General features: G+C 40.9%; 1 long non-coding RNA gene across 1 annotated transcript; it reads left to right on the forward strand.

The window, feature by feature from the left end:
- The first annotated feature begins 26,094 nt into the window (after positions 1-26,094).
- On the forward strand, positions 26,095-94,109 carry LOC125082584 (uncharacterized). The gene is made up of 5 exons (XR_007122016.1): positions 26,095-26,236; positions 30,582-30,716; positions 79,161-79,264; positions 93,288-93,426; positions 93,853-94,109. It is a non-coding gene; the product is annotated as an uncharacterized LOC125082584 (long non-coding RNA).
- Positions 94,110-144,179: the final 50,070 nt, after the last annotated feature.

The raw sequence follows: 144,179 nt of genomic DNA on the forward strand, positions 1-144,179 counted from the left end.
TTTAGCACATATTTCGCAAGATTTCCTTCTTAGGTTTGTTTTCTTGTTCTAGGCGCTCTTTCTGTATTCTGAACTGGGCATATCCTAAGGGCCTTTCGCCTTGCTGGGTATGTTGGGTGCATCGAGGCTGACCACAGTGAGGAAACACACAAAGAAAAGATACCAAGCTACATCCTCAGGGGACTTACCATTTAGGTGAGAAAAGAATATGGATTTGAAAATAAGAGTTCTACTCGAGACAGGTCAGGTTGCCGGTAGACCATCCAGGTGCTGAGACTGGTGGATCGAGCATAAAAATAATCTGCTGATTATCTTAATAATCTACTTGAGTTTACTCAAACCCTGAGTAATGAAGCTACCCACCTACACACACAGACCACCCACACATGTGAACTTTTGTTCAAATCTAAAAGATTCATTTGTCCTAGAATTGCTGACCTGTGTTCTTTTACTTCTGCTTGATACACCTCAAGGTTCTAGAAGCTGGAGAGGAATTTGATTTGGAGTTTACTTAGTTCACAATGAAGACACCTCAGGCCTGACTCTCTATTTGTGGTTTCTTTGGAACAGGACCTCGTTCCTGGACACAAAGAACTTGTTTCCCTCAGTGAGGCTTTGTTTCTCTGGTGAGGTCCTAAACTCCTGAGCTGACCCCCCAAGGTTCCTTCACCTACTCTCATAAAGCTCTCACAGAGCCCTAAGTCTCCCAAAGGGAGGGAAGTTGTCATTGTTCCCGGAGACGTCTCATCATCACAGCCCCTGGCAGGTTGCACCCTTTCCTGGTGGCTTTTCTTCTTCTTCTGACACCCTATCCAGCAGAGATCGCTCATCAGGTCCTTTCAGAGTGGCAATGCCTCATTGTACAGATTCTTTTGCTAGATGCCTAAGTGTCATTTGTTTAAGCAGTCCTTAGTAATAATATGGAAATAATAGCTTATATTAATTAAGCACCTCTTGTTATTGTGTGTAATAGATGATCTATGCTAAGTGCATTACAGCATTACTTCATACAGTCCCCATAAAAGCCCTACGAAGTAGGTATATCTATTGTCCCTATTTTAATGTGAATAACCTCGGGCTTAGAGACATTGCTAAGAATGTCAAGATTATATAGATAGTAGGTGACTGTGGCAAGGCTTGCAAGCGACTCTGACTGCCTCAAAACATTCTGCTCTTAGTGTCTCCCTCCCTGTATGAACACAAAGGAGATGATAATATGGAAGGTATACAGAATTGTTGTTCTTCCACCAAAACTACTTTAAAACCAGGTGAAAGCTTGGGACTAAGAAAAAAGATATGTGAACAAACAAAATAGATATCAAAACGTCCATGTACTGAGGCATACTCTGACTCGTAGGAGAATCATTCAAGTCTTTACCAGTGACTGGTGATTCTTCTTTTCCAAATAATCATCATCTTCTGTTCCTTCACTTACCAAAGGACAAAGAGCAATGATTCCCCCTTTAATGTGTAAGGAAAATAAAGTTGGTGGATACTATAGTTCTATTCCCAAGGAAATAAGGCTAATAAATGGAGGGGCAGGATATCAATCTTTTGGAAATCTTTTGGCTTTTGGAAAACATTCTCTAAAATAACATTCAAATGTTCAGTTAATCTTCATCACTGTAAAGGGGTCCTTGTAAAAAGGGGATCATAAGTTATAGCTTGCTAGAATTGCAAAAACACTCCTCTAATTCAAACTCTCACTGAATGATTGAGCTCTATGTCTTCATGGAATGTGAGAGCATAATGTTTTGAAGGATCCTGTTGAACCAACTTAGGCTACAATTAAGCACAGTTGTACCAACCTAGGCTGCAATTGGTCATGAATCTAGAATATGGCTAGACCATGGGTTAATTATAACTAACCCAAAATCTAAAATGTATAATCTCCAAGAAGCCTTCCATGCCTTCACAGGCTGTGCCACAACTGGCATGGAATTCCAAGTCAAGAGACTGGTTTTAAGTTTCTTTATGTGGTTAGTGTCAACATAGTACTCTTGTAAATATTCATAAACATCTCAATAATCATGTCTTGACAGGTATAAAATAAAATTTTCTTACAATAATACAGATAAGAACAGCTCTATGAAGTTTTTCAAAGTCCAAATCAGTGACTCTGTTAAACGGACATGAAGCCCTATTTAAAAAATACTTTGCAGGTGTGCAAACCCACAGCTGTTTCCAGCAGGCCCTGCATGTTTGTTCCAGTGAATAAGTAGCAGACACGTGTAGGTGAACATCTGGAACTGGCTAGACAGCCCTCCATCTCTATTTTCAAACATGTTTGCTCAGTCTCAAACATACCTTCTTTGAGGATTAATTCTCTCAGTATAAATTTTCTGTGTCTTCATCTGAGAACTTCTAAAATTATATCATAAGGAATTTCCGTTCTATGAGGTCCATATTAAGGACATGTTTATGACAAAACTCTTGAAGATTTAGTCTCAGTGCATGATTCTGTTGAGCTTAGCTCATCCTCTGGACATAAGGGATTTAAAACATCCCCACAGGACATTTGTATAGCAGGTACAACTTTGAAATCCCCACATCTAATTAAACTTAACAAATGTGTTTACTGAACATCTGCTTAACACAGTTCTAGTTACTGCAAGATGCAAGAGGAAGTACAGAAACTTCTCTGGGTAAATGTAAGCTTAGCTGTGAATAAAGGATTTGTACACATGAAGTAACAAATAAGCTGATAAAGGAGAATATGAAGTTCAAAAGCATGATGAAATGTATTATAGCTAGATATATACCAGAGTATCAAGGAGAGGTCAATATTGAAATTAGTATCGCCCTAAGATACTGAGTGACTGAACTCCTGCCTGGACTTCCCATGTGGAGAAGAGTGAGCATCAAGAGAATGGATGAAGACTTTTCCACCAAAAGAGAGGCAAGATCATGGCGAGCATTTGGGTAGGACATGGCGAATTGTGAAACAAACTGATATGAGAGTCACATGCTACAGATGAGGTTGGAAAAGACGTTTGATGAGTAGAGAAATGGTTGCCCCCATGCATCCCAATATGGACGTACAGAATGTTCCTCCCACACTCACAGAAGAAACAATGGACCCCAACTGCAAGTTGGAGGGACTGGCCAGAGCTCCCTGTGGATTCTCATTGAAATATATCTCATCAAGAGGGCATTTAAGAGGATAGAAAGGGGTGCAAATGGCCAACAGGAGTACTCACTGAAATGAAAGCAGCAAAATAATTTCCCAGATTGCCACTGACTATTAAAATAGGCCATGAGGGTCCACGGTTATTACTTTAACAATTAGTTAATTTTAGCAGCAGGGAGGCCATTAGCTGACCAGCTCACTCCTCTGCCCAGCATATCCTAGCCAATGAGCTGTGATTGGGGCAATAAAAATGAGATTGTGCCTAGGCAATAAAATATTTAGACTTTTAATATGTTGGTGGAAATGGACTACATTTTAAAGTGACAGAGCATCATATTTTCCTTCCCTTTTTTTTATTTTTCCAAGGCCATTGTGCCTAATCGTTGCCTCAGCAATCTGAGAGAAGGTATAATAAAAGCAAAGGAAAGACTGTAAGAAGAAACAAAAATTAATGAAATTAAAAAGGAAGGACGCAAATATGTTCTGTGTGCAATGGCGAGTAGAAATACTTCGATTTTATGTCTAAAAAGGAAAACAGTACATGTGTAAAATTGCAGTATAAAAATCAGATTGGCATCATTTATAAAGACTGTGAGAATCAATGATGTACACATAACTTCATCTGTGAGTCATGTCTATGGCTAATGTCTTTATCCATAAATGTCACCCAAATGTAAGTAAATTGCCAATTTTAAATTAATTTGCAGAACGCATACAAATAACTTAAACATTCTATATGCAAGTTAATGTAAATATTCCAAAACCCCTGAAAACAGAAATGAGTATGCATAACTTTCTGCGCCAGTAAAGCCAACATTCATACCGCTATTTCCTTTCAACTGAGGTTTGTTTTTCTACATCAAATGGTAAGTGTAATGTAAACTTGAGATTTATCCTGAGGTGAGCATCCTGAGCTTTATCTTCCTTAAAATCCTCCCCACTGCATATATGTAATTACAGCCATCCAGTCAGAAGTGCTCTCTCTTCACCCATGGTCTACAGTTGAGCATCTTTTCTCTTACTGGGAATGTGACTTCCCATTTGCTCTCCCTACCCGAATTCTACCCACACATTAAAATGTATTATGTCCATCCTGAGAAATTGAGCTGCCTACTAATAAACGCACCCATTTCTCACAACGTATTAAAAATTGGCAGTATTCTAAATAGATTTGGTTGTAATCTTAAGCAATCAGGAAAGGCTTTCCAGTGAAGCTGACACCTGAGCAGCCCTTTAAAGACAGCTCTTGTTTGGAGAGGGAGGAAGAGCAAACCAGGCCCTACAGCTAAAAGATAAGGCCCAGACAAGAGAAGGTTTAAGAAATACACTTGGTATTTTGTCAAGGGCAAGGGCTACTTGGCATGAGGGAGACTTAAATGCACAGCAATAGCAGAACACCCTGCAACTTACTAGCGGTCCTCCAAGCCAGCTATCTCAACACAGGCACAACCCTTTCCAGGCCAGGTTATACATCCCCTGGTACAGGAGTTAGTTCCCTTTGCTTCAGACTCTCAGATGGGCAGCCTTTGCATTGCTTTCATGGCATTGCATCATCGTTGAGTTCTTGGCACATCAGTTAGTTTCAAATTTACTAGTATTCATTATTTGTTTAAAAAAAAAAAAGAAAAAGGAAAGAAAGAAAGGATAATTTACATTTCCTGACTCAAAGCCAAGGCCTATTCATCATCGCCTGCACATCGGTTATAAAGATGATAAATGAATGTATAGTAACTGAACCCTAAAACAAAATAATGTGTTTTTCTTAAAGCTTCGCAGGGCTGCATTTCCGTTGTAATTAGTTGACTTTTTTTAATCAAATTCTGTTAAGCGGCAGTCAAAATGAAAGCTGATTTTCAGACTGCTAAAAGCAGCCCAAAAAAAAGAGAAGAGGAGAGAAAACAAGGATATTTTTTCACATTTAATGCTACAAAAATATCAAGGTAATTGCATAACTTTCAGAAACAGCAAGAATATAATCACATCTTGCTGAGTGTATGATATTCAAATATAGGATGCTCGAAGAGAATTTACCATTTGATAAAGAACGAGTTAAATTGCTGTTCCAAATTGGACAATTCATATAGAAAAGGACATCTTTAACTTTCTATTACCCATAGGGTAAGTTTCAAATCCCCAAATATTACTATTTCACTTGTGTACTCCAACCTAAACTTAGTGCCCATTCTCTCAAAAGCATTTACTCATTCCATTTTGTGGTTCCTTGTTTCTGAGCCTAATATTATTCTGCCTTTCTTCAGTGCCTTTACTCTACCTTCATCCTACCTAGTTCCTGTAATTCTAGTCTGTATCCCTCCTCTGAGAGGCCTTCCTGATGTCTCCATTTCACAATGTTAGCTCTACCTGTAGTTCCTCACATCTCACACAGCAGCACACTTATGAAATCGTCAGTATTTTGTTCTTCGATTTTGAATGATTATTAACTTCTCAGACATGTTTCCGTGCTCATGTCTCCCTGCCTAAATTTCATAACCCTTGAGGGGAGGGGACACTTTCCTAAAAGAAGTTCTGTTGTTCACAGACTGACCACATTGTGGAGGGAAAAGGCAGGGCCTCATCAAATTATAGCAGCGATACTGGCAAGGCAGTGTGACCTCTCATCTGTTCAGTCTCAGCCTGGGTGGACCTGAGAATCCAGGTCCACCTCCTTGCTTTCCTCTTACCAAGAAAGCAAGTGGAGGGGAGAAATGTATACCCATCGTCACACTTGATATGTACCGGATATCTTTTTCTACATAGGACCTGCACCTGGAATACATTTGAAGTATTAGAAAATCATCTTGAGTAACCTTGTCCCTTTGTTTTACCTTCTTTCCTGTTCCACAGCCCCCATTTTTCAAACACATATTCATCCACACAAAATGCCCCAGGGCCTTTGTGACCTTAACTTTCCTCTTCATTTACTCTTGGGACCTGTTCTCAGATCATGCCTTCTTTCTCCACGATAAGCATTTGTTAATGGCCTAAACTCTAGTCCCTAAAGGGTAACACCTTCCAGGGGTGAGTAAGGCATTCACTGTTCATGGGCTTGGTGCTGTGATAATGCATAAGGGCTAGTATCCAGTGAGCACAAACCATGTGCCAGGAAATCCATTATGTGATTTATAAATGTTTAATCTCATTAAAGTTTCCAAATTTTCATGTAACATTGCACCCTTACTAACAGCCTTGGGGGAAGAGGTGTCCATCTTTCTATGTAAATCTAATTTTTCATTTCAACTCCAGATCTGACCCATCTGCAAAGATTTCTAATCTTAGAGCCTCTCTCTCTCTCTTCTTTTTTTCTTGATGTTTATGTTTGTTCTTTATAAGGTACCTTATTTTCTCCCAGAATTAAATCTTCTTGTTAGCTTTGCCTGTTCTGCAGAAAAGTCTTTGCAATCCACACACACAGGACACCCTGCACTTTAAGATGTTTTTCTTCTACTTTATTTACACTCATATATTTCACTTGACATTTCTTAGATGCTCTTCCTTGGGAAAATCAGTTATCTGTGTATCTATGCCCCTCTCTCTCATTTGAGGGTAGGGAATTTGAGGTGCACATGATTCCCCACCACTCTACAAACTTTTCTAGACTTTGTGTGTCTTTGGAGCAGCAGAAGATAAGGGATACCTAAGTGGTCAGGAACTCACTTCATGGTAAGGATACAGGTATTCTCCCAACCCAGTCATTCACAAATTTGATCTGAATCAGCACCACCTGTAGGGGTGGCTAAAACCCCAACTGCTTGGCCCCAATCCTTGAGTTTCTGATTCAAATAGGTTGAGGTTAGGCTTGAGAAGGTATGTCTCTAACAAGTTCTTGAATGGTGCAGATACTGTTCATCCAGGAATCACACTCTGAGAATCACTATCCTAAATTTAAGTGATCTCCATTTTGACAAGGATGTTGAAAAGGGGTTCATTTGTTTTCAGAAATTATAAACAAATATATCTATCCACACCATCCAGTAGGGTGTTTGTTTCTTCGTTTTTAAAATTGGTTTCCAAGATGGCTAGGCAATGCTCTTTCAACCAAAAGTCAGAATAAGTTTTCTAATATAAGTTTTAACATTTCTTTTCAACAGTTAAAACCCTTCAATAACTCACAATAACTGACAGGATAAATATGAAAATTCCTTAGCATGGACTCAAAGGTTTCACATTCTGTTCCAGGTTCACCTGTCCAGACTTCTCTCCTATCACCATCATTCAATGTTTTAGAGTGAGTTGTGTCCTCCTGAAATGTCATATGCTAATGCCCTAAGCCCTGGTATGTCTGTGTATGGAGATGGAACTTTGAAGGAATTAAGACTAAATGAGGTCTTGAGGCTCAATCCAATGGGATTAATGTCCTTAGAAGAAGAGACACCAGGGAGTTTGCTCTCTCTGGCTTGCTCATTCTCACACACTCTCTGTTTTCCCCCTCTCTTTCTCTCTTCCCTCTTTCTCTCTCTCTCTCTCTCTCTCCATGTCTACCCTCTGTGAGAACAAAGTGAGAAGGCAGCCATCTACAAGCCAGAAAAGAGAATCCTCACCAGAAACTGAATTTGTCAGCATCTTGATCTTGGCCTTTCTAGCCTCCAGAACTGTGAGAAAGTTTATTTCTGTTGTTAAAGCCGTCTAATCTGTGGTATTTTGTTATAGCAGTCCAAGCATACATGACAACTTGTGTCCTTGTATTACTCAGGTTTATCCAGAGAAACAGAACAATTGGGCTGATCCCTGACTTATGATGGTTCGGACAATTTTTTGACTTTACAATGCTACAAAATTGATATGCATTCGGTAGAAATCAAACTTCAAATTTTTAATTTAAATTTAAATTCGATTCTCTCTCATGATGCTGGGCAGCAACAGTGAGCCATGGCTCTTAGTCTGCCATGTGATCACAAGGGTAAACAACTAATAGACTTACAACCACTTACAAGGTACATTCTGTTTTTCACATTCAGTGCAGTATTCAATAAACTACATGAGATATTGAACACGTTATTATGAAATAGGCTTTGCGTTAGATGATATTGACCAACTGTAGGCTAATGTAAGTGTTATTAAGGTAGGCTAGATTCAGCTATGATGTTAGGTACATGTTAGGTGTATTAACTGCATTTCTGACTTATGATATTTTCAATTTATAATGGGTTTATTGGGCTATAACCCCACTGTAAGTTGATAAAGATCTGTATAAAGAGATTTATTAAAAAGACCTAGCTCATGAGGTTGTAGAGACTGAAAAGTCCCAAGATCTATAGTCAGCAAGCTGAAGACAAGGAGTGCGAATTAACGTCCAGTTCTGAAAGCAGGAAAAGACTGATTGCCCAGCTTGAAGACAGTCAGGAAAGAGAGAGGATTCTCCTTTACTCAGCCTTTTCATTCTATTCAGTGGATTGGATGAGGCTGCCCGTGCTGGGGAAGGTAATCTTCATTCAGTTTACTGACTCAAGTGTTCATCTCATCCACAAATGCCCTCACAAAAATATCCAGAATAATGTTAACTAAATATCTGGCACCATACAGCCCAATTAAGTTAATACATACAATTAACCATCACAGTCCTCTTTCAGAGCTATTGCACTAGTTACCAAAAACACCATGGACAATGTGCCATTCTAAGTCAGCATGATGTCTCTTGCCTTGCCATCCTGCTACATGCTGTTTGTTCCTTCTGCCCTGAATGGCTTCCCTCCACATCCTGCCACCATTCATGTTCACCTAGAAATCTCCTACCCATTCTTTAAATCTTAACTCAAGGGCTCATTCCTTTGAGGCCTCTCTTGTTTTCCTCAAGCAGAGGAAACTTGCAGAAAACTTTAATTCTTTAAATTAAAAACTTTAATTTTCTTCTGTTGCCTTTTTAAGCAACTGATGAGAAAAACATATACCATGTTATATTGTAATTTCTTATTTATAAATATAAAAAGACCTATTTCTCATTGAACTATGAGGTCCTCCACTCAAAATGTGTGTCTTAAAAAAAAATTTTTTTTTTACATTTACTATGGACCATTATGTTAAAAAGTACTTCATAAATCTCTGATGTTTGAAGTAACACATATATGAAAAAGAGCAAGGTTAGAAATCAAATGACAAGATATGAAGCTGTGACAGTACCATCTCAGGAATTAGCTAAGGGCATATTTCCAGGACTCCTGATGGCAGAGCATAAGGTAGCTTCCTTCTTCATGTAAGCGTGAGCACTCTCTTCAGTCTCTGCAGCATTATCCCATCTTCCTCTGTTACCATTCCTTCTATTTTGTCAGGTAATGGGCAGGCTCCCCTCAGAGAGCTCTGTGGGAACTCTTAACAATCTCAGCACCAGACACCTGAAGAGTATAATTTTCCTGAATATCTCCATATAGAAGGAGATAAGATGCAAAGGAGAGCCAGGCTGAGTATTCTAAGTACCCAAAATGTCATTACTCAGGCCAGATGAGGCACAAAGCACCCTGGAACCACACAAGAAAGCCTGGTGGATGATGGGGAATGATCCAATATGAGGGAAGACAAAACTTGGGGAGCAGAAATAAAGGGAGCCTGTATATCCCAGGCGTAGTGCTCTAATACTCTGCCTGACAGTAAAGAACACTGGTGCTGTGCTGGCCACCATGGCATCTGAGTAGTTTCACTCACAGTGCTGGAGAAGTTCCTGAAGTCCTGATCTGTAAAAACTCTCTCAAAAAAGCAAAATACAATTTGGAGTTCTAAGACAAAGATAGGCAAATAGAGTGGGAGTCTGGATGGGGTCCAAACAATGCCTTTGGCAGAACTTGGTAAGTGGAAGATATGGGTCTCCAGCCAACAGATGGAAAATATTGAGAAGAAATGCCGGCTGTCTGTGGGGAACTCTGACTATGGTCTTCTATCTCCATGCCCACCTGACATGATACAATGAGTCACAGAAATGTCCATCCCTTATATTTGGGTGCCTTAATTACATAAGAGCAGACAGAAGGAAGTGGCCTGCTAGATTTGAATGCGGGTTTTTTAGGTGATACCTTTAGTGTAGTAGGTAGGACTGTGGAAATCCCAAAAAACCTAGTCTAAGTGGTTTTATGATTGATAGAGCAGGTCATTTCACCACTATATTTTAATCAACTGATAACAAATGACCACCGTGACCACCCATGTTTACTTGTGAGGTGGGCCCTCTGCAGAACCAGATAATACTGTTTCATCATGGATTAGACAACATGCAGGCACCTCTGTTGTCTCTATCCTGAGTCATGAGTAGCTGGGGTGTGAGAGAAGTTTTGTCCAAGGAAACCAGTGAGGGAAGTGTAAGTACTACCTCTGAATGCAATCATTTGAAGTATGACAGTTTCTCCTGGCCCCAACTTATAATGGCTTCTATATCTGCAAATTCGACTAATTCCCATTTAATTATTATCTGAGTCCCCATCATACTTGAGTTCACTGTGAAGTCCAGTATTTCACTGGATATTCATCCCCAAGGAATTCTGAGAATTCCCAAGGAATGCTTATTACTGTTCCATCATCTGTCCCCTCAGAAAAGCAGCTATTACAGAGAACAACACTGCTTTCTCCCATCACTTTTCACCAAACTATAACTGAATCTCACAGGTGACCACTGCCTTGACTACATCACTTGAAACATGAGTGGAACCCACTGTACAAGATGGATAAGACCAGGCTATAAGAGCTTAAATTTTTAAAAATCTTCTATCAGGATAATAGAAGAGATCTATAACAGACAAAAAACCCTTTGACAAATGGTTACAAAATGGGAAAATTTCTATACTGGATAGGTTGTATCTCCCATATAGTCATCCCCTCAACAGGAATGCTTTTGACATTGTCCCACTTGCTGAAGTACTGACTTTCCCAGCACTTCAGAGTCCAGAATATGGAGGGTGGGGGTGAGGGGGTTCTTCCCAACCTCAATCTCATAAACACCACCTTGGTCTATATAATAATCTGTAAACATAAAGCTTTATCCATAGTGACACAGATTTATATCATGATGAGGAAGAGATTGTCTGATTTTTGCTACCTACATATAATCAATAGGCTTACTAAAATACTCCCAACACTGAAAAATAATACTAGGTAACAGTGGCTACACTTTATTCAGACATTACTAGGCTCCAGCATTGCTATGCTAAGAATATTACATGCGTTAATGCATTTACTCTTCACAACAATCTTATGAGATGGGTATTTATTGTTATTATTTTTTAATTATTATTATTTAGCCTTTTAGAAAAATTAGATGTAGAGAAGTTAAATAGTTCCAAGCAAGAAAATAAAGTGACAAACTTCGCATGTAAATAGTGAAAGAGGACAAAAACTGCTATAATTTTAGAATAGTAGCATCCTTATCTCCTGTCATTCCAGCAGCCTGCCATGTCCCCAGCTCTGCATGGTCATGAAGTATATATGTGTTTATAGAGCTGTGATCCAGACCTCACTATATATATATATATATATATATATATATATATATATATATATATTCTATTATCTTCTTAAAATCCAAAAATTCAGACACATATCTGACCCTAAGATTTTCAGATGAAAGATTGTGAGTCTGTATCACATTACAGAAATTCAGTTAGACTCAAAGGCTGTAGTAGAGCTTCCCTGGCCAACCCTGATGAGTAACATGTGCACTGAGTCCCTGACCAACGTGAAGTGAACATGAGCACACACATACACACTTTGACTGAAAAACCCTAAGAAGTACAATAGCACTGGATTAGTGAGATTTGATAGGGAAGGGTAAAGGGAATATGAAAATAATAAACAAAAAGCGGCAATGGGTGGAGTGAGTTGATACAGAAGTAAAGGCTGGCCTTCTGATGAAATATTGTCATAGATCAAACGTAACTTAGTCTTTCTAAAAAAAAAAAAAGTGTCATTGGCTTCTAAATTCCCTAAAGAACAATGGCATCAGATTGGAGAAAGAAGGCACATTTTGACTCATAATTATGACAATGTATGTCCATTATGGCACCATTCATACATAGTGTTAGCTGTGGATATCCTTATTTCCTATATAGTTCCCATGGCAGAGAATGACTCTACAGTGTTAAATAGAATCTAGCACATGCAACCACCAAGAATAAGATGTCTTCAGCACTGTTCTCTGTCACTTTAAGGAAATAGATCACATTAGATCATGACAAGACTATAACTGGAAAGACAGCATAGCAAAGAAGGAAAATAAGTAAATAAATAAATAACCTATCCGAAGAACTTCCTCCATTCAATTATAACCCATATAACTTACTTGGAAATTCATACTATCATTGCCAGGCTGAAATTAAATAATGAATGTAAAAATGTTCTGAGTATGTTTGCATATTAATGAGCATACATCTAATCTACAGCATCATTTTTAATGACTGCATTATATGGATATACCAAAGTTACTGAAACAATTCATTACTGTTAATCATGTAGGTTGTTTCTAGGTTTATCTCTCATACCAATAATGAGATAAAGGTTTTTTTTTTTAAGATTTTATTTATTTATTTGACAGAGATCACAAGTAGGCAGATAGAGAGAGGGAAGCAGGCTCCTTGCTGAGCAGAGAGCCCGACGTGGGGCTCAATCCCAGGACCCTGAGATCCTGATCTGAGCTGAAGGCAGAGGCTTAACCCTCTGAGCCACCCAGAAGCCCCAGAAAATTTTATATTTATCTTTATGTTCTTATCTAATTATTTTCTTTGGGGAAAAAATATGAAAATAAGATTGATATATCAAAAAGCTTTTTATTTAAATTAACTTTATTTAGGTAAAATTATGTAATATAAAATGCAGTATTTGTAAATATGTTTGACAAAAGTGTGCAACATACAACCACCATGACAATTAAGATACAGAACATTTTTATAACTCTAAAAGTCATCTTGAACCCCTTGCCAGTTCATTCTCATCCCCTACTCCTGGCCCCAAGCAATCACCAATCTGTTTTCTATCACCGAAGTTTTTATTTATATTTATAAATGGAAAACGTACAGTACAATAATGCTGTTTTGTGTCTAGCTTCTTTTATTTGGAATAGTATTTTTGAGATTTATCCATGTTGTTTTATTTACTATGAGTCTGTTCCTTTTACTACAGAATACATGTGCATTGAATAGATACACCACAATTTATTTATCCACTTGCCTCTTAATGAGCTTTTTTAAGTAAAGCTGATGAGATTATTCATATACAAGTCTTTGGATAAGAATGTGTTTTCATTTTCAAGGATGGGGGGTGGAGAATACCGAGGACTAAAACTGTGGAGTCACATAGCAAATGTATACCTTTGTAAGAAATTGCTTAATTATTTTCAAGAATAGGTACATCATTTGACATTTCTCACCAGCAGTGTATAAGAGTCCCATTTGCTACTCATATTCAATAAAATTTGAAGATGTTTTTTCAATATTAGCCATTCTGATGTTAGTAGTGCTGTCTCGTGGTGTAAACTTTCATTTCCCAGATGACTAAGGATGCTGAGCATCATTTTATATACTTATTGGCCATTTATATCTTCTTTTTTGAAGTGTCTTTTCAAATCCTCTGCACACAGTTAACTGGGTTATTTATCATCTTGGATTATTTTAATTCTATATATATTCAGAGTACTAGTATCATTCTAATATAAGAAATATAAATCTCCTAGTCAACAGCTTGCAGCTTCATATACTTAAAGTTGTCTTTACAAAAGCGTAATTTAGATAGATAGATGATAGACAGATACATAGGTGAAATCCATTTTTATTAAACTTTTCCAGTTTTATGCCTTTTGTGTCTTAATAAATCTTTGTTTACCCTAAATTAACAATAATCTCTATGTCTTCTTTAAGAAGTTTCATCATTGGGGCGCCTGGGTGGCTCAGTGGGTTAAGCCGCTGCCTTCGGCTCAGGTCATGATCTCAGGGTCCTGGGATCGAGTCCCGCATCGGGCTCTCTGCTCAGCAAGAAGCCTGCTTCCCTCTCTCTCTCTCTCTCTGCCTGCCTCTCCGTCTATTTGTGATCTCTCTCTCTGTCAAATAAATAATAAATAAAAAATCTTTAAAAAAAAAAAAGTTTCATCATTTATGTTTTAGTTCATAATCTGTTCGACATTAACATTTGTGTATGCTAACCCCTTCTTGCCATAAAAGCCAAAAGTTCCAAATATAAAATAATTTTAAACCTAGAAGGTCTATTCACCCAAACTACCATTCAAATTTAGAGCTGTAAAAATATTAATGGGCATAGGAAGTTTTGTTACTCACAAAGGCTATATGGAAAATAGTTTGGGATAAAGAATTTAAATAACAGTAAAACTAATGACATATATGTAATAGATACATATTTTATATTATGTAGTATATGTAATGTGATATATGTTATATAACAGTATTTTGATATTGACAGTTTCCACTTTAAAATAACTATGGAATAAGCAGTATATTACAAAATCTGAAATCTAGCTTTGAGTCAGCTCAAATCTTGATTGACTTGAGCTAATGTGCCCTCACTATTACTGCCTATCAAAGGAAAAAAGTCACCCTCTCTGGAAGAAGATAACATTACCCAGAACCTCTCTATTTCTCTTTTTTAATTAAAAAGAGTCCATCATTCATTCAAAACTTAGCATGTATTTCAAGAAATTACACCAAGAGTAAAAACAGACAATAGTAACAGACCCACAGTTATTCCAAGTATTATAATCAAACATAGATATTAAAATAATTGTGATTAGTATGTTCATAAAAATGGATGACAAGATGTAGCATTTTGCCATAGAACTGGAAACTATAAAAAAGAATCAAATGGCATTCTAGAATTAAACATGACAATATCTGAAATTAAGAGCTCAATAGATGACATTAACAGCCACTATATTACAGCTGATGAGAGGATTAATGAAGTGAAAGACAGAATAGTGCAAAATAATTATAGCAGGGAGAGAACTGAATGGAAAGTATTAGAGAGAGAGAAAGTATTAGAAAAAATGGGTCACAGTGAGAAGTTGTAATGTATGTGTAATTGCAACCCCTAAAGAGAAATGAAAGAAAATGAGGTAAAAGAAATACAAAGAAGTCATACCCAAGGATTTTCCAAAAATTATGAAACTTTGAAGCCACAGATTCAAAACCTCTACAAAACTTTAAGCAAGAAAATTACAAAGAAAATGTATCTGTGTATTTATGCTATATGTATTTATATGTCATATGTATTTGTCATCTATGTTAATACATATGTTATAGTGAAACCTATGAAAACCAAACACCAAAAAGTAAAACCTAAAAAGCAGCCAGAGAAAAAAAGACACTACCTTTAAATGAGAAACAGTGAGTGAACCCTGACTTCTCATCAGAGGATACAGAAGCCAGATAATAACATAATATCCTCGAAGTTCCAAAAGAAAACACCTGTCAACATAAAATTCTAAACCAAATAAAAATGTCCTCCAAAAGTGAAAGCAAAATAAATGAGCTATCTGATGAAACAAAACTGGGAAAATCTGGGGTTCCTAGATGTCTCAGTCAGTTAAGAATTGGCCTGTTGGTTTTGGCTCAGGTCACGATCTCAGGGTCATGAGATTGAGCCCTGAGTCAAGCCCTTCATGACTCTGAGTCTGCTAGAGATTCTTTCCCCTTCTGTCTCCCTCCCCCAGGCTCCTCCCCCTGCCCCATGAGGGCTCTCTCTCTCTTTCAAACAAACAAACAAACAAACAAACAAACAAATAAAATCTTTAAAAGAAAAACTGAGAGAATTATTAATGAAAACCGGCACTAAAGGAAGCATTAAAAAGAGTTCTGGAGGGGTGCCTGGGTGGCTCAGTTGGTTAAGCAACTGCCTTCACCTCAGGTCATGATCCTGGAGTCCCGGGATCAAGTCCCACTTCAGGCTCCCTGCTCGGCGGGGAGTCTGGCCTCTCCGCTCTCACACTCTCTCTCTCTCTCAAATAAGTAAATAAAATTTTTTAAAAAAGAGTTCTGGAAGAAAAAAATTATTAAAGAGGGACTCAAAAAAAAAAAAAAGAAGGTGGGAATGAAATGCAATAGAAAGAGTAAATATGTGGATAAATGTAGGTGAACCCATCTTTTCTTAACCAAATATCTTATACGATACAAAAATTTCACTTCACAAATACAATCTTTGTTTGAATGAGCTCTATTTTAAGCCACAGCATCCTGATGTTTCCTAGTGTAGGCAATCACCTCAAACACCACATCTTTTAATGAAATGATGCCAATGCATAAATCCTCACACTGCCCCTCCCTAAGTCCCCACATTGATACTGTATGTTTCTCATCTTAATCACCTCATGTCACTACAATGAAATCAACATCAATTTGTTTCAGCTTGACATGGTCCTAACCTCCTGGGTTTGATTGAAAAATACAAAGTGGCCAGGTCTTGCATTGTAGATTTTCCATTACATCGTAGACTTCTGAAGCACATTTCCTTACATTTACCGTCTTCTTTCTCTAAGGAAAAGCAGAGATACCTGTAAGTCATATAAAATCATAAGGTCTGTGCCAAAATACTCATTTATTATGTGAAAAGTAACTATACCCGTTATTTATCTGGTATCTTACAGCCCTACATTGAAACTTCTCTGCTTTGTAATGCTGAGGCTCTGTGTTTCTAAATTAAATTTTCCAGTTTCCTTTGCCAACCAGTATCCTGTTAGTTTCCCTAAAAAGAGGCATTAGTGAGAGACCAGAAGTTGGGAAGAGGGAAAAAGAAATTCTTCTCCTCTCTCTGCTTCTGGCAGCATCTTTGGAAAAGTAAATGTCTCCTCAAGGATCTTGATTGGATCTTGATTGATATAATATTTAGTAGCAAGAGACTTAACATTTGTGAAAGTGGTGAGTTCTATCATATCACCCTTTTAACTATTTAATTACTTAATCACTAACTTTTTGGCTATGCAGAAGATATCTACATCTTGAAAAATGACTATGGATTACCACAAAATAAATTACGTGGTAGCTCAGATTACAACTGATACTCTGGATATATTATCTTTCCTTAAATGAGACAAGTCCCTGGAACTGAGCATGCAGCAATTTATATATCAAATGTTTGGGGTTTTTTTTCTTATATATGCTAATTTCTAAATACAACCCAAAGCAGGAAGCTTTCACCTGACAGGTTAGCAATATTCTTCAACTGACTTGCTCCATAGCTGTGAGGATCTTCCCTGGGAAGACTTGCAGGGATTTGAGCATACCCTACAGAACATCATTCTGATTCTCTATCTTGATGACATCATGCAGATTGACCTTGATGAATAGTTAGTAGCAACTACTGTAGATGCCTTAATAACATTCAAAAGAGCCAGAGGTTAGGAGATAAACCCCATAGAAATATGGAGACCTGGCCCCATGGTGACATTTCTAGGAGTCCAGTGGGGAGTTTTCCCTTATATGGCCTGTCACTAAGAAATTGGAGCAATCCATGTTGGGCTTCTTTGGATTTTGGAGATATCCCAAACAAGACTGAGAAAATCTGGGGTCATTCCAACCCATTTAATGATGAGCTGATAGATTGAGCTGTGTGTGGGTTCTGAAGCTGATCCAGGTTGTGGTGGACATTGCTCTGCTTAGTGACCAGACTTTCCTATGAAACCCAGAACAACCGTGGCAAACAGAAATGCTGAACGGAGTCACTGGGATTCAGCAAGAGACAAATAATAGTGCTGTTCCACTAAGATTGGGGAGCAAATTAATGCTCCCTTCTGAAAATACTGTTAACTTTATGGGGGAAAAATAAAGTTCTTAGGTTGGTATTGGGCTCTATGGAGATTTAATAACTCATCATGGGACAAAAACTGACCCAGTAAGTTATGTCATGAGTTGAGTGTTTCTCATCCATTAAACCACAAATTTAGAGATGAGAGGCAGCATACCACTATCAGATGGAGGTGTTACATATAGAAAGAGGTCATAGAGACACTAAAAGACACAAGTAAATTGCACAAGTGGCTCAGAATCTTCTGGCACTTTCACAAAATGTGCTTTCTGTCATCATTCCTTTAACCAACTTCTATGGCCTTATGGGAAAATCTCAAATGACCAGTTTACAGAGGAAGAACTAACTCAGGCTTAGTTCCATAGATCTTTCTACATGACATGCTGACATCAGTCCTAAGTGATTGTTACTACTCTTCAGTCTTAATCGGGAATGTCCCTGAAAGACAGCAGTAGAAGCAAGTCTTCTCATTGGCCAAACTTTGAGAAGTATATAAAGTTATTTACTGTGCCTGGATGGATATATAGCCAGACCTGTGAATCCACAATGATTCATAAGGAACAGATAGCAGTTTGGCTTAAGGATCAGATAACTGGAAAGAAAAAAGATTCAAGGATGGAATTTTGGGAAGAAGTTCAGGGGAAGAAGCATGGGATGACTTGCCCAGGATAGGCATAGCAGGAGAGTATATATTTGTTCCGTGTTATTGATTACTGAAGAGTACCCCAAGCAGAGAAAATCCTCCAATATTACAAAGACAAAGTGACCTCTCTTGTGGGTGTTAGCCAAACTCTGCCCAGCCACCCTTGTGCTTAGCCAATGGACTCACACTCAAATAGCTATGGAAGCAGGAATAGAAAGTTATATATGGGTCAACAGCATGAGCTCTCACCTCACTAGAAAAAAATCCTGCTTCTATCACTGCTGAGTATCCAAACCTTCTAACAGGCCCTATTGGGTTATCATTTGTCAAGGGGATCATCTCAGCCACCTGATGGCAGTCTGATTATATTTTATCCTTTTCTAAAACACCGGGAACAGTGGTATGCTCTCAAAAACCAAAGTTAGTTTGATAAGAAATTTTCTTCTTTGCTCAAAATTTTTCTGCTAGTACCACCACCCATGAATTAACGAGATGTCTTATTCACCATCACAGTATATACCATACAACAGCGGTTCCAACCAAACAACTCATTTTGACATGAAAGTACAGCAGTTGGCCAACTCCATGGCATTCACTGGTTTTATGCTGTATATTCCATACCCCCAGAGGCACTTAGCCAACATAAAATGATGAGATGAAATGGCAAACTCACTTTCAAAATGTGATATGTGCTCTGAACTCACAACTGGTATGTGGTACTATTTCTTCCATAGCCCAAATGCCCGAGTTTGGAAATGAAGAGGTTGAAATGGGACTGCTCCTTTCACTGTTATACCTAATGAACCATATTATTTTATATAGAACATGGATGGTAGTTGAACTTTAAATTTTGCCTTGTGTTACATAATATCCAGATGGGCTTTGCATTTGAAATGAATAGGAACTAATATCACTCAGGGACAGAGACAGGGAATGATAAATGAATCTTGGCATCATCCCTTTGGAAGAGACTATGTGGGTCTTCCTGCATACCTAGGAGGATTCGATTTATGAGGCAGAAGCATGACATTATCATTGCTGTGGTGCAGAAATCATAAATACGAGTAGAAGGGTATGGGTGGACGGCGAATAGCCCGATAAACAGACTAAGCCAGTTGTCAACCTACCTCTTCATCTCATGCCTGCCCTTTCAGCTCTGCTCAGGAATGCCAGGGCCAGGGCGTCTGTTTTTCCAGCAGGCTTCCTGGTAGGTTTAATGAGTAGGAGGTATTGGTAGGGTTAGATGCAGAGGTAGGGAAGAAGCAGCATTTCTTCCTTACTCCCTCTAGGTGCATCTCAGGAAGCGGCTGCCATCCTGGTTCCACCCCTGAGACCTTCTTTATACCAGTACTGATCATGTGGTCTTTACTTAATACCCTTGAGCAACCACCACTTCCTCCTTTTCCCTCCATCAACCCTGGAGTGGTGAGTGCTTCCTACAATTATTCATTTCAAGAATCTCTACAATTACGATTAGCTCGCCATCCCCATTTACTCTCTCTTTGAAACATACAGAGTGTTTTCTTTTGCCCTGCCTGATATATCCTTCCTTTAACGATTCCATTCATCTCTCTTAGACATTCAAATACCTCAATTCATCTGAATCAGTGCTTTTCACAGTTTCTTGGAGTCTGAGGGATTTCCAGGAGCCCCCTCAGAGCTGCTACTAAAAAAACAGGGGGACAGAAAGTGTTTGGAAAACAACCCCCTCACTTCAGCATATTACTTCTGTTTCATATGTTTTACTTATTTACATTCCTCAGAGGGATTTCATCAAAACAAAGGCTTTCACTTATAATAAAATGTTTGAAACCATGGATCTTTGCCACTGATAAACATGTTGAATAGAATTTGGTCAAGGATAAAAATCTGGCTGTTGCCTTGGTAGACGTTACTTTGTTCTTGCCAGAAAGGGGGAGGGGGATGGACACGTTGCTGGAAAGGTTATTCCCTTCCCTCTCTCTCACCCCACCTCATCGATTAGCATTCTACTCCCATGGCCCTGACCTGATGCCCCTTGTTTGCAGGATATTCCTACTCACAAGAGCCTGATTGAAAAGTTTCCTGAATGCATTGTGTTTCAAAAGTGTGAATTCATCCATAAAGCTTGCAATAAAAATAACCCAAACAAATGACTACCACGTCACATGTCCTATTAGCGAAGTACTTGTGTGGGAACAAAATGTTGTTGTTGGTTTTGTTTTCATTTTTTTTAATACAGTCAGGGCCCCAGTGGGGCATGAATGTGGAATATCATCCCACTTTATAATATATGCACCATAATCTTCTTAAAATGAGTTTTCACTTCAAGAAACATAAGGACTTAAATATGAGCAGCCTGTTTTGTGCGGTTGTGTGTTTGGCATCTCATTACACTTCAGACCATTTTGTCTTCTTAGAACAATTGAATATCATTAGTGGAGGCATATTTTGTTGCCAGAACTTGCTTGGTTGCGATTGTGCTTGTTAAAATGTGTCCATTTGCCAGCTGATGGATGGGAATTCTGAAGGGTGCCTGGTGAGTGAGCATTTGAATATCAGAACTTTCATCTCTTTCTTCCAGAGAGAAAAATAGCTTTGTTACCAACCAACAAAAAGCATGAATTGTCCTTGACTTCCCCTCCCTCTTTTGTCTTTTTTGTGTAACACTCTGTTTAGCTCACTGAGTTTCTATCAAGGACCCAGAACTATGCAAGACATAAAAGCTTCAGAGCCAGGCAAACCTTGGAACAGATCCAGACTCCTCAGCCTTATTTGCATGGTGACTTTGGGCAAATCTCAGAACCTCTCAAGTCTCAGGGTTTTAATTTGCCAAATGAACCTCCTAGGGTTTACTTTTCAGGGCCATTATGATGAAAATCCCACAATTTTGGGTACATTTTGGGTACATAATAGATGCTCAATCATTGGGAGCTAGCCAAAGTGATCAGGAAAAAAAAAATGCAGAAAACAATTTTGAGAAGAGCTTAAAAGCAAATATAGTGCAACACTAATTAGAATATAATTGGGTAATAAAGTAAATAAGGTACCTTAAAAAAGTATCTTTGGAGGCAAGATCTAGAAGTTATAGTTAAGTCTTAATATCTGTGATAGTTAATGTTCCATAAAGTCACCAGGAACCCTGAATTCACAAATACTGAACCATTGCTCCTAGGGTAAAAACAAGGTTAGGTTCCTATGAGCCTCTGATTTAGCATTTTCTTCACCTCATGAATGGATAACCTTGTGTTATATATGTTTCTACTTAAAAACGCCTTATTTAAGGGTGCCTTCATGGATCAGTTGGTTGGGCATCCAACTCGTGATTTGGACTCAAGTCATGATCTCAGGATTGTGAGATCGAGCCCTGGGTAAAGCTCCAAAAAGTTTTCTCTCTCCCTCTCCCTCTGCCTCTACCCCCTCTAAAAAACTAAAAAATAAAAATACCTTCTTTAATGTATATATTGATAATTCATTAACCTTGAACTCATGTCTAACACCACTATAAGTCATGCCTGAATAAAGCTTACCTAGCATATGGATTTTCTCTAAGAGACACATCCCAGGCTTTTCATTCAGGAACAGTAGATGGTAACTCAGTACTCTTCTTAGGGGCTATTTTAAATAAATAAATCAACAACAAAAGCACAAAAATATTTAAAATGTCCCACTAAATAGAACATGACAAGGACACTCATTTACAGAATGAGAGCTAAAACAAGAAAGCAGAGCTTCTCCTTGATCAACCTCAGCAGCAAATGCATACACAGGGCGACTCAAGTTTTTTGCTGCTTTGTGCATGCATATGTCCACAAATGAGCACAAAAATGCCATGAGTATTGATATGGGAATTAGAAATAATTTTAGCAAGTAGGTGAACTGGCAAAAAAAAGATCCTGAAAATAATGAGGATCAACTATAAATACCAGGAGGGAACCTTGGACAGAGGAAGGAATGGCTTAAAATAAGTGATGAGAGGAGACAGTCCAGGGAGGAAGAGCCGAATCAGCATAGGGAAGATCATTAAAAGTCGGGAACAGTATATGAGGACAGATCATATCTGCCAGGAACCCTCTAGCCTAGATCCCATGTGATGCCCCTGTCATTTCCTTTACATCTGATCAAATGTCCCCTGCTCAGGGTGGCTTTTTCTGACCTCCCCATTAAAACAGCATCTATCTTCCATTGCTCTCTAGACCTTTCTTCTGCTTCATTCTTCATTCTTCTCTGGAATGCACTTCCATGAGTGACATATGTAAGTTTCTAGTTGTACATTGTGTGCCTGTCCTACTCAGAATGCAGAAGCCATGAGGTCAGGACTCTGTACTTTGTTCACTAGCCCAGGTATTTGAAGAGTGCCTGCAACAGTGTGGTCATTACTAGTTGTTAAATGAAGATGTTAACCTTCAAAATAAAACTGTCAGTTAGTTTGCCAGCAAAATGGGTTTATTTGGGGGGAGAGCAGAGAAATGCAATTCAGGACACACTAGCTACAATAAAACCATAGGCAAGTCAGGAGAACAAACAAGAGGAACGCTCCTTTAGAGAGGAAAGGGGAGAGTTGCGAGCAGTTGTCATAAACAAAAAGTCTCTTGGTGTAAATTGGGAGCTGGAAGTACAGTGGATTTTCATTGGCTGAGTTGGGACAGTCTTTCATTGGCTGGGCCTTTGCTGGCAAAGAGAAAATCTTTGTTCCGCCTACTTGAATAGTAAAGCAGACTTTAGGGCAAGGTATCTCGCTTCCTGTTGGGGTCTATAATTGATAGAGTGGTAGGGCTTTGAGAGCTCCCTCTGCTGGCCTCCCATCTCCATTTTAAATGAGCTTTCCTTTATTAATTTTCACAAGGACATGAAGTGTAATGAATCTGAATAACACATTAAGAATTATACCTTTCATCTCAGAGGAAATAAATAGCTATTTAAGTGAAGAGTCCTATTAAATATGGGAGATTTACAGTGCTTCTGATACTATACGCAAAATTTAAAGAGACATGCCTGATTATTCTATGTTAGCTCAAGGTCCTTTCCTACTCCAAATCTTCCCAGAAATCATAGCACGCATCTAACCTTAAAAAAACATAACTTCTGGCCATTTTTCTGTCTGCCTCAACTGCAGCTGCAGTCTACTGGTATGATTTGAAGGTAACTAGAAAGCTCTCTACATTGTTTTTGATGTCTAAAATGACAGTATGACAGAATATTTGGGGTCTAAGTGCTTTCAAAATATCTGCTGTACCTGAATAACTAAGTAAACTACTATCAGTCCTTAATACTTTAGTGTAAATTAGCTTATCCTGGAGTTTTAAGCAGTAATCATGTAGTCCCAAACTATAATTTTAGAGAATGAGAAAACTGAGATGCATAATGGGAACATAGTTTTATAACTAATTTAGTAATTTGAGACATGACAAAAATGCAGGTCTCCCGGCATTCAGTTAACTACAGCATTCTAATTCAGAACCTTTCCAGCAGAGGTGTTTGAGACCGTCTCCTAATGAAATTTCCAATTAGTAAATCCTTATGAGGGAAGAGTATAAAACCCCCCAATAAAATGCAAAAATCTTAACTGAAAAAAAAGTGCAAATAACTTGAAAAGGTATTATCTTCAATCGGGTTATCAAATTAGCTATTCCCAGAAGTCAGGTCCCATCTTAAGACACAATATCCTCATATGAAAGGCAAACTGGGTTTAAGTTTTCATGAAAAGTGAGGGACTCGGAAAAGGGCTGGGAATTCTGGGCAGGTCTAGGGCCAAGGTGCAGGGGGGGTACAAAATGTAGAAAGTTTAAGAGGGGCATCGAGGAGAAGTCATAGAAAAGAGTCCTCTAAAGCAAACATCAGCTTTGTCACTTTCCTACATTTGACCAGGACACATTCACAGGAGACCAGGGCCCACAGAGACAGGCGGGTGGCTGTAGTGAGCTGGCTCTTTCTAAGATGATCTGGTGAGTCCGTGAGACTCATGTAGAAGCAACTTGCAATCCTTGTGACTGCAAATGCTAATCAAGAAACTGATTACACCCCACTGGGAGGAGAAAGATGAGCTAATGGAGGAGCTGGGTTTTGACTAAAATGCCCTTGGAAATGTGTCATTTCAGTGCTGCCCATTTCTTTAATACATTCCACAACTGCCTTCCTAACCACATCTTACATAACACACACACACACACGTGCACACAGAAAGAATTTTATAAAGAATTACACTTAGCTGTTAATGCTTGATGCTAACTTAAAATAATCTCCATATCTCTGTCTTCAACCCATTTTTCCTGTGGATAAGTATTGCTTATACCTTCTCAGGAGTATTTAGGTTGTCAAAAGGAGATTTGCTTTTCCTACCCCTTGAGGGTATGAACAATTATTCTCTTCTTTCATTTGCATATAGCATCAGGAAACATATCAGTGCTATGAATTGAATTGATCTACTAAAGGTAGAATTTCTGACATGAGAGCAGGCAAATGAGTGAGTTACTTGGGGAAATGAGATCTCTTTCCTGTAGCTTCCAAAAAAAACTATATTTGCTGCCACTGTTTTATACATCCATATCTCAGCAACCTTGATACAGAGAGATATTGAACATCAACAATAACATCTGCAAAACTGTAGGTGATTAAGAGAAACATCTGGCTTTCTATTTTGAAGGCCTTTGTTTTGCTAATTTTCTTTTCAAGATGCATTAGGCTACTATGTTGGGGGAAAGAATGACATTGCTCTAAACCAGGGGTCAGGAAACCATGTTCCACAGGCCAAATCTGTCATGCCACCTGTTTTGTTAAAAAAAAAAAAAAAAGTATTGGGACATGGCCACATTCATTTATTTACATTTTGTATATGGCTGTTCTCATGCTAGAACAGCAGAAGATGAGGAATTATGACAAAGACCATATGGCTGAAATACTTACTATTGGCCCTTTATACAAAAAGGTTTTAAACCAGGAGATTTACCTTTTCTAACCTCCAGATCAGGTTTTGGAAAGAGGCATTTATGTGTTTAACAAGGCTTCCAGGAGAGGCTGCTATCTACTGATGTTTGAAAAATTCCACGTGGAACTCTTTTTGAACCAGCTTCAAGGAGGGCCTATGGCATGAATGGAGAAGGGACAGGTTTAAGACCATTGCCCACTAGTCAGGCTCCAAGGAAATCCTCTGTAACAGATTATTCTTAACTTCTTGAGTCTCATATTCCCTCCAGCTTTCTGATTTCACCTCCTAGTTCCTAACGCTGATTGTGGCACTTTTCCACTGAGTTCTTGGCATCCCCTTATCAGAGAGCCAGTATTTATCCTTGGCATCACTCTTCAGTTCTAGTCTTGCCACTTCTATTGTGTATGATGTTTACCTGTCTGCTCCACTGCTGACTCCAGACGTCTTTGTAGTGCTGGTCTTCTAATTCCCATCTCAGTCGGAGTATAAGCAAAACAACAGTCAACATTCTTTTTATTCCAATGATTTATCTCTTAGGACTTGTCTAATTCTTAATGTTTGATCCCGAGACAAACATGAGATTGAGACACCCAGACATGTTTTTATCCCATGCCTCAATAGCAATCAGTGCTCTTGGAATTACTAAATGGGATGGTGCAAAGGCACAAAATTCCAGAGCCTCAGGAAAAGCACCATAGTCACGGTATCAGATCACCTGGCTTGCTGTGAAATTCACAATCAGCATTGTTTTCGGATTCAGGAAAGTGGTGTTCTTCCCCAACTGTATCTATTTTCCCAAGACTAGGAGGAGAATCTGCATTTGGACTTGCCTGTTGACAGTGAAAAGGTGGGTGATAAGAGCTTCTCTGTACACGCTCCACCCACCCCTCAGGTAACTGAATGGCCTGAACTTCTCTGGGCCATTAAAAAAAACAAAAACAAAAACAAAATCTTGGGGCACCTGGCTGGTTAAGTTGGTTAAGCATCTGCCATTGGCTCAGGTCATGTTCCCAGGGTCCTGGGATTGAGTCCCACATAGGGCTCCTTGCTCGCCAGGGAGCCTGCTGCTCCCCATGTTTGTGAGTGCTCTCTCTCTCTCTAATAAATAAATAAGACTTTTAAAAAAATCTTATTTCAACTATATAAACTTAGAATTTTAACGTTAAAAACACTGACCTTTGGAGATTTTAAATCTCAAAATTGATGTCACATCTATTTTTACAAACTGAAAAAAGTATTTAAAGTGTATATATGTCACTATATATTATATATACTCATATACACATGAACTTTTTTTTAATTTCTTTTCAGTGTTCCAGAATTCATTGTTTATGCACCCACCCAATACTCCATGCAATATGTGCCCTCCATAATACCCACCACCAGGCTCACCCAACCTCCCACCCCCCTCCGAAACCCTCAGTTTGTTTATTATTATGATATAGATATGACAGTAAAACAATGAAAATAGTTTCTAAGAAGCCAAGAATCACTGTAACTTGGAGTCATTGACAGTAGATTTAGATAGCCCTACTTAACTTAAAAATTCCCAATTATACCATGGTTAAAAGTGTAACACTAAGTATTTTGTTATAATGATGTTGACAATTCAATTTTTTTTAATTCAAAAATTCAGATTTTTATCTGAATTATTTTCAGTAACTCCTCCTAAAAAGGTAAAACAGACATATAAAAATTTATGGACTTATGATCTAAAATATTTAAATAGGAACTTCCCTGGCAATAGAACATAGCTGTGCTTATGTGGATTCATTCCAATCTATTACAAAACAAAACAAAAAAACCACAAGATTCTTGCAGATAGCTATTTAAGTAGGGACTTATCATGACCCTCTGAGTGTCCCATGAGACCTGATCTGTGTCATAGTCATCATTGTGCCATCGATAACTTGTGTAATAACTGAAACTCAACTCCTTCCAGGAAATCTCTATAGCCTTGTCCTCTTAGATAGAGTACCATGGACTCAAACTTCATATTTTGTCAGGTAGAATTATTACTCAGTTTCGGGTAGTGGGCCTTAAGAAGCATTCTGTTCTCACTCGGAACCCTAGGGTAGACTTAATTTCTCCAACCCCGGTCATCCCAGCCCTGGCTTCCTTCTCAATAGTGAGTACCAAGAGTGCCTCACAGTTGTGCTCCTTCAACATCTAACAATTCTCTCCTCTAAAATTTGCATCACCCAATTGCTACCACCTCTGGGAAACTGTATGAGGCACTTTCAGCAGTTCATTCTAGGCCCCTGGAGTTCCTCTCAGGGAGATAATGAAGATATGTGTCAAAGTTAAATGAGAGTAAAACCCCAAGGGGTGAGAGCAAATGCAGCCACTTAGAGTGATAGAAATCACAAAGCCTGTAATATAGGGACACAATGCCTAGGGCACTGGATGATATAGATATAGGGAGGATCTGGGAGGGGAAAAAAAAACTGCGACAGGGTAAGACTTTGGTCAAAAGAAAAATAATAATAGAAACATAAAACACAACAACAGATGGTTACTGCCAAAGGTGATGAAGATGCCCTCCGATCAATGATGATGGGAATACTCAGAACCTGTTATTCATCTGAAGTAAAGAGTGACAAATCAGGACATCCTTGTTATTACTGTAACCTTCCGCGAGATGGTACGGAAAGGAGTACAGACATCAGGTTGGCTAAACCAGAAGCAAAGAGGAAAAGATGGAGGTTTGAGTGAGATGAAACATGTGTGAGGATATATTTAGAAGAGTAAATTTTAATTGTTTCCATTGAGCAAATCTTGTTTTCCCATCTAGACTGCCAGATCCTACAGGACAGGGACAACATCTTGTAAGTGTTTGAAAACACAGCACATACAAAATCATGTCCAACTTGTCTAAACAAGAGAAAACAAATTTGTCTAAAGTCACAGAGGTGGTATATGTCAGAACACTTTGACACTAGAGTTCTAATGCCCTGCCTACATCAAATGTGTACTTTTTTGTATGATACACATTTGATATATGCTTCATTCTTAGCTTCATTTAAAATTTCTTCTGTTTTCTATTCTTGTTCTTATCCATTCATAATATCTTATGTTGTTATAGTCTGTGAATCTCTATAAGACATACTGTGTCCTTTCAGGTACAAAGCAGTTAAATGAATCAAGAATGTTATTTATGTGACACACACACACACTCTCTCTCTCTCTCTCTCTCTCTCTCTCACACACACACACACACACACACACACACATATGCACACACTTACCCTTAGGTGGAATGATTTGTGCTTTGTAGTTTTAGGTTGGTTGACCTGCCCTTCAATCTCTGGGAATTCTGAAAGACAAAATTCTATCTTTCCACATTGCTTAATAAATAAATTACTTAGGAACCTAAGCAAATGGAAACCCCTATTAAAATCTGGAGTCTCTCTACTATCCTTTTTTTTCATATCATCTCCCCTTAATACTTTCTTAGTTGACCACTTCCTGTGGGTGTCTCCTTTCCCACCAAGTCTCCACTCCCTCACACCAATTTGGAGGACTCAAAATGAAGGCAGAGGCACCCCCTTGGGTTTTAAGTCAAGTGTTTCTGTTATTTACTGCAGTTTCATTTCTTTTGATCATTGGGAGACATGTTGGCATATGGGAATGGAAATTTAGATTGAGTAACTTTCAGCAATGTCAAATGAGCTATTAACAGAACCAAATTCTGTGGTGCCCTAGTTGCTTTTGGAATATGGCTTTCAGTGTCTCAGCACAAGATGACCTCAGAGTTTGATGGAAGTCTACCAATAAAAAACAAATAGATAGGAAATAATAAAAATGACATACTGAGGAATTTAAAATTATAAATACCTGCAAATTCACCTCAAAGAGGATTAATCAATCATTAAATAATTAATGAAGACTTAATGTTTTGTCAGAACTGTCCTATGCACAGATGTGAATGAAGGAACAGGGAAACTTTAAGTCTTAATTGTTGAAAACATCGAAGATATATGAAATGTTGCATAAAAAAGGGGGACAGGAGGAAAAATAGAAGTGCTAATGTACATGGTAAAATTTATATGCATAAATACATATGTATAAACATATATATTTACATCTATGGGTCTCATTACTCTAGGAAGTGATGTAAAATGAAAGTATTAATGCTTTTGTAATGTAACATTGGGACAATCAAGGAACTGGGGTACACGAGTCCTGGATCCAGCCCCAGTTTAGCCACCAATAAACTCTGTGGCTGGGAAGTTCATGTCTAGGTCTAGTTCTTCACCTGTGAAATAAGGCAAATTGGATTATTTTTAAACGGGAAGATATGTTGTGTTATGTTATGGAATATATAATACATTTCTTGATATTAAACACTGACTTACTTATCAAAAGAAATTAGAAATATTTGAGTTGCTCCTACATTGAGAGGTGGTATTAACAGAGGCAATGGTGGTATCCTCCAAGTGTCCTTTAATAAACTGAGAGATAGCCCTGGGCAGAAGGGCAATGGAGTCAAGTTCAAGAAGGATATTTTAGGGGGTGCCTGGATGGCTCAGTGGTTTAAAGCCTCTGCCTATGGCTCAGGTTGTGATCCCAGGGTCCTGGGATTGAGCACCACATCAGACTCTCTGCTCCGTGGGGAGCCTGCTTCCTCCTCTCTCTCTCTGCCTGCCTCTCTGCCTTCTTGTGACCTCTGTCTGTCAAGTAAATAAATAAAATCTTTAAAAAAAAAAAAAAGAAGAAGAAGAAGGATATTTTAGGGGCACCTGGGAGGCTCAGTGGGTTAAACCTCTGCCTTTGGCTCAGATCATGATCTCAACATCCTGGGATCTAATACTGGTAATACTGACAAGTATAGCCCACAGGAGCAAAAGGCGTTGGTGTTGTCAGTAGCTTTTAAGAGTAGAAAGGAGGGGGCGCCTGGGGTGGACTCAGTGGGTTGAGCTTCTGCCTTCAGCTCAGGTCATGATCCCAGGGTCCTGGGATCCAGCCCCACATTGGACTCTCTGCTCAGCAGGAAGCCTGCTTCCTCCTCTCTCTCTGTCTGCTTCTCTGCCTACTTGTGATCTATCTCTATGTCAAATAAATAAAATATTTTTTTAAAAAAAGGATATTTTAAAGCATGCATATTTTGAAAAAATATGAACAATAGTAGAAGTGAAAAACCATACTGTTGGATTAGAATTTTTATAACATTTCTTCACTGTCTTTTACAGCGAGAATGCATAATACATTGACAAAGTCTCCAGGATTTGAAGCTAGACCCAAACCCAGCTATAGCATTTATTAGCTACTGCACTTCGAACAAGTTAACCTCTTTAGGAATCAATGATCTTACCAGAGAAGCACAGGTAAGATTATCATCTAAATCATTCTTGTGAGAGGAAAATTAAGTAAAAGTATTCAACAAAGTATAAACATTCTGACACTTGTACTTACCAGATCTGGAAAAATAAATAGAATGCTTATTACTGAATTGGAAGAGGCATCACCACAATCTGGAAAACTTGGTTGTTATAACTACCTTTAAAAAGCTAGCATACTATGGGGCGCCTGGGTGGCTCAGTGGGTTAAGCTGCTGCCTTCAGCTCAGGTCATGATCTCGGAGTCCTGGGATCGAGCCCCGCATCGGGCTCTCTGCTCTCTCGGGGAGCCTGCTTCCTCCTCTCTCTCTGCCTGCCTCTCTGCCTGCTTGTGATCTCTCTGTCAAAAAAAAAAAAAAAAAAAAAAAAAAGCTAGCATACTAGTACCAGCAGATCACCATTTAAATGCAATCTAAACTTTCTTCCTAAAATTAACATTACACAAAAGGTAGACATCAGGGATAGTGAATGCAGTCTTCACTTTTTTTTTTTTTTTTAAGATTTTATTTATTTGATGGAGAGACACACAGAGGGAACACAAGCAGGGGAAGTGGGAGAGGGAGAAGCAGGCTTCCCACCTAGCGGAGAGCCCCTTGTGGGGCTAGATCCCAGAACCGTGGGATCATGACCTGAGCCTAAGGTAGACGCTGAAAGACTGAGCCACACAGGCCCCGCCTAGCCTTCACTTTAATCCATCTTTCTGGGAGGAGAAATCTCCATGGTTGGTCCTATCCACATTCATTGTCTGGCCTATGGACTGTGCTTTACTGTCCTCCTTAATGCACAGGTACAGGTGATTTCTTCATCTAAAAGTCTGCAAGGTTGGTTTTTTTTTTTTTTTTTTCTTTTCTTTTCTTTTCCTGTCAAACTCTTTGAGGGCATTGGGCTGACAGTTCTGGGTCGGACTGAGTTTAATCTTTTCCTTTCAAATCAAATTATGGGGAAAATGCCAGGGAAATGACTCCCTAACAGCTGGCATTGTTCAGAAATCACGGAGCTTGGTGAATTTGTAAGATAAGTGTCTAAATTGTGGAGAAAGGCAGACAGCTTCCCCTCTTGGGCTGATATCTGAGCAACTAATGACTAAATGACTCCATTTTGCTCTCCACACAATGGCTTGTCCCGGAAGACTTAAGAGGCTCTTGGGGTTCAGTGGCCTCTCCAAAAATCAGTCTGCCTAAAAGCTGATTTGGGGTCTTCCCCACTGCCTTGGCTCCCTATTTGGTAATTTTATAACTTTTAAAACTAGTAAGAATAGGTGAGGGTAGATACCTGCCTTGAGTAATGTAAAATCCACCGGAACCTCCCTATCAAGACACGAAGAAAAATGGCTAAGGAAATAGAAAGCACTAGTAGAACAAAACCCAAAAAGGAGAAACAACTTTTAAAATATTATTGGAGAGGCACCACATTCACATTAAATACTAAAATATTAAAATTGATTGAGGTTGTGAAATAAGTGAATTACTTAGTCTCCCATGCATTAAAATTAATTTTTCATCTTCTCCAGGCCACTTCCCACTGGCTTTCGTTGAGCCCTCTTAATATTTTATTTGCTGAAGGGAAAAGGTTTCCTTTTGACATATTGGCATTCCTGGAGTTGGTTGACTATCTCACTGCCCACTCCATGAGAAGATTTCTCAGTCCTAGTGAAGCAACAATAAAGAATTAAAAAATTGCTATACTTCCTAAACTTGGCACATTTTTTTAACCAGACCCTCCCCTAAAGACTGTTATCCACGGGGCCATTCCCTTTGCATGTTACATTCCCACCTTTCTAACTCTCTTCAAACCTTCCCAACCATTAGTCTGTTGGTAATTTACCTAAAGGAAAAAAAAAAAAAAACAAAAAACTGAAAGACAAGTTGAGGTCACTATATTTGAAGCTGCCCAAACCAGTTTTTACATTTCTTTATTTGGAGCTCTGGGGTAGGCGTTGTCTCTTTGGGGATTTAGAGCAGCCGAGGCTTGGTGGTCTCTGAATTCTGGAGCTCGCGAACGCATATGGCAGACCCTCTGTAGTTAGGAGGTGAATTCAAAGGTGGTACACTGGTATCAAAAGTGGAGTGGATAAATGGTCCAGAGAAGGCAAACAGGGCTCAAATCACTGGAGATGGGCTTTGGAGACTTACTAGGATAGTAGTCATAAAAACCTCCAAGTTTCTGGTCTCATACTCAAAAGCTAAATTTGGACTCTTTGCTGTAGTGAAAGTTTACACACATGAGGAAAGAGGTAAGATAAGGAACAAAGTCTCTTCAGAAAGAAGTAGGATTCCAAACTCTCCATCATTCCCAAAAGTTCCCTTCTTCATGGCCATGAGAGTATAGTAATGCTTTTGTGCAGTGTGGTCATACAGAGTTAGATCAAGAGAGGAGTGGTGACCCTGATCTAGTCTAAAATCCTCTTTCCAAATGTGATATAACTGCAACAAATGGAAGGGACCTGACTTGCCCCAATCAATACAGAGTTAATCCCTGAGCCCTCGGTGTTTCCCAGATGCCAAATCCAGGACCTTTGCACCAGTCATTTTTAGGGCATCTGGTGGTAGGAATATGTTGTTTTATTCTTAAGGTTCATTCTTCTTTTCTTAGGTCACTCAAGAGGAGGGGCTAAGGCAGAAGCCATGCTTTTTCTGGTCACTTGAGTCCAGAGAAGATGGTATAGATATATTATCTATTCATAACAGTAATACAGTCTTGACTTGGTTCAGTATTCAGACTAAAACTTTAGTTATAAAGCAAGTAACTATTCTTGTACATACAAAATTATCAGTATGTTAGTTAAATCCTGTGGTGCTTATTGGATAAGAATCAGAAGTCATCAGCCCCTTCATCCGTCAGGGAATGTTGACCCAATTCCATTATTTATACAAAGTCATACTATAGGCCAGTCACAGGGTACAGGACTCAGCTACCACATTGCTAGTAGTGTGCTCTGTCTTCTGTCCCCAAAAGCAATTAGATATATTGTATAATTCATTTCATGAAGGACATCAATTAAACGGAAGTTTTCCCAATCTTCAACAGAAGGGAACCCTAATCCATGTCATGGTGATAGTGGTTACAAGAATCAAGAGAAATTCCATAACAATAACAAAAAATATACTAAATAGAGCTAAACACATTTTTGTGAAGCAGAAATTTTCAAAGCCTTTAATATATTCTTAAGCTTTACAGTTAAGAGGGATATATACTAGGTCTGTCACAAACATACGTGACCCTGGAAATCAACTAAGGAGCATTTCAAGTGAATGTTAAGACCCAGAATGCAGCATAGGAAACCAGTTTAGTTAGTGTGCATGGTATCTCACTATTCTCCCTCAGTGTTGCCAGATTATCAGGTAGGAACAGGGAGCCAAAGGATAGTCCTCTCAACCACCAATCCCCTTTGGAAGTCTACAGTGAAGATCTCCCAGTTTTCAAGGTTTCAACAATCAATTCATTGTGAATGTGCTAAAAAAATCACAATATGTAATTTCTCTTCTCAGATCAGATCTTCACTAAATCTCTTAACCTGTCCACAACCCAGGTGTGATCTATTTTTTTTCACCATCAATTGCAATCATAGCCCTTGTTCTTATCACACTTGTACATTTTTGTTCCCATAATGACCATGGCTCTTTTAAGATCTTGTCTTTGCTTATACTGTTCTTCTTATCTGTAACGAATTGTTTTCTTCTTCCTCTCAGTCTAGTACAATCTTCATTGAGGTGACCTTATACCCTATCTCTTGTCTAAGTCATCAGCATCCCCAATGCAGAAGTGAGTTTCTTTTGCTATAAGTGTTCATGGTATCGTTTACTTTCTGCCTTGTTTTGTTAGTTATATTTTCACAGGTTTGTGTTTCATCTGCCTATTTCAGTTATAAATTATTTTATTCATCTTTTTTTGTCTATCAACATGAAGCTTGATGTCTGGCATTTAAAGCACTTCAAGTAATTGTTAAGGTTAAATGAAACATAGGAGCTGAAGTTCTATCAATAGATTTAGATCAGATTAGAGAATGCCTTTAAAGCCATATAGAGGACTTTGGACTTAATCTGATGAACGGAGATGTTCTGGGTTTCTTCTTAAAGAGAAGAGGTATGAAAAAAAGACAGCCTCATCCCTAGTTGGATAAGTGATGTAGCTTGGTGGTCGTGGGTAAGTATTCTGAATCATACTTCCTAGGGCTGAGTCTCAGCTCTGTTCCTTCTACCAATGTGAAAGTCACTAAGCTCTGTGGCTCTCAGTTTCCTCATCTATAAAATTAGAATACATTACTCCCGTAATCATTGTGAGGTTTGGATGAAGTAATCCATGAAAAGCCCAAAGAGCAATGCTTAGTACTTAGTGAGCCCTCAAGAAACAGTAGCTAACATTATAACTACCCAAATGGAGAGGTGAAAAGAGCATTGGTCTGAGTATTAGGAGACCTGGGCCTTGCTACAGTTTGAAGAAAAGGTGCAAATGAGGTCAAGTATTGCCGGTAGAGGGGCTTGACAGGTATTCAAGAAAAGTGAGCATGTGTTTCGTGAATTTACCATTCTCTGCACCGTAGGCTTACAGGCTTGAAATCAGATGTGTAGCACAACAAATGCATTAATCAAGCTTACTGATACAGTCTATAAACACAGAAGCCCAATTCATTAATTTACAATGAGAAATATAACTATTAAGTAGATGGGATGTCAGTGTTTATGGATAAGCATGTTCTCTCCTGTGGACAAGTATATGCTGGAAGCCAAATCATAATCCTAGAATTGTTTGATGAAAGTGAAACAGCAGGAGAGAAAGGGTGTGACCTCAAGATATAATCAGGTTCATAGCCAGAGGTATCCCACTCTGCTACAGACACGTACCTATCACTCCAGAGATGCCAAAACACATTCCACATCTCTTTCTTCTAGGGACACAGAACACTACATTGCCTAGCTTCTGATAGGTGCCATGCATACCATTGTTTCTTTGTTACAATGCAATCATTTGGATGGATGTTTCTAAGTGCAATCAACATTTATCTGAAGTTCTGCCTGAATGCTATGATTGAATTCTTGATATTCATAGGTCATTTTTTAGGACAGTTTTAAGATAGCTATCTTCTCCTTAAACTTTTCTGGTGAGCCTCTGGCTTCCCTGAGAGACTCGGCAGAAGGGATTTCTCTATCCCTTTCACTTCGAGTCTTCCCAAGTGGATCCTTCCATGCATATCAGTTAGCTGGTGTTGCATAATAAACCACCTCAAAAAGCATTGGTTTAAATGCTTATTTTGAGACCCTTTGTTTGCTAAAGACCCTCTGGATTAGCATTTGGGTTTGGGTGCAGCTGAGTCCACTTCTCTCCACATGGAGTCAGCTGTCTTTGCCCAGGTGTCTGGCCTCAGACATGGTGGAGGCAACAGGGACGGTGGGGAGCTGGGGTGTCTCTCCATATGTCTCTCCCCGTCCCTGTTCAGGTTAGGCCAAATCCAGTGCTCAGTCAGGGGAAAGAGACCCCACCTCTTGATGAAAGAAACTGCAAAGGATCTGTAGCCAGATTCCCTGAAACCCACCATGAATATAGGAATACATTTTGACTGAACAAAAGAACGAACGAATGAACGAATGAATGTGTCTTCAGGGAGGGAGGTCATACCAGTCAAGCACTCAAGGCAGCTGAACCAGCAGCTCTGTAACCAGTGAGACCAGCAAACCCACTCACATAAGCCACAATGAGTGAAAGATGTTCCAGTCCCAGAAAGAATTTCGAAGCAGGCAGCATGTGCTATTCTCTCTCGACACTCAAACTTTATGATCCTAAGAAAGTAATCAGCAGGGGAGGTGAAAGCCCCTGAATGGAAGCTGACATCAAGTGACCCTTGCTGAGGAAGCTGACGCTGACCACTCCTGCCCAGTGATCAAATTTGATGGGTTTCATCATCTTCCTCCTGTGCCCGTCCCGGCTCCATCGATTGCATCGCCTTCAATCTCTCTTCTGTGGTTAAAGGCTGCTCCTGAGACTGCCCTCTCCGAGTTGCCTAGTTTTGTCAATTCCAATTCAGCCAGACATCCTTTTACCCTTTCCTAGACAACAAAGCTTTCTGGTCGATGTTTAAAAAAAAAAAAAAAAGGAAAGAAAACTCACAGGAGCCTCAGAAGCCTCAGAAAGTCTTACTAAACCCTTCTTTCCTTAGGACGCATTCTTCCCTGTCTGGGTTAAGGAGAGCAATTCTCCTTCTCTGCCAATAGCTCATATTTATCTTCTCTTCCAGCCTTTTACGTCTGCCTTGGGATCTCAGACAAAAGCCTCCTTGTTATTTTCCCCATTCTTTCTTCTTTCTGAAAATTAAAAATGCTTTATTGTACATAAAGTTAGCCTGTACATTTTAACCCTGTACATCACTTTGACCTTATTTTCTAGATCAGAAAAAAAATACATCTTTTGAGGATTCTCATTAGGCCTAAATTATGGAACAAGGACTTTCCATTTTATGCTTCAAATCTTGAATGTCTCTTTAAGAGGCTGCAGAAAGACCTCCTCAAAACAGGGGACAGAAATTTATGCCATGAGAAGAATGTTATGGTTACCAAGTGTCTCCTCCATTGCATCATGTCTGTAACTCCACGATAGACGTGAATCAGAGTTTCCAAAATCAATGCCAGACAGAGGTCCCCAACTATAGGGTAAAATCCAGTCTCCTTAACGTAAGAATAAAAATTTTAAAATAAGATCTTGTCCCTGCCAACTCCTCCAGCTTCAGCCTGTCCAGCTTCAGCTTTGTCCCCCTCCCCAAGTACACTGCTCAGAGGCCACACCAAACCTCTAGTCAAAACTCTGCATTTTCCACCTCTGTGAGCCTGAACTTGTTATTTCCTTGGCCAGAATTTCCCTCCCATTAGTTTGCCTGGTTAATTCCATTTCATATTTTAGTCTACATTTCAATATTTTCCTTATCTGATAAGCCTTTCTTGACCCACCTAAACAGTTGTTATTCCCTCTTTTTTATTATCACTGTACACATATTATCCCCACTAACCTCACTGCATGAGAAATGTTCCTATCCATCCATCTATCCATCCATCCATCTCTCTATCATCTGTCTATCTGCATTCTCTTCTGGAGAGGTTGCAGAATTCTGTGCTGGGGTTTTTAATACATCCCTCGCTGCTTTTGTCTTTGTGCTTCTCCTGCTCATCTAGTGTGCTGATATTTGAATTCTTTGTCTTTGTTTTTGTAGCACATCTTCTCTGCTTCCTCACTTTATTCTGTTTCCTCCTCATCTTCCAATATCCCTCTAGTCGGCATGCTACTTTCAGCTATAAATATGACCTTGACTTCTTTACATAGAAAAATCTGTCTTGATCTCCCCTTGCTCCTCCACTGAATTCCCTATCATTCTCCTTTACCTGGGCACCTAATTCCTTAGAAGTATGATTAGCACCTCCTAGCTCTACTTCCATGCCATTTAAATACACCTTAGATCTTTATAATCTGGTCTCTAACTTCACCACTTCACTCGCAGATGAGTTCACAAACATCAGAAGTTATTTCTTTGCAATACTCCCACCATACATATGTGCACATGCGCACACACATCTGTATACACACTTATAGGTACGTATGAGATTATAAACCATTCTTACCATGCTTAATCCTTCAGCCACATCCCCTCCTTGAACTCTTGATCCCTCATCCTTCAGGACCTTATGCTCCTTACTTCTTATTCTGGCTGAGAGTCAGTAGAGTGGGGGATAGTAGATGACACTTACCTCACGCTTAGGATTGATTAACTGGTGTTTGCTCTTACACCCGGAGCATACTAACAGTGTGTGATGGGGAGGCAAGGCTCTGGTTTGCCCACATCCTTCTGTTCCCACCTGTGAATTCCATATTCCCAAGTTGTGTTGATGACCAAACATATTCTTGGCATTTGGGGCTTTAAAATAAAATGACACATTTTAATGAAATAATATGCAAACTGATAAAATATGAACACAAAAGAACAATTATTTCTTTTTTCCCTTTGTAGAAACTAAAGTAAAAAGATTTGATGATGGCAATTTGCAAAAAAACAGAACACAACAAACCCTCCTGAATTAGACTAGACTTCAGCTGTGGAGGAAAAAACTAATGAAACTGCTAAGTGACTCTGGTCTTGGCTCTTCTCTCTGAACACCTTTACACTCCCTGTATGGCTGCTCCAATGCCCTGCTCTGCTTGCTCCTTCTCAGGGACTGTCCCTTGGCTCAGGCTGCCAGACCTTCATTGCCCTGGGCCCTGACCTGAAGTTCACCTGTTTGTCTGGATTATTCACACTCTATGTTGTGTCATGCTCCTGCTCTGACTGCCCTTTGAATGCCCCAGCCCCCTTTTACTCTTCTTCTGGTAGGTGGGTTCCACATGATATGTCTCTAAGAGCCACTACTATTTTGATTTTCTTGAAATATTGCCACTGCCCCAAATTCCCTACTAATGAAATTTTTTTTTTTTTTTTTTTTTTTTTACCAGACTGGGCCTTTTGCATGTGAGTTCTGGCCCAAATATGGAATGGAGTATCTACAGCCCTTCTGAGAGCAGCTGGAGGACTGTCTGTTCCCTTCCATCATCTAGCTAGGTTGATACCTTACCCAACATTCTTCTTGCTTCTTCTCATTCTCCATCTCTCATGCTATGGAAGACTTGCCATGACTCACCTTTGGTAATCCATGTCATGGTAGTTAACAGATGTTAAATTATTTATGATGAATTGGTTGATCTCATTTCATAAGCCTCCAGGCAGGTGATACCCAGGAGAGCCACCCTGAAGGGCAGGAGGAGAGGGAAAGCAGGGGTGAGCTGTGTCTTGGGAATGAGTCAGAGAGAAAGCCTGAGAGAGGTCATGCCCTGGGGCACCTTGTGGTGATCTTGTGGGCCAAGAGATGGGGAAGCACAGGGTCTGCAGTTGATAGTGGCTATAAAAGAGAAAGCTGATTCATTAAAATCAACCATATTGACGACTAACTTTAGGGTACATGGGTGTTAACATTCCCCATTAATAAGGAGACAAAGAAAAAGAAGGAAGGAGGAACATATGGAAAAAACAGCAGGGAAAACACAGTGATTCTTTCCTCACAAGGAGCTGAAAAATTAATGGTAGGAGGTGGATGTGTTGCTAATGAAGAAAATAGTAAAAGAACTTTATGGGAAGTGTCAGTGAGGTCAGTGATAGGAGATGAAGGGACTTTATAATCACCCTGGATCCTCATGGACATTGAAGTCAGGAATAAGAGTTTAGGAACCATACAGAGTGCAATTATGTGTGATACTAATGGAAAAGGAAAAAGCAATCTTTTGGGGGTGATTCACACAGTGAGTAATTGACTCTGGGTTTGGATTGTAATTGCAGCAATGGCACCTCTGGACAAAATGATGAGGCTTTAGGGGCAGCAATCAGGCAGGTCCCGGATCCAGCAGCTTCCTGGGGGATCCAGTGGAGTTCTGAAGGGTGGAGCCTCACCTTGTCCTTATCTGCTCCCCTGAACTAGGAGCCTAAAAGCTCAACTCCCTGAACACAGCCTCACAAAGGCAAATTACCACAAGAATGAGCAGAGGCAAATCCACCTAGCTGGACTGATTGAAACAGTGTTTGTGTGTGTATGACAGGGCTAGGAGAGTATTCACGGAAGCTTAAGAATTCATGGAATCCCATGGGTGACCATAATCTGTGCTTTAAGATGGCTGCACTCCTTGCTACCCTCTAAAAGCCACAATTCACCCACTTAGTACCCTGGCTCACACTCTTCTCCCTTCTAAAATGCACTAATCTTCCTCCAACATCCGGCTTCCAAGGTTAACTACAACTACCTCTCCTTCAGCAGGCCTCTCCCAGCTACTCCAAGCTGCAGAGCCCCTCTCTCCCCTGGTTGTCTACAGTCCTCGGGGTCTAGTAAACAGCGGCACCGTCATTGATTACAGTTTGAGTCTTATCACCCTAAAAGATCATATAAGCTTCTTAAAAGCCAGAGCCATATCCCCAACAATATCCAGCACAGACTAGAGGCATTAATTGCCTAGTGAATACATATTGATCAATTGATTATTTAACTCACTTAACACTTTCACATTACTTGGCTTAGGCATTTGATGGTTAGGAAAAATTCAGTGGAAGTCAAACCAATTTAACTCTAATTAATGAGGAATAGAAATGAGACAAATGGCTTCTTTGGAGCAATAAAAATAGACCTGAAAAAGAAGAATAACCAATCACAGAGAAGAGATACTAAACCTAACTAGTAACCAAGAAAATGTGTTTTGAAACAATAATGAAATACCATTTTTCACATCAATTTTAAAAGTGGAAAAAAATAACACTGATATGGGGGAAATGGGCACTTATTATATACTTTGGTAGAAATCCAATGGCTTTTTACCAAAATTAGCAATTCTACTTTTATGAACCTGTCCTACAGAGAAACATGTATTGGGTCCAAAATTGTAGATACCAAGATGGTTTTTGCCTTAAGGAAAAATTAAAAATGACCTACGTGCCCATCAGTAACATTGTGCTTAAATAAATACTGAGTCGTCCATATTATAGAACACCGTGGAACTAAAAGGAATGAATGCAACTGACAAGGAGGGATCATCAAGGTACATGTGTAAGCAATAAATTAAGCAACTCATTAGAAGTATATATATAGAAGTGATCCCATTTAGGTTTAGAATTTCTGTGGATGTGCATATATACATGAATATGTATCTGTCTCTACATATGTAAATGCATAAAAAGAGAGCTGGAAAAATCCACGACAAAGTGTTGATAGCAATGAGCACCCTCCAGAGGAACGGAATTAGATAGGAGGGAAATGAAGAAGCTCTCTATAGGCTTCCATACAGAACCCAGAGCTGAATACAAGCTGGAGGACTAGACCCAGGGGACTTCAGCCCAACTCTCAAGAAAGCTTTTCTCCACGTGCACTGTGTCAAGGACAGTTTGCCCAAATACGGTCTATCTTCTGCTTCAGCCCACCATCTGTGCAGCTTCATGGAAGTGTGAGTTCACGTCACCCAGGGGGCACCATTGCTTTCCCTCCCTCACCATACAGCAACTCCCACTCCATACTTCAGTCCTGGTCCTCTTTCAGAGTCCTCCGGACTGCCTCAGTCCACACTGATCTCTCCCCCTCAGAACTCCAGTGGCATACATCTGCATCAATCAATTGACAATTAATTATGAATGAGTTTGTGACTTTGGAGGGGTAACTTTCAAATGGGCTACCAAGCAATTCAATATTGTAATGTTTACGGTTTTCTGTCCGTCTGTAGCAATAAATAGAGACATTCATTCTATTATTCCCCCACCGCCTGCCCCCCACCTTTGTTCCATTTTTTCTTAAGTCCCATTCTCCCACACTCTGGGAATGCTCCACTCAAAATGAGAATGCAAATCACTCATGTAGGTGGGGAGCGGGGAGCTTTCTCTCTCCGGGCTTGCTGGAACACTTCCCCCCCAAGGTACAAGGCAATGTGGCACTTTAATTAACGTGATGAAAGCCTTCCCCTCTGATGGACCCCATGGCTAGAGAGGAACCAAACACCACCCTGTGACAAACTGAACTTGGCAAATTAACCTAGCAGCTCAGCTAGAATTAGAGAAGTGGGTGAAAAAGAAACGCCATAGAAACAAGAGTCCCATTTCAAGTGTTAATTTTAGGTATTGGGCCTCTGAATTTAAAAAACTGGGAAAATAGCTCTTGTGCGCCAATCACTTTGAATCCATCACTCAGTCTCCACCCAGAGAAAGGTCAGACTATCCACAATGGCAGCTGGTCCCAGGACAGAGTAGCCCCCACTCAGCAGGACCATTCTCTAGGACTTGGATTGGTGTGCTCTTAGAAAGGAAGAGGGGCTGATAACCATTCTCCAAGTCCACTGGGTCTTCTCTGTTTTCCTGCTTTTACTTAACTGTCTTCACTCCCCAACCTCTCCCAAGTCCTAGAATTTCATAATAGATGCACAATACATTTTTAATGAATTAAATTAACATTTTGGCAACATTACAGAAATAAAAGCTCTGCCTCTGGCTAAATGTGAAATAAAAAGAGTTAATGCCTAAAATTTAGGTGTTACAGGAGAGAGAAAAGAGAGACAGAGACCCAGAGACAGGAGAGGAGAGAAATGTTCCATTTGAACTGGGGAAGCCCATAGATGAAAAGTAGAGGATAATAGAAAGGTAAGCATGAGGAAGATCATAAGGGTTATGCATCCGGAACTGAGATATCTGAATCTATCATTCAAAGAACCAGTGACAGATTAAAATAAGGAAATGACATGATCAAGTTTGTTTTAGAAAACCATTCCACAGCAGCGTGGATACTAGATCAGTGGTTAATAACCTCAGCAAAAGAATGATCCAAGAGATGATTACAGTGACCCCCAGATGAGAGTCTGTGCTAAGGCCCAGGGGTTGCCCATGAGGGGCAATTTGAAAGATGTCAGGTAGACTTGTGAGGGTTGGAGACTGGAGACTGCCATGCAGGTAGGAAGACTCATAAGGTGGGGACTTGGGGACTAGATAGATGATGGTCATGTGTGGGGACAGAATTCCAAGGGGTTGTTTAGATGGGGAAGAAGGAGGGAAAAATGGTAATTTTGAGGTGCTATGTGGGAACTGCAAGGAGACATTAGGCAGGACATTGAAACCATAAGCCTGCAGCTCCGTCAAGTAGGCTGTGCCAAGTTTAGGGATGGGGGGGTGGGTCATGGGTTAAGAGAGAGAGCTGAAGCCCAAACAGTAGTGAGATCATCCAACAGGTAAGTCAAGTAAGAGAAGAGTGACAATGTAACTCCTAAGAACACTCAATTTTAAAAATCAGGCAAAAAAAAAAAAAAAAAGTCCCTTTTGACTTTTGATTTCATCTCCCCTATTTAATTTAAATGTAATTAATGTCCTGGATTTCTTTACATCTGAGTCACCACCTCCCCCTTTCAAGTGCCCCCTGCTACTTCATGACTGACTAGTTTCTCAGTCTCAATACTTTTCTTTTCTGACAACACCACACATTCTTTCTCTTTGTGCTGCCCCTGGCTTGGTATGAAGCCCCTCTGAATATCTCCTGTTTCTCTGGAGTATTTTCATGTCAAGGTGCTGGTGTTGAGGACCTCTGGGTCTAGAGAGGAAGAGACAGGAAGTCAGTCCTGTTATTTAGAAATTGGTGTCAAATAAGATACAGTTTTCCATCCTAATCCCTGGTGTTTTAAGAATCTGTAGCCAAGGCTTTCTGAACGTTAGAGGTGGTACTCTGTCTACATCAAAGGTTCCCCATCCCAAGGGGCTGAAACCTCAAGTGTTTCCAGTGTGATTAAGGCTTTTGACATCATTTGAACACATTCTGTAGATAAATGGATGCCAATTCATCTGAACCTATAATGCTAGGATTAAAGATGCTAATGAAATCGAGCAATAGAACATTTCAGTGTAGGATTTCCGAATGTTGCCCTACACATTCAGAAGACACAACAAGCTTGTCTCCCTCCAAAAATCTACAGAGGCTGAGCCGGAGCTGAAGCACAAATTCAAGTATAATATCCAGCCCGCCCATGCTGACTGCCAGCAGCATAACTCGGAAACGTCCTGTCCTTCTCTCTGCTTCTCCAGCCGGGAGTGAGGGCAAGTGCATCAGAAGGCCGCGGGGATCTCAACGGACTCCAATCAAAGACTTGACCCTTAGGTGGGCGGAGGAGGCGCGAAGCTGCGGCTGCAGGGACAGGGTTGGCGATCCTTTGTTCTGGCGCAGGAGAAGGAGCGTTTCCAAGGAAGAGCGGAAAAGCTGAGACCCAGCAGTGAAGAGCGAGGAGAGGACCTGGCTGCGGATCTAAACGGACGGTGAAATAGAGGAAGGAGAACAAGGGGAAACGAGAAGGGCGACGGTTTGAGAAAGCATATGGAAATCGAGTTTGCTGAATACTGGGAAAGAAACACATTTTCTAGTAAAGAGATGTGACAAGTTTCCGTAAACGAGAATGGGAGGATGAAAACACACCGAGCACCGGCCAGGGTTGGAAAGTACCCGGCACGGTACAGGGCGGAACCCAAGTCGCGGGCCTGGGCAGCCGCCCGGGGAACTGACTGCGGGCGTCCAGGTTTGCCCTTCGGCAGTCACTCGATCCCCCTCTGGACTGCCTGTCAATCACGCCCCTGCGGGAGCCGCGCTGTGGGAGAACCGTCCTTCCCAGGGCGCTCCTTCCATTATCCCCGCTAAACCTGCCTCCGCCGTAGGGATGCACGCAGATTGCTCACATTAAGAAGCAAATTGATTATGAACTGAGTTTTGTCTACCAACAATTTTTAATATGTAATCTTGTCATGAGTGAACGAAAGTCATTAATAATACAGTAAGCAAAATGTGCTACGGTTAACCTTAAATTATAACTTACAAAGAGCATTCTTGCAGTTTCTCCTTTGATTTATGAGCTCAGTTTATTCTATGCAAATTCATGCACAGTTTCTAATAAGAGGGAGGAGGAAAGATAAAGGAGCTTTGAATATTTTATAAGCTTTTTCCACTTACCTTAATTTAGAATTATGAGGCTGAATATGTAAGTAGAGAATAATTACCTATTACTAGTCTCCCACATAGTTTATCTATTTCAGCTCTGAACATCCTGAGCAATGCAAAGCATAACTGTTTTACTACCTGTACCACTGTGAATATGTTAATGAGGCCTCCTTCCGCGTTACTTGTTGCTGGCACATGAGAAGATAGACATTGTAATATAACCAGACAGTCCCGCACTGTTGTTTAATATCCCTTTTTAAAATAATATCCTGGCTGTTCAATATTTCATTCATTGCACATAGTTAAAGTGAACTTTTTAAGGAGGTTTGTGCCCTGGAAAATTCCCTTGCCTTTCTTCCCCCCTTGCTGCATTCTTTGAGCTCTGGGGACCAAGGAATTAAGTGAAGGGAGTTATATTGAAAGAGGGGAAACTGACGGCCTGACAGGCAGAAGGCTCACTATTGAGGCCTCGTGCAGCACTCTGCGCATGCTCCCACCCTCTTCTCCAGGGCAGCAGCCCCCTCTGCCACACCAGCTCCACCCTTCCTGACGCCCCAGACACACCACCCATGGGCTCAGGGGTTTAGGTCACATCCAGGTCAGGGTCAAGTGGAGAAAGAAACAGAAAGGCAATCCGGGGTTTAGTTGGCCTGGCAAATGAATGAGTGAGGTTAGTGATGCCTCCAGGTACAAATATGGCTTCTCCAATGTTAACTGACTCCAGCAAAAGAAGATACTTTTCTGGGGTCACCAGACCTAACCTGGGTCAATAGGAGGACTCTGTGACTAGTAGAACCCTAGGCAGTGAGGCCATTGGCAGGGCGAGGCGGTGGATTCTCTCAAGCACTCTCCAAGTGTGTGCTTAGGAACAGCAGCCCGGACCAGGTGGCAACTGGTAGTTTCCAGACTTCAGGAGTCATACACACTCTTCTAAGGAAGTCTGGTAAGGGTGGCTTTATTTTTAAGAAATCTGGACCTGAGAGGAATATTGAAACTGACCAGCCCATTTAATTTGGGAAATAGGATAAAATGGATGGCCAGCTCTTCAGTGCCCATACACACAAATGGATTCAGAGCCCAGGAAGGAGGGACCGGCCTCCACTGCTTATCATCGCCGGAGCCTGGCGAGGGGATGCAGGATCTCAGATTTGTTTTGTCTTCTTAGATTACCAACAGAAACTCTTAAGCACCCAGTGATGTGCTGAATTATCTGAAAAATAACATAGATTGAGAGTGAACTGTCCTTTGCATTAGTTAGGGTTCAAGGCAAATGTGGTACTGTGGTTTCCTCTTCTATCACAGTAAATGCTGATCAAATTTAAGAGAAGGAGCAGGCAGCTTCCAAGAAAGAAAGAAAAAAAGGGTTTTTCTCTCCTGGTAAATTGTATCATTGGATTTTTATAATAATTAGCAGTTCATATGGTATTATAATGATGGTGTCAGACCAACAGCCAAACAGAATTAATGAGTTAAATATCTGTCAGTGGGAAGCTTCAGGTCTGATTAAGGGCACTGCAGGTGTGTGTGTGTCTGTGTGCGTGTGTTTCTTTCTTTCCTTTTTTTTTTTTCCATGGTGGTCAGTGTATTGAATTGTCAGAGAGACCATCACACTATTAACATCAATTATCAATGAGTCAAGAAAATTATAATCTCTCCTCAATCATGGGAGGATAACTTCAGAGAATAATAACTGATATTATAAGAAGAAAAAGCATACTGAAATACACATTTAAAACCTCTTCTTAAAAAAAAATAAAAAATAAGCCTTCCTCTTTAGTGACTGATGTAAGTGCATAAATGAATGAAGCAGGCCTCCAACCATTCATTCCTATCCAACTGCTGCTTCAAAATAACCAAGTAGTTTTGCGACATAAAAGTTTTCATTAATGAGTTAATTCTGAGGAATATAAAATTTACCAGGGTTTACTAAGCAGAAAACACTCTGCCTTGTACTTTTTTTATTATTATTATTATTTACTTATTTGACAGAGAAAGAGAGTGCACAAGCAGAGGGAGTGGCAGGCAGAGGAGAAGCAGGCTCCCCGCTGAGCAGAGAGGCTGATGTGGGGCTCTGCTCCATCCCAGAACCCTGGGATCATGACCTGAGCTGCAGGCAGACTGAGCAACCCAGGTGCCACTGCTTTGCACTTTACATACATTGTTCATTTAATCCTTCTATCAGCCCCATGAGTATATTTTGTTATTCTGATTTCAAGTGGAGAAATGCAACATCATTTAGAACTGCCTATCCTTAATCTTAACAACTAATATTTATTGAACACCTTCATTGAGCAAAGATTAATAAAAGACTATATCGGAAGGGGGATATACCACCCCTATCCTACCAACAGGGAGGTTTGAGTGAAGTTACAGTTATAAAGAAAAATGTGAGAGGAAATAGATTAAAAAAAAAAAAAACCTAAAAACAGAAGAGGGAAATAATGCTATGGCACAATGTAATATCAGAGCTGTCACAATGCATTATATAGTTGATTGTCAAATGAGTGGCAGAGATAGAAACTGCTATTAGTTTAGAAAAGAAAGAGAAAATTGTGGGCTAAAGTGGTCTGAGAAGATTGAAGGAGAGAGGAGAGTTGACCTTGGTCAGGAGGGTGAGCAAGATTTAGATACAACAAGAAGGTCAGTAGGACAGGACGGGACACTTCAGACTTGGACTAGGAAAGAAACATCTGCTGGGAGGGAGCACCAGTTCTGACTGGGAGGCAAAGAGTCGTCCAATCAGGTTGGAGAGGAAAGCTGACACAGACAGACACTGAGCAGTAAGGCAGAAGAAGTGAGTTGGGGTGTGCTGTGGGCTCTTAAGAGAGAGAAGAATCTGAAATGTATTCTTTTAGAAAAATCCAACCATCCCCATTTTAATCAAATCTCTTGTTGGCACCTGCTTGTCATTAATTGCCCTCACTGGTCATCATTCATGGGGACCAGTAGCCTGTACTTTGCTTCACAAATAGCATTCTCTACCACTGATATTATGGTCATATAGAATATTTTCAAAAGCAGCTTATATAGCTTAAATGCAGTGGTCTCCAACAGTTTCTGGCCATATACACCTATCAGGAAAGAAAACTGAGCTTGCTGCCCCCATAAATAAAATAGGTAAACATACATATATGTGCTTATATATACTATACATTAATATGTTGCATTCGTTATAAAACTTACATTAAAATATAAATTAAAAATGAGAAGTAAAATCAACATTTGCATTTTCATTTTATGAATCACAATTTAATGTTAATCTTTTGCTGAAATTGGAAAACATTATTCATAGTAATATTTTCAGAGAAAGTCTTGAGCCTCAATATGCTTCATATTTCAGAAAATCTTGGTTTAATACATTGTGATAGAACAATTGTAAGGTCCGGCGCTGATTTCAGTTTATTTTGATTCTTGGTTTTCATGGCTGCTCTAACTGTTAAGGGTACCTCGGGAAGACACACAATGCCCATGGCTGAAGGCACAATTGGTTCTGCTGAGTAGTCATGAATTCACTTTTCAATCCCAGGTACCCAAAGAGCAAAACTATTTGTTGGAATTTTGCTAGTCAATTTCTAGCTTATCTAAAGTCAAGCAGGTTAGAAAAATTTTCCTGACATTTTCAATGTGCTCTCACATATGAGAACTTTAATCATCATTTTTGGCAAGAATATCACACAGAGATGGAACCGTTTCTAAACACCCGTTGTCAGAGGGTGTTTATTTTCCCACTCATTGAGTGACCTTTCCTTACATCTGATGGGATCGCCCCTTATTTTTATCTGGCAGCAGGGCTAGAGCAGAGAGAGGAAGAGAAGTGTGAGCATACCCCGTCCTAACTGGGCGATTCTCAGGGGCAGTTAGCATTATCTTCAGTCCACAGTTTTCTCACAGGATTATTATAAGTCACTTCTCTATTCTAGGGAGGGCAGTTTCGTTAAAAGAAGATAATAAATCCACAAATCCCCTTCCCTGGGCATATGTAAACTAAAAGAATTAAGCAGTGATGGCACACCATCAAACTCCCTGTGCTACAGAATGCTTACCCTCCTTTCTGGACACCTCAAGGCCGCATGTGACTCTGGCTTAAGGACTGAAGAGGGCTTCCAAGAAAATTAAAAATTAAATGTTAGAAATTTAATCCTTTTACTAATAATACAAGTTCTGATACTCTCTTCCTATACCTTAGTGGATCATCTTATTCAACCTCTAATTGTGGATGTCACTCAGGAAATAATTGTTCAGTACCTGTTTTTGAGTGCATGTCATCTAAAAGCAAAGGAGTTTGTGCCTTGACCCAAGAACTATAATCAATTTGTGCTCATGCCCACATTAGAGACAGGTTTCTACATGCACAGCCCCTGGACCCACTAGGGTATGATTATCTGTCAACAATTCACAAGTAGTTACAGATAAGTCAGAATCTCAAATGAGACTTCTGATACATTTTTAGGGTTCTTTTTTCTTCCATTCCCTGCATACCTCTCCTCCATCCACAAACTTGGCACATACATCTTACCCTTAGTATACATTCAATTTATATTTTAGAATTAAATGTAATCCAAAGTGCTTTTCTAGAGTAATGGGACAGTTAACTCAAATAAATGCTCATAGACACATACACAAACCAGTGCAGACATGTGACTTGCTTTAAACATTATTGAAGGGAACCCTTGCTCAAGTATCTCCCCTAAAGACCCAGTACAATGTCAGAAATGTCCACCCCCCAGTTATTCTTAACAGGCCCTTTTCATCATGCGCTTCTAGTTGGGATATGAGCTTTGTGTACTTGAAGTAATAGTGCATAACAAATTATGTTAAAATCATATTATTAATATCAATAGAATGGTCTATAATTTAGAATTTAATTATGAAGCTTAAGCTCTAGATGCCACAGACATTAGAATAAGAAGAGATGAGAGCAGACTGGAGAAGCAAAGGATGTGTTCCTGGAGGAAGGCAAACTACTCTGGACTTGGAGGTGTGAGTAGGACTTCCCAACACAGGGACAGAGGTCCCAGCAGGCAGAGTAGCAGCTGTGGCATGATCCAGGCATGAGCGGGGCTGATGAGAGGTCCACTGAGTCAGGATCAGACTCAGGAGTCCAGTGAGTGTGTTCACGGGGGCTTTGTCTCCTAAAGTTGTCTTCAGTGCCTATTCCAGATGAAAATACCTTCATGGAAGTGACAGTGCTATCACCTGAATTTTCTTATCTCCTCATTAGATGATAAGAATGTGATTGGAATGTTACATTTATGAGGCAGTTTTTGAAACCTCTGAAGGTAATCATTAGTTACTGCAGTAAACATGTGCCCTTTATGCGACTTTCCCCCAAAAGATCCCCAATCTGGTGGGTTTGCAATTCTTGGCTCTATTATCATGTCCCATTAAGACTAAAATATGGAGTTACTTCAAGGGGCCCAAGGGGCGGGGCAGGAAAAGAAATAAATGCATGATGTTCTAATTGCTATTTAACATCATGGAATTGGAAGGAATGAGGTTAATGGACCGCCCCAATGCATATGCAACCTTCCTCATTTTGAATGATTCTCTGGCACCTTTGATTACCCACTGAAGGGATGCAGCCTCCTCTGGAGGTTAACAGCATCCTCAGAGGTCTCTTTTTCTGCCTTGTGATGAAGATAATTTTTGCACATATAGAACTCACTCCCACTCTCTTCTCAGCTTTGAAAAATGATCTAGTCAGCTTTTGTCTTGCCTCCAGCAAATCTGTGGGCATGGCAGTCACACGCCATGTTTTCCAGGGTGGTCTCTATGTCCTGTAACCTATGCCTTCATAAAAACAGGTATAACATATATAGGCTGAGAAAATATGGCCAATGCACTTAAGGGAAACTGCCTGCAATGTGCTCAAAGAAATAAATTTCATTTTACCGCTAACATAAACCCATATCTAGACCTACGCATCCCCAGTCATAACGGGCCCCTCTGCTTGTCACTTCTGTCCACACATCATGCATGGGCTCAGAATCACTCCACACCATGCTCTCTTCCTTGATAAAATTCCTCAAGAATCAACTCAGGACCTCTCAGACCAGGACATCCAGGTTTCTGCCTTTGCTCTTTTCCTTGGGTCCTTACGGTCTGGCCCACTATCTATAATTTATTATTCTTTATGCATATGCTTCTGCCTCTATTGCCTGCATTCTGAAGACACATGTAAGTTTTAGTCTGTTTAGTTCACAGTTCTCTGGATCAAGGATACTCCCGAGATGATGGAAAAGAAGGTATGGAGGGGTTAAGTACTTGCTCAAGATCCCATAGCTAATAAGTGTCAGAGTCAGATTCCAACCAAGCTGCTGACTCTGGAGTTCAAGCCTTTTACCACTTTTCTATATGTCCCTAAACTAATTTATGATCTAGTTAGTGAAATAACAACATTCTTAGAACAGAAAATAGTTAAGTGCTATGGTATGCAGTTTAATTATAATTACATAAAAATTCAAGGAGCCTGGGTGTTCGTGGAAAATGGAATGGCCAGAAGTTTCCTAGAGAAGTCAGGGCTTGGCTGGCCCCAAAGTGCCAATTGAGAGAGGCCACCATTCTAGGTGGAGAATTGACCTTCAGTGGTCCTGCAGTGCAAAGGAACTCGGGAGGAAGAGGAAAGAGAATTTATGGTTGGCAGTGATCTAATGGACCAACCTTACGTGTGGTTTTAGGGGAACACAAGCCTCCTAAGACCTTGGAGGGATGATCAAAAAGAGCAAGTCCTAAATGGAGGAGTGAGATGAAAACTTCGTCTTCTGATTATTAACTTATTCATTCTCTAAAAAAGGTGCTTTCTGAGTACCTACTAAGTTAAAGGACCTTGCTAGGTAGTATGTAAAGTATGAAGCTGTGTGAAACATGGTCCTCAACTTTGAGAATGGACATCCTAGTAAAGAGGTTGAAGCATGAAAGCAGAGACCCATGGTAGAAGGCAGGTGTGTTGAGCATCGTTGGATCATTCACCAGGCTGCCGAATTTCAGAGAAAAGTGGGGTCCCCTCCTGCTATTCTTTTTTTTTAAGATTTTTAAATTTATTTATTTGACAGAGTGAGAGAGATCACAAGTAAGCAGAGAGAGGGGGGAAAGCAGCTCCCAGCCGAGCTGAGAGCCCAATGCAGGGCTCAATCCCAGGACTCTGAGATCATGACCTGAGCTGAAGGCAGAGGCTTAACCCACTGAGCCACCCAGGAGCCCACCCTCCTGCTATTCTATAACAATAGTGCTAGGTTTGAGCCATAGAGGGCAGGTAGACTTGTTATACGCAGAGTTGGGTAATGATAGCATTCCAGGTGGATGAAGAGTGGTGACTATATTCACCTGTGTCTTTTTATAGACATGGGAAACTGATTTGAAAAATGAGTAGATTGGGTTTAAAAACAAAAGAGGCATTTCCTCAAATTGCATTCCCAGAAACATTAGACTCTCAAAATATTGAATGAAAAAAAGGGAGGGGCGTATTTTTATTGTTTGTATGTGTGTGTGCACACATCTGTAAGCATGTGTTTAGGTTTGGGCATGTGTGTGCACATGTGTGTATGTGTATGTGTTTGGCAAATGTTAAACACGTTGGAAAACTGGAGGATTTGAGTAATGCAGATATTGGCCATGGGGTAAGTTGAGGACATATTGTAGAAGTCCTTGGAAAGATCATGAACAGAGAACTGACATTAATTTAGCAGCACATAAAAACCCACCAGGATGAGAGACTCAAGGAGGAAAGAGCTGCTGGTTAAAGCACTTGTAGAGTGATCTAGATAAGACACAACCAAAGATTTGTTTACATAAGTAAGTCTTGCCTGAAAGGTGATACAAAGTTGTTTATGTATGTTTTAATTCCTTTTTAAAACCCCATCTTCGCTCTTCTTTCCCTTCTAACTTAAATGTATCACAGGGAGCAGAGTTGCATTTTAATGGTCATTTCCTAGAATACAGATATTCTGAGAATTCAGACTTCTCTAAGACTGGAGGCAGTCAGAGATGCCCTCTAGAGATACTGGACGCAAGGTGAGAGATCAATGGTTTCTGCTCTGGTGGTGCAGGGCCCCGACTCTGAGTGGCTCAGATGATGTGCTGTGCCAGGACCCAACCCTAAGAGAACACCTTGTTCTCTGGACTTCTCATTCTCAGCTGGTTCTCAAGATTATCTTATTTTCCTCTCCCAGAGCCATTAATGCTATCACCCTGAATGCCGGTTAAAGGGCATCCCTTGCATGACTTGGCATGGTTCCCAGATATGTATTTCATCCAAAATATAGAGACCAAATTACCAATAAAGAAATTATGAGTGACTGCCGCTGCTCTGTCTCTGTCATCCTCCTCCACAGTTGAATACTCTTCATTGTTAGAGACTCGTTTTTTCCTGCAATTCAGCTTAAATTTTCCCTCACTTGGCTTCCTCCCATCACTCCTAATTACAGACTAATAAAGCCCTTGGATTACTGTGAGCAATTTTCATCCCTCCCTTCTCCCACCTCAACTTTCCTCCAGAAGTTTCCTGAACCTATCACTGGATTGTACTGAATGAGTGGTAACTGAAACCCACAAGTTTACTCCATGGAATTATGATCTGGGGTTTGAGGTTATATGCTCAAGGCTTTATCTCTATTCTTAGTCATACTCCTTACTCCCAGCTTTCAGAAAGTACCCACTATAAAAGGCTGTGTGAGCTGAAGACTGCCTGGAACAAAGCGGAAGGCACAGGTATGGATCTGTGGAAGGTGCTTGAGGGCCAAATTTCAATGAAAGGGAATAATGTTCTGAATTAGTGAACCCAGTCGTTCAGCTTCCAGCCCAGCCTGTCTGCAAACACTGGCTGAAGGGCCATTATTTGACATCTACTGGAGGGCCTTGCTTTTTCTAGCCTCCGAAAGAATCCAGTTCACGTTATATTCCCTTGCCAGTCCCTAGACCACTCCTAAGTAGGTCCCAAGGTCCCAAGCCCTACTTGATGAGTTTGCTTCCCTCCCAAGATCAGACTACCCCATGCGATCAAACATTGAGGGCGTACTTAAGGACAGTACAAGCAATAAATTGTGTGATCTTGGGCAAGTTACTAGATCTCTCTACATATTTCTTTTGTAGTTTCAAGGAAATAATTCATAAAAAAGATTTACCAAAGTGCAGTATGGTGAGGGATATGATAATTGTCAAATCAAATGTTATTAATATTCATTGGAAAAAGTATCCATTGGGACAAGAGTTCAAAAGAAGGAAAGTCGAGGACTGGGATATTAAAAGAGGACTTCTTAAGATGAGAGGAGGCTTAAGAAAGACCACCAAGGATGAGTAGAATTTAGTAACTGGATACCCTGACATGGAGCATTACAAACAAGTGAGCACCATAAACAAAGACTGATCTTTCTTAAAGAATAAGGCCTTAATTACCATTGCCCTTCCCCCTTCATCTTATGTGTACACCTGTCATTTTTAAGATGTAAAATCCAACCCAAAACCGTATAAAGTTTTGTGGATCACCCCAAGTAATTTGAGAATAAAGGTCTACTATTACTTGCCCTATCTATACTTTAGGATTTCAGAAGATAACAATCCCAACCTCCTATCCCTGCCACTACTACCACCACCATTATCTGCGACTCTACCTTCCTTATCCCACTCACCTCTAACTCATAAAAACCAGCTTAAATTATGTTTTGTAGAATGGGTAACTAGAAAGAAATGGAGTTGGTTTTATTAATGACCCCAGATTGGGGGCAATGACATGGGCCTCCCAGTGCCATGAAAATCAATCAGTATGGCCTGACTCTGGGGACATTCCTACTGGCTCACAGACACCTCTGGATGACAAGGAAGGCGAGGTGAAAGCGCTCCCATTGGCTACCTCTGGCCTGGAAATCAAACATGATTTATCTACATTAGTGGGCTTCATCTTTGTCTTATTATCCCAGCCACCGCTTGCGACCCAGACCGACTCTCCTGCCTTTTAATAAACAGATTTAATAGGACTGATAGTTTGGCAATTTGTAGAGTAAATTAGATTTAATTTGGCCTGAATGCCACTGATTTCTCATATTGTTCAAAATAATCTTATCCAGGGCTATGTGTCATCCCAACACGTTCTCAACTGATACAGCTAAAAACAGCCAACTGACAGACTGAAATGAGTGGATGTGCTCTCATGAGGCTATGGCCTCCCCCTTGCTTCCTGTGACTTAATTCACTTAGAAATAGAGGCCAGTATTGGTATAATGACTATGACGATAACAAAACCAGTGACAATTCCATTGTGTTGCCCCTGTTAGGTGTCTTTGCAGAGTAAGATAGATGTAGTGTCCCTTTACAAATACAATATCAATATATGAGGGGTTTTGAATTACTTAGAAATAATTCTAAAATGTACTATCAATGTTAAATCCCTCTTAACAGAATGCCCAGAACACAATTTTACTTTTCCTTGATGAGTGGGAGCTGAAATGAACATCATCTGTTATACTATACTGGAGAGCAGCACATAACCCAGGCCTGTGTAAGCTAACCATCTGCCTCTAAACTAAGTAGCCCCAATCTTGCATCTTGACTTCGAGTCTTCCCTTTGTCTCTTCCCTCACAAATATCTGGCACTCTTCAGTATTGTGGGGACCCTACAAGTCATAGCTTTCCTCATCTCTCGAGTACTCATTAGTTCTGATCACCAAAAAGTGTTGGCTCTGGTGGCATAGAACTTTCTGTTCCTTTGAGGTTGGGGCATGTGGACTGGGCCAGTCAATTTCATCTCCAGTATAAGACCCCCGTGAGGTTTTCTCTCTGCCATCATGAATGGCAGCATTCTGAAGGTGGCTGCTTTGTCAGTCTGGGTTCTGAATTAGAGACCCAAGCCAACCAATGATAACAGCAGAAAGACAGAAGTGTGTGTTAGCCATCAGGAGTTTGGGTTTGTACGTTAGTGCAGCATAACCCAGCCTACTCTAGGAGATTTATTTCCCTACTTTCTAATTTGAACATTCTAATATGTATAGACATGGATATAAGATAACCAGCCTTTTTTTTTTTAATTGCACAACAAATTACCATAAATAACCTTTCAGTGGGCTCTCAACTATAGGCCAAAATGCATCAAATACATCAAATATAGGAGTTTTATTGTTGGTGTTTAGAATTCCTAATTTTTAAACTATATACTATTTGGGGGCAAAACCACATAGAAGGCAAGTGTCTTTTTCACTAAGAAAAACGTTCTATGCCTTTCATGATGGAAGCAAGCCAATGTAATCAACCTGCCTCCAGGTAGCTGGCTGGTCACCCTGGGGAATGGTGCCATGTCAGCCTTGGTTTTTGCTGCTGGCAGATTGGGCACTCAGCAGTGGCTGTAACCAGTTCATCCTTGGTGAATGGCAGTACATGTTGCTGAGACCACATATACCTTCCATCCCAGCCATCATGGCCACTTTGCTGATAAACATATTAGGAAATGACAGGAGTGGCTGTAGAAGGAGGCTGACTGGGATCCACTAAAGGGGCTATGCTATCTACATGATTTTTTTATAATCCTATTCTATTGGGATAATCCTTTGGTGATATGTTTACCCTATATGTTCCTCTTAATTAATCTATCTACCTGCCTCTTCCCAAACCCTCTTATCACCAGTTCTCCGTTCTGATTCTTTCCAAGTCCTTAACTGGTCACCAAAACCATTCATGGTGTATGTGCTGGTATAGATATGCAACCTTTGCCATCTTTACTGGGCACTGTCCAATGTCTTTCCCCTGGGAAGATTTTCCCTTCACTACTGTCTTTAGGGTCATGCAGAATGAGGCAATAGTGTGGCAGCCATGCACTTTTTTTTTTTAAGATTTTATTTATTTATTTGTCAGAGAGAGAGAGAGCGAGAAAGCGAGCACAGGCAGGCAGAGGCAGAGGGAGAAGCAGGCTCCCTGTTGAGCAAGGAGCCCCATGTGGGACCCAATCCCAGGACGCTGGGACCAGGACCTGAGCCTAAGGCAGCTGCTTAACCAACTGAGCCACCCAGGCGTCCCAGCCATGCACTTTTTAATGGTGAGCGCACGTTATACAGAACCGTCTGTAAAATGTAAGTCTGATATTTTCTTCAGCTAACTGATCATAGGGAGCTCTCTATGAGGCCATAGATTGAGAGAAAGAAAACAGTGTAGCAACAGTAGGGGCCATGGGCATCTGGGCCACCACCTCATGAAGCACACTTGTGCCTTCAGGACCTGCTTAAGCCCGATCTCATATGTATCACTTCCATCTGATAATGGAGAGCACCTCTCCATGCTCAACTTCATGAACTGGTGGATCATACAACACCAATTTGTGATAGGTCGCTTAGGTCACACAGTAACTTGACCCATGGTCCAGTGTTTCTCTACTAAGGTCCAGTAGCAGCCAAAGCTGTCTCTCAACAGAATAATAATTGTATGAAGAGATAAAGTAGTTTTACTCCAGAATCTAAGTCTATTCTGTGACTCAGCTGCAAGGGCTTGCCAGAGACTGTATCTGTATCTGCCATTGACACTTCAAGTATCAGAACAGCTTGTATGATAGTCTGGACCTGTTGGAGAGCTGTCTCTTATCTGAGCCCCACTCAAAATTAGCATTTTCATGTCACTCGGAAAATGAGTTGGAGAAGCACACCCAAATGAGGTATATATTGTCTCAAAAATCCAAAGAGTTCTCCTAGGCACTGTACCTCTTTCTCAGTGGTACAAGGGATCAGATGCAGCAACATGCCCTTCCACTGTGGAAGAACTCTTTTAACATATCTAGACAACTGGACACAGAAATTTCATCATGGCAAGAGGCCCGTGAATTTTTGTAGGATTTATTTCCCATCCCCTAGCATGTAAGTGTCTTCCAGGATCTATAGACAAGTTGCTACTTCTTGACTGCTAGATCCATCCAATCAGCATAATACTACCATGTGATGGGCCGGTATGGTGTCTTGTGGAAAGGAAAGACAATCAAGGTTCTTGCTGGCTATATGATGGTGTAGGGATTGACAGCAGGAATAAGCTGGAATTCACTAGCATGTGCTGGAGCCTAGGAGGATGTTCTGAAATTTGTGTAAGTTCTTATTGGCTCTGACCTTGAGAGTATCCTACAGAGGCCAGGACACTTTGTCTTGAAGATGAATGTATATAGCTGGCCCAGGACTCCAGGGAAGGTGGATCATTTGCAGGTCCAGCGATTGTTCAGAACCACAGGAGAGTCAACAGAGAATGACCAAGTGTACAAGATACTAAATGACTTCTCTTTCCCTTTGGCCCAACACATCTCCCATAAGAATATCCTTATGGCACACCCTAACCAGAAACGTGCAGGAAATGGAATTCAACCTAGCTAAATTGAAACACTATAAATCTACCACAACCTATGATCATATATTCCAAGTATATACTTTTCTTTTCACATGAGTTGGATAAAAAGGGATACATGGTACATAGAAGATCCTATTTTCCTAAGGAAGATACCATCATTTCAGGATGTAAATTTTGCCTCTTTTACAATCTTGAGAGGCCACCTCTCTGTTGCACTTTGGGCTGAGCCTGGCTCTTGGACCACATGGTGGCAACCAAGTTCTCACTCTCCACCACGGATGGTGAGTACTGATACTGCCAACAAAGGACTATGAGGAAGTAAGTAGTCTCTGGACTGCAGAGAGTAGCGTAAGAGCAGCATCACAGATGAATATATTCCAGGTATTAACTTCATGCTATTACAGTCTCTGCAACAAGGAAGAAAAGAAGAAAAAGAGTGGGAAGGAGAGAGAAAGGAGGAAGAAGAGAAGAAGGGAGGTAAGAAGTGAAAAAAGGAAGAAAGATAAAGAGAAGGGATGGAGGGAAGGAGAGTGGGGGGAAAAGAAAAAATGAAACTGCTTATATATGATTCTGGCCAGGTATCTTCCAGTTACACAAGCAGGAGCAGGATCTTAGGTCGCTATAGTAGGTGATTGTGTTTTCGTTTTGTTTTATTTTTGTTGCTGTTTTTAATTTATTTACCCCACCAAAGAATCTCTCTAGACTGAGAAGCTTGAAAATATGATATACAGTGTGTTCTATGATGGGGTAGTTTTCCTTGGCAACACTATTAATCAAGTCAATAAGGAGTCAGCCTTGAAACTTAAATTGGATGGCTTAAGACCCTCTGAAAAGGAAATACAGGATTGCGAATTAGGCAAGCTGGCATCTGGAGCCCTCCAAGACTGGCTCACAAGCAAAAGAGCTTGCTCTCTTCCAGCAGCACCGCTGACCAGCTCCTTAACCTTGAGGAAATTCCTGTCCTGCTCTGGCCTGACACTCCACATATGAAAACTATGTCCCTCCTCGTTTCTGCCCAGTGACCCCATCAGAGACTGAAGGGAGTGAGGAAAGAGTCTGGAGAAGGTCAGTGGGGAGAAAATTTCAATCCCATGGCAGAGCTCAGGAGCTCCCGAGGGTTTCCCTTCACTAGCAGCATTCATGCTCAGAATGAGGAGCAAGGTCATCCAGAGAAGTGCAAGGTGTTCTCCCCCTCCTCTTTCCTAAAGATAAAATATAAGTAGAACAAAATATTAAATAGGATGAAAAAGGCCCAAGAAAATATGTTTTATTTTTTTTTAACTTTAGAACAAAGTTCAATTTGAATGTTGAAAAGTCAATAAAGTTCAGGTATCTGGAAGGTTCAGCTCTGCAGACTCTCTTAGCTCTCAGGATTCCAGAATGTGGAGGCACTGTGAGGAATAAATCAGAACAACCTTCTTTTGTCATCGCTTTGAGATGACTCACCACCATTATTTTAAATACCAACTGCTGCGAGGAGGCAGTGATGGCTGTAGGGGCTGTGGCAAGCTACCTACTGTCAGAGCTAGAGGGGACCCTAGGTGATTACCTTTTCAAGATGAAGCACTGAAACCAAGGAGGGGAAGCCACTTGCCTAGGTCCATGGGGATCTGTAGCCTCCTGAGCCAGAGCCAATGCCTGGGAGCCAGGCCAGTGCTCTTGCTGGTACCTAGGACCCAGTTGGTGGTGCTTCTCAACTCCTCCCCTAACTCCAGACACTGTCATCCCTTTAACAAACCCAAACTTTCAGTGTGTCCTCTGCCTGTCTCCCATCTCTGGGAGAAATCTCAAGAAGAGGTAGAATCTACGGGGAGAAGACTCTATCACAGGAAAGTGGTCAAGATGCAGTCTTACATTTTCCATGCCTGGAAGAGGAGATGAGAATCCCCCTGCCTCCAAAGGACCGAGGGGCTTTGGTTTTGCCCCCATTACTTGGTCTCATCACAAAACTGGGCTTTTTCTACTCTCGAGTGACTTTCTGCTGAGTTTGTGCTGTTAGGTGTAGCTCCCCAAGACTGCTTTGTCTAAGGAGGAGGAAGTGTGGGCAGGAAACTAACATTGGAGATGATTAAAACAAAGACTGTGTCTTCATTCATTTCTCCTTTGTCCTTCCCCTCCCTTCCTTGCCACACAGGGTGTATGTGTGTGTGTGTGTGTGTGTGTGTGTGTGTGTGTGTGTGTGTTTCTACAGAAAACTAAGATCTGAAACAGACTCTCCCCAGGAGGAACTCACAGACTCAGATCCATGAAATAGAGAAAACAAATGCATGACCCTAACAAGGTGAATGCCAAAGAACTAGTCCAGGTAAGATGTGGCAGAGGATAAGGAGCATCCGTGTGTACTAGAATACTGGGAGGTGGCACTTGAGCTGAAAGGATGAGCAAGGAAAAAAAGGAGAGGGAGAAAGGAGCAGCAGGATGCTGTGCATCCCAGCAGCGACTACAGCTAAGGCTTTGTAAGGGGAACATCTCACCTCATCTGCACCGTGACTCAGGAGTGGATTACTGCCATGGTCCCCTCCCATGGATAAGGGAACTGAAGCTCTTATCCACAGCCGGCTGTCTGACCAAGGTCACATTGTGCACACAGAGCCACAGAGTAGGTACCAACTCCAACAGTCTGACTCTGGTTCTTCACCACCCTGCACAACTTCCAGGCTGAGAGGTGGGCAGAATGGAGCCCGGTGCAGGGGGGCAGGGTCAAGAGCAGTCAGGGTCAAGTCTCCAAGGCTCTCAGGGAAGCCCAGCTCTCTCCACATTGGCGGGTTTGCCTTAGCCTGATCCGCCCCCTCTGTTTATGGCTCAGCCCCACCCAGCTGTCAGCAAAGGGAGCAGATGCTCACTTAATCCTCGGGATTAGCTCCAGATCATGGAGAGTAAGCAGCAGTTGGCCAAGGTGCGAGGCAGGTGGTACCTTGCATGCACACACTTCTATATCCGGTTTCCCAAATGTAATGCAGATACCAGTTCTATCCCTGGATTTCTCTCCGTAATCCATAGAAGAAGCAGAGAGCTGAGACAAGCCTGCCAACACTTTCAGCCATCATAACTGACAAAGGAGATAATGTCTTGTTATTTGGAAAATGCTTTGAAATCCATAAGTGAACAACGGAATATGGATCTCAGTCTGTGTGTGTGTGTGTGTGTGTGTGTGTGTGTGTGTGTGTAGGAGACAGACAGACACAGAGACAGAGATAGATGTAGTTATAGAGAGATACACCCTAGATACAAGATAGATACAGATATAAGAGATATCTTATAGAGAGATACACTCTAAACTCTAAACTTAAGAGCTATATACTTAAAGTATAACAACTCAGTTTTTGATGTATGGAATATATGTACCCATATACATATCCATTATATCCTCAAAAGTGGAAAGAAATAACTAGCCTTCTAGTGAACCAAATATGTGGTTGAGAGAGAGCTGGAGACCATTAGATCCCCGGGGTCCCTAACAAGCTGTGTAACCTAGGGCAAGAGAACAGCAGCCTCACTCTTCATCTCAGACAGGTGGAGCAGTGCTTGCCCTTCCTGTCTCCTAGGCTCACGGTGAAGGGATCCATGTGCAAGTACTTTAGAAAGTAGAAAATGCCAAATACATGAAAGGGATAATTACCAGTAATCATCATCATCATCATAATTTAATACTGAGGATGACAGGCATGGGTGGGGGAGAAGCAGGCTCCCTTATAATTATCTGGAAGACACAGCCGAAAGCACATTTAAGCCATATTTCCCACCTACCACATTTCCTACCTCTGTACTTGCTATTCTCAATCCCAGATTCATAAAGGAACAGTACTGATTTGTTATTCTAAGGTGATTGCTGGCATAAAATCTATAAATTCAAAAGCCCCCTTTCCTCCATATTTGTTGATCTCTAGCTGGAGAGAGCTTGCATTGGTATAAAAACTCACATTTGCCTTATTCTTTATGAAATGCAATGCCTACCCTCCACTCAGCATAGTCTCCCTTTCTCTGGTCTCTGGGGACCACCCGGACCTCTGAGTAAAGTACTCTTGGTCTGGGAATTGACCTGTGCTAACCAAATGTGGAAGTCACTAAAATCAAGCAAGACTATTTTTAAGCTACCTTTGGGGCTGCACGCCCACCTGGCCAACGTGAACTACTTAGCAAATTGTTTCTTCCTCCCAGGAACTGGTCTTGCCTCTTTTATAGCCAAGCTGCTTGTCTACAGTTCTTTACTCCGTTTATGTCTTCCATCCTCTTTGCCCCAAGAAGCCCATCTTCATCTACGTTCTTTCTTCCCTTCTCAGCCCTCTTCTCTTCCTTCTCCTTTTTTTCTAAGGACTGGGACAGAGAGTTACTAGGGAGGCCTCAGGTTTTTTCCTTTTCCTATTCTCCTTCCCCCTTGGCTTTGCTACTTTCCCAGACTTCTTTTCTCAGATAACTTTATATGTTCCCTGCTTTTTAAAATCAGAACTTATTGTTATTTAAAAAATAAAATAAGACTTCTGTGCACCACAGTGCTTACTTTTTCCCACTCTCCTCTCCTCATAGAATTGTTGTGCCCTTCTCAGTCATATTAGGTGCTCCAGGGGAAAAGAAAAAAGTAGGCAGCAAAATCCTTGTGTTTCGGGGCACCTGGGTGGCTCAGTGGGTTAAAGCCTCTGCCTTCGGCTCAGGTCATGATCCCAAGGTCCTGGGATCGAGTCCTGCATCTGGCTCTCTGCTCCGCAGGGAGCCTGCTTCCTCCTCTCTCTCTCTCTGCCTACCTGCAATCTCTCTCTGTCAAATAAATAAATAAAATCTTAAAAAAAAATCCTTGTGTTTCTAGATATGAGGGTCTAGGTAAGGGAAAAGGAGATGAACGGTGACCTAGCTCACCACTCATCTCCTCTCCCTTTTGGATATTCACACTCTCCCTTCTTACTGTCCCCACAAGCCCTAGACCTTACGGGGGCAAGTTTTCCCCAAGACCACAGCTCTCCAAGAGGGAAAATGTCTCTTAAAGGAGCAACTGCCCTTGGCTTCTGAGATTATAGGAAACGTTGATTTCTTCTGTACTACTTTTCTTTATTTTCTGAGTGTTCTACATGAAAACTGTTTTTCAAGAAAAGAATTCAATAAACTACATATTTTAACCTTCCCTTGACAAATGTCTCCAATATTTACTGTACCATTTCTCTCCTCCCCTTCAGAGACAAGCTGAATTCAAGAGAAGATTCTAGTACAGCAGTTGTCTGTTTCCTCACACTATGTTAATGCCTTTTAAAGTACTATTTTCATAACCAATAGACCCTTTTTGACCTTTATTTAATGCTTTTTACTATAATTTTACATAAACTGATATTAATATTTCTGGGACTAATTTTCTTTTTTGTATTTTCCTGTCTTCTCTTTACCCATCCTTTTATTTCTAACTTCTCTTCCTTTGCCATCTTATTTAGGTGATTCTTTCTCTTAGGTATATCATTATCCCAATATGAAAGTCATCAATTTTAATATTGGATGTTAAGGCACTTGTAATTATTGGCATAACAGGCACCATGCCTTACTCATTCCATCTTCTTGTGAGTTTCCTTTTGTCTGGGCATTCTCACTGGTGCCCTGGTTTTCTGTCTTCGACTTTGCAGGTACAATCTATTTGCTTATACATTCTATAGTTATTTATAATTAAAAATTATGGGTTTTATTTCTAATATCTTGCCAGATATGCATTTGCATGTCTCTTTAATTATCAAAGTTGATATCAATTAATACATTTTGAGCTGATTCCTACCATTCCCATTCTTTTTTTCAAGAATTATATCCTGGTTTTACAACTTGAATTTCTGTGCCTTCTTCTAGTATTTTCTGATTTCAGTTAGTTCCTGAGCTCAAATCCCTTGCTCCCAGTGCACAGATGGGTCTTTGGTGTCTATAACAATATGTGTTTACTGCTGTCAGAATAAGCAGCAAATTGGAAGCATTCGTATTTAACTACGAAAAACACAAGACACTGGGTGGGGAGGAAGCAGAGAGAGAGAGAGGGAGGAGAGAAAGAGCTTCTGCCCCTGATGTGAACCCAGCACCGGTTACTGGGCCCCAGGAAGGGGCAGAGGGTGGTGCACCTTCTCAGCTGTGAAGAGCTCTGTGAGTCTCTGTTTCCAGCTCAGATACTTTGGGATTTGTGTAGCCCAGACCTGGAGGCAGGTCTTTCCTTCCTCCAAGTCAGGCCCTTTTTGATTGGCCTCACCAAAGCCTGAAGCTCCAGACCCCTTGGAGCCTGTGTCTCCACAATGGACAGGACAGTGGGCGTGGACACATCCAAGGACAAGAACAGGAAAGGTGAAGACAGGTAGGAGTCATGTGGTGACCCTGAGGTGAGAGACAGTCCTGCTAGTGCGTGAATCACTCCCAGGGGACTCTCAGAAATAACTAGTGACCTTTGCAGGGATGTCTGAGGTTGTACTGTAAACACGGAAGGGACTATTGAGCCAGAAAGTTTTGGACTGCACAGTTCATGATTAAGTCAATTAGCTGTATGTCTTCTAATTTATTCATATTTTTCATGTTTAAAGGATTCTTTATCGCTGTGCTGCTCCTGTAGGCACCCAAGACACTGTTACCCAAGTATAGGCTTTAACACACACACACACACACACATGCATACACAACACAGCATCCATTAATGTCTCCTACAGTCTGCGTGTTGCTCTATGTACTCAGGACATCGCCCTCCCTTCCAGCCTTTTTCTGGTCACCTGTTTTTTGGCTTAGAGTTCCCTGAGTACACTCTGGTCGGTATTCCTCTGGCTTTCCTCAGGACACTGCTTCCAGTTGAAATGGCTTCCCAACACGTGTGTGATAACAGGTGGAGCCACTTTCTCTGTGAAACCTCTTGGGTTCTCCTCCAGTCTTATTCCCGAGGGAGACAGGGCTCCTCCTCCCCATCTGTGCTCCTGCTCAGCTCTAAACAGACATCTACCTCACTGTCCCAGACAGTGCTTCTTGTGGTTTTAACTTACATTCTTGTCTTCTTTGGCATTATTAGACCTTTGAGAGCAGAAGAAGAAGGTGTTGTTTATTCTTCTTCATAGCCCCAGAGCCAAGGACAGCTTCTGCAACATTAGAAGAGGTAGTGAATCTGTGTTTAGGATGAATGGAGAAATGAATGAATGAATGAGACAGAGTGACTGAGAGAGGGTGTGCAAGTCACTTGCGGAAGCAATGGAAGGCCCAGCTAAGGAGGGAGCTTTCAGTCTGTTGGCAGTAGGGAGCCACTGAAAGCATCGGACAGAACAAACACTCCGAGTGCTCTGAATAAAACACCAATGAAGAGAGATCTTCTGGGCCCCCGTGCACCCTTAACTGCAAGTGCATGGAAATGGCACCCTGCAAAACAAGCATTTAGGTAACATCCTTTCTCTGCAGTGTCCAGAGAAATTATGTCAGTTAGAGCGATAGAAACAAAGTAGAAATCATAGGCTCACGGATGATGGTGGCCTTTTTCTGCTATAATCATAGAGGTCATGATCTCAGGAGTTGTATCTAACTGAATAGGAAATTCAAAAAATAATACTGGAACCAGAAAAAAAAAAAAACAAACTTAAAAACCCCTTATTTCCACTCCATTTTTTTTCCTATAATTACCAATAACCCACTATTAGACTTCAAGGACAAAAATAACTCTTAAAGCCCCAGACAGAGGTGCCAAACTAGTCTTTTTCACCCTGGAAGCATTTCAGAAAGAATACTCCCCTGGTCTTTGAGGATATGTAATTGTCAGCATCCCTGAAGCCCATGGCGTCACGCAGGTGGGGGGTCTCTATGCTATGATTATGCCTCGCCTTGGAGCTGTATTCTGACACCTCTGGGGCTGTCGGCTCAGGACAGTGTCTGCCCAGCGAGAAGGGCTGGGGAAGTTGAGCAATACAGGACCAGTCCAGCAGGGAGAGGATTTAGTGTTGGGATGGGTACAGAAGAAATCTAGCATGAATGATGGCCAGTGTTATAAAGCCTGAAGAGGCGAAGGAAAGGAGAGGCAGAAGTACAAGCTCACCAAGGAGGAGTCCAACCTGTCCCTCCCTCAGTAACCCAAGTACCACTGTATGTTTGCAAACTGTGAAGAACCGGATCTCGGCCATTGCCCGGGAAGGGTAGCTCTGAAAGCTGCCGACCGTGCCACCAACTGCCCCTTGACAAAGGCCAAACCAGTTCTCTTTGCGCTTCCCGCACATTGCCTTGGTGTTTCCTCTTTTCCCCATGATGTGCAGTTTCTTTCCCCAGCCCAACAAGGACAAATCCTGTTCGGTGGAGATGTGCTAATTATCTAATTAAAGGATAACGTTCTGTCAGGGTCATCTGAATTGAAGAAGTAGCAAGATGAGCAGCCAGTGACAAGAGGCCACATGGCAGGCAAGAAAAGTGATCCAGGAGCATGGGCACCTGCGGTCCTTTATTCTGGAACAAACGCCATGGTTGTGGTGGTAACGGAAATGCCCTCAATGTCTGTCATGCTCCTTTTTCCTTTGTGATAGGCTTGGCAGCCCATGAACCATTTTTCCAGAATAGTTAAGAAGCAGTGAGGACAGAGGGATTTGGAATCCTCTGCTTAAAAGGTTCTTTCTCTGTGAGATATGATTGGTAGGAGAGAAGAGAAATCTCTCCCCTGCCAGCTACCAGTTTGACGAGGGAAGCAGGATCTTCAGCATGAGTCAGAGTGGAGGAGCCCAGACTCTGGAGGTGGAGACTGAGGGGAGAAGTAAGGAAAGCAGATTACTTCTTGGGAGCCATTGAGGTGTTCAGGTTTTCTGTGAGAGCACCCCAACTACCTGCAGACTGTGGCCCACACTGCCTCTCCCTCATTTTGTATTCTAGCCACAAAGAAGCTGCCAGAGGCGAGGAGACCTGGAGAGTGGTGGCTGGCAGCCAGGGCACCTTCAAGCTGGAGCCCTTCTCAGAATATTCAAGTCCACTGGGTGAGGCGTGAACAGCAGCATTAAGAATTACAATCAATAGGATGCTTCTTTTTCATTAACACACCAATGAAGAGATGAAAAGAAAGCACTTGACTATAGCTTGTCAAATCTGGAGAACACTGTTTTGTGAGGCCAACATATGGAACACTAATTGCTGATGTCCTCCTTTAGGGTCTTTGGCTAAGTTCCATAGGTTGTACGTCCCTCATGCACAATGCCACCAGCGTGGCCTCTTCCTCTTCTTTCTACCTGCTTCCATAGAGAGTAGTAGAAGGATAACCAGAGCCGAGTGCCCTGTTCAGATCCTTTTCTTTCAAGAGTCCAAATATAATCAGGCCCTGAACTGTGAGTAGACAGAGGAAAGAAGAAAGATAAGCAGAGGAACTCCTTGTTCACTGCCAGGAGCAAGATGAGGGCAGGGGACCATAGGTTATGGGACCACAGAGACAAATAAGATTCAATCCTAGTCCACAAAGAACTCACTATCTAGTGAGGAAGATATCCAGAACTGATAAAGTGGTGCAAGGGCAAATTAACTGAGAAACTTCAGGGATCTTCACTCAAATTTATACTAATTCTTAAAATTCTTTCTTATAACGAAGATTCCTCAAATTATATAAGCTTCAGACCCCACAAAACCTAGATCCACCATCATGTGCCAGGTCATATGACAATAATATAATCTTAGAGAATGTGCGAGTAACCCTGATCTGGGTTGACAGAGGGTCAGAAAAGCTGTTCAAATGAGTCAACACTTGGTTTAACTAAGCCATTCTCATTGCTAATTAAGAAAAAGCCATCCCAGTAGACGTGATGTGATATCTTATTGTGGCTTTGGGTTACATTTCTTTGGTAATTAGCAATGTTGGCCATCTTTTCATAACATTTTAGCCACTTGTATGTCTTCTTTAGAGAAATGTCCACTAAAGTTTTTAGCCCATTTCTAAATCAGGTTATTAGCTTTTTTTGCTGTTGAGTCATAGGAGCTTCTTACACATTTTCTCCCATTCTTCAGATTGTCTTTTCATTTTATTGATTAACAGGTCTAATCTCATTCTTTTACATGTGGATAACCTATTTTCCCACCATTGTTTGTTGAAGAGACTATCTTTCCCCCATTGTGTATTCTTGGCACCATTGTTGAACATCAGTTGACCATATATATATGCATTTCTGGACTCTCTATTCTCTTCTATTGATATATATGTCTGTCTTCATGTCAGTACCATACTGTTTTAATTACTATAGCTTTGTGGTGTATTTTGAAATCAAGAAGTGTGATGAATCCAGGTTTATTCTTCTTTTTCAAGATTGTTTTGGCTATTCAGACTTATGTGGTTCCATATGAATTTTATAGAGTTATTTTTTAAAGATTTGATTTTTATTTATTTATTTGAGAGAGAGAGAGACAGGTAGTGATACAAGAGAGAGCACAAATAGGGAGGAAAGGGAGAAGTAGGCTCCTCCTGAGCAGGGAGTCTCACGTGGGGCTTGATCCCAGGATCCTGGGATCATGACCTGAGCTGAAGGCAGACACTTCATCGACTGAGCCACCCAAGCACCCCTACAGAATTATTTTTTTCCATGTCTGTAGGAAATACTTTTGGGATTTTGATAACAAAAGCATTGAATCTACAGAGCACTTCGGGTAGTATGGACATCTTAATATATGAGATATCACCTCCCACCTATTAGAATGGCTATTATCAAAAAGACAAAAGACAATAAGTGTTGGTAAGGAGATGCAGAAATTGGAACACCTGTGCACTGTTGGTGGGAATGCAAAATTGTACAGTCACTATGGAAAACAGTATGGAGGCTCGCCCCAAAATTAACAACTGAACTACCACATGACCCCAGGAATCATGCTTCTGAGTATCCAAAAGAATTGAAATCAGGATCTTGAAGAGATCTTAGCACTTCCATGTTCATTGCTTGAAGCATTATTCACAATAGCTGAGAAGTGGAAACAACCTTAAATGTCTATCAACAGAAGAATACATAAAGAAAATGTGGTATAACAGTCCAGTGGAATATCATGGGAGGATGCAGCCTTAAGAAAGAAGTAAGTCCTATAATATGTGACAATGTGGATGAAGCTGAGGACATCACAAAATCACAAAAGGACAAATACTACATGATTCTGGCATCTCTAGCAACTGGTTAGAAATGCAAGTACCTAGATCCCTTACCAGACCTACCAAATTGAAAATCAGAGAGTGGTCTCAAGAATCTGTTTTAATAAGCCCTCCAGGTTATTCTGAGGCATACTAAAGTTTGAGAACCACTGCTTTAGACGGAGGGGTGGGAAATAAAAATGATTTCCCTAAGTACTTTTCTTAAACTGTAGTCCTGCCCAGTGAGGAAGAAAGAATCCAATCACCACAAAAAAAGCTATTTCACATGGTAAGGAAGGGAGAAATCTACATTCAGGATTGTGGTATATTTTGCAGGGGGGCGGGGGGGAACTGCATTAGTATATTCTGTCAGGACCAAACTTTTCACTGTTTGATCACACCTCATTTGCATTTTTAATAGCCCCCATTAGACAGCCTCTGAGCTAATTAGGCAGGCGTCTATAATAGAAGACTTCTGTTTCCTGTTTTCAGAACTCAGAAACTAATGGCTGAAGCACTGCTAAAACAATTAAGTAATAAGAAAAATACTGTGTAAGATTGGCAAAAGCACAGCTGCCATAAATCATTACAAATGACTCGCAGCTCAAAATGTTTAATTAGGGAAGAAAAGTAACCTATCACATGTTGGGATAGCAGGGGAAAACAGAGGGAGAGGGACTCTGGAACACAGAGTTGATTACCCTCTGCCAAGTGGAGATGGGGTGGGGGGGTGTGATTCCAGGGATTCTAGTACTGACAATGTATTCCTATGCATTAGGCATCTCTTACTACATCTAAGTTCAATAATAAATGAAAACGACAGCAGCCCAATAAAATCAGGACTACTAAAGATAAAGACTTATGGAAATGAAATATGGGTTTGCCAGCAGAGGAAGAAATGTAACAAACTGAGATGCTGGCTGGGGGCAAAGGCAAAGGGATGAATGGACTATAAGATAAGAAGTTATAAATATCAACTACAGACCCATGTTCATTTTCAGAATTGAGATCAATAAGAGCTTACCTATTTCCTTTTTTATGCACATATTTGTATGTGTCAGTCAGTTTTCTACTCTCTCTTCCTCTGTAGCTTGATATAAGGAGAGTTGGTGATGGTTAATTGTGGGAATTTAGTGTTCAGGTTATAGAATGTACAGATGGAATTCTGGCTAGTTTAACGTTATCGAAACATAGACATAGACAGGATTTGGTGTCTCCGCTTTTTTTAGGAGAGGGTATGCATACCTTTATTAGTATGAGGGTTAGTCTCTTAGGTGGAAGCAAGACGATTTTATTACCATTATACAAAAATTTGACTACAGCAGAAGGGGGTGTATCTGGATGCTGAGGAGTCACAGGGTGAACTCTGCCATGAGTATCTCTTATCCCTCAGCTCCCATTTGCTTTCATATACTCTCTTCCCTACTGTCATAGCAGAAAGCCTGCAAACTACATTTCTACACTGTTTTTCTCTGTTTGGAATACATAGAATGGCTTGGTTATTTCTTCTGACAGGACACTGAGTGATACATAGGATGTGATTAATTAGACTGTAATTCGAACATAGATCTGTTTTATTTGCAAGTATCACTATAAGATGAACTCACCTACCTTCTAAATGCTGTTAATTTGTATTGTGTGAACTCCTGTAATTCACATTGATTAACTTATAAGTTTAGTATAATTCTGGTACACTTTATACTGAACCATTAAGGAAGAATTAATTTGATGACTTCAGGATGAATTCCAATTTTATTCTTTCATGCATTAAGTCAAATAGTTATAGACCACAGGCTACATATTGAGCACTGTGCTAGGCACTTTGAGGGAAATAAGAAAGGATAACACTTTGTCTGGGTCTCAATACTAAGATATGTCACAAGGCTATAAGCATCGAATGAAAGCAGACAGACACATACACACACAATCAGTTGGGATTTATTTGTTCCTAAGGAAAGATCATGGTGTGTTGGAGAAAAGTAAACATTGAACTGATCCAAACTCATTCATGATAAAAACTCTCAGCAAATTAGGAATAGATGGGAACTTTCTCAACTTGTTAAAGACTATCTACAAAAAACCTACAGTTACCATCACACTTAATGGTGAGAAACTTGAAGCTTTCCAACTAAGATCAGGTACAAGGCAAGGATGTTCTCTCTCATCACTCCTTTTCAACATTGTCCTGAAAGTCCTTGCTAATGTGGTAAGTCAAGAAAATAAAATAAATGCCATACAGATTGGGATGGAAGAAGGAAGATATAAAACTGTCTTTATTCACAGATAACATGATGGTCTATGTAGAAATCTGAAAGAATCAACCAAAAACACCTCTCCTGGAACTAATAAGCAATTATAACAAATAGTAATTATCCTTGCAGGATACAAGGTTAATATACAAAAGTCAATTACTTTCCTATATGCCAATAAAGAGCAAGTGGAATTTGAAATTAAAAACACTTATATTTATATTAATTTATACTTATATTAACATCCTCAAAAATGAAATATTTAGATACAAATCTAACAAAATATATGCAAGATCTATATGAGGAAAACTATAAAATTCTGATGAATGAAATCAAAGAATTAAAGAGATTGAGAGATATTTCGTGTTGATGAATAGACTCAAGGTTGTCAAGACGTCATTTCTTCCCAACTTGATCTATAGTTTCAATGTGGTCTTAAAATCCAAGTAAGTTATTCAACATATATTAACAAATTGATTTGAAAGTTTATATGAGAGGTAAAAGACTCAGAATAGTCTACACAATCTTGAAGGAGAAGAAAGTTGGAGGGACGACACTACCTAACTTCAAGGCTTCCTATAAAGCTACAATAATCAAGACAGTATGGTATTGGTAAATGAATAGACAAATAGATCAGTGGAACAGAATGAAGATCCCAGAAATAGACCCCCATAAATACAGTCAACTGATCTTGACAAAGAAGCAAAGCCAATACAATGGAACAAAGATAGTTTTTTCAGCAAGTGGTGCTTGTTGAAAAACTGGACATGCACATGCGAAAAAAAAAAAGGTAATCTAGACACAGACCCTACTTCTTCACAAAAATTAACTCAAAATGGACCATAAGCCTTAGGTTTATATAAAATGCAAAACTATAAAACTAGAAGTTAACACAGGAGAAAATCTAGAAGACCTTGGGTGTGTACAGTGATGCCTCTAGATAGAACACCAAAAGACATGATCCATAAAATAAATAATTGATAAGAGGGTCCTCATTAAAATTAAAAACTCTGCTCTCTGAAAGACAATCTCAATATCATTAAACAAAAATATTTGCAAATTGGAGAAAATATTTGCAAAAACACATCAGATAAAGGACTGTTCTCCAAAATATGCAAAGAACTCTTAAAACCTAACAATAAGAAAACAAACAACCCAATCAAAAAATGAGCAAGACTTTAACAGACACCTCACCCAAAAAGACATATAGATGGCAAATAGCATATGAAAAGTTTCTCTACATCCTATGCCATCAGGGAAATGTAAAATAAAACAACAATAGGACACCACTTCATACCTATTAGAATGACCAAAATCTGAACACCAAATTCTGGGGAGGATGTTGAAGGAACTCTCATTCATTGCTGGTGGGAATGTAAAATGTTATATCCACTTTGGAAGACAGTTTGGCTTGGTGGTTTCTTACAAAACCAAACTCTTACCATATGATCCAGCAATGGTGATCCTTTTTATTTACTCAAAGGAGTTGAAAATTTAACATCCCCATAAAAACCTGCACACAGATGATTGTAGCAGCTATATTCACAACTGCACAAATTTGGGAGCAACCAAGATGTCCTTTAGTAGGTCAATGGATAAATAAACTGTGGGACATCCAGACAATGGAATATTATCCAGCATTAAAAAAGGATAAGCTATCAAGCCATGTGAAAACATGGAGGAAACTTAAATACATATTATTAAGAGAAAGCAGCCTATCAGAAAAGGCTACATACTATATGATTTCAACTATATGACATTCTTTAAAAAGCAAAACTTTGGAAACAATAAAAAGATCAGTGATTGCAAAGGGTGGCAGGTAAAAGAGATGAATAGAGCACAGAGGATTTTTAGGGCAGTAAAACTACTCTGTATGATATTACAGTGATGGATTTATATCATTATACATTTATCCAGATCCACAGAGTATATAACAGGAGTGCATCTGATGGTAAACTATGGACTTTGGGTGATTATGATATGTCAGTGTAGCTTCATCCGTGATTACAAAAAGAAAAGTACCACTCCAGTGAGTGAGGCTAACAATGGGGAAGGCTATGCATATGTAGGGGCAGAGGTTATAAGGGAAATCTTTGTACCTCCTTCTCAATTTTGTTGAAAATCTAAAATTTCTCTAAAAGAATCAAGTCAAAAAATTAAGCTGAGGGCCCCTGGGTGGCTCAGTGGGTTAAACCGCTGCCTTCTGCTCAGGTCATAATCTCCGGGTCCCGGGATTGAGTCCTGCATCGGGCTCTCTGCTCAGTGGAGAGGCTGCTTCCCTCTCTCTCTCTCTGCCTGCCTCTCTGCCTACTTGTGATCTCTGTCAAATAAATAAATAAAATCTTTAAAAAAAATTAAGCTGAATCTTTTTTAAAAAATATATTTTTAATTTATTTATTTGAGAGAGAGTGCATCAGTGCTGCACTCTCACATGAGCAGGGGGGAGGGGCAGAGGGAGAAGCAGGCTCCCTCTTGAGCAAGAAGCCCAGCACTGGATTGGATCCTAGGACCCCATGATCATGACCCAAGCTGAAAGCAGACACCCAACCGACTGAGCCACGCAGGCACCTAAATTAAGTTGAATCTTAAAGGAGAGTCTAGGAATTAGAAAGATGGAGACAAGAAGTTAATGTAGATAAAATTAATATTTCAAACTATACACTCGGTTTCTCTACTTTATTGCATCATAGCCACTTAACTTAGGGGTAGAAAAAGTACAACCCGTGGGCCAAGTCTGACCCTGTTTTTGTACTTCCTGTGAGCTAAGTGATTTTAACTATTTGGAAAAAAATTAAAAATAATATTTTATGGTGTAAAAAAATTATTCAAATTTTAGTGTTTATCAATACAGTTTTTTGGAGCACAGATGTACCCTTTTGTTTATATATTTTGTGTGGCTGCTTACACTTTACAAAGGCAGAGTTGAATAGTTAAAACAGAGACAGTATGGTCTTTAAAGGCTAGAATATTTACTATTGACTCGTTGCTAAAAATCTGCTGCTCTTGACTTAACATATTATCTTGCAATTAAATTTCACCATCTCAGCTCAGAGCTCAAAATATACAAGGCATTTTCAGATGCTTTGTACTTGATACCTAGTACGGCTCTTCACCTATTAGTTCCTGCTCTGTCTTGTCTCTCACTTCGCTCTTCAATCCCTTTTTTCCCCACTTCGGGGTCCTCACCTTTTATTCAAATAGCTGGCTCATATACCCATATAAACTACTTCCCTTATTCTTCCCACTAAAAATTCCATCTCACTACTTTTCTGTTTTATTTTGAGAGGGTGATAAAATATTGAGTAGATACAAAAGAATGAAGTATCTATAGATTATAAAGCATAACAAAACAAACATCTATATATCCTCCATCTAGCAAAAAAGACAAAACACTCTCATTATTTCAAAAACTCCCTGGACATACCTCACTCTTTTTATTATACCTTTGATATTTGAGTCTTGCCTCCTTGGTGAGGCCCTCCCAAATATCTCAAGCTAACACAGATGGTACATGTAGCTTATAATCAGCACACAAACTTTAGTGATAGCTTGGAAATTTAGAATTTAGAAATTAGGTTTAGAAACTCAATGCAGGGCGCCTGGGTGGCTCAGTGGGTTAAGCCGCTGCCTTCGGCTCAGGTCATGATCTCAGGGTCCTGGGATCGAGTCCCACATCGGGCTCTCTGCTCAGCGAGAAGCCTGCTTCCCTCTCTCTCTCTCTCTGCCTGCCTCTCCATCTACTTGTGATCTCTCTCTGTCAAATAAATAAATAAAATCTTTAAAAAAAAAAAAAAGAAACTCAATGCATAAGTTGAACTATATCTAAACCACCTCTCAAAATATGCAACCTCATATACAACTCTTTGCTTGTAACATTCTGCATGCCAAATATACCTGTCCATAATCTCGAGCTCTTCTTCAACCAAGAAAGAAGAGAATTTCAGAGAAGTTCATTTTCCACACTTACTGAATATCTTCAGACAGTTGAAAGATAGGTGTTCCTCACATTAACATGCTACCACCATTGGTGATTAAAATCTATGAAAACAACTACAGAGGCAATTAGGTCAACTTTACAACTTAAAATAAAGCCAAAGATGACTCCCTATCAAATTATCTGAGTTAGTGAAATGGGAATCTAAACACTCCCTCCATCTCCCTTGCCCCAACATGATATTTCGACTGCTTTTTATAAACACATGATGGTGGCTGAGGTTCAAAGAGACTATTGCAGAGGGAAAAGCCTTGGGCTCATAGCTAGGAGTACTGAGGTCGTGTTCTAATTCCATTGTGAATTCTCTCTGAAGAATCAAGAAGTAACTACTCTCTTGCCTTCAGTTTCTTCATCTGTAATTTCTGAGATGCCTTCATCTCTTATCATTCTAAATTCATGGGCCGTTACCAACATCAACAGGTAACAATGTCAAGTCTTCCACATCTGTGCTCATCCCCTTCTTTTCAATCTCTGCCTCACCAAAAATGGCCATCTACTCTATTCTGACTGCTAAATATTATTAACCAAAGAAATAGTTCTCGCTACTTCGAGAGGCATCAGAATTTAGGTCTGAATATCTTCTATGTCCTCACCATGATCCAACTGGTGTTCTGAAGCTCAGTTGATCAGGAAATGCTGAAAAGGGGGAGAATAAAACCACTCCTGAGAATTGCCACATAAACAACTTCAGCAGTAGAGGCCATTAGAGGAGATTAAGCCTGATTTTGATATTACCAAGGAGGAATTGGCACCATTGGTGCCAACTTCAGTAGTTCCTGTGGTCCGAACTTCAGCTTACCTCGGAGGAAGTTGCCTGCCTCCCCAACACAGTTCACATACCTTGGTTTTTGTTTTGTTTGTTTGTTTGTTTGTTTGTTTTGATAAGCAACAGTTCTCTATAATTACCCTATTCTTTTTTTTTCTTTTTTTTTTTTTTTTTTTTTTTTTAAAGATTTTATTTATTTATTTGACAGACAGAAATCACAAGTAGGCAGAGAGGCAGGCAGAGAGAGAGGGAGGGAAGCAGGCTCCCCACTGAGCAGAGAGCCTGATGCGGGACTCGATCCCAGGAGCCTGGGATCATGACCTGAGCTGAAGGCAGAGGCTTAAACCACTGAGCCACCCAGGTGCCCCAGATTACCCTATTCTTTAAGCCAAACATTTTCTTCTTTTCCTTTCTGGTACATACTCTTGACCACTCCCAAACCAATCCTATCATAGTTCCACCTATACCTGCCTTAGAACAGATCAGTACTTCCTCTTCATGGGCTTTTCCCACTTCTGTGAACTTACATCTGATACATTGTTGGGGACCTGCTCCATCACAACTTTGACCAACTATTGTTTTTCACTCTCCAACTTCTGAAATATAGAAAAAAAAAAATATGGATCTCTTCCTATATCTTCAGAATAAAATCACTCTCTTTCCTCTGCCTCCTTTGCTTTTTTCTCTTTCCCTTCAGTGCTGAGCCCAATCCCCCCAAACCCTGAAATCTAATAAGATACTGATGTGCACCCAGAAATATGTGTTTTTCAAAAACTCCCGGTGATCCTAAAGATGAGTACAATGTAAGGGAACAGTAGTCTAGAACATATATGAGAATCTAGGAAGAAACTAAAATAACCCCAATAGCCAAAATAAATTTCAAAATGTTTAGTCATGATGTACCTTCTCATGGAAGGTGATCTTTTCTCATTTTTAGAGTTTACTTCACTTTTTATTTGGGCACATTATATAAGGTCATTTCCCAGTTTCTCACAGAAAATTCAAAACCATAAATGAAAAGCATGTGTAAGATTTGACTAAAAACATACACGACCATTGCACAAAAAAGTCACAGGTGATGACTCCCTCCAAAGGAGATGTGAAGCAGAAATAAGAGTAGTTAGAAAGGAAATGTTTTGTCTCCCTACAGCTGCTATCCCCTTCCAGGTCTTTGCAACAAGGGAGACTTTTGGGGTTTGTTCTTTTTTTGGCCTCCAGACATCTAGTTAGGTAATAAGAATTTTGTCTTTATCACCTCAATTTCCTTCTATGATGATTTAGATTTTTTAAAAAAAGAAAAAGATAGATCTCACTTGGGCTACAAGCCTAAATTTCAGGATCCAAAGATATCTGTCAGACCTGGCAACACAGCTATTAAAACGTGGTACTCAGTAACTTTAATCTCCACATTGGCAAAGGAAGGGGTTCCTAGAGGTAATTTGCTGGTGTAGATTTTATCTAATGCCATTTAATCTCTACGGTGGCCATCTTGAAATATGATTGCCAGAAGTCCTCTATTTTTTTTTTTTTATAAAGCATATCACTTCTCACAATAAAAATCAGAGACCACCCTCTTTCTCATTAAACTTGTGACGGCATTGGGAATTGCTTTGCCTAACAGAATGTGGCAGAAGTATTATTCTGGAATGCTTGACCCCAGAGAGCTTAAGAGGACTGGCAGCCTTTGTGTCTTTACTTTTGGAGTCCGCCCACCATGCTGTTAACAAGTACAAAAAGGCGAGAGGCTCCGGAGGATGATGTGCCATCTTGGATGTCCCAGCCACAGCCAAGCTCTCAGCTAAAAGCAACAGCGTGAAAGATCCTGCTCGTCATTATGTGATGTAAAGTAATTGCCCAATTGAGCTCTGTCTGAATTCCTGATGTACAGAATTGAGAGAAATAATAAATTGTGGTTTTAAGCTACTAAGTTTGAGGTCATTCATTATGCAGCACTGGATAACTACAATATTTTCCCACACTCTCCCACTGAAAACCTCACAGAGTACAGCGGTTTAGATATTGCTTGGGGCATAAAAACAGCAGAGTGTATCGGTATTAGTAATAATGATCTTAAGCCATTGTGATAACTTAAATGGTGCTTAAGGAAATAAGAATATCTGTCTAAACTTGCATGATCTATTTTAGAAATAATCCCACTTGTTACATTTTTTTAAGATTAATACAGCAACTTTAAGGATGAGTATCAGGAACCTAGAACATTTGCTTATGTGAGACGCTTCATTCCTGAGGAAGTTTGACAAATGATTCGTGCTTAGAAGAATTCTCTTGTCTTGAGATCAAAAGAGCCTGAAAAAGCTGAGATGAAGGTAAAGTGATGTGAGAGACATCTCAAAGGTAAGGGTTGAAAAGTGGGAGACCGATCCCTAGAAGAATTCCCCTAACAGCCTACTATGCATCCTGACATTATCATTGAGCAATACTTTTAGATAGAGTACCTCACAGAGGAGGGCTGGATCTTAGCCCCACCACCACCATGTATTCTCTGTAGGCTTTGGCTGAACTACTTAATCTCTCTCGAATGCTAGTTAAAGAACAAGTCTGAATACCACTGATTCTTCTTGCAGACAGACTCTACAAATTTCTGTTTGAGTGAAGAACATCATATCTCCCGTGTGGAATTGCAACTGCTGAGCCAGTGTGACTTCCTCAGAGCCATGGGTTCATTCAGGTGAGGGTGGCTGACCTTTCCTACCGTATTAGGTTCCTAAGCCTGCTGTAACAAAGTGCCACAAACATGGTGGTTTAAACAATAGAAATTTGTTTTCTCACAATTCTGGAAGCCAGAAGTCTGAGATCAAGACACCACAGGATTGGTTCCTTCTGGGGGTTCTGAGGGAGAATCTGTTTCATGCCTCTCCCTTACCTTCCAGAGGTTCATTAATAATCTTTGGTATTCCCTTGGCTTGTTGTCACATCACCTTAATCTCTACCTTCATCTTTACATGATGTTTTTCTATGTGCAAGTTTCTGTGCCCAGATTCCCCCTTTTTAATATAAGGGATAATATAATAAAGGGATAATATAATAAACCAGTTGCATTGATTTAGGGTTTACCCTAAGAACCTCATTTTAACTTGATTACTTCTGTGAAAGACTTTATCTCCAAATAAGGTCACCTTCTCAGGTTTCAGGGGTCAAGACTTCCATATATCTTTTGGGGGGGAACACAATTCAAGCTTAAATTCCTGGGTCAGTTGGGAGACGCTATCCCACCCTGCAGAACCTCAGAGCCTGAACACTGGCTATGCTTGATCATCCTTGGAAACAGAAAACCCTACAGATGCTTGTCCTGATATCTCCCAGAGATTGACTCAAGCTTCTTATTCCATCTTAGCCTGCAACTTCCAGAGAAAGTGTCCCACTAGTTATCCTGAGAGTAGTTATCCTGACAACCCTAACCATCCTCAACTCCTACTGTGCCTCATTCCACCTGACACCCTAAATCTATCACCACCGCTGCAACTCACTCTCATCCTATCCTTCACTCACCAGGCATCTCCCTGGATGCTGACTCCCCAGGCTCACTGCCAAACCCTAACTCTCTCTACTATTTTTGTTTGTTTGTTTGTTTGTTTGTTTAACTTAAGGTAGTCTTTTTTTTTTTTTTTAAGTTTTTCTTTCCTAAGTGGGAAATGACACCATGCTGAATGACAAATGTGTCTATCCTTTGCTCAGGAACTGCAAAGGAAAAAAACCCAGTCCCCACAAAGTAGGCTGGAATAGCCATTTAAGGTTTCAGTGACTGTCCTAGTGCACATGCCTCCTTCCTAGTTAATTCTTTTACATTAATAACTGCTTTGGGCGCCATAATTATATACCTGTTTTGACTACAAGATGTTGTGTGACAAGTGGTAGGGCTTATCAAAATCGAGTCAACATTACAGGTGCTGTCAGCATGATAGACAGAGAGGCGAGGTATAATCCCGATGGCTCCCTGATGAAACATATACAGAGGCTTAACCTAATCCCTGAAGGAATGACAGGGAAAGTAAGGTGAAAGACCAATTAGCCTCTTTCCATATAATCTGAAATTTATTAGTTGGCTATTTTCATTTCTTCCACTTCCTGACTTAAACCAGGTAGGAGCCAGGAGGTGACAAAAGCCAATGCTTTCTCAGCAGAGCCATCTACCTGATGCTTTCTGTGGAAGATCTACCTTCCTTTTATTGGACTAAAAAGATGTGTCCTCGGGACTGGAAGAGATTATGCTGAGTGAAATAAGTCAAGCAGAGAGAGTCAATTATCATATGGTTTCACTTATTTGTGGAGCATAACAAATAGCATGGAGGACAAGGGGAGATGGAGAGGGGAGTTGAGGGAAATTGGAAGGGGAGGTGAACCATGAGAGACTATGGACTCTGAAAAACGATCTGGGAATTTTGAAGGGGTGGGGGGTGGGAGGTTGGGGCACCAGGTGGTGGGTATTGTGGAGGGCACAGATTGCATGGAGCACTGGGTGCTGATATGCTGAAAAAATAAAAAAATTAAAAAAAAAAAAAAAAAGATGTGTCCTATTTACCTACAGCCTTTCGTTACTTATAGAGAGTTGTAAAAGGTAGCGTATTTGTCCTTTTTTTCCCCCCTTAATGGGGGTAAGTAGGCACTTGGGAGAAGCACTAATTTTCTAAAATGCCATCCGTCAGTTACTGAGTTCCCTTTTTGTGTTTACCCTCTGTTAGTCATTGCCGAAGATATGAGGAAAAGAGAAGCAATATTCCATGGCCTATCAGAATCTAGTATAGGGAAGAAAATAAAACTCTACTGTAGGAAGAGAAAATCTTAGTGATTCTGCTATTTTTCATATGATGAAATTGCTTCTTCCTTTTAGTAAGACAAGGACTATCTTTCAGGGTTTTATCCAGCTCTGGGGATGGGATGCCCTGGAAATCCCTTTCACAGACTCATTCATTTAGCATCCTTTGTAACCAATGGCATGTAGTTGAAGAGATACTAATCAGGGGTCACAGTAGCATCTGTGGTAATATTTGGTGGCTGAGGCCAGGAATGAATGTGTATGGCTTGAATTATACAGTTATGCTGCAGTGAGACTATGTATCCACAATGGGGACTTGACTGAAGGTCAATGTGACTAAATCTGGGAAGCCATCATGAGTAGGGTGAGGGAGTCAAAAATGTTTCCTTCATGTGAGGGTGACAATCTTTACAGTGCTCAAATGTTCCACCTTGGCCCCAGCAGCCACTCTTCCTAACTGAATTCTACACATAACCTGTTCTCAAGGGGCTAATAAAAGCACCTCTGGTGTCCTCTCCTGGGACAGAGGTCTGTCACTGTCATCAAAGGGCCTCAGCCTCCTAGCAACCTAAGTAACATCCCTAGAAATGGAGCAAGTGCAGTTAGGAGGAGAAACCCACACTAATCATTCTGGCTGTTGTTTCTTTTCTGCTCTCTTTGCCCACATATGCCACTTTTCCCCCTAATCAACTTCAATTAAATTTAACTTAACAAAGATTGATAATAATTATCATTGCTGTAAAGAAAAACAATAATCTTTTCTCTTCCCATAGTGCTTTTTATTTTTTTCTAAACCATTTTCACATACATTAATTAATTCAATCTTTAGCATCTGCCCTGTGCCCAGGCAGGGACAAGGCACTGTGAGGAATGCAAGAAACAAATCTTCGCACACCCCCTGAGTGGCTGGCATGCTCCCTCTCGTTGTTTTCACAGGCCATGGTGACCAAAAGCATTGGGCCTGAAGTCTGTCAGACACAGCTACCAGACTGGAGGCAGGGCTCCTTTCTGGGAGGAGAAAATGGAAATCTGGCACCCTGGCACCCTGAGCCTCCTGCCTTTGCTCCATCACAATCCATGATCTGCCTGACTCCTCGAGGCTGTTCCCCACCCCCGAGTTTACGGAGCTGCCACATCTCCTTTCGAGATAACCTCCATGTTTTTGTTTCTAATTTTAACCTGATTCTGATCCTCTACCTGCCCTTCCCCTTAACTTCTCCAGGTTCGTTTATATTGCATTTTGGCTCTCGGCTGGGTTTGCAACTCCTCCCAATTTAGCAACATCTGAAAATTTAATTAGCGGGTGGTTGTCTCCTTCTTCCATATAATTAATGAAGATGTTAAAATAAAACTGGATTAAGAACTTATTACGCTGTAATTTGCAAATCATTGCCAAAGTTACCAGATAAGCTCTAACAAGGCAGGGGGGAGAGGGGTGAGGGTGTCTAAGCCATCATGGCCCTTACCTCTAAACCAAGGGCCATATGGCCCAAGGACAGGAGTTCAGGCTGGGAGTCAAGAGCCTGGGTATTCATTGGGAGTCTGTCACTAGGAGAAACTCCCCAGTGATGAACCACCTCTGAACCCCAAGGCACAGGCTGAAGAACACCAAGATAATTTCAGCTCAATAAACTGAGGAGTTGGGTCTTTTATTTGAGGATGCAACACAAGCCGTGATCCGTTCAAAAGGAAGGGAAGGAATGGAGAGGGGAAACCTATATCTCTCACTGAATACTGTAATACTAATAAGTCTTTCTTGAAGCCTGAATAAAATAATAAGTCAAATCATAAAATCACAGGACACACTTACTTCCTAAATGGCATTATTCTTGGCTAATGATGACAGCCAACTCAGGACAAAAATGGTCTATAATAAGAGAGTTTCTAACATTTAAAAATAATAAGCAATGAGAAAGATCTTGCACCTAATTTTATCTCAGACTGTTCACAACAAAGCCCATCTTTGCTTTTGTACCTTATGCTGGCCTTAGAATTTCTTCTACTCCCCTCATTCCTTCTGACCTAGCATCTCTCAGCTGAATCTTTACCTTCATTCTTCTCTTCTGTACTTTGACATCAGTGACCCCACAACTCTCTCCCAGCTCCTTCATCTGCTTGACAAACTCAATTTCATGTCTTTCCAGCAGGAACAAAAAAAGGTCCCTTACCTGATCCTATGTACAGGCCAACCCCACACATGGTCCCTGTGACACCCCTGGTTCAGGTGGCTCTGCCTTCCATCTTGGAGCTCCTTGCTGGACATGTCCGCCCAGCTGGAAGCAAACCTGGAAATAGGATTAAGTGCAATTATGACGAATAGGCACAGAATAGGTTATTGAAGGAGTTATTAGTATAAGCAATCTTAGCTTCATAAAGCAAATATTAAAGAGGTAGTGCTATAGTATAAATATTTGTATCCCTTCAAAATTCCTGTGTTGGAAACATAACCTCCAAAGAGAAGATACTAGGAGGTGAGGTCTTGGGGAGGTGATTAGGTCATGAATGGAGCTCTTCTGAATGGGACTCATGTCCTTATAAAAGAGGGCTGACAGAGTTGCCATGTGAGAATATAAGAAGTCTGCCACTCCGAAGAGGGCTCTCAATCAACCAGGCTGGCACCCTGATCTTGGACTTCCATCCTCTGGAACTGTGAGAAGGAAATATCTGTTGTTTATAAGCCACCAAGTCTGTGGTATTTTGTCATAGCAGCCCAAACTGACTAAGACAGGTAGTCATACTTGGGGAACTTTTTCAAGAAACTAAATGTTGAAGAATATAATTCATGAATTTGGTTTTATTCCAAAGCTCTTTTGTTATGTTGAACATACAACAATGTTAGTTAGAATTGACAAGTCATGCATGACATGACTGCCTTACTGGCTCAATATGGCAAATTCCAAATGAAGTTTGGTATCAGAGACATTAATTTCTATATTGGAGCCCTTTGTAGTTCTTTACATCAATATACTGGAAAGAAAAAGCCTATTTCGTTTAAAAAAAAAAGGAAGGAAGAAAGAAAAAGGAAATAAAAGACAAAGTAGTGACTCACTCGAGGGAATACCTTGAAACGGGTATAATTTATTAAACAAAATACCCTTAATATGACAGCAGTCAATTTAGCCTGATATAAAAGAGGGTCTGTGTTTTCTTTCATTTATATTTTTATGATATGTAATGTCTTTATAATTTCACCACTCCACATCAAAGCCGCCAACCGCTGAGCGCCTAAATAAGTAGCATGTGAAGAAAATGAATGAATTGCTAAATGTCCCATTACGTCCACAGAGAATATCCTTCTATTTGGAGTCAGGAATCTTAAATTGAGACGACAAATGAATGGTTTTCACTCCAATGAAGGGAGAGTTTTGGCAACTTTATTACGTTCAGCATTTGAATGGACTAAGGGGGAAATATAGAAAGAAATGAAGTTTTAAAAAATAATGTGTTTTTGGTATCTGAGCTCTGGCTCTAAATGTCAGTTCCTCTGTGAGACAGAGTGATGGGGACAGTAGGGGGCATAGCACATGCATAAAAAACTCCAGGGAGCCCGGAGAGGAGGGCCTGTCAGTGGTGTGATTTCTCCAGCACAAAGAAGCTATTTGGAGAATCTTAACAAGTTCCAATGTGTTTGGCCCAACACATTAGGACTGACATCAACAACTGAAAAGCAAAGAATGTGTTGAGCTGGTTAAAGGAAATCACAATAATCAGCGGCTCTTAGAGCACTTAACCACAGACACCCAGGGAGCCCCAAGGCGAGGGAAAAGAAACAGGGTGGTGACTGCAGCACCACGGGGGAGTTCATTGACTTTTAAAAATCTGCCCAATGTTCCAGAGGAAAATAGGATGAGTGCTATAGTGAAGACAAGACAGCTACTGGACAGTGCGTACCTTATGCACACTGCTCAGGGTATCCACTTTCGCAGACCCTAATTCATTCATTCTTAGAGACTCAATATCTAAAACTTCTATCTTTCATGCATCAGATCCTACCTCTCTCCTCTCTTTCTCTCACCATCTGCAAATCTCCATATAGACTTCCTCTCAGCATGGCGATTTGTGCACCCTTAATGATGGCGAGGAAATAGGCTCACTAGTGAGTTGTGGTGGGCTCTGAATCAGGAGGCAGGACACTTTCAGGGCAAAACATTTAACTTTCTGGTCAAGAATTAAGCAACCAACTAAGAGTTCAGGACCAAAATAGGGCAGATGTACTGTGAGTGTTGTGATCACAGTTACAAGGTGAACAGTTAGTAACCAAGTCAATTATTGATTCTTTGACTGAGGTTGACCTGAATCTTTGTGAGTATGTGAGAATCTATGTCTGACATACAGGCAGTCAGAGCACGGTTGGCAGAGGCTTTCCCTCCTATATCTTTCAGGGTCTGTATTTTAAAGAAAGCGGTTTATACCTAGATAAGAAAATAAAACAAAACAACTGGGTAATTCTATTTCTTATCTAGGTATAAACTGCTTTCATTTGCATGGAGATATTTTCCTCTTTTAATGGAAAAATATTATCTGTACATAGCAAATAGGTATTAAAATTGCAACATAATGTAAATCAGAACATAAACTTTGAAATTTGAATACTATTCTTTTAAGACAAAAGAACCAATCAATAAGTTCTTCCTCTCTGACCTGTTTTCTAATTACAAGAACAAATGGATTGGATTATATAATTCTAAATTCCCCTACAGTCTTAATATTGTATGGTCTTTAACAACACAAATAATAATATCACAACTACACAATAATGGCATATCAGCAACAACAATCTTGTCAACAACCATTTGCTTAACGGTTATAAAACACAAGACAGGGTGCTAAGTGGCTTATGTACTTTACTCCATTTAATCCTTGCAATAACTTTATGAAGAAAGAATTACTGTTCTCATTTTTATAGATGAAGACAAGTTTCCCAGCATCACAAAGTTTGTGGGTGCCAGCATTGGAATTCTAACTCCCATTGAATCTCAAATCCTGTGTTCTTTACTTAAAAATAATTATCAAATATTTTAGTTTTACTTAGCATGGTGGGAGGGAAAGACTAGCTAGGAGAAGCCAAGAAGTAGAACTGTTTTCACTAATATTTTTTTACAGTATTATCGAAAAGACTCACATGGGAAAGAGAGAACCGTACAGTTTGGTATGTGTGCAAGTGCCAGACTGAATAGATCAAGTAGTAAGAACGACAGGAGTTTTAAAAAGGGGAGATCATTATTAGTTAGATTCTAGCAACGGGCCTAGTTGGAAAGGGTTTCATGTCACTGGGCTTTCCAAGGAGAGGAAACAAGGCCGACAGAAAGGCCAGGAGAGGTTTTTCTGGTGGGAAAAAACCCATTAGCAAAAGCAAATGCTGGAAGTATTGTGGCATGAATGAAGGATGAGTTTGCTTTATCTGGTTTGGAGGAAACTCATAAAGCTTGAGATTTGGGAGTTAAAAAAAGAAAAGAAAAAAAGTTTAATGTATTTCCTTTGAAACTGAGAATTCAGAGACAACCAATTCACTCTAAGTTATGATTAATTCGTTTACCTTTGTAAAATGTGATCAGCACTTCTGGACATCCAATATTATGTTGATTACTACCTTCAAGCGTGTAACGGATGAACCACAGGCATTAGGATCGACCAGGACCCCTTGCTAAAAATTCAGATTAACTAGTTCTCACACAGACTCACTGATTCAGAGTCTTTGCAAAATGAGCCCAGGAATTTGTATGCCCAAATGCTTTTCAAGTGATTAAGATGCTTTATTGAAGTATAGTTTTCATGAGATAAAATGCACAAATTTTAGGTACTTATTTTGATCAATTTTGACAAACAGATACACCCATGTAGCTTTCATCCCAGTGGAGATATACATTTCTTGCACCCCGGTTTTTTGGGCTCCTTAGCAGTCAACCCCAGACTGGTCCAGGTAACCACTGATCTTGACTTCCAGTCCCCATAGATTAATTTTGTCTGTTCCAGAACTTCATATAAATGGGGTCACACAGGGTATACTTTTGTATAATGGCTTTTTCCTCTCAACATAAAGTCTGTGAGATCAATCTCTGGGCCTCAGCAGTTTGTTCATTTTTATTGCTGAGTATTAAGTACCCCATTAAATGAATATACCATGATTTGTTTATCCATAGTCTTATTGATTGATGTCTGAGTGGTTTCCAGTTTCTGACTGCTGTGAATAAAGCCATGTGACATACTTATATGTCATTCATAGACCAATGTTTTTATTCCACTTAGATAAACAGTTAGGCATGACAGTACTGGGTCATGGGGTAGGTGTGTCTAGCTTTAAAAGAAAAATAATCAGTTTTCTCAAATGATTATCTGTACCATTTAATATTCCCACCATCACCGTGTGAAAGTTTCAGTTGTTCCACACCTTCACTTGATAATGTCAAGCTTTTTAATTTCACACATTCAAGGTCAACCTAGTTTTTTTTATGGTTAGTGCTTTTATGTGTCCACAAGATCTAAAGATTTTCAGTACCTTTATCGTAATTCAAAACATTTCCTAATTTCCTTATAATTTCTTCTTTGATATGGGTTATTTAGAAATGTATTCTTTAATTTCCAAATATTTGGAGGTTTTTCTATGCCTCTTATTGTTAAGCATTTTAAATTTAATTCCACCATGATCAGAAGACATATTTTATAAGGTTTCAATTTCTTGAAATTTATGAGATGCATTTTATGGATCGATATATGATCTAGCTTGATGGATGTTCCATGTGCATTTGAAAATAATATTTTTCTGCAGTTGTTGGGTATGGTGATCTGTTAATGTCAATTAAGTCATGTTGGTTTTAATGTTGTTTCAATTCTGTATATCCTAAACGAATTTCTGCTTATTTATCCTATTAACTACTATGAGAAGGTATTAACACTTCATCTATGATTGTATTCAACCTGTTTACACTTAGATTATGACTTGTTGACTGTATATATTTTACTTTTATAACCAATCTGACAATCTCTGTCCCTTGACTTTTAGTTTATTTGCATTTAATAGTTATTTATGTGCTTGAGTTTAAATCTATCATATTATTTATGTTCTATTCGCTTCTCTGTTTTGTTATTTTTGCCATTTTGAGAGGTTAATTAAATCATTTTAGAATTCTTTTTTATTTCCTCTATTGGCTGTTTTGCTACACTTCTTATTATTACTTTTCCTTGGCATGCTAGGAATTATAATATGTATCTTGAATTTATAAAAGTATCCTTAGAACTAATATTTTACCAGCTCACACTTCACACTTCACACTTGCAATTTACAAATGTAAGAACATCAAATCAGTTTATTATTTTTTTAATAAACATTCCATTTTTGGCATTTCTTTTAAGTTGGTGACAATCAGGCACATTCCAATATTACATAAAATCAGTTTATTCTTATTACACCACCACCTTTTGTAGTATTATTGTCATATGTTTTATTTAGCTTTACCTTATAATGATGTCATTTTTGCCTTAAAGAGTTTATTTGCCCTCTAAAGAAATTAAGAAAAGAAAATTTGAAAGTGAGTCTTCTATATTAATTTGTATGCCTTCCACTGCTAGTGCTTTTCATTTCTTCTTGTGGAACCAGATTTCTATCTGATATCATTTCCCTTTGGCTTGATGAATTTCCTTTAATATCTCTCATAGTGCAGGTCTGCAAACAACAAATTTTCTCAGCTTTCATTTATCTGCAAATGTCTACTTCACCCTCATTTTTAAAGGATATTTCACTGCATATAGATTCTGGTGGGCTTTTTTTTTTTTTTCTCCCCCCTTCTAGAGTTTTTTTTCTTTCTTTTTTTTTTTTTTCTTTCCCTTTTAGGGGATTCTAGAGTTTTTGTTTTTGTTTTCATTTCCTTCTTTCAGCACTTTAAAGACGACCATTCCATTGTCTTCTGGCCTTCATTGTTTCTGACTGAAAATCAACCATCTTTCATATTATTGTTCCACTATGGATAATGTGTTGATTTTTCCTAGTGCTTTTGATATGTTCTTGTCATATCATTGTCTTTGGTTTTCAGCCATTCGACAATGATATCAGTACCTAAGTTTGGTATTCTTGATATTTACTCTCCTGTAGCTTTTTAGTATAAATGCAGACTACTGATTCCCACTTCAGACCTACTATATCAAAGTCTCTGGTAGTATGACAAGGATCTAAATTTCTAAACAGTCTCTAAATTATTTTTATGGACACTGAAGATTAGAGAATCACTAAACTACAGTAATAAAACTAGTCCCTATCCTGAAGAAATGTAGGATATTTGAAAGAGCTAAGATATATACTCAAAAATCTATAATATTATTAGGATATAAAAATATGCCATATCAGTAGGAATGACTTGTTATGAAAGTTCAGAAAAGAAAGAAGAAAACTAAGTGGTTAGAAAGAAAGTTTATTGGAAGACATAGCATTCAAGTAGAATCTTAAAAAATGAGTGCTATTTCAATTTGGAAAATTAGAGGAGAGTTGCCCCAATTTAAGTGGTCATCTCTAAACACTATAAAGAACAACAATTTTACCATCCCCAAACTAATCTTGAAACCTCTATTACTGGCATAAAATAGGAGTGAGAGGCCAAGCAAAAGGAATATTTTTGACAGACTTAGGTTGAAGGTGTCTGACCTTTCAAATTTTAATACAGAACTGTACCCTCCACATACACACAAGTGGTAACCCTATTCCAAGCAGAAAAAAAAAGAGATTTGGAATGTTTTCCAGCCCATTACCAAAATGCAATAGCTTCTTATTTTTTTTAATGCAACATAACCTGGATGTCAGGTTGCATTAAGATGCCTTGGGTTACGATGACATAAATAGTTCAACATAATGAAACATGACACTGAGAAATATGGGCATCGATCTGTGCCACTAATTTAAAGACGCATTGGGTTTTGCCCTGATCTGTTTTTATGTCCTCAACCAGGAAATGACACATGGATAATGGGTATTGTCTGCTTTGTTGTTCCCAGGACAGGCTGCACAGAGTTTTTCTATTATCGACACATCCTTGGTATTGACAAGAGGGTTATCATATTCTCTTTCTCATGGACTCTTGTCAAATGGTCATAACTTACACAAATAAGAACAGACTCATTGTAAAGGCAGTCTTCAGTAAAATGGATTCCAACTATATCTTCCTCACACTTCAGTCTTCATTAGAGCTGAAATTTAATCATATTTATTTACGTAATCAGTAAACTATAGTACTATGCTAGGGAAACAGATTACTAAGACACTGACCTCTAGTCTTTTTTAGCATTTATTAAATTACATTTTTCAGAGTTGTTACTAGATGTAGCCCTAAAATTTCTGTGTTTTGGAAATACAGAGTTAAACATGTTTTGGTCAAAACTGGAGATTGAATTAATTCAGAATTCCTTGCTTCCCACTCATGCTGGATCAGTATAGTCATAGAGCTCTGCTGTGTGAGAACTGGAACTGGGCTGTCTATAAAATCTATGAGTTGTCAAGCATTTTCCTATCCATTAAGTGGAGACTGAAGAATTCTACCCATAAACCTAGGGAAACACCTTGGAATTATTATCTTGAGGTATGAATATGATCATTGAGATCCACAGGAGAAGATAAGGGGAAGGGCGACAGGTAGGAGGATGGGATGGGGAAGAGTAGGAGAGGAATAACTACAAACCATTTGAAGAAACAAATCTCCAGGAGAGATAATGAACCCACATAATAGCAATAACAAAAAAAAAAAAAAAGAAGAAGAAGAAGAAAGATTGCTTAAAAAATCTTTAAAAATTTTTAAAATAAGTATATTAAAATGGCTTTATAAATCAAATTTACTAATATTTTCCTTAATGTTAGTTCTTTCTGTGTCATACTTAACAAATTTTGCCTATTCTAAGGTCATGGATATATTTTTCCTATGTTTTATTCTAAGAACATTGTTTTAATTTTCATATTAGTCAAAAGGTAACTCACAGAGTAGAAGATGTCTGCAGTGCATAAAGTGAGAAAAAAGTCCTTTCCAGCATATATTCAAAATACTTACAAATAATGAGAGAAAGACAATCAAATAAAACAGTAGGGAAAAGATTGGAACAAGTACTTTACCAAAAATGTAAAAAGCCATCAAAATGGCCAAGGAGTATTTGAAAAAATGAAAATTAAAAACACTATGAAATGCTATTACACACCCAGCAGAATGTTTAAATTCTGAAAGCTGTCAGTAGCAAGGGTTGGCAAGGATGCGAAGAAACTAAAATTCTTATGTATATGGATGAGTTGAACTGCAGATTGCTATGCCCACTTTGGAAAACAGTTTAACAGAATCTATTAAGCTAAAAACATGCATACCTTATGACCCAGCAACTCGACATATGGGTAAATACCTAATTTAAGTGATTATTCATGTTCACCTAAAACATATTGCTATATAAGCTGTTAGCAGAAAGGGAAGCTGAGTGAAAAGTTTATGGGAACTTACTATACTATTTTTGCAACAATTCTATAAGTCTAAAATTATCTCAAATTAAACAAAATTAACTGTTAAAAGGAAAGCCAGACACAAATGGCATAAACTCAGGAATTAATTCATATGAAATTCAAAAAGAGTAATCTATGGTATGGAGGACCCTTTAGGGGAATACTGACTCAAAGGGACATAAAGAAGCATTCTGTGATCGTGGAAATGTTTTACATCTTTCTCTGGGTGGTATTTACATGGCAGTACATATAAAGAAAATGTAAAGAAAGAAACAGGGTTAAATTGTTAAACGATGCAAATAGAATTCATCTGAATGCAGTATAAAGCTATAAGGAGATGGAAATTATGAAAGATAAGGTAAAAGAGATGAAAGACAGAAAGAAAATAAAAAATTTCATCTGTATCTCCTTAGGGTTTCAGGAGGAGAAATTACAGAATAGGGAGTAATAATACTGAAAGATGTAATGTGAATCAGATAGATAATTTATAAAAAATGTCTTCCGTTTGAAAGAGCACACTGAGTTTTCAATAGAGTAAATTATATGCATACCTAGTTCCAACGTGATTAAAAAAATCAGTTATCAGAGAAAAAGAATCTTAAAAAATGTTAGAATTCTCACTATTGGAGTGGGAATACAGATCAGCAAGGAAGACTAGAATGATCCATATAGCAAAGGCAATATCAGTACAAACTCATGTTTAGCTTAATTTAATTTAGAGAGAGATGTTTACATACAGAAATATTTGTCAACTTGTGAATATACACAGGTTAGTATCCACTACATATAATTCTTTGTTGACAGCCAAAAAGAAACAACACCCTAGTGGCAACAAATATATCTACCATCCAAATCTTAGTCTTAATACCATTCTCTAATAAAAGGAGTAAGACTTTTGGAGAAATAGCTGATTCCAGGATTGGAACAGGAAATATAAAGATGACCACTGAACACTTTGTAGTACCTAAAGGGGAAAAATCACAAACCCCCACAATGGTGGGGACATCTCAAAGGAACACAGGGGCCAACTGAAAGAGCTCCTAATGACCAAAGCTGGAAAAATGCAAGCAACAATAAAAATAGTGTGGGATTATAACACAAAGTATAAAATAAATATTAGTGGTTCCATTTGGATACAAGTTATTGAAAAAGTTAATATATGGGAGAGAAGAGACAAATTTCTGGTGCAGAATAATTCCAAGTAATTTATGTAGATACCCTATCTTCAAGGAAGTGGAGCATATAACTCCCTACTCTTGACATGTGGGCTGCACGTAGTGGCTTTTTTCCAAAGAGTAAGTGTTGAAAGGAGGAAAAACAGGATGAACTTTACAGTGGAGAAACTTGATAAACACTGCCTCAGCCAGACAGTAGTCAACATCAGTAGTCACAAATCATATTGTTAGGATATAACTTTAATATGATGTAATAAAAATGGCACTTTAACTCTATGGTTTTCCTCCCCCAAACCCATATCCCCAGTTCTGTCATGAGAAAAACATCAGAAAATTTCTAGCAGTGGGGCAGCCTACCAAATATTTGATCAGTACTCCTCAAAGCTATCAAAGTCATCAAAAACAAGAGACATCTGAGAAACAGCCACAGTCAAGAAGAACCTGAGGTAACAGGATAACTAAATGTAATGTATTATCCTAGACGGACTCTTGGAACAGAAAATAGACATTAGGTAAAAACTGTAGAAATCTGAATAGACTATGGACTTTAGTTAATAGTAGTGTATCAGTGTTGTGCTCATTAATGATAAAAAAATATACCAGATGTTAAAAATTTTAAAAGAAGCATAATCAACAACAAAAAAACAAATAAATACAATAAAATCCATCGCTGCTTCTTTTTTTTTTAAACTTGTGATTTTTAAACTTGTGGCTTTTCAAAAAGATGATGTTGATGATGATGGTGATAATTATTGTTGTTGTTGTTGTTATTATTATTATTATTTTAATTCCTGAAAAGCAGACAGTAAAACAGTTCCTGGAAGAATTTACAACCTACGGGATGTGATTTTTTTTTTTTTTTTAATTTTCAGAATTCATCTATGGATCAACTGTTGCTATTCCATTACAATAACCATTTCTTGGCTGAGTTCAGGTCCTGAGGAAGCGCCACACCCTTGAAACAAAACAAAACACACCCAGAACAAACCATACAACCATCTTTAACCTAGCTTTTTATAGAATGTCTCAGTTCCTTGTAACTTTGCACACAAGCTCTTGTGTTGAATTGAACTATAACTGGTTTTATATTTGGAGAAAGCAAATTTGAAACCTTTAAAGAGAAAAAAAGTGGGAGCAAAGTTGTTTTTGTTTTTGCTTTTATGACAAAGACTACAAGATTTAACAAGCAAACTCTCAGTGAGCATTCTTAAGAAGATAGAATTCTGTTGATCGAGAGAGGTTGGGGAGAGTGCAGGCCATGCTGCAGTGACACGCAGGGGCGCACAGCTCCCATGTTGGCTGTGGGTGGCTAGAGCTCTGCCCCATACTTTCTTCACTTTGGGATCCAGCTGCCCTCATAGCAAAGTCTCTCAAAACTTCTTGAGCAGCAACACAAGTAATGTCTGCTCACAGCATATTGGCCAAACTACATCTCACATCCAGGAGGGAGGGAAGTATAATTCTATGACAGAAGAGGCAATGAATATTTTGAACATTATACATCTCCCACAGCCTGACAGAAGGAAGGAATAGCATATAGTCAGCATGTTTGTTCATTAAAAAAGGTATTGATGGAAAATAATGAAAAACATAAATTAGGGTTTTAAAATAAGGCAGGAAATCTGGGATAATGGAAAGTGGAGGAGACATGAATTTTAAAGATTCTCAGGTCTTTGTACTTTCTGGTATAAGGTCTTTGTACTTTTTTATTAACTTTACTTTTAGGTAAATGTGCATTTTAGATACAGTTAATAAGAGTGGAAATATAATGGATACTTTCCGATTTCAGTTGAGAAGAAAGGAGATACAAAGAAATCATATCTAATTCATTAGAAATCAGAATAGCAGATAAAACATAAATTAAGAAAAACGTAGTAAAGAGAAAATGCAAAATGAGATAACAAAAACAAGTTCGAAGATTTAAACCTCAACTATGACCAAAAGATCTCCCCATTTAACAACACAAGACACCAATATTTAAAGTTCTGGCAGTTCCTTAACGTGGGTCAGGTTGTCTGCAGCCTTTAATAAACCTCGGAAGTTCTGCTCCTGGATTCTCACCAGTAGCCCAGACTCCTCCAAAAGTTTTAATAAAATGTACCATTTGTAGTTTTCAGAAATTGTAACATAAATGCGAGCCAGGTGAAGTTTGTCTTACAGAACTATCTTACAAAGGCTTTTAACTCAGTGTTAATGATACCTAAAAGACACACAAAGGCATGATACCCACTAAAGAACTATGAAATTATGAAACAAACTTAGATAAGAATGAAGCAAGAGCAGAGATTTTAAAACTATCAGAAATCTTGAAAATAAATACGCAATTTTTGAAAGTTAAAGGGGGCTTAAAACTCTACTCTGGACTTGGGTGAATTTAAAGATTATTTAGAGAAAGAAGGATTCTTTTAATATGGAAAAAAGTCATTAAGGGCTGCCTTTGGTGGCTCAATCGGTTAAGCATCTGACTTTGTCTCTGGTCATGATCTCAGGGTCCTGGGATTGAGACCTGCTCTGGGCTCCAGGCTCAGTGGGGAGTCTGCTTCTCCCTCTCCCTCTGCCCCTCCCCCAGGTTGTGCTCTGTCCATCTCTCTCTCAAATAAATAAATAAACTCTTTAAAAAAAAAAAAGTCATTGAGGGCCTGGAAAATTTGGATGAAAATTTTCTGGGGAAAAATGGAGGGAGAGGTGGAGAAACAGTACTTAACAAGATAATACCTGAGAACTAGCCAAAATTTAAGAAAATAATTATTCTCAAGTTTAAAAGAAACCAAGAAACTTTTTAAAAAATTTTACTTATTTGTCAAGAGATAGAGAGCAAGTGCACAAATGGGGGAGAGGGGCAGAGGGAGAAGCAGGTTCCCCCTGAGCAAGGAGCCCGCTGTGAGACTTGATCCCAGGACCCTGGGATCATGACCTGAGCCCAAGGCAGATGCTTAAGGTACTGAGCCACACAGGCATCTCTAAAAGGATCTTTTAAAAGAAAGTTAGACTATAAAACTTCATGTGTGTTTGTATTTATTTACTTAAAATATATACTAAAGATTCCAAATATACTACATATTATGGATTATATATATAAAATATATATATATATTTAAACTCTAAAAATCCATTCCAAGTCACATAGAAGTAAAACTGTAGAAAACCAAGAATTAAATGACAATTTTAAAAGCTTTGAAAAATGGGCAGATTACTCTTAATGAAAAGAAATGACAATTAGTATGATAACAAGTAAAATTCCCTTTAGCAACTGTAGGTGCCAGAAGATAATGGAATAATATATTAGAGGGAGCCGAGGGAAAATAGCTGTAAACCTAGAACTACAGAATTATGAAGGATTATAAAACCAAAGCATAATTTATTCATTCAGCAAATAATTTTTTTGGTATTTACTATATTTCAACTCCTGTTCCAGGATTTGGAATACAGCAGGAAACAGAAGATACAAAGCCCTTTTCCTCAAGCCCCTTTGCTTAGAAGGACAGACAGCCAATAAATAGGTAGCCTGTCCTCACATGTGATAAGAGCTGTGAAAAGAAAAGGCAGGATGAGGGATATAAAGTATTGTGCGGAAGAGGTCATTTATAAAGAGGCATGAAGGAAGTCTCTTTTTTTGAGAGAGAGAGAGCACGATTGCACACTAGCATGCTGGATGTGGCAGGGGAGTGGGATGTGGGCAGAAGGAGAGGGAGACAGAGAACCCTAAGCAGGCTCCACGCTCAGCATGGAGCCCAATGCAGGGCTCAATTTCACAACCCTAAATAAACTCATGACCTGAGCCAAAACTGAGAGTCCCACACTTAAATCAACTGAGCCACGCAGGTGCCCCATGCAGGAAGCCTTTCTCCCTCCCTCCTTCCCTCCCTCCCTCCTCTCTCTTTTTCTTTCTTTCTTTCTTTCTTTCTTTCTTTCTTTCTTTCTTTCTTTCTTTCTTTCTTCTTTCTTTCAAAAGAGATTTTACCTATTGAGGGGCACCTGGGTAGCTCAGTCCTTAACTGACTGACTTCAGCTCAGCTCATGATGCCAGGGTCCTGGGATCAAGACCCTCATCAGGATCCCTGCTCAGTGGGAAGCCTGCTTCTCCCTCTCCCACTGCCCCACTTGTGTTCCCTCTCTTGCTGTCTCTCTCTGTCAAATAAATAAATAAAATCTTTAAAAAAAAAAAGATTTTACCTATTTGGGAGAGAGAGAGCAAGTGCAAGAGCAAGGGAGTGGGAGAAGCAGACTCCCCGCTGAACAGTGAGCTCAACCCTGGTTTTGATCCCAGGACCCTGGGATCATGCCCAAGCTGAAGGCAGATGCTTAACCAAAGAGCCACCCAGGCACCCCTGAAGGAAGCTTCTTATGAGGCCATGACATTTGGCCAAATTCTCAAAGGAATTGAGAAATGTTCCACAAAAGTGTCTGAAGCAATGGATTCCAGATGGAGGACTTATGAATGACCTTAGATGAAGGAGAAAAATGAGACACAGGGGGCAGAGGAGGAGCAGGTGGAGGAACTCTGGCGTTGGTTAGAGGAGATGGAGTTGTCATCTACTGCGATTGAGAAAACCTCAGCATATGCAGGTTTGTGGATTAAAAACCAAGAGGCTGCTTTCTAGTAAGACATTCCAAGTGAAGACAATCAGGTAGGCAGCTGGATATGGGAATCTGGAATCCGGGGGAAGAAGCTGGAACAGGAGATACATATCAGCATCTAGATATTAATTAAAGCCTTGTACCAAGTATGAACACAGACAAAGGCAAACCTCTGAGAACTGAACCCAGGGGCAATGCCACATCGACAAGCAAGGAAGACAGAAGGAAGGTGGGAGACTCTCTAACAGAGACCAGCGAGACACATGAAGAACCACAGAGAGCAGTATGAAACTTCAGTTTCATAAACTTCCACTCAGGTTCCTCCAGACCTGTGAATTTTGCAGCATGAAATGGTCATGCACACTGATTGGGTTGAATGAGGGCACTGACAGTGAGGGGCAGAAGGAGCAGGAGAGTGGGGCAGGAGAATGGAAAACACATGCTACACTTGATAATTCTAATTTTATCCTTACTGCCTCTTTGTCTGTTCTCTGCACAGCCAGTGCTGAGGCAGCTTCTAAGTACCTCTTCATAGTTAGTAAGTTGGGTTATGCCATGGTAAATCTGGTCATTCTGACACTCATCACACTGGTCACCATATTCACATGACCCCCTCAGTTTGGCCACTGTTACCATCTTGGCAGCAGGCAGGGAAGTGGCTACAGGTAGCTGACCAATCCGTTCCAGACAGACACAGAGCTAGATTCAACACCTTTGCAACTGACTGGGTGCAACCACTTTCAGTACTTAATGGCACCTGGGATGTGATAAACATGACTATGTTCATTCTTTCTAGTTCCTTCATATTTTTTCAGTTAAAATACGTAGATGAATATATTTGCATGTGGTCATTTTAAGATTCATTCAGATTATTGAAATGTTGTTGCTTAAGCCCAACCTCTTCACAAACAGTTGTGGGATTATTCCAAATGTGTTCAAAATGTTTTCTCCTGGGGAAATTCAGATGTAGGGAAATGTTCTCCATTATGGCCATCGTGTGTCTCAAATGAGTCTCCTAGTCTACATTTCTCTGAAAGCAGGAAGATTACATTGCGTCACTTTGGTGATAGCGGAACATGTTTTGCTTTTGAAACACCAGTCACATCACTTTGGATTTACTCAAAAGGGGGATAATCTCAGCAATTTCATTGAGAAAAAGTTTCAAAATTATAGTTTTTGCACAACAGCTTTCCTTTGTAAACTTAAAGAGGTTTGACAAAGAGTTTACCTAATTATACCAGGCAGTGGGGCCTAGGAAGATCGGAAAAATCTCTAGGAGACAAGGAAGCATATGCTGTTATATCTGGGGTTGAGGATTCAGAAACACATTTGATGTAGAGGGTACGAAAAGGGGCATTAACTGAAAAAGGGGCAGAGGGTGTCTGAGAGAAATTCTTTGGGTTGTCTCACATCTAATATGCTAAAATATAGATATAGGGAGAAATGTGAGAAACATCATCTCCACTGCTATATAGGTTAGTTCCAGAAGTCCTTCCAATCTAGGAGTCTATCATAAATTACATCCCAAAGATTGTCTTAAAGGATATGTGTGGCAGTTACAGTTCTTTTTTTTTTTAAGATTTTTTTTTTTTTTTTGACAGACAGACAGAGATCACAAGTAGGCAGAGAGAGAGAGAGAGGAGGAAGCAGGCTCCCCGCTGAGCAGAGAGTCCGACGCGGGGCTCGATCCCAGAACCCCGAGATCATGACCCGAGCCACCCAGGCGCCCCGGCAGTTACAATTCTTGAAGTTATTTCTTTAAGCTAAAGATTTACTCCTCCTCACAAATCCCTAATTTTTCTTCAATAATCCAAGATTATCTCTATCATTTAGGCAACTTTTCCTCTTGAATAAATGACTCCCCCAATCATATCCAAATAGTTAAAGTGGGACCTCTTGTTTGTTTATCTTACCTCCATGAAGACACAAAGAATACTTCCTCATTATCATGTTTGGACAGATGGTGAAGAAATCTATCTTCTTCCAATTTCCAAATGTTTAAATAGTCTTACGTATCTCAGTTCTTTATGAATACACAACCTACATACAATTATTCATTGTAGATTACAAGTACCAAATAGGGTCAAAATAGAAAATTCTGTTCCCTGATGCAATGAGGTTTGAGGTATATTAAAGAAAACAGACCCATAAATAGGTAATTATACTAATGTGGGGCCGAACATTGCTATTATGGAAGAGTGTGCTATGGGAGCACAGTGGTGGCTTGCTTAATTCTCGAGAGGAGGTCAGACCTGTTATTGGAGGAAATTATTGAAGACTGATTTTTCAGTAAAACCAACAGTCCAGGAAGAAAAATGAAGACACAGAACTAATGCTGTGGCCATGGTTTTGGAAGTTTTGGACAAGAGATGACATACCCAGGAGAAGATCACATAGGTCTTGGCAGCAGTCAGGATCACAAAGAGTTTATAATGTCCCAGTTTTCTAGGACCAAAGATAAGGAACACAGGAGAATGTGATACTACCACACGTTATTTTGTTACCTTGGGTGAGTCATCTACCTTGTTTTCCTGACCTGGTAAATGATATGGCCCAGCTTTGGTACAAAGGTCCACAGGACATTTAAAGTGGAAATGAAACTGAAAAGCTATTTTCAATATCTTAAAGCCTAAATGGCAAATAGACACTTACCATGATATTGTTTGGGCTAATGTTTTCTCCTTTAGGTTGGGATTATAAAAACACTAAGTTTAAATTTGATTAATTCATTCTGATCCAAGTTCTGATAGCAATCAGGTAGGCTTATGACAAATTAATAGGGGAAACAAATAATTAATGTATACAATACTGTCCAAACATGGGATAAGTTGTAAAGAGAAATTTCTTAGAAATGAGGACCACAGTGAAGACTATTCATATTCCAGGTTTTACAAGCTTCTCTGAGCTTTTACAAAAACATACTCTTCCCCTAAAACAGTTAATCCAGTTTTGATAGTGCAAACTCTTTCTGGAAAGGTTTTCAGAGAGTTTAATATCAAAGGCTAACTGGATGGGGGTGCCTGCTTAAGCATCTGCCTTTGGCTCAGGTTGTGATCCCAGGATCCTGGGATCGAGTCCCATGTCAGGCTCCTTGCCCACTGGAGAACCTACTTCTCCCTTTCTCTCTGTCCTCTGCCCCATTCCTGCTCATTCTATCTCAAATAAACAAATAAAATCTTTAGGAAAAAAAAAAGGGATAACTGGATGGATGAGTGTCTGATCTCAAAGCAATACGCTATGCCAAGAGGAAAGTGTAGAAAATGGATTTGGAAAAAAGGTTGTCTTCTAAAAAGGGCAGAGTGAAATCATTGTTTCTCTTCTTGAATCATATCCTTTTAAACCAGAAGTGACCTTAGCAATCCTCTAAAATAGCCTCCTCAAAATGCCCTCTCCTTGAAGACTGGGACAAGCGTACAAGTTATGTGGTTTGTCCTGTATTACACACTAGATGATGTGAGGCCAGAGTATAGAAGACTGGATGCAGAGATGCTCCGTGAAATGTTCTCCTTCCTGCAGCTACAATATTAAGAAAAATATGCACATAGGAAAAGCACAAGCAGGGAGACAGAGAACACTCTTCCTCACACCTAGCGACTGGGCCACACTACTAAATGAGAGCATATACGCTGGCAGTAAACTTTACAACCAATGGCTCTCACAGGGTGTACAAATATTTTGGTTCCACATAAAGTTAACAGTGGCCTGGAACCAAAGGTTGGGATTTTGAAACTAGATGATGGAGCTGGAATTTTCTTTCTAAGAAGTGAGTACTGGGAGTTGATAGAAGTATGTAATTTTACCTTAGACTTACTCTTCCTTTAAATCATACTCTCAAAGGGCATGTTTGAGTATACTCTCCATTTAGTGTTATTTGTGTTAATCAATTTTAATATATCCTTTAATAATAATTTACTGGATTAGAAAGTTTCTTGTTGTAAGATCTGGATCTTTGGCGAATCGATTCACGTGTATATGACTGATGGAAGCTCTGTTACCTGGTGCCGCCCGTGAACCGTGAGCTTAGCTTTTCATTTTGTTTTAGTTTCCTAGTGGCTGAATCAACAGCTTTTGGAGGTTGACTCTACAAATCTAAAATTAAAAATCAATGACAAACACAGGAATTTTTCAATGGATAGACATTGGTTATTTAATTCATTTGTTCTCTGGTTTAGTCAGTTAAATTCTGGAGTTTACATTCTTTGAAATACTGAATCTTCTAGGTATTGATTCTTCCCACTTTACCCCCTCATTAGCTTTTACCTGTAGTAGGGCTTAGCCTCAAGGTATTAGTAAAACTTTCTTCAAGAAAGTTGGCCAGAATTGCTCTGTCTCTAAGGAGGCAAGAAACATAACATTTAATTAGCCTTTGTCTTTCAATAGAATATATACAGAAAGCAATAATACCATTTTTTAAAGAACTTCGAGACAATAGCTTTTGTCTCTCGGGCTGACTGTCATTCCTGCAGAACGAATTTCCATGGAAGATAAATGGAAAGTCACTCTCATCATATCTTGGAAGTATTTGTTAAAGCAATAATGATCACAGTCTAAGCCATTGCCCCTGGGATTAATGAGAGTTCAGGAGGAGTTGATGGTCCAAGATGCAGAGAAAAGTCATTAAACCCCAGATAACTATTAAGTCCCTGGTAATTCACAGTGGCTAAAAACTGGATGGCAAGGCAGGCATATCATAGTGATGGGCCTGAGATGGGCAGCCAGAGATGGGTGGGTTTAGTGAAGATGTGAATTTTCCAGTGTCCATGAAAATGACTGCTTCTGTACAGTTAGCTATCTAAAGGCATAGCTCACCTTCTCAACTCCACATCAATGGTATGAAGCTGCATGATTCTACCTTCATAATAATATTCAATACCACCACTCCTACTTAATGGAATAAACACTAACTTTTCTTTATTTTTCTTCATTCTTTTCTTTGCCACTTACTTCCATTCCATAAATACCCATTAATACCCAGTACTTGAATTCTTATACATTATGAGAATAAACCATGAATAGCAGATAAACAGCTAAAATTTGTTTTCTAGGGTCTGTGGCAAGGTCTTCTCCGCTCCAACTGAACTAGATGTGTGCAGAAATGTATATTATACTCTGGAATTGAGGGAAAATATAAATAAGTCTATTCATCCCAAGAGAGCATGTGTCAACGGGGGAGTTCTAATGATAAGAGTGAGTAGCCAGACCAACTCTATTAAAACTGAGCTTGCAGACCTCATCACACTTGCTTATTTCTGACTCTGCACCAAGTTCATTTAATATGATTTCAAATTCTTTATCAGGAGCCTTGTATGCACCCAGAAGGTACATTGGTGAATGAAACAGTATGGTTCCTGCTCTGAACCTCTTTTTTCTGACAGACAGTAAGTTCTCCATAAATATTAGCTGACAGTTATTATTTTTTTATTATTTCCCAGAGAAGAGGGATGAGAGCTTGTAATCCCACCATGTTCTTAGTGATGGGTACCACTCATGGAAGTATTGAATACTTTGTTCCCACATCAAACATTCCTCATTGGGGTGGTTTAAAAATAATTATGGTAAATTCTAATTTTATTACCCTAGAAATATATTAAAAATGTAGATCTTTTATAATTCCTTCAATTAACAGTAGACACTTCTTGATTACTTTCTAATTAAATCATTTCACTCTAAGACTTGGTAATTACAACAAGAAGTTATTAAAATTAGAAAACATTTGCTAACTCAGTACTTTTGATTATTAAGCTTTTGTCATTTAATATTGCCAAACAGTCTATGAAGATATATGAGCAAAGAAACTTATTTTAATGTCTTTAGCTGCAATAATTAACTACAGGTGTCCCAAACAATGCAATGTTTCTTTCTTATCACATATTTTCCTGTAAAATCTATTGTTTTTGTCACCAATTGGAATTTTTTTTCCTTTGGCCTATTAAACCATATTTTCCCTTTATATTGCTGCTCTTCCCATAGAAGAGAATAATACCCTTGAATCCCCTCTGCTTAGATATTTAATCTTTCTTTGGTGCCCTGATAAAAATATATCCACAGCTTATTATAAGAATCAGAGTTACTCTTGCCTTTGATGGTTCTATCTGAATGATCGCCACATTACACTCTATAGGACAATAAACTTCCCCAATCAGATACATTCCTGGGAAGAAAAACATCCATATTACTGGGGCCTAGGAAATGCACTGTGTGATTTGCCATCTCAATATGTCAATAGGGTCAATTTGCTTTCATCAGATTTTTTAGGAGGTATGATATCCTTTATCTTCAGTGACTGGTTCTTACTGGGGTGAGGGAAACGTAGGGAGAGAGATTGTTCTTTCCTTTAGACAAGAAAGAAAATTAAAGGATGTATTTCTATCTTGCTCGTTGCAAATCCGTGTAAGCAAGGGGTATACACATCATCACTGATAGGAAATGGCTTTTGAAATGTAAGATTGGATTCATAGAACCAAATGATCCCTTCAAGCTATGATCAGTCAAAGTAAATTCCCCCAAATGTGATTCTGAAGCATAGGGTGAGGTGCTAATGGCTGTCTATTGGAATATCGGTTTGACAAAATGCACCTAGAAAAGATATTGACAAGCTCTTCAGTGTTCTAGCAGGAAAGAGATTCTTGAAATCAAGCCCATTGCTCCTCTGCCTGCCTTCTGCTAGGAAACCAGGGAAAGGATTGAACAAATTCATCACACCTTAACAAAGCAATAAGTGAAAACTGATGAGTCGCTATGCTTGATGGAAAGGTGGTATCCTGTTCATGGTGAATAACAGCTCCTTACACTCTACACTGATCAGAGAACACCTAGGGAATCGTGTTCTATTTGGGGCACAATCTTTTCCAGAGGACAATGAGAAATACCCAAAGGAGGGGAAACATGGTGTGAAGAATGAAAGGGAGAATAGAATAGGAAAGCTGAGCCCAGTAATGGAAGACTGGAGGGTGGCATGACAGGAACATTGTGGTTGCCTTCAAATATGTAAGGGGTGTCACGGTGTGGGTGGCACTACATAAAGGACCAAAGGACAAACTAGGACACATGAGTGGGAGTCACAGGGAATCTAATTTAAGGTCCAAATCAGGAACAATATTCTTATGGTGGAATTAGCTATTTCAGGCAGTGGTGGACTTTATTTATCAGCAGTACTCAAACAAATACAGGGTAAGATGTTGAAAAAGCGATGAAAGTTGGATAAATGCCAGCTTGATAGGAGAGAAGAGATATGATATGAAAGAGAACACAGACTGAGAACTAAGAGCCCCATGCTCCATGTTCAACTCTGAAGTATCCAGTCAAGGCAGAAGCCTAGATTTAGCCCGGGTTTACTGTGACTGTGCACAAATTACAAGCCAGGGAACATATTGGTTATAGCAGACTCCTAGAGGGATTGGGGAGGAGATTTGAAGTCTGTGGATGATCTTTCATAATTCTGCCTTGGTTGTAAAGCGCATTCTTAACTGGTAGGGGTGTATTATAGGTACACAAGTAACTGCTGAAGACATGTTTGCATGTTGCCTTAATGATATAAATGTTTACATGCTTCTGATGGGTACATCCTGTGTAACTGTGGAAGAAAACAAAGAAAAAAAGAATTAGACAAGTATCAGCTAAGCCATTCGGATCTCAATTTTTTTAAATGTAAATTATGCCTATTGATTATAACAATAATGTCAGAATGAAAGAAAATATATAATATATAAAAGACATCATAAATATAAATTTATATGGACATTGCCAATAATTATCCTAAAGTAGGAACATTTTTGAAAAATTACTTAGGTGGCTTTAGGCAATTCCTCTTCTCTGGGTCTTTACAGCCTCATATGTGAAAGGAGGGACCACGTGAGGTCATTTCTCAGGTTCTTTATGGTTTGTTTCTTATGTCTTCAACATAAGTACCCATGATCATGAATACGTTCAACAGTATACATGTATGTCAGTGCATTAGCTATGTTATGAAATGCAATGCCACAGACAATTTCACTGTATTAGTTTCTTCAGTGTACACCACTTTTTTCATCCCTGGGACCCTAGAAGATGAAAGTGTTAAAGAACATTGGTAAATGCCTTGATCCACTAAGGAGATTCACACCTTAAGCTTGATATTTCTTGAGTTTTAACCACGCTGAGATAAGCCCAATATCTCTATTTCTGCATTACAGTTGTAAAGAAAACAATGTAAATCTTCCCAAATGGCTTATTTACATGCCTCTGAGATATAAAATCATAGAATATTAAAGTGGCAGGGGGGCTTAGAGGCCACCTAATCCTAACCCACTCATTTGACAATGAGGACGTTGAAACCCAGAAATATTAAATGACTTAACTAAGAACACAGAGGTACTTGGGGCCAAGGCTGAAGGTAGTTTTCAGGGCTTCTAACTCCTCCAATTATATTGTTCCATTTAAATGTGTCACTTACCCATTCATATTAATGAGTTTTATGGCTTTTATATTTCTACTGAAGTTGTTGACATTTAGTTATTAACTCACATGTTAAGTAGAAATAATTTCAGAAACAATCTTGCTTAGCTTTGCCCAGCATTATTTTCTGCTCATCTCCACAGTGGCAGACAGGATGAGCCTGGGACCTGAGCCTTCTGTGCCTTCAAAGAATACATCTGAACACTGGGGTATAGAAGCTGTAGGCCTATACTCCAGATGCGTGGGCAAACCAGCCAGGACATTAACTTAAATTGAACTGATGGCAGAAGCCATCCAGGAGCAAACAGCAGCCTAAGTGGGAGAGTTGGTAGCCCATTATGGGAAGAAGGAGTATGCTATTTTGGCTGGAGAGTGAAACACGTACACACAGTTCCCAAGCATCTGATTGTTATGTCATGAGGACCTCTTTGTCCAGCACCCACCCAATGGATTTGGAAAATTAGAATTGCCTTTCTGGGTAAGGCTCATATTCTATCCAAATAAGAATTCTGACAGAGCACTGAGAAAATTTGGGGAAAATATATACGGTTCTCTTAGAATGCCAAAATCAAAGGATTTATAATTTGAAATGAATATCTCTTCAAAGCCTGAAATGATCCAAATTTGACTTCTAATATTTTTATTAGTTTTCAAGAAGCTAGTAGTTTGTTTATCTGCATTGAACTAGTCAGGTGTAATAATCAAAACAATTATTAATTGTAGACAAAACTGAAACTGAGCAGAGGGTTTGGCCACATGTAGGCAGGGTGTTTGACATGCATCATTTCAAGGAGATTCTGTGCTCCTTGGTTGGAATTGACCTGGGGTGGTTGGGAAATGATGTGGGGCTTGGATCAATATAGACACAAATCAGTTGTTCAGAATTTCCAACAACTTATGACCCTCCATCTGGGTTGGGAATATACAGAATGATTGTGGAAACAGAACAGTTCTCTATTTGGCCTGACCCGCTCACCTTCTGGAAGTTCTCCCATAACTAACTCTACTCTCACAGGTAAAGGAGAGGAAGGACAATAAATAAAACCATGTTTGTAAGTAGACCCCTGGCTGATACGAACACCTCCCCTGTGTGGCTAAAACTGTAATACTGCTGGAGTCAGAGAGAGTCCCCTGAAATGAATTCTCTTGCAATTTATTGTATGTCTCTAGCTAAATCTCCGCAGATATGCCACTCCCCAGCCTGGGGAATGAGGCTTCCTCGTTAATGTGGCCAGAGTATGGTACGATTGCCTCTAGTCACTCATCAATCCAAATTATTTGATGTGGTTTTAATTAGCCCAAACAAGAGACCCGGTAGTTATTATAACTCAACTGTAGAAAGAGGAAAAATCAACTCTTTGTTTACTTCTGGTGCCCCGGACACATGAAGACACACCAAAATAACGGCTATTTATTTTACAAGATGGAAAAAATATTGACTGCCCTCTGGTCATAGAAGGCATTTTCTTTTGGGATTACAAGTGCAGAGATGAATTAGGTACACTTAGGATCAATATCTGTTTCTCTTCTTGGCTCAAGATGGGATTTGTCAAAATTCGAGAGCAGCTTCTATTGAGTGTCAGCTACAAATCCTTCCACAACTGAGTCATACACCTATTCAGGTTGAAATATAAAAGGCAAAGGGCTTTTTCAGCTACAATATCTGGGGTCAGGATGCTGCGTCTTCTCTCTGCTTTTTCCTTTAATGAGCTTTGTTTGATGAAGTGACCTTACCAGCACAGAATTCAAGGGTCTGGTAGCAAAGGACAGTGACTCCTAGGGATGGAGGGAGATGCAGGCAGGAGCACTCACTATGACCTAAGAGGGAGTGGGGGAGGGAGGCAGGTGGACAGAAGGAATTGTGGAGAAATTACTCTGGCCAAAGATATGGTAGGATAGATGAGGAACACTGGCAACTAGGATAGAGGAGAGAAATTTGCATTAGCTCTGTCTAATTTTTAGGATTGAAACAACTCATCAGTGCAATGCTCACCATATTTACTGCCCAAAGGGACTCTAAGCCTTAGAAGAAGATGTCTCTCTGCTGGGGTACAGTTTGGGCAGCAAGGTCACCTGGCATGCCATGGGCCTAGGCAATGAGAATAGAGAAAGACTTCTTACAACTATCTCAGGCGTGCCTGGGCCAGGCTTCAGGAGATTTGTGCTTCAGAGACCAGGAGACAGATGGACATCAGCTAATCAAAAAAGCACAGGTCCATACAAAGCTGTCATCATCAAGACAGCATGGTACTGGCACAAAAACAGACACATAGATCAATGGAACAGAATAGAGAGCCCAGAAATAGACCCTCAACTCTATGGTCAACTCATCTTCAACAAAGCAGGAAAGAATGTCCAGTGGAAAAAAGACAGCCTCTTCAATAAATGGTATTGGGAAAATTGGACAGTCACATGCAGAAAAATGAAATTGGATCATTTCCTTACACCACACACGAAAATAGACTCAAAATGGATGAAGGATCTCAATGTGAGAAAGGAATCCATCAAAATCCTTGAGGAGAACAGAGGCAGCAACCTCTTCGACCTCAGCCGCAGCAACATCTTCCTAGGAACATCACCAAAGGCAAGGGAAGCAAGGGCAAAAATGAACTATTGGGATTTTATCAAGATCAAAAGCTTTTACACAGCAAAGGAAACAGTGAACAAAACCAAAAGACAACTGACAGAATGGGAGAAGATATTTGCAAATGACATATCAGATAAAGGGCTAGTGTCCAAAATCTATAAAGAACTTAGCAAACTCAACACCCAAAGAACAAATAATCCAATCAAGAAATGGGCAGAGGACATGAACAGACATTTCTGCAAAGAAGACATCCAGATGGCCAACAGACACATGAAAAAGTGCTCCATATCACTCGGCATCAGGGAAATACAAATCAAAACCACCATGAGATATCACCTCACACCAGTCAGAATGGCTAAAATTAACAAGTCAGGAAATGACAGATGCTGGCGAGGATGCGGAGAAAGGGGAACCCTCCTACACTGTTGGTGGGAATGCAAGCTGGTGCAACCACTCTGGAAAACAGCATGGAGGTTCCTCAAAATGTTGAAAATAGAACTATCCTATGACCCTGCAATTGCACTGCTGGGTATTCACCCTAAAGATACAAACGTCGTGATCCGAAGGGGCACATGCACCCGAATGTTTATAGCAGCAATGTCTACAATAGCCAAACTATGGAAAGAACCTAGATGTCCATCAACAGACGAATGGATAAAGAAGATGTGGTATATATACACAATGGAATACTATGCAGCCATCAAAAGAAATGAAATCTTGCCATTTGCGACGACGTGGATGGAACTAGAGGGTATCATGCTTAGCGAAATAAGTCAATCGGAGAAAGACAACTATCATATGATCTCCCTGATATGAGGGAGAGGAGATGCAACATGGGGGGTTAAGGGGGTAGGAGAAGAATAAATGAAACAAGATGGGATTGGGAGGGAGACAAACCATAAGTGACTCAATCTCACAAAACAAACTGAGGGTTGATGGGGGGAGGGGGGTTGGGAGGGGGGGTGGGGTTATGGATATTGGGGAGGGTATGTGCTATGGTGAGTGCTGTGAAGTGTGTAAACCTGGCGATTTGCAGACCTGTACCCCTGGGGATAAAAATATATGTTTATAAAATATAAAAAATTAAAAAAATAAAAAAAAAAAAGCACAGGTCCAGAAGACACAGCTTAGATTCACTATGTAGATTCACATTCTACACATCAAGAATTTACCAGGAATAAAGGAGTGTTTCGTGTGGAATTAGGAAACAAAAAGAAGAAAGGAAAGACAAAAAGTCTCTGACCTAAAGAAGCAAGCCTTTGGTGGGGGAGGCAAAGCCTACCACAAGGTTCTACGGAATAAGGCATAATAAAATTCGTGGACGAATAGGCAAGAATCCCTGATCACTCAGCAGAGTGGCCACAAGTGCTGTGGAAATCAGACAAAGAAGAAAGCTATAGGATGTGGAGTAAGAAGACCTCTTTGAGGAGATCAGTCTTAAGCTAGACCTTGGATAGACACTGAATCTAATTCCAGTGTTTTCTTATGCCGTGTGGCCACCCCTAGTGAAAATCAGTGGTTGTTGCAATGGCATGAAGTGATATGTGAGGCAGTCTTGACATAGAAGGCTCTGTTCGCTCCTCTGGCAGTTGATCTCAGACGGCTGTGCCTTTTGAAAATCTTACGAATATTTTTTAAATGTTCTTTTTTTTCTTTTTTCAGACTGTCGGCTGCCGCTTTCAGTTCTGTCATTTTTGCCAGTGTTCTCTCTCATCTATGCACTAGGAAAGCTCTGCGAGACTCCACTAAATTCATGTAACCCTGAATATAGGGACTAAAGAGGAAAAAAGTCCATCAGAAATCCAGAAGTCTCCATACAACCAGATATTTGTCTCATTTAAGTCTTGATGTGTGGCTAATTTCTAAAAATACTTCCTTTAGAGTAACACCAAGATCTTTAGATCCATTGCTGCCCTCCTTTTAAAATAGTAAAAGTGCACATAATAACAGCAAAGCTCAGCTTCTGCAGTAATGTGAAGGGGAAATATTGGGGGTCTATTCCTCTGTTGTATCAGTTACCCTAATTTCATGACCTACCCTTTCTTCAAAAACAGTTCTCAGGCTTCGAATCCTTATTTAAAGGTAGATGAATGGCATCGTGCTACTCAGACAGTTTGCATGTTAACAGAGAGATCTGAAGTTATTAAACAGAAGTTCTAATGCAGAATCTAGGACTTTTGAAATAGGTGAGAGTTTTGACAGTGAAGAACTAGAGAGATCCTGTTACACCTCCCATCTTCCTTCTGCCATCCTAACAACCAGCATAGGGACTAAAGCATTGTCATGCATGTCACAATGGGGCTGCTTAGTGATACACATGGCTGTTGGGTGCTCTAGGAAAATCTGTTCTTTTACTTTTCCGGGCCTCAAATGCCCCAAGTGGACATCATAACAATACCCCTTACTGGTGTCAAGAGTGTGACCTAGAAATAATACACTTATTTTCAGAACAGGATTTAAGATCCTTCGGAGAAGAATTCGGTCTGAGTGTAATGTGCCTGCCTGGTCTCCCTGCTGCCTTCTCTCTGTATTTTACAGTGAAATTGACTAGGACACTTCCAGCTGAGAAAGACGTGTCTTTGGGTTAGATTTAACCATACAGGAGAATTAATATAAAGCAGTAATGGTTCACAGGCCAGCTCACTCCTCCTTGAAATTTCAGCGACTGGAAAAATTAGTCTCCTGTTTCCTTTCTGTTCCCTTTTTTTTTAATTATAACTTGCTGAGGCACTAGCTAATACCCTTTAATCTCTTTTAATAACTACCCTATCCTCGGTTTCTCTAAGCATCCTTCTCAAGGCATCCACAAATCCAAGAATGCTCTTAAGATTGACTGACTGACTGATCTCTCAGCTCTGTTGATTTACGGACGTGAGGTTTATTCCTCCAGCCCCGGCTCTGCAGGAATGAAAGGAAGAGCTAAGATGTGAACTCTTTCTAGACTCAGCAAAGGGCTTGCCCTCAGGAATCTTGGGAAGAAGGCCAATAATATTTTTAATTACCCCCACCCCACACTTCCTTAATGTTTTCTCTCTCTCAGCACTCTCATAAGCATCCCACTTAGCATCTCCCAACAGCCTCACTCTTTTCTTGGGTAGGGGATTAATAAACACTCCTTCTGATAGGGTTTGTACATATTCAAAGAAGTTATAAAGGGAAACATATCTCTGCTGGAGGAATTACAGGCACCATATCAGGCCCACAAGGGACACATCTATGGCAGCTAGCCCAGCCAAGCACTGGTAGGTCAAAAGTCATCAAGTCCTTCTTATAACAAATGGACACATTTTGAGTAAATAATATCAAGCTTAAAAATGCTGAAATCCTGGGACCTGGCCTCAAGCTGCTTGCCATCACCAACCTTCTGTACCAAGGGTACAATTTAATAGGAGGACATAACAAGGCAGAGCAAAGCAATGACGCCAGCAATCAAGGATTAATAGACACATCTACTCTGGTTGACCCAGTGGGGGATAAAATATGACCCACAAAACAGGACTTCCATGTGTGACATAAGAGGAGAATGACAGGCAGTGTGTAATCAGAGCTAGTTTGGGAACTAAGTACCCAAGAAGGTCAGTGAAGAAAGACTAATGAGGATCCATGCATTCAAGGAAGGTTTCATGAGACTTGAAGGGTGCTTAATGGTCTTAATGTTTAGAAACAAGTGAGATAAGGAGTTTAAAAAAATAATTAAAAAAAAGGACATCCATATAAACATGGAATGGGCACACAGGAGGAAGAGACCAGCCTGTTAAAGAAAACTAAGTAGAGAATATGGATCCTCTGGAAAGATGATCTAAAATCCATTTTATTGTAAAAGCCAAATGACTGATTCGATTATTAGGGGAAGAAAGTGTGAAGTCATGCACATGAATGACATATTTTCTTCACCAAAAGAGACCCCATTTTTCATAAGCTAGTACAGGCAGCTTCTACCCAAGAGAACCTAGAACATAGGTAAGGCATACGGTAGCATCCACCATCAATGCTATACCCAGAAATCCCACATTTCCCAAGTCCCCAACCCAGCAGTTCAAAAACCCTCACTGAACCATACTTCTAAAGCAGCACTATCCAATGGAAATATTAAAAAGCTACAAAGTCAAGCTGCAAATGTGATTTTAAATTTTCCAGTAGTCTCTAATTTTTTTAAAGATTTTATTTATTTATTTGAGAGAGAGAGTGTGTGTGCAAGAGTAGGGGTGGGGGGATTGGAGGGAGAGGGAGAAGCAGACTCCCCACTGAGCAAGGAGCCCAATGGGGGGCTCAATCCCAGGATCCCAGGATCATGACCTGAGCAAAAGGCAGATGCTTAACTGACTGAGCCACCAAGATGCCCCCAGTAGTCACATTTTATTTTTTATTTTTTTAAACAATTTTCTCTTTTTTTTTTTTCAAGATTTTATTTATTTGTTTGATAGACAGAGATCACAAGTAGGCAGAGAGGCAGGCAGAGAGAAAGGGGGAAGCAGTCTCCCTGCTGAGCAGAGAGCCCGATGCGGGGCTCAATCCCAGGACCCTGGGATCATGATCAGAGCCAAAGGCAGAGGCTTTAACCCACTGAGCCACCCAGGCACCCCAAGCCACATTTTAAAAAGTAATATGAAACAGGCTAAATTAATTTTAATATATTTTATTTAACCCAATGTGTCCAAAAATTATTTCAACTTGCACTCAATATAATACACTCATTTTTTCATAGCACATTTTCAAAATCCAGCACAGACTAGCCACATTTTAAGTGCTCAACAGCCCCATGTGGCTAACAGCTACCACACTGGACAGCTCAGCCTTACACACTTGACAGTCTTTAGTTTCAACCTCTCAGGTCACGGCTTCCTTCAAAGGCTAGTCCAATCAATGAATTCATCCTAAGACGCTGCTAAATATAGCCGTGATTTGCTCTATGAGCCTTCCTAGATAATATTTTATCTTAGAGTGGGAATTTTTCCATTCTAGGGCAGCTTACTGAGAGAGACCATGTGGGCAGGGAAATTTGTTTGGCATTCAAACCAGACTGAGTGGGTGGAAGCCTTCATATGAAGTTCCCATTGCACTCTGGAAGTCTCCCACTCCCTCCAGTACTAGCAACAGGTTCTTTCCCACGTGTGGTTTTGCAGGGATTGCAAGGAGATGGTCTGGATGGTTCTCTGTGCTCAAAGGATCCTCCCAGAACTGCTGGGTCACCGTTGGTTCCAAGACAACCCTGAAGCACTCAGGGGAACTAGTGTCATTTAAACTTGTTCAACTCATCCTGCTCTCTCAACAGCTGGTCAGTGCTACCCTCTGGCCACCTTACTTGACCTGTGACTGATCACAGTCACTTGCAGACTAGTCACAGAAATCTCCATGGGCTCTGGAGGCCAAGTCTGAAAAGCAGTAATCTTTGTATAAGGTCAGGGAAGGAGAACCCCACTGCTCAGCTAAAATACTGCCTTGGACGACATTAGGGAAAGAAAGGTGGCTTGACTGGAGGAATGGACACTAACTGGGCAGACAACTCCAGGAGGATCATGGCTGGGGTTCTGGATGTAACGCTTTAAAAGGAATTTGAAAAACCTGAGTGTTGCACTGAAGACACATTGGCCAGAAGGCAGAATCTTTAAAGTAGCCTTTATAAATATAGCTGTGTTGGCTTGAATTTGAGCTTCTGCTGGGCCACTCACAAGGTGGCTGACCTTGGGCAAATTACTCGACCTTCCAAGTCTTGGTTCCTCAAGGTCACCATTATTACAAAAGCACCTTCAGAGGGTTATGCAGATACTCTTGACTGAGTGCCTGCCAATAGAGCATAGCCATTCAATAAAAATATACAGATGATTGATTATTGTTAGCTAAATAGATAATAGGTAGGTAGGTAGATAGATAAACCCAGAAGAAAAGAAAGGGGCAGAGGACCAAGGACAGAGAATCAGAACACACACACACACACACACATACACACACACAAGGCATTCACATGCACACATATATACACATGCTTATACATGCACATACGTGTACATATAAGCCTTGTGTATGCATATACACGCATGTCCACCTACACACATGCACGGACAACCTTTCTTTGACATGCTGAATCTCAGAAAGTTAGCCTTAGTCTCCAAGCCCTGCACACGGTTTTCTGCTCCAATACATCCTCTTACCTTATGAACTCTTAGAGTACTGTGGCCTCCGTGTCCTGTCTTAGAGCTCTGGAAGAGGAAAAATAAAACACGACCTTTTTTTGGGAAAGGAAGCCCTTGCACTCTCTGTACTCAGTGCAGCAGTCATTTGACTCTCTGACCACATGATCTCATAGGACTGGGTTCTGCCCCTTGTATATAAAACAACATGTCCCCTCTATAGAGAGCATCCAGAAGTACTTAGTAGAGACAGTAAATTATTATTGGTTGAAAGGCCCTGATGCCTCGGAATAATCAAATTCCCCTTCTTCACTCACTCATGTCAGATGCTGCATGAACCATGTGCGTAATTAGTGCCCCAACTACATTCATTGCTACATTTTATTACAACAAAACGTGGAGGGTACGAAGGTGCTGTATCAAAACAGCATAGCAGGTTGCAAGGCAACTCAGTAGAATGTGTAAGAAGAACCAGAAGGCAACTAGAGGCAATTCGACAAGAAATTACTAGACCTATTGTGTGTTGTTGCTGTGAAGTCCGCAAGAAAAGGAGGCATGGCCCTGACCTCTGGGAGATTTAATATCCAACCACACACGTGAAAAAGCACTATGAGTAACACAGTGCTGCTCCTAGTAAGCCCGACTGGTCCGTGTTGAGTGCTTCCAAAGTATCTGGCTGTTTGATGAGTGTTTTCACATATTACTGAATTGAATCCTCACAAGATCAGGTAATTTAATCCCCCATATACAGATGAAAAAGCTGAGAATTAGAAGATTAACTCACTTGCTCCAGGTCACGCGACTCGATTGAAAGATACCAATGCCCTAAAATAGCAATGGAGTCAAAATTCCAATGGAGTATTTGAGACTGTGTATTTAACGGAGTGTTGGAGATTGTGTGTTTAACCCCTGCAGAGCCTGAAGATGGAATTTCTTGCAAGCACTGACCCCACTGAAATCTGTTCACATAGCGGACCCTCCTGACCATGTGCTCATTCTTTGCCTCCCCCGTGAGATCTCTAAACTATACTTCCCCTGACATCTTGCTTAAATATCCCTGTCTGGGGCACCTGGGTGGCTCAGTCAGTTAAGTGTCCAACTCTTGATTTCGGCTCAGGTCATGCTCTCAGGGTCCTGAGGTGGAGCTCTGAGTCAGGCTCCCTGGGAGTCCTCCTCTCTCCCTCTCCTTTTCTCCCTGCCCCTCTGCATGCAAGCTCTTTCTCTCTCTCTCTCTCAAATAAATAAATGAATCTTTTAAAAAATTAAAAATAAAAATAAATAAGTATCCCTGTCTAATATGTTTAAGTCTTGTTTTCCCAGCTAACCTGTACGTTATTTGCAAGTTATACAGGAACGAAGTTGATAGGATCTGTTACTATCAATTCTAACAGCATTGGCTGTTTCAGAGAAGGTTCTATTTATTCCTAATAACCAGATAATAGAGCAGCAACTCTCTCTTGTTCTTCACTATATTCCTAGTGCCTGGCACGGTGTTCTCGTAAAGCACATGTAGCTCAATATAGGAACAGCAGTGTGAAGAGCGTAGGGAGAGGAAGAGGAGGTACAAAAAAACGAATCAAATACCCTACTTCTCCTCAAGGCACCAACATCAACTGTGGGTCTGTGGCATTCCCTCAATAAATAGTATTTATAATGCAACCGGAAAGTGATACGTGCCATAACAGGAATGCCGTGCTGTGAGGTAACAGGAATAACATTAGGAGATCCAGAAAAGAGAGAGGGTGTGGGAATCAGTAGATCAACATTGGGACTTGAAAACATGTGACTTAATGCAATTAATTTATAATAACTAGATCCTCAGCTTTCGAGATTTGCAACTGCACGTAAAGGTGTCTGCATTGATACTGACATCTGACATGGTTTTTAATCTATGGCGTTCCCAATGCAGAAAAGAAAGAATGGATATTATAATCTGACTAGTTTGATCTCTCAGGTCAAACCTTATCTCTCTCACTGTTGCCTTGACCTATCTTCTTAGTGCTACGCACAATGACTTGAGTCAATTCTAAATGTATCTTGATTGCATCCGTCCCCCACCCCAGGGCCTCTCACTTACAGAACTGTATGTGGGTCCCTCTACTACAAGTTGTCCTTAAGGTCATAGAATTAACCTGTCTCCCTTCCAAGAGGGGACCTCTGTTCCTCACATGCCCCGAATGGAGTGTGGGAATGAACCATTTCTCACATTACCTACTGCCGGGTCACTTCATCTTTTGCTCATTGCTCTTGGTCCCAGTGTCACCAGTCCCCTCTCACCGTGGGGCTCCCCACAGTGTATGGCTGGCTTCACATTCACCTGCAGCATCCAGAGCCTTACCGTCATCACTCTGCTGCTGCCTGTGGGGAGGTCCTACGCTTGAGTCTAACCATGAATCAATCTCTCTTTTTCTCATGATCACCTTATGGCACACTATAGCAGCCCAGTGCTGTCCCCTTCCCAGTGAGCACCAGTCCCCCAGGAAGCCAGGGTCAGGATGAGTTCAAATACAGCCTTACAATACCAGACTGTTCACTCTTACCCACCCTCATGGGGCTCCGTTCTTCCTCTCTGTAATTGGCTTTTGTCACACAATACAGACCAACTGCAGTTATGTCTGTACATGTCTGACCCCCAGGTGGTACGGCCAGGTGACCCTAAACAAGCCATGACATTTAGAAACGCTTTGTCTGCTTGGAGCACACAGAAACCCTCCAGGGTCAGGAGGCGTTTCCAACGCTACATCAAGTGCCAGAGTCACATTCTGAGGAGTCACTTTTGTCGTTCCAAGGATAGAAAAATCTTGCATGACTGAATTGGGAGTTGACCATTTCCTCTTCCTGCTATTTATTTTGTGTCCAAATGCAGAAGATGGTAAAAAGATTCCAGTTACTTTCTCCCCATCAAATACACGCAAGATGAAAATGATATCTAGGTGGTGGAGGGGGATAATCGATCGATTGATGAAAAATGACCGAGACCGTGGATAGTCATTTTCTTGAATTAACAAAATATTACCTTCAATATTATTGATAAATTATTGAGAAATAATCATTATTATCAATACTAATCAAAATAATGAGGTTATTACTTTATTTCTATGTGGCTGCTTCCTAGATAAACTATTAGCATTTTTAATGTAAAAGCATAAATACTGGGGCGCCTGGGTGGCTCAGTGGGTTAAGCCTCTGCCTTCAGCTCAGGTCATGATCTCAGGGTCCTAGGATCGAGCCCCGCATCAGGCTCTCTGCTCACCAGGGAGCCTGCTTCCTCCTCTCTCTCTCTCTGCCTGCCTCTCTGCCCGTTTGTGATCTCTGTCAAATAAATAAATAAAATATTTTTTAAAAAAAGCATAAATACTCTCATATAATTAATCTAGCTTGAGAATTACTGTCGCATGTGACCCAGCTCTTCCTCAGGAAGGAGGCATGCTGGACAGAGACCTGGGGAGCAGCTAGAGCTCTGTGGAGCCCATGGACGGAGCTCAGAGAGGAGCACTGAACACAATAGGGAGCCATAGAACTTGACTTGCTCAGAGTGGAAGAGCTAGAGATTTGGGGTGGATTTAAGACTAGAACTCTAATTGTGTTTAGAGGAATAGTTTTGGAGAACAGTGGGTGCAACTAGCCAAACTCTGGTTCAATATTGTTCACAAAAGGTTATTCTAGATACTCTTCCACAAACAAGAATCATTTGGGAGTCTGTTAAAAATTTAAGTTCCCAGTTCTTCTCCCCTTGCCTCCTGGAACACGAGCTCTAGAACAGGAGGCCACGTCTCTGTATTTTTCAAGAAATTCCCAGGATGCAGTCAGGTTTAGGAATGAGTCATTTCTACCCCCTCAGCAATCAGAGTCCGTGGAGTCACTGCTCTGGGTACAGGCATCTGAGAGCCTCAGGCAAACTTCCATCTTTGGACCACTCTGCTTAGTTAGAGTGATCTGTCATATAATGAGCCAAAACACATCTTCCCACAGTGCCCATCGCTGGGACCAGCTTCTGTCCCTTGGGGCCTCACAGAACAAGCTGAATCCTTTTTCTTGGTAATGAGTGATCTCATCCATAAAAGAGCCAGAATGTCTTCTGATCCTGTGACCAGCCCAGCACAGCCCCACCAAGGCCATGTCCCTGGGAGAGCTGTGAATGTCATTTTGGGATTCTTCTGAAGTGCTGGAGAAGCTGTGGCTTTTCCTTTAACTCCGTATCCATGTATAATAGAACACTCCTCAACCTGGAGGGTGAGCTACGATCTACTAATTCGGCCTGCTCCATCTCCATTATTGTTTGCACTGCTGTTTTTCCTCCTTTCATCTCACATGCTGCACATTTTTCCCCCCTTAGCTCTCTGGCAGCGTGACTGTACAGATCTGCACATCAGTAAAGGAGCCGGAAGAGACGCGGTTGGCACAGATTCCTCCTTCCGGGCTACACAAGGGCCCATTGGAGCCAATGCCTCTCCTCTGTGAGTAACTACCCTGGGCTTTCTCTCTGTCTCCTGCAAAGCCACGGAGCAGGGAACATGGGCACTCCATTGCCCCCCCTGATGCTACCTTTGGCTTTGGGTACCAACTATGCTTAACTAGCATATGAAAAAGAAAAAGAGCATTCCTTATTATCTGGTCCAGTATGTTAAAGAAGTTTGATTTGAGATACTAAGTACAAGCGCATGAAAAAATCAGCTGTTACATTGAAAGGATCTCTTATGCCTCCACCTCCCTCAGGGGCGCGCATCACTTATCCCCAGACCCTCGAACCCCACACAGCCACAGCCAAATTCTGTAGCAAATGGGTGTGTTTGCTTGATCATGCTGGTCCAAATTCCACGCAGCTCCTCAAACACACGAAAGCCAAACAAAGTGCTTCGAACAACGGGCATTTCTTTGTGCCCCTGTGCTTCTTAAGCATTTCAATGAACATACACCTTCTGGGTCACAGGTACCCATCCTGCCTATCCACCCTGATACAATGATAACAAATAACCTGAGTAGATTCCATGGCTAGAATGTTTTCAGAGAATCTGGACAATATGACCCATGTCAGGATTTACACTCACACCTCTGACAGCCCTACATGCTGCTTCTGCCTAAACCCAGCCTTGCCCTTCCGTGACCTGATCTTCGCCCCCATGGGGACTGTGCACTAACTACGCTGAGTGCTAAGGTCTTCTGGATGCTTCTGGCCTAGGTGGCTGCCCTTCACCCTGCCACAGGCCTGGAAAATAGTTTCTGATCTTCCCACTGTGCCTTTCTAATAATTTCTCATGGAACTCCAAATCACCAGCCAGCCTTGCCTGTCTGGAGGGCTTTGGTCACAGGGCACCTGCCTGTTCCCCACCCATCTCCTTCTGACCTGGGGCCCTAACTCGTTCTGCAGGAAGCATTCAGCAAAGAAAAGAGTGCACATGTATGCAGGAAGGCCCTGGATTATGATGTATGAAGAGCACTCAGATACACCTGGGTTCTTGTCTCTGAAAAATGCTGGCTGTGTGGTCCACAGGACTCTGGGCTCAACTGTATCAACCTCACTGGGTGGTTATGGAAATTAAATGGGCTAATATATTTAAGACGAATGGCAACTGAGAACTTAATAAATATTAATTCCTCTCTCTTTCTCTTTTCCTTACCCTTCATGTGCATTTGACTTGAGGAATGGGGACTTGTCTCTTCCTAATGCAGCTAAATGATCATCCCTTGCATTGGTACAAATCTTTATAAAATACAACACACATTCAGAAGCTCTCGCCCTCACAGTTATTCTGGAGTGGGCAGATCAGATGTCCTTACTGCCATCTTTCAGGTAAGGAAATGGAACCTAACAGGGTTAAGTGATTTGCCCAAGGTCCCATACCATACTTCTGTGTATAGAAAATACATCTTCTCAAGCGATTGTCAAACAATCTGCATATCTGCTAGACCATTCACCACTAGTCATCCCACGCTCCTGTCAGGCCTTGTATTCCTTAGTAAACAAGCTCTTCCATTCCAGATTAGTTCCTCGGAGGCCTGCACACAGCAGCTCTGACAAATGAATTCACGTGGAGGGGCCAGGGGCTGATAATGGTTTAATACGTTAATATTCCACTATTGACATTTTAACAAGGAGAGGCTCTGGACAATGCCTTAATGCAGGAGAGCAAACAGACTCCATCCTGGGTGCCGGCTCCCATCAATTAGTAGTGGCTGCCCAGCAATGCTTTGGGAAGGACCCTGAGGCTTCGTCTGGGCTCGCAGGAAAGCCTGTCATGACCCGTCGTCAGTGCATACGCGTGGAAGGGGCAGGTGAGGCCGGCTTACCACTCCTCGTCTCGCCATCCAGCTCTGATCTCAGATCTGTAAGAGACCACCAAGGAAAGATCCCCATTCTCCACCTTCCCCACTTTGATCCCATTTTTTCAAGTTGAGCTAGAGGTGGCAAAATGGCGTCAGCCAAGTTCCCACCTGAGTCCTATCATCTCCAGAGTCTAGCTTCCGTCATGATGCACACTAAATGAGGTACTAGAGGTAAAACCACTGTGCCAGTGAGAAAACACTGTTTAGCTATGAGGTGCAACAGTCACGAAACAGCCGCCTGGAAGGGCAGGGAAACAACCATTGTCAGACGGCGCTGTGCCCTAGGGAGTAACGTATTTTGCCTTGACTTTATACCGGAATGAGGAAGAGAGCTTGTTTCTAGGGTGCTTTCCCTGTCTCCTCGCCCTTCCTCTCCACCGTCCACGAGATGAACTGAAGAAGCCGCACCAGCAGCATTCCCTCCTCCCTCCCCAGCTGGGTATTGGCATCATTATCTGCATATCAGCAATAACAGATAAGAGCGGCAGATACCGATGTTTCATTACCTTTGGTGCCGCTGGGGATTGCTGCCCGGATATTTGGATTCACATGGCTTTCGCTCTCTGAGACTGACTTTGAAAAAAGTGAATTTGCCTCGATAGGTTAACCAGTACAGATCTGGGGGACAGAGCCCCTCTGGCCTTTGTACCACTCTGGATCCCATCCCGGGGCCATGCCTGGTGTCCCCTGGTTCTGTCCGCACCAAGGCCACAGTCACTCCATTGTTTGAACTGCTAAGAATAAGCGTAGCAACCCGGCATGATGTAAAGCCCTGTAGAGCCCTTAGCTGTCTTTCCAAATTGTCACTCGTTGCTTCCAGAACATGGGGCAATCTACCCTTCCCCACAGGGACCAGGCACATCCTCAACCTGCTCACGGCTCCTGGGCTGTCTGCTCTCTCTGGCTTGCCCAGTTATGAGTCTCCACCTGCTAAGTTCCACCATTTCCTCAAATTCCACCTTCCACCTAGGGCACCTTCATGAGATCCAGAACAGTCTCTCTCAATCACAGGTCATCTACTCTTCCTTTTAAATACATATTCGGCAGTCAGTAATGATTATGGAGGGCACACACACGTCCTACACTGTGCTAATTTCATAGCTACGATCTTAGAGAATCCTCATCATACCTATGGTTAGGCACCTCTGTTGCCCTAGGCTTATAGATCATGAAACAGAGGCCCAGAGACATCAAGAGATTTGCCCACAATAAGGCAGCCGGTAAATTCCAGAGCTGAGAGTTATGCCCAACCCTTGGCCTTCAGGGCCCATACCCAGGACCACCATGCTCCAGGTTTTATGGAGCCCAGCTCTGAGCCCCAGGAGCACTTATGCTGCAGACAGATTGTATTCCTCCTGGTGTGGAAGCTCACTGTTCTCCTATCTCCATCCCCTTCCCTTGATTATAAACTCCTGCATAATCAAGAAGAGATGATCTCTTCCTCAACTTTGTCTCCCCAGCACACAGAAAGTGCTGAGTAACCCTCTAGACTCACCACCACCTTGGTCTATTTCCCGTGGACTCCACATCCTGAGCCTGTCTTCTCACAGCCTAGTCTGTTCACAGGTTTCAACCAACAGTTCTCCCTGCAGCCTCTCCCCACGTACCATGTTCTTTGCCCACGTCCTCCTGACTTGTGCTATGCCATTGATACTCTTCATACTCAATCATCTCTGCCTTTCCAAATTCTCTCAAAACTTCAAAACTCTACTCCAAGCCCAGATTCTCAGGGAACTCCTTCCTAATGCTCACAGTCCACACTAACCTCTCCATCCCCTGACCCACTAACATGTAGGTGGATGGTTCACCAGCTCCTTCACTCATTGATAACTGGTAACATCTGCCATGTGCTGAGGTCCATACTAGGCATTGTGAGGACACAAGAAAATATGGCCCATGCATAGCCCCTCATCTCAGAAGTTCAAACACCAGGGAGACCAGAGTTCCCCATGTGAAAAGCCAATAAAAATGTCCCGTCACTTGTAAGTTTCAAGGGGGCCATTCAGAAAAAAACATGTGTCCCATATACGCTAAGTATGAACTCAGGAGAGGGCGAGAGCGTTGTGCATTCTGGACGTTAAGCTGGAGGCTCTCTGCAGGAGGAGGGGCCTGGACAGTGAATCCACTCTGGGCAAGTGGCAAGAAAAGGGAGCATGTTCCGGGTGGACAAGAACACAATCTCTTGGTGAGTACGTGAAACAAGAATGATGTGTGAAATGGGCAATGAGGCTCCAGGTGTGATGGGAGGACAGATTAGACTGTAAACAGGACAGGGAAAATGGAAGCTCCTAGAGGCACCTACCCAAGACCCACTCCCATGTGGAAAGTCTCTTACTCAAGCTCTCATTCCACATATGAGAAATGGAGGCCGAAGATAGCAATGTGGCTGAGGAATGTGAAAGTGGGCTAAAAATCGGATCCACAGACCTCGTGGTCTGTGCGGCTAAGAGGGAAAATACCGCAACTCCTTGGACTAGATCACTGACTTGGAGCCTTACCTGAGAAACGTCACATCTTAGTGTGATCACGGGGCTTAAAGATTAGCAATTTGCCAACAACCTGGTGGCTCCCTGGGCCAGGTTCGTTTTAAGTTCCTGGAGCTTGAGTTTCTTCATCTATGTAAAAAGCACAATAAAATTTAAGGTTATAGCTGAATTCCAGGATCCTGGTAGAATTTCACAAGATGGTGCTTTTCTAGAGTTTAAGCACAGTACGAGCACATAAGAAATTCTCAGTATAAGTGACCTTTTATATGAAACACGGGGGTGATAACGCCTCTCCCAAGGAGATATACAGTCTATGCAGTTAAATAATGAAGAAACCAAAACCAAGGGTTTGGGGGACCAGGAGTCTATTCTAACTTAGATCTATGGCGGCAGCACAGATCCTGCCTGCCAGCCACAAATTTGTAACTCCTCTACCATCTAGCCCAGGGCACAATCCATCGTAGATATTTAATAAAGGTTTCTGAACTGAATGGATTTAAATTGGATCAAATTTAATTGGATCCTTTGTTTAAAATTTAAAAGTCTGCCTCTGAGAAGTGGCTGAATGGAGTACTTCTTGGTTTTGGAGATTGTTAATTCTGGCCATCAGACGAGACCTGGCTTTCCTTCATAGTGATAATTCCCGACAGAATGCCCCACTATGTTTTCCCTCCTCCACTGCTCAGAGAGTTGATTGAACATGAAATCCACAGCTGTGGTTGGCGTTTGCTAAGCTATGTCGCTGGCGATTACAAGTTTGTATTTTCTAGAGCACTCTTGTCATATGCCCCCAATGTGCCAAATACAGTAGGTTTATCCTCAGACCCGTTTCCACCCTGCTTTGCCTTCCTCTCCATCACGGGGGTGAAAGCCTGGAAGCTGTAGGGCCCAGCATCACAGCATCCTAGGTCAGCTACAGGCAGCTGCTATGAGGTGCTCACTGGGGACTGGGAGGCAGGATGGAGGGGGAAACCAACCTCCTCCTGGCCCGGGCCACAACAGGCGACTTCTGGGGACCTGAAGGCTCTGGTAGTCTCACTGGTGGTATGACCAGCAGGGTGTGAGCTCCTTGGTTCCTGCTGGCCGCAGAGGGCATGGTCCAAGGGCAGCAGCATGTGCCTCCCATGGGGCTCCAGCAACAAAAGGGCACCAGGGCACCCACGCTTCTATGCCCTGGGTAAAACCAGCCTACCACATTCCTCTTCCCACCATTCAAGCACATGTGTAACTAGCTGCCTATATTGAATCCTCTTCTGCTTGACGTAGCTCGAGTTTTCTGTGTTTTGCTCACTGGACACTGACCGATCAAGACCGCTGAAAACCTTCTCAATGTATTATAAATTATAAAAGCGACTTTTCATTAAACTCTTAATGATCGATAACAACAAAACAGTTTAGCACTTTCAAGAGCAGGCCCTTTCTAACAGTCAGCTTCACAGAAAACATTTGACAGGCAGAAGGGCTTCTTCCAGCTGATAAATAATGGAGGAAGTTTGCACCCCCGGGCCCTTCCCCCGAGGCTGGGACAACCCAGGGTGGAGGTAGCCTTCTGCGAAAATGATACAAGTGGCCAGCAGTGAAATGAAGTGAAATGAAGGGCCAATGTGAGAAGGGGACGATGGGCTGCTGCTTCCCCGGTGGAGATGGAAAGGGAGAGAGCAAGGAAGTTGCTTTGGCCACCGAGATGACTCTGCCAACCCACACACCGTCAGCACAGGGACTGGCTCTTCAGCGGAGCCCTAACAGGCCTCTGAGGTGAGCAGTGGCCTCAGGGAGGGGAGGGAGGACTCTGTTCCTGAGCCAGGCTGACCTTGAGGCTGACACTCAAGCTGAACGCCAGTGCTCACCTCTAGGCAGGGTCCAGGCCGATGCCCATGCAGCTTGTGGAAAGAACATTTCTGTACTCTGCCAGGCCTCTGCCTCTTTAGCAGAGCGGGAGACACTGGGCACTGGGGGTGCCTTTAAGGTAAAGCACAGATCACGGCCAGATTTGCAGCTTTGGAACAATGTGTGCCTTAAAGTTACTGCGTTTTGCTTTGTTTTGTGTTTAGAAGGAAAAAAAAATACCAACAACAAAAAAATCCAAACCTTTAAGAAATCTAATTATATGTTTGAGTTATAGACTGGTTTTTAACAACAACAACAAAAAAAATTAACAAAAAAGGGGGCTCATTAAGAGTCTTTTGTCTCCAAAACAAGTGTGTTTTCCTAAGCCATAGAGCAAGCAAATTCTAATTGCTGGTTTCATTATACAGAAAAGTCTAAGTGTAACAATCAGAAGCCTTATTACACATACATAATTGAGTTTCATTGCAACTTATGAAAACATAAACTCTCTTAAACACACTTGCAGAAAATGTTGCATCATCAAATCAACACTTTTATTATACAAAAGTAATTGTGTTTAAAGACACCAAACATATGTTACTTATACAAAAAAAAATGAGTTGTACTATGATTCAGAAGTCTACATCTTGAATCTGAGAGCAATGTTTTGTTTGCAAATGCAGGGCAAAAAAGTGGGGGGGCAAATTACAAACTTTACTAATGAGATGTAAGGGAACTGGTTCTGGAAATATTCTACTTCGGAAATTCTGAATTCTCAAATCCACTATTCTGGCCAAATCTTCCACGAGCCTATGTCCTTCTGTACCCGAGTCCTTCCAAATCTGTTCCTCGTGGTGTATCTGCTCATCGGTTTGAGTTCCTTCTCCACTCGGTCTACCCCTGGATCATCTGAATTGTCTTTCCCTAGCATCAATAGTCCCTTTGTAACCTTAGAGCTCCACGGTTCTCACCTGCCATAGCCATCCCTCGCCAGTTCCTGCTACTTCCTCACTCCTGTGTCTGGCCTTATGGAACTGCTGGAGAATCCCGTCCTGCTTGCCCGCCAGGGACTGGTGAACTCCAAGTCCTGCTGCTCTGTGCCTCTGTTCTGCAGCCTTTTCGCTTCTCCAAATCCCTCTCCACCTCAGTGCCAGCTGTGTAATTAGTGGGGTCCCGTACAAAATGAAGATGCAGGTCCCCTTGTTCAAAGAGCAGAGAAAAAGCTGTCTTGCTTCCATGTGTTTTTATTTGCTATTTAATGTTGTGCTCCCTCCAGTGCCAGTGCACTGGCAGGTGAGTGCAGACCCTCACAGATGCCTGGACCTTGCCTCACATCTCCATGCAGGGGTGTGTGCTTCATTTCACCACCCCCTCCATGCCCCTTCCTGGGCTTAGGCAGGTATGTGCCCTATTTTCTCACTGAACTCACTTAAAGGACACATCTCAAAGATAAAACTATTAAAATTTCAAGATGGAAGCTATAAAGCATTAACACCCAACTGTGAGGTCCTGTGTAACTACACTGGGCCCTGGTGGGGCCTGAAGCTGCCCCTTCCCAGCTCTTCCCCGCTGTCCTCACAGCTCAGGATACCTATCCAGCGCCTCCCTCTCTGGGTCCCCCTGGCCTTACCAACCAGCCTGGCTGCAGACAGGCTGACCCACACTTCACAGGTTAGGTCAGCCACCGTCCCAACTCCTTCTGCTCTTGTCCAACCTGCCTCTGCCCTTGCCTGCATTACTTCTCTGGCAGATCAAAACACTAGGCCTCATCCAAAGGTAGGCTCTGTCCTGCCCTGCAGGAGCCAGTGTATGTCTCTTCTTACCATCTCCTTCCTCAGGGTTCTGCTCCTTCCCCAGTACACTGCTAAGGGTTTCACCAAATCTCTAATCTAAGCCCCCAACACAGCAGTAGAGGGTGTGACCATTTTATCCTCATTTTTATTTGCAGCTTAGGAATTTCTAGTAACTTGCTCAACATTACACAGCTACAAAGAAGCAAAAGCACAATTTCAGCCCAGACTCCCTAATAGCACTTAGACACCAAACCTTATTTCAGGCATTTTCCGAACCTCCTTTCTACTGGCTTCTTTCTCCCAAATGGAAATGGAAATTTGCTCCAGGAGCCCACATCCAACAACAAAAGAAAGCCTAAAAAAGACCAAAAGATTTAAAAAAAAAAAAAAAAAAAAGATACTGTTTCATGATCAGCTTAGTTCAAACATCCACTCTGTCTTCCCTTTATGACCAGACTTCTTCATACCATGGCGTATGCTCCCTGCCGTTGCCTTCTCCCTCCGCACATTCCTCTCCTGGAGAAGCCTGTCCCTGGTTTGGGCATTAGGGATTTTCTGCAGTCAGAGCTTTTCATTTGTCAGGATTTTCATTTGTCAGAGCTTTTCCTCCTTGACTTCTCTCCAGCCTAAAACACTGGCGTCCACCTGTTTCTGAGCATTCTCCTGGGTCTGCCTTGCCTGGCTGGGTCTCATTCTGCCCACGTCGCTCAGGCCACACAGAATGCTGGTGTCTCCAAGCCACACCCTGCCAGCTCCTGCTCTGTCATCTTCCTCGGTGACTTCCAACTATGTACAGGCATTTCCTAGATGTCACACACGTGCATAATCCCACACTTGTGAGAAAGCAGGAACCATCACTGTCTACTCCAAGGAAGATAGAAATCAGACACTTCACACTTATCTCCTTGAATCCTCACCAGCTCTTCAATGTGATGAAAAATCTGGAGTTCGTGATAGCTCTGGGCCCTCTTTCTACTTGCCCTGCTGAGTGGTCCAGAGCCAGGATTCCAGTCAGCCTGCCAGATTCCAAGCCCAGTCTTCCACGCTGCCCAAGTGCCACTGCCTCTGGGACGCGTCTGTCAAATTTCACATACTGATTTCTGATTTCCTCACAGTACATCCTAAATACTAGAAAGTTAAAATATCAAGATCTCACTTAGGTGGACATGTTCCCCTTGGATTTCCTATCTTGGTTAACAAGATAGATATTTAATCTTGCTGTTCCATTTCCTTATTCAAAATCCCTTAGGGGCCCTCTAATTCCCTCAGAATAAAGTCGGAAAATTTTCTCCAGGGCCTACAAAGCCCTCCGTGACCTGGGCCTTATCTACCTGGCCGCTCTTCTTCAGCCGTGTAAGTTGAAAGCATTCAGATGTCCCAGTCTGCCTGCAGCATCCCAGGGCCACACAATCTGTCATTTGTCTAGGCTTTCCCGTGACAAATAATTATTTATTTGTGTGCCAGGCTTCTATGTACCAGGCTTAGTTCTGGGTACCTTGGGCTATCCCAGTGAACAGAACAGCAGAGATCTCTCTATATTTGAGCTTATAATCTAGCACAGGACAGAAGACAACAAATAATAAATATTAAAAAAATAAATGATTAAAATTTTTTTAAAAACTTAAAAAATAAAAATAATAATAAATGATAAGCTATCTTGTATATAAAGAAAAGGATAAGTAAAACAGGGGGAAAAAAAAAACAGAAAATGACATAGGGTAAAGGGGAATCACTAGAGCTTTTATGGTTTATAATTAAAGAGCATGCTGAGGGCGAGCCTCATGAGAAGGCAACATCTGAGTGGAGAACGAAGGAGCTGAGGGAGAGAGCCATGTGGGCTCTGAAAGAAGAGCATCCTGGGTAAAAGGAACAGACAGTGCAAGAGCCTTATGGGGGGAGAGGGCCCCAAAGATGCCCAAGGAGGATTGGAACAGAGTCAGCGAAAGAGGAAAATAATAGCAAAGATTAGAAAGGTTAAAAAGACCAAGTCATGGAAGGCCTTGAACTTTGGGAGGGCTTCGTCTTTACTCTGAGTGAAATGCGGGGACCACTGAGGAGTTACTGATGTAACTGACATCTGAAAAGCACCACTCTGGGTTCAGGGATGAGGGCAAGGGCAAAAGCAGGGAGCCAGAAGCCTCTCGCAGGGACCCAAGCAAGAGATGACAGTGGATCAAACAAGGGTTGTAACAGTGAAGGAGGCAAGAGGCATCTGAACTTGAGCACATAATGTCTCCTTAGTCTGGAATGTCTTTCTCCCCCATCCAGCCAGGTGGCAGACTCACCTGACCTTCAAAAATAGCCTCATCTCTTGGAAGCATTCTCCAATCTGTTATCCTTGGTTAAATTCAGAATTTCCTCTCTTTGCTGTCCCTCTGAACTCCAATAATACTACAGGCATTTCATTATTATAGCACATATCTGTCTCTGTCAACATTATTGATGTTATTGTCTATCTCCTCACCAGACTGTGGTTGCCTTGAGGCCACGCTGTCTTAGACTTCTTTGTATGTTCAGGATGCAGTTTTCATAAATGCTCAATAAAAGCTGGTGATTGAATAAATGACATAAATATAAAAAAGTAAGCTATACTCTCTCTCGATCTGGGCACCAAACCTAAGTCTTGGGAAACTCAGGCACCAGTCTATTCTCAGAAGACAAACACTCATGGTAATAATCCCACACAAGAGCCCTGCCAGGTGGGGCTGCCAAGACCAAGATAGAAACCCACCACCCTTTCCACAGCTACTGAGTTAGGGGAAATCAGGAGGGTTAGTAATTGATGTGCGAAGTAACTGGCCAGGAAGAGGAATGTGTTCAGATCACCTCCTATTAACCCTATTGGTGAAGAGAAGGATCCCTCCCCCTGAGTAGTATGAGTCATGAAAGACATGACACCTTGCATAGGACAGAAGAGATTAACTTCTGTTTATTAATCACATACACTGCAGGGCGGGGGTAACCAAATGCCATGCAGGGCTGCACAGGGCTTCCCTCAGGAATAGTGGGAAAAAGTAGGGGTTATAGGAGGCAAACTCTGTAGTGATGAGGATAAAGTGACTCCCAGTTTCTAAAAGTGGATGTAACTGGCTTATTCGAATAATTTCATGGGCTGACCTTCAGGTTGAAAATCTGGTGTACTGGTCCTTCTGATAAGGGACCTAGCCAGCTGAAAGGTCTTTTTTCATTGAATCGAGGACATATTGGTGGGGGAGGGGAATGGAACTCATGAGTAGGGCTTTGGGGCCCTATGAGGCTTAAGGACGTGAAGGCAGCGTTTAATATTGCATGTTTATTTCAGGTCTTACATCACAACATGGAAATAAAGGAAATGCTCAGTGTAGGACTAAAAAGTGAAGGATATAGAAGGAGACAAAATCAGGAATGGTTTGCAACTTGAGAGCAGTATTGGAATAAGGGATTGTCACTGATTTATTGGCTCCAGAATATGACTAATAACAACATATAGTCTGTTAGCAGCACAGATTATGACTTGGGCCACAATTCTAGGTCTAGATGAGTGAGTTCATTCTAAAACATACTAGACAGACAACTCAGTGAGGCTCTGAATGGACTCCCAGCCTGACTCTGAAACTTCATGCAAAACTGAGCAGACCTAAAGTGGCAGTGGGATAAATGTATGGACCCAACTTGAGTGGCTGACATAGGGTCTTCTGGGGAAACCTATTACACATTTTTAACACAGCATTCAGAACAATATTCTTAGAAACCTCAGAATTCCCACCACTGATACACTCATACCAATGCTTCCCCATTTCCTGAACAGTAAACTCCAAATTCCTGAACTTGTTGGTAAATCCCTTGTAAGAGCCAACTCTACTATTTATCCTTTGCTCTTATTTCTCTCCTACAAGAATCATCCTTTGTCAGGGCGCCTATGTGGCTCAGTCGTTAAGCATCTGCCTTCAGCTCAGGTGATGATCCCAAGGTCCTGGGATCAAGCCCCGCATCTGGCTCCCTGCTCAGCAGGAAGCCTCCTTCTCCCTCTCCCATTTCCCCTGCTTGTGTTCCCTCTCTCACTTGTGTTTCCTCTCTCACTTGTGTCTTTCTTTCTGTCAAATAGATAAATAAAAATCTAAAAAAAAAAAAAAAAAAGATCCTTTGTCAGGTCTTTCCATCTTCATGAAAGTTTTCCAAAGAAGTAAAACTAACATTAATGACCCTTGTGGTCATTAATCTTCAGCTGTAAGAAATACTTGCAAGGTACCTACTAAATTCCACACTGTGCTATGAGTTGAGGACACAAAGCAATACAAAACAAACTCTTGCCTTCAAGGGGCTACATACCTAGTTGAGGAGAAAGGCATATTCTTAAGTAAGAACAATGCAAGGTAACATATTCTAGGTTGAAACAACTAGTACAGGGTGAATAATGGGAAGCAGAAAGAAGAGAAGGTCACTGAACTAACCTGGGGAGGGGGTCAGAGATCCATGTCTTGCCTGTCCTGCCTCACTATGTATGGTATAAAGGCAGGGGTAGCATCTATTTTTTCACAGCCAGAGCCTAATGTTGTGTCTTAGATTGCTGATTGATTGCACGTTTGACTGATATATGGACATTTGCTTGCTCCTTTGGAATCTTTCAAATATGCCTATTTCTGTTCTCTAATCATATCAGTAACTTTCAATTTAACTCATCTTAAAGGGTCTTAGCACCCTTGGGAAATTTAGTATTACTAACTTAATATCCTACCTTCTCATGCTGGGAGGTAGGTATTATTACTGCCATAATTAAAACCATATTAATTAGATCTTTTCAGTCACCTGGATTTCAGCAGACTCCAACACTGGGGGTTGGGTAGCTGTCTATGCTGTGAGATATCAAAGGCATGGGAAAGGTGTCTCTGACCCCAACATATCACACCCAACTGGAATTCAATAGTGGCTAACATTGGAAATCAATCCCAATAGATAACATAACTCTTACCCATGCAGGAATTGTTTTTGGAATGTGAATGCCTCTGGTCCAATCAATAAGTATTTGGGGGCTTGGGGTTTTGTTTGTGATCTTTTTAAGGGCTTCTCCTGTGTACCAGATGTTGTGTTGGGCATCATGGGGATACAACATTGATCAAACACAGCCTCTTCCTTTAAGTACCTCACTATCTGGTTAGTTGGAGGAGGTCTGCTGTTCTCCAGCCCTGCAGTGGATATGTATAAGGCAAGAGTACATAATTAAGTGATAATTATGGAATAACTGTGGAAAGAGGACTTGATTAGGAAGATCTGGGATCTAGTCTAGATTTTGTCATTAAGACACTGTGTGACCTTGGGTATCACATGCTTCCAACAATTTTCCCTGAGTCTGATGCCCAGTGTTCCCACTGAGTGATCTCTAGTTGGAGAAGGTCAGAACACCTGGGTGATGTCAGAAGAGACAGAGCCCAGTACAGTGCCTGATCCACAGCCAGCACCACATCTTAGGTACCAACTCTGTCCTAATCCCAACCGCAGGATTTGAGATGATTATCTCCCAAAGGAGATAGGCAAAGGAACAAAGGTGAGCTAGAGTAGCTAAGAAAACCTCAACAAGAAGGAGGACTCTAAGATGGACTTGAAGGAGAAGGTAGCATTTGGAAGGAGTGGGATGGGGATGGCATGGCAGAGCCATGAGGAAAGACCAGCATGTTAAGCTCACTGTGAATGATCTTTATCAGACATAATTCTTTATGTGATGGTTTTAGGCACATTTTGGGGACAACAGCAGTTGTGTCTAAGGGGATGAAGACATCGAGTTGAAGCTGGCAGCATCCCAGACACACACTGCTTTGCATGATAGCACCCTTGTTTGCCTGTTCTAGGCAGAAAGGTGGAGGGTTTGCTCTGGAAGTATAGCAAGGCAGGGAGACCTGGTGAGCTTAATTCCATGTCCCAGTCTCACTTTGTAGCTCATTGGTTCCTACTATGTGTGACAAGTCAGCTCAAGTCTGTGAGATCTCTTGGGACTCAGATCAAAAACAGTTTCCATGAGAACATCATGGAGCCCCTTAACCACTGCACTCAGGTCTTTGGTGTTTGTTTTTTATTTTATTTTATTTTTTTTAATTTTTAGAAGATTTTATTTATTTATTTACTTGACAGAGAAGGAGAGCAAGAGCAGGGGGAGAAGTATAGGGAGAGAAAGAAGCAGGCTCCTCCCTGAGCAGGGAGACCCATGTGGGGTTGGATCTCAGGACCCTGGGATCATGACCTGAGCTGAAGGGAGATGCTAAATGACTGAGCCACCCAGGCGCCCCAGTGTTTGTTTGTTTGGTTGTTTGTTTTATTGTCTGTTATTTTCAAGGAGGAGCATATGCTGGAGGAGAGAGATAATGTTTCAGAAGCATCTCCTCTATGGACATCTTACTTATGGTACCTCATTTCATCCCTGTTGGAATTCTGAGGGGTAAGCATTAGGCTGCCTATTTTACAGATGAGAAAAATGAAGCTCCATGAGGTTAAGTAATTTTCCCAAGGTCCCAGCTAGGAAGTGGCTGAACCAGAACTTGAACCCTGCAAGTAGGTCCAGGAACAAGGTAAGGCACGTAAAAAACCCAAGATGTAAAATTTAAGGAAGCCTTCAGTCTCACGTTCTGACCCTATAGGATCCCGAGAGGGAGCGTGTGCCTTCATGATTGTCCTGGCCCTACCCGTAAGGCTGTCTGACTTGAAACCCATACTCTTTCTCTTACAGCACACATTCTCTGCCACCAGCTTTTCAACAATAACATCAGCCCCTTAGGAGCCCATAGGGAGAAATAATTCCCAGGCAAACCCTGGCCTAGGGATCTTAGCTCCCAACCACATGCTAACTAACCATGATCCCAGATGATGCTGAGACAAGCCAGAGCAGGGAAATGAAGATGGATAAATCACTGTCAGCCAGAACTGCTCCTGGAGGGGCCACGTAACACTCACATATCAAGAGACACTTGGATATGATGTAGCCCCTGCTGGACCTAAGAGGAATGTTCTCTATATATCAACTTTCAGAGAGTCAGACGCTTGCAAGGGACGTTGCACACGCCCGTAACCCATGGACATCCCAGTTCCTTTATCTTGTCCAGATGCTGCACATACTATTCTCTTGGGAAAACCACCCCACTGGGATAGGAAATTTAAAAGTTTAAGGGCAGAATGGTCACTGGACCCCAGCCCAGACCCAGCCCAGAAACAGACACAGCTGTTGGACAGAGGGCCTCACTCCCCTTCCCATTCCTCATGCATTTGGGACAAAGAGAGACTCGTGTGCCAAATGGCAAGCTGCAGATATTAAGTTGGACAGCAGGGCCATAAAGCTCCCACAGAAGGGGAACATTAAAGAGGCAGTGTAAATCCCTTGATGGCAGCACTAAGTCTCTGTCAACACTGGCATCAGTTTGTGCAAAACACGCGGAGAATCAAGATGCTCACTGTAGTTACATTCAGAGCCTCTGCAGAAAAGGAATGTAAAAGAATAAAGTCAGAGAAATGCCTCTACTCTTTGATTACTGTGTGTGCTTACCTGGTCTCCACCCATTTCCCTTCCATGCAATTCTGTCCTCCAGTCCTGTTCATTCCAGATCATCCACTCATTGTCCCCTCTCCCACTCTATTCCATTCCCATCCATCTCTCCCCCATCTATCCTATATCCTATGCTGATTACAGCTATTTTGTTCCATCTTATTCCATATTTCACAATTCAACACAGCCTGAAACCGTATAGCCTAACCAAGGTAGCCCACCCTATACACAACAATAACTTTAGTAATCTTCCTGAGCTGGTGTGCTTATTATGGAAAAAGATATGAACAGGGAGAAATTGGGACCCCACTTTGATGGACTCCAAATCTGCCTACCATTTTCAAAGATCCTAAATTATTGAGTAAGGTCAGTCTGTGAAAGAATTCATGTGGTTCAATTCTCAGCTTTTCTTAATTGGACATTTTTATCAGCATATAAGCTGGAGACATGGAAAAGGGAATGGAGCTAATGTTTGCTGGCTACCTCCTGACTGCTATGAACTAGAATTTGCTTTACATGCAGAATTTGATCTCATCCAAACTACAACCCTGAAAGGTATTATTCTTATCCCCATCTTATAAATAGCTGAGGCTCAAAGTTAAAAAAAAAAAAAAAAAAAAAAAAAAGTCCTGCTCAAGTTACACAGCTAGGAAGTGCTCGTAGACCCAATCAGACTGGCCACATTGGGCCCATGATCTTTTGCAGAGCTCCTGTTGAATACAGGGTACTGGTGGAATGAGCAGTGGCCTAATGCAAAACTCTCCCTTTGGGTGTAGATGACATAAGCATGGAGCAAATACAGAAGCTGAGATACACAGTTTATGAAACAGCAAGACCCATTTCTAGTTTATATGAAAAGCAACCTTGCCCATCCTAGTCATCCTCATTTTCTTTCCCTTCATATATTGTTTCCCTCCTCTAACTTGTATGTGAGCTTCAAGGAGAGCAGAGCACTTTGCTTTGTTCACTGGTATATACCTAGGCCCTAAAAGAGTGCCTGGCATACAGTTGTGCTCAAATATTACTTTTTGTTGAATGAATGAATGAATGAATGAATGGTATAAACACATTTCTAAAGGAAGTTCTTCATATTTGAACAATAAACAAAAAGTGAGATCTAATAGAGAAATTGTTCTACACAAATATAAGATGGGAAGTTTATGACTTTATGCAGTTTAAATTGTTAAAGTATAAATATGCTAAAACGGCAGAGACACACATACCCCAACGAAACTGCTGGGTGGAAATCACCAGCATTCTTCAGGACAAGGAGAGACTGGAGGGTGCTCAGGGAGAATGCTTAGGCTGGCAAGAAGACTCTGGAGGTATCAGAACTTTTACTAAATTAGCTGAAGACCTGCCATGCAGGAAGGGTCATAGGCACATTGGGTACAATTCCAAAAGCAGAACAAGGATCTCTAGGTGGAAATTACATGGAGTCACTTTATGTTTCAACACAAGGATGCCAAATCCACCATTGTGAAATTGTTCAAAAAGAGAATCAGTTAATTCTCCCCAGAAACCTTTTTGCATACTGGGAAGTGCTGAAACAGAGGCTGGATATTGGTTGTCCTGGTTACAGTTTAGTCATTAGATAAAGATTAGAGTAAATGAACTCCGAGCTCTGAAACTTGGCAATTCTATGTTTCTCCTGGCCTTGCTTATCTGGACATCCCTAGAAGCATCTAGCAGAACACACCCTGACAGAACCCAGCCCTGACATCAAAGCCCACTGATCTTGGCCACCTCACTCTTTCTCCTGCTGCGGACAGTCATAATCCCCCGTGAAACCTTCCCACAACCCTCCCACAGACTCCTGCTGCAGATGCCCCTCTCCTCCTCCTCCGTCCCTTTTGCCTCCTCCCTTCCACATCTCCATCATCTATGCATGTCCTGAGTCTGGTCCCCCCAGAGCCTGCTCTTTGCCGCATGCCCACTAATTATTTATAAAGGAAATCAATCCCTGTTTATGTGTCAGTGAATATGAGACAGAATGTTTCACCCCAGTGACAATACACACATCTCTTGAAGGACATTTATTACAAAGTAAATCCCCAAGAATCTCGGGTATCATAAAAACCCATAAGGAAACATAATAAAGGGTAACAGAAACTGTAGTAAGAGTTGGGGATTGCAGTCCAGTTAGAAGAAGTCACTAGAGGGTCCTGTTTTGAAGTTCCAATTGCTCTGTAAGAATACTGTGTTCACTTATAATTTCTATTGATTTGCAGTAACTTTTGGTATAGCTTATGGAGATAATGGAAGGCTATAGGTCTCTAAGCCCAATCTTGGTGCTGCCACTGATTTGGGAGTGAGGAAAACAGATGTCCTTCAACTCTTATCATGTTAAGAATACAATAAGGCTATCTGTGGTAAGAGATAAGCCCTAAAGAAGAGGCTAATCGTAGTCACTGGGAAGATGTGGGCATAAGAGCATAATCAATTGTGTAATAGAAATAGTTGCCAGAACAACTCGCCTCCCCCAGTAAATGCTTCTTCCAAAAGCATAGATTGCAGGAATATAAGCTTAGGGACAAAAGGCTGGAATATGTTTGAGGAAGAGGGCAGAGATGAGAGGCCTTGGCAAGTAGGATTCCCAAAATACTCAGTGCCTCAGCAGTAAAATACAACATCAACTCTTACTATTGCTACTACCAATAATAATAATAATAATAATAATAGGAGGAGGAGGAAGATGAAGGAGAAGACAATCATAGGAATTATTATTTTGTTTATCTTGAGCTAGTATGAGTATTTGTAAATTGGAGCTATAATTCAAGGTTATTATAAATTACATTGTTAAAAATAAATAAATAAATAAATAAATTACATTGTTAATCCACATCATGGACTGTGGGAGGCTGGGGAAGCTGCTCCAGGCCCCTGGTGGCATAGCCCCTTAGTTACACCATGGTTCATGGGTTTTATGAACACCCATGGCCCTCAGAATGGCATGTTAGGGAGGTCAGCTTCCTACTGAAGTTTAATACAAAACTTCAGATGTCCCCATGGTTCAGAGGAAGAGAGGACCAGAGAAGGAATGAGCCGTCTGTTTGCCCATCACTGAATTCCAGGCTGCAAAGCCTGTGAGGAACACTCAGGAAAGTGTGCTTATGATCCCCACGTGCCCTTCCACTTGAGGCCCATGCTGTCCCTATGCCTCTGTCCCCATGCAGGCCTCTGTCCCCTTACCCAGATCTCTTTATGAAGTGGATCCGTTCTCCCTGTCTCCCTGTCCTTCATCAATGCACACACCTGGGCTCCAAGTTCACAAGGTCATGTTCATCAATGACAAGTTATGGGCAAAAAGACACTACGATGTCTTAATGGATGATACCGAGCAAACTTCCCTCTTCGAAAACACATACAGAGACCCTCATATGCAGCCAACTCAGGCCCCATTCTTCTGGCAACAGAACGGCAAATTAGTTTATTTCCTCAAACTCTGCTTCTGGTAGAGTTAGGACTCTAACTGGTGAAGTCTGAGGGTAAAGAACAAGAGGGGCGTCTGCAGTGTTTGGGGGTCAGAGAGCTACCCTGCTGCCCTTACCGCCACTCTCCTGTTCATTCATTTGTTTGAATGGGTGTTCTCACAACCAGAAAAGCATCACTAGTCCTGGCTGTGGGCCAGGCAGGGGGCAAGGGGCTGGAGAGCTGTTGGGCTGGCACCAGGCCCCAGCCCCTGGTTACCATCCCTTAGCTGCCTATTTTCCTGACATTAAGCTTAATAAGCCAGTTACATTTTCCTAACTGGACTGGTTTAGTCGTAAAGCAGAAGTATTCTTCTCTGTTCAGGGGCTTTCACCCTTACTGACTGAGTTGAATAATTGGATTTAATAAATCAAGAGAATTTTGCATACTTTCATTAGAGAAGGTATGTGGGTTTTGCATACTTTCATTAGAGAAGGTACGCGTGGGTATGGCTGCCGTTTGATCATGTATTTAATTACATTAATGAGTTGACATCTTTGGTGGCGATGAGTCCAAGACCCTCTTGTTCTTCAGCCCCCAGGCTTCACGCAGTAAGAGTCCTGAGTTTACTAGAACTCGATTTTGAGAAAAAAGCTGGTACTTACTTGCTATTCTTCCAATAAAACAATGGGGCCTAGTGACCCCCAAATCAAAGGTTTTGACCAGTTTCAACTTTTGAAGTCAGTCTTGCCTAGCCCGCCCATTCCCAAGCGAGTGCCTCACCCCCCCCCTTCCATCCCTCAGAGCCCTCACTCACTCCTCCCTCTCACACTGGGCACTCGCTCTCACACACTCCTTCTCACTGAGGAGACCACACCTGATGACAGCGTGGGAATGGTGACCTCTTGGTGAGAGAGGCAATTCCACAGGGACTGAACTCAGAACCTAAGGGATGAAATACCAGTGCTAGTGTTTCAGACCCCAGGCAGCAGGAAGAGAAGACTTTCTGTGTGAGGACAGCATGCTGGGAGTCCCTGAGGGCCCCCCTACCAGCCTAGAGCCAGGGCTGCTCAGCGGAAGGGAGAGCGACTGCTTAGAGGGCCTGCCAGGCAGCCCCGCTGGCTCAGTCATCACTTGTTGGAGTCCATTACTTGTGTTTTCTGTGGCTTTAACTGGCTTTGAAATCTTGCATAAAGCAAATGAAGCTGTAATCAAGGTCTTTGTCACTCTCCCATATTTGCATGTAAGTGCTGCAGTTTGGGGACAGCTCATCAGTCCTCGGCTTACTCAGAAAGAGAGTTTTTAAAGGAACAAAAGGAAAACAACTTTAAAAGGATCTTAAGCATTTCAGGGCTCTGCGATTTTGGAGACACAGCAGACAAAAATATTCTAATTCCCCCTTAGTTTACTTTGCATAATATATTGGTCCAAACAAGCTGAGGACCGGACTCCAAGCAGAGAGGAGGTACCTCTGCAATGCTAATGGGCTGCTTCACAGCTCCAGCAGAGAGGAGCAGCCCAATGTGTGTGCCCTCAGCTCTCCAGGCAAGGAGAGCAGCCTGAACTCAGCAGCAGTCATCAGGAGGGAGCTCCCTCAAGTGCAGGGAGGCACCAGGCCTTACAGAGGCAGGTCTCATATCCATCCATAGAGTATGGCTTGAGGTTTTAGAAACAACATTTTAGAATCATCTAGGTCCTGACTAAGTGGTTTGGACTACATTCGTGGGTTTTGATTTCTTTCTGTAGCACCATTTATGTTTTCAAAGATATATCTAAAACAAAGAAGCCCTACATGTTAAGTCAGGCAGAGAGGAAGCAAATCTGGGGTCCAGGGTATCTCCTCCTCTGACAAGAGCCCTTCTTACAGCTCTCCCTAGAGACATCCCTATGGAATCACTAGGATCTCTCAGGGTCATTGGGTAAGTCCTCAGATTAGATGGAAAGTAAGGTTTCCTCTAATCGCAACAAATGGCAACTCTGAGCTAGCAATCCAGACTTCACAGAAGGTGTGAAACTTCTTGGCTGATTCTACAAGGAAAAGGAGGAGAAGAAAGTTGCAACCAGTCTCCCAGTATTATCAAAGACAAATATTATGAAATAATCATCAACTGTTCTGCTTCCTAGAAACCTGAACATCTGTTTCTCCACTGTGATGGTCACTAGGGACATTCGTTGGGAATTTCCAGCTCTCCATAATCTGGACGTGTGGTAGGATTGTATTTCCTGCCCCTCCCCTGGGGTTGGATGGGATTCTAGTTCTGTAACTAGTTCTGATGAATGAACATTAATGAGCATTTTACTACTGATGCCAGACCTTATAAGGCTCTCTCTTCTCTCCAGCACAACAGCCAGTGTTCAAGATGATGTCTGCCTGGGATCCTGGGCAGCTAGAGTGAATGAGTCCTCCTCACCCAGTGTTCCATGGTGGGTGCACAGCATGAAGAAAAAGAACATTTTTGTCTTTCAAGTCACTGAGATTTGGTATTTGTAGGTAATGCACAATCTAGCCAATCCTGAGGAATACATCCACTCATGACATCACCACGGTTTCATAAAACAAAGGTCAAATTGATTGGCTTCATGACAGCAAAGCAGCCAGCCAGTTCATTATTAGCTAGTACTTACTAACCCTAAGAAGTGCCCTTGTCACATAACAGTCATATATAGAAAAAAAAAAAGAAAAAAGAAAAAGAAAGAAGCCTCTATCTTTAGAAGCTTGCTGTCTTAGCTAAAAATACACATTTCATGTAGGCAGGCAATGGGAAATGTTTAAATACTAAAACATGAGGGTATTTATGGAGCAAGAACAAACAATGCTAAAATTTATATGGAACCACTAAAGACCCAAAAAGCCAAAGCAACCTAAAAAAGAAAAGCAAAGCTAGAAGCATCACAATGCAGGATTTCAAGTTACAGTACAAAGCTGGAGTGATCAAAACAGTATGGTACTGGCACAAAAATGGACACATAGATCAATAGAACAGAATAGGAAAGCCAGAAATGAGCCCATGACTAGATGGTCAATTAATCTTCCACAAAGTAGGAAAGAATATCTAATGGGAAAAAGACAGTCTCTTCAACCAATGGTATTGGGAAAACCAGATAGCAACATGCAAAAGAATGAAACTGGACCACTTCCTTACACCACACACAAAAACAAATCCAAAATGGATTAAAGACCTAAATGTGATATAGGAAAGCATTAAAATTCTAGAGGAGAACACAGTCAGTAACTTCTTTGACACTGGCCGTAGCAACTTCTTTCTACATGTGTTCCCTGAGGCAAGGGGAACAAAAGCAAAAATAAACTATTGGGACTGCATCAAAATAAAAAGCTTCTTCACAGCCAAGGAAATAATTTACAAAACTAAAAAGCAACCTACAGAATGGGAAAAAATATTTGGAAATGACATATCCTATAAAGGGTTAGTATCCAAAATACATAAAGAACTTTTAAAACTTAACACCCAAAAATGAATAATCCAATTAAAATATGGACAGAAGACATGAAGAGACATTTTTCCAAAGAAGATATCCAAATGGCCAATGGACATATGAAAAGATGTTCAACATCACTGACCATCAGGGAAATACAAATGAAAACCACAATGAGATATTACATCACACCTATCAGAATGGCTAAAATCAACAACACATATATACAATGGAATATTACTCAGCCATCACAAAGGATAAATACCTACCATTTGCAATGACCTGGATAGAACTGGAGGGGATTATGCTAAGTGAAATAAGTCAATCAGAGAAACACAATTATCATATGGTTTCACTCATATATGGACTATAAGGACCAGCATGGAAGACCATAAGGGAAGGGAGGGAAAACTGAATGGGAAGGAATCACTGAGGGAGACAAACCATGATAGACTCTTGACTCTGGGAAACAAACTGAGGGTTATGGAAGGAAGGGGGGCTAGGAGGATGGGGTAACTGGGTGATGGACATTAAGGAGGGCATGTGATCTGATAAGCACTGTGTATTATACACAACTAATGAATCATTGAACACTACATCAAAAATTAATGATGTAGGCTAATTGAATTTAAATTTAAGAAAAGATTTAAAAATTGTTAAAATTAGAAAGACAGCGACACAAGAGACAACACGTGTTGGTGAGGAGGTGGAGAAGAGGGAAGTCAACACTGCTGCACCTTGATCTGGGACTTCTGGCCTCCAAAACTGTGAAAAAATACATTTCTGCTATTAAGGCTACCCAGCCTCCATCATTTTGTGATGGCAGCTCAGGCAGACCAAGAGCGTGGGAGGAATACAATTCTGGGTTAAGCTTCCAGGAAGACCTTCTGAAGGAGGCAGCACTTGCTCTGCCTTGAGGAGGAAAGCTGAGAGTAGGTATAACTGCCATCTCTTTTACATGTATTATCTCATTTAATTTATAACATACAATAATACAACATACCATCTCCTATTGCAAGTGAGGCTCAGTGAGGTGGGAAGCTTCCCAGCCCTTTCCAGCCTCACAATGCCAGACGGAGGGGAGTTGGTTGGCAGAATGGGCAGGGGAGCTCTAGATGGTTGGGGGATGACATTTTCATTTTCAGAAGCAGAGTAACAAAACACACCAGAATGGAACCAAGGATCCTCATCTAGAAGCAGTGGGATGTACACTGAGGTAAGAAGGCTGGGATGATACCAGACATGGCCATCTGCTGAAAAAGGAGGTAGGGGAATCTCCATAGAAATATTTAAATATTTAATCTAAATACATATTTAATATGTATCTCAATCTTTTAAAATCTGATCTTGGAACTGTGATTGGATGTGAGTAGATTCTTCATAGTCAGATATAGTTTTTTTCCTGGCCATCTTAAAAATTGATCCAAGTCAGTTTTAAGATGTCCTAAAAAGCCCTTTCCACTGTTTTTCAATTTGATGTATTTCATCATCTTGACACAGCCTTGGGACAGAAGCCTGATCCAGGAAAACTGAACTCTACATTGACTGCTTTCAGACAGTCAATCTAGAGAGGAAGAGGGAGGGAGGGTGCATGAGTCATAGGAAATGCCCAAGTCTCATTATTGCCCAAAATGTCATACTCCAAAATAACAAAACTTTAGTGCCCCTGACTGAGACTTCTCTGGAGCTTGAGTTTGCTGGAGAGAATAGTGGATTGCCACTCTGCCCAGCAGCTGGCTCAGCCTTCTTTCTTGCTGCTTTAATAGCCTTTGAGGTAATAACCTGTTTTATTAAGACAAAGACCCAAACCCTTTAAGCCCTAGCAGAGATGAGCTTAAAAATGAGAAGCTCTGGGTGGTCATGTGAGCTACTGAATCTCTTCCACTCCTGTTTTCCTGAATTTTATCCTCCTCTAGGGCAGGAGCTCCTAAACCAGACCACAGAGAAACTTTGGCATCCCACTGCTCACTTGAAATATCATACAAAATATTGGATAAATATGCATGTTTCCAAGGAGAAGTTCTCTCCGCAAAGTATCATTTTCAACAAGGACCCTAAGCCTGTAAAAAGGGTCTCAGCTCTAGGGGTTTTTTTCCTTGACTCCCCCTTGAAACCACTGGAGTCCAGACAGCCAAAGTGGCTCTTCAGAAAAGGTGCTGAATGTGCACACAGGCAAAGTCACGTACAATCCCTACCTTGACCAATACCATCAGCAAGGGATTGCAATACTCTAACTTCAGTTTCTTCATAGAAGTTTCACACTCCTTCCTTTGCAGGGCTGTGGTCAAGATCAGAGGTAAAGTGTATAGCAGGCACTAAGTGAAAACCATTCTTCTTTTAATATTCCTGTCGAAGCTGAAATTAAGTAATACTATCTTCTCAGAAGAGCTACAACCTCCATGCACCTCCACAGAAATCTTCCAGGGTAATTTCAGTAAACACTGTTGTGTAGATCTGTCAGGGTGGAGAATGTCATTCAATGGAGGGTCTAATGGGCACCCAAAAACCAGGAAGCAAAGCCAAAGAAACAATCAATGCAGTGGTGGGTTTTTCAGGCCACCTGTGGGCAAAGACCCACCATCATCTCCTCATGATGTGGGGGGAAGACCACTGTTAAAGGAGCCACCACATCCACGCTCTCCTTTGAGCTCCACAACTCTTCACCCTGGAAAATTCTTTCAACCAATGACTTT

The sequence above is a fragment of the Lutra lutra genome, chromosome 12, assembly GCF_902655055.1.
Source record: "Lutra lutra chromosome 12, mLutLut1.2, whole genome shotgun sequence".
Classification (NCBI taxonomy): domain Eukaryota; kingdom Metazoa; phylum Chordata; class Mammalia; order Carnivora; family Mustelidae; genus Lutra; species Lutra lutra.